Source organism: Hemiscyllium ocellatum, chromosome 26 (assembly GCF_020745735.1).
Source record: "Hemiscyllium ocellatum isolate sHemOce1 chromosome 26, sHemOce1.pat.X.cur, whole genome shotgun sequence".
Taxonomy (NCBI): domain Eukaryota; kingdom Metazoa; phylum Chordata; class Chondrichthyes; order Orectolobiformes; family Hemiscylliidae; genus Hemiscyllium; species Hemiscyllium ocellatum.
In genome coordinates this window covers 34,964,294-35,108,472 of record NC_083426.1, presented here as the reverse complement: position 1 = coordinate 35,108,472, position 144,179 = coordinate 34,964,294, and the positions used below count along the sequence as shown (strand labels likewise).

The 144,179-nt window shown below is 40.9% G+C and overlaps 1 protein-coding gene across 2 annotated transcripts; it reads left to right on the top strand.

Moving 5' to 3' along the window:
* The first annotated feature begins 54,707 nt into the window (after positions 1 to 54,707).
* csrp1a (cysteine and glycine-rich protein 1a) lies at positions 54,708 to 88,093 on the top strand. Of its 2 annotated transcripts, none has more exons than XM_060845492.1 (6): positions 54,708 to 54,812; positions 65,559 to 65,671; positions 74,467 to 74,635; positions 81,054 to 81,183; positions 82,522 to 82,615; positions 85,419 to 88,093. In XM_060845492.1, exons 2-6 carry the CDS (start codon positions 65,560 to 65,562, stop codon positions 85,493 to 85,495), a joined length of 582 nt encoding a protein of 193 aa, XP_060701475.1. In that variant the 5' UTR covers positions 54,708 to 54,812; position 65,559; the 3' UTR covers positions 85,496 to 88,093. The 2 variants fall into 2 exon arrangements, with proteins under 2 accessions (XP_060701475.1, XP_060701476.1); XM_060845493.1 differs by having other exon boundaries at positions 81,054 to 81,196; positions 85,419 to 85,505.
* The last annotated feature ends 56,086 nt before the right edge of the window (positions 88,094 to 144,179 follow it).

Sequence of the window (144,179 nt, the reverse complement as noted above, 5' to 3'; positions counted from 1 at the left end):
TTGAATGCTTCAACTGAACCTGCCTTCCCCATACCTCTACACAGTGAATTCCATTTCTGACAATTCACTGACTGATAAAGGTTTTTTCTCAATTTCCCCTTGCTTCTTTTGCTAATCACTTTAAATCTATGCCCTCACATTCTTGTTCTTTTTGAATGCGGTGTGGTTTCTCCATCTAACCTGCTCATGATTTCAAAAGCCTCTGTCAGGTCTACTGCTTCATTCCAAGGAGAACAGTCCAAATTCTTGAATCTATTCTCATAACTGAGGTGAAAATACATGTAAGAGGTTGCAGAGGTAACAACACAATGCACAGTTTCTCTGGTCAAAATACTTATGGTTGCTTGGCTTGTAACTTAAATAATTTTGAAGTTGTTAAACTATATAGTCATGTATCTCAATAGTACAATGTTGTTCCAAACTATAGGATTACAAGTTTTTTAGGGGGTTTTGCTTTTCTTATTAAATTCATTTGATCATTTATTGTTCCTTCATCTCCCAATGTCAAATACACTTACTTAACTAACTGGAAAACCAAATTGCTTCCTGATTCTCTTCCTGTATGAATTCAAGTAAATGAGAAGTAATCACCATTCTTTGTGGAAAAATAACCAACTTTTAATCTATCAACATGTATGCAACAAAACTTGGACAAAAGGTCAGGCTGGGCTATGGGTGGTAAGATTCATAACATACAAGTACAAGGCAATGACCATCACCAAGAGAGAATCTAATCTTCTATTCTTGATGTTCAATGGCATTGCCATTATTGAATCCTCACCTAATGATCTGGGCATTGTGATGGATAACAAACTTAACAGGGCACAAATTAATCTTAGTCTGATCAGCAGAACATGACAAGGGGAGTCCCACAAAGGTCGATGCCAGGAGCTCAACTTGTTACTATTTACATCAACGATGTAGATGAGGAATGAAAAGGCATGGCAGTCAGATGATAGAAAGATAGGTAGGGGAAAAAAAGTCACTCTGTTTCTCTGTTTGCAAACATAAACATGGGTTGATTAACTAAGCGAAAATCTGATATATGAAGTATAATGTAGGAAAAAAATGTAAAGTTGTTCAGTTTCACAGGGAGAATGAAAAGCAGAGTATTACTTAAATGGAGAACAACTGCTGTTTTCCATGGTGCAGAGGGATTCAGGTGTTCCAGTGCATGAGTCACAAAAAGTTAGAATGCAGGCACGGCATATCATCAAAAAAGCCAGTGGGATGTTACATTCTATTATGAGAAAAATTCAGCATGTTATTCTTCAGTTATGCAGAGCATTGGTGAGGTTAATTTGTGCTTTGGTTTCCTTATCTAAAGAAGGAGGTAAATGCATTGGAGATGGTTCAGAAAAGATTTAATAGAGTGACATTAGAATATGCAGGTTGTCCCAGGAGGTTAGGTTGGATAGGCTGGGTTTGTTTACATTGAAGGTTTGAAGAATGTGGGTGACTTGATTCATGTTTGTAAGAACCTGAATGGATTTAAAAGCTGAATGTGGAAAGAATGTTTTCCCCTTGTGTGTGAATTCAGAAATAAGGGACTCTGTGTCAAAATTAAGGGTCACCCGTTGGACAAGACAGAGATAAATTTGATCTTTTTTCTTTCAGAGGGTTATTCGACTTCTAAACTCTCTGCCTCAAAATCAGTGGAAGTGGGGCCATTAACTAATTTGAAGGTGGAAGTAGATAGATTCTTGTTAGGCAAAAGGAACAAGCTGTTATTAGGGGGCAGATGAAAATGTGGAATCCAAAACACAAACAGATCAGCCATGATCTTATTGATTGCTCTTATTTTGTATATTCACATGTCTAGAAGAGAATCATATAAATAGTGTGAATATAAAAAAAAGGACAGAGGCTATGAACTTGGTGGCAAGAAACTCACTTTCTGACTCCTCAAAGTCTATCCAACAAAAGGATAGAAGGCACAAGACAGTAGTGTGGTCTAATCTCCATTTGCCTCAATGAGTGCAGCCCCAACACTCAAGAAGCTGAAAACTATCCAGCACAAGGCAACCCCTTTAATTGGCAGGCCATTCACCATTGGCACATTGTAACAGCAGAGTACACCATCTACAAGATATACTGTAGTACTAGCCTTCTTTAACAGCACCTTTCAAAACCATGATCTCGATCACGTAGAAAACAAGGGCAGCAGGAAAGGGAATACAATCACTAGCCAACTCCTGCAAACATAGAACACCCTGACCTGGAATGATGTCACTTTTCCTTCAATGTCAACATTCTGTAACTCCCTTTCAGTGCTGCAGTGGACAGACACCATTTGGACTGCAACTGTTCAAGAAGGCAGCTCAGCTTCACCTTCATAAACATAGTAAGATTTGGGCAACAAACGCTCATTTCCAAGAATGAATAAACAAAAACAGTAGTCATAGTCATAAAGATGTACAGCTTGGAAACAGACCCTTCGGTCCAACCCGTCCATGCCAACCAGATATCCCAACCCAATCTAGTCCCAACTGCCAGAACCCAGCCCATATCCCTCCAAACCCTTCCTATTCATATACTTGTCCAAATGCCTCTTAAATGTTGCAATTGTACCAGCCTCCACCACTTCCTCTGGCAGCTCTATAAGGTCACCCCCTCAGCCTCCAACGCTCCAGAGAAAACAGCCTGTTCAGCCTCTCCCAACAGCTCAAATCCTCCAACCCTGGCAACATCCTTGTAAATCTTTTCTGAACCCTTTCAAGTTTCACAACATCTTTCCGATAGGAAGGAGACCAGAATTGCATGCAATATTCCAACAGTGGCCTAACCAATGTCCTGTACAGCCGCAATGTGACTTCCCAACTCCTGTACTCAATACTCTGGCCAATAAAGGAAAGCATACAAATGTCTTTTTGACTATCCTATCTACCTGCGACTCCACTTTCAAGGAGCTATGAACCTGCACTCCAAGGTCTCCTTGTTCAGCAGGATAAAGCTAAAATGTAAGCAAAAGACAGATAAAAAGCTTGCACCTTCTGCACTCACTATCTTTGGACTGGAATATAAATAAAACTGAAAAATCATACTTTGTCAGAAAAATAAGTTTTCACAGTTGAAAGCATTTAATATACAGTATTGCATAGTTAGTTTGAGTAATATTTAAAATGGTAGTTATCCATATCTGCTTTCATATCCATTACATTTAAGGAAGGATAGGAGACCAATGTGTTGAAAAATAACTTAAGCTTTAATGTATGATCTATTCACTCTATTAAAACCATTTACCTCCAAAGTGTCTGACATTATCACCATATCAATCACTTGATCTGGCTCAACGCGATAGTCCAAATTACGAACACAAGTACACAAAATACCACAATGTACAGGAGCACTAATATGCTGCATAGCCTTTCCTTGCCTCCCCACATCCAAAAGATAGGAATTGATAACAACCAGTCCTAGTGATTTGGAAACAAACACGAACCTTCTTGAAACTTGGACAAGTATATTTAAGACAGAGATAGATAGGTTCTTGATTGTAAAGGGGATCAAGGGCAAATGGGAGAAAGCGGGAGAATGGGGTTGAGAAACTTATCAGCCATGATTGAATGGCAGAGCAAACTCGATGGGCTGAATGGACTAATTTCTGCTCCCATGTCTCATGGTCTTAAGTCATTGATGTCAGTATGAGAGTCACACAATGAACTACTGAACGGTGGGAGTCAATGAAATTAAATCAAACCATGCCCCCTCCACCTCCAGTAAATGTACAAGAACACAGCTAACAGGGATTCTGCAGCCAGTGACATTCCTAATTGCACCATCGCTGAATGCAGCTAATCAGTGCAATCCAGGCTTTGAACCTGCAACCTTCTCTGTTTGTTTAATTTAATCCTCACCAAAACCATACAATGTGCTGTTTCTGATGCTCAGTTCAGAGAACAGGAAGCATTTCCACCCACTTTAGCTATTGTTCTACTGCATACTGACATCATTCACTCAGAATGTAGCATTCTTCATGGTACAAATCTTGCTTAGTAATTAGATTCTATCTCATGCCTCTTAATGCAATGAAACAATCTTTAAAAGATTAGCAATTACAACCACAGCCCACTAAAGACAATTTTTTAAAGTTATTTTTCTTGGTTCCTGTGAAAGCAGTTCCAACCTTGGGTTTCTTCAGTTTCAGTTGGTATTTCAATCCCAAGGTAATCAAAGATAAAGCTTTACTATCTTGTGCTTTTGTCCTTAGTCATAAAACCTGACAAGTTATTGGTTATTACACAAACAGAAATAAATAAACCTTCTCAATCCAAGTGTGAGAATTTCAGAATGCTGTCAAAATGCACAAATTTCAGAATAATAGTTGCAAATATCCATCACCGAAGGGCAAAGTTAAAATCACATAACACCAGTTTATAGTCCAACAGGTTTATTTGGAATCACTAGCTTTTGAAGCACTGCTTTTTCCTCAGGTGGTTGTGGAGTAGAATTTTATGATTCTCTTCCACAACCACCTGATGAAGGAGCAGTGCTCCAAAAGCTGGTGCTTCCAAATAAACCTGTTGGACTATGAACTGGTGTGTGATTTTAAACTTTGTCCATCCCAGTCCAACACCGGCACCTCCAAATCATCACTGAAGGGAGCACTTGGCAGAACGCATACCTCTGCCACACTTAACTCAATATTATCATCCAGGTTTTCTTCGAGACCTTTCCCTGCCTGATTGATGCTCTCCAATTACAGTGGTGAAAACAATCTTTCAATTAAGAGCAGCCATCTCACTGATGAGGGTTCAGGCCAATTGAGAGCCAACAACCTGTTCTGAAAACTCTACTCAGATTTGAAAAGCGATGACAAATTACACCACAGCAGATGAAACAATAAAAAATCCTAAAAGTCAATTCACCCTCTCTTCCAAATTTAGCAGTTGTTTATTTTTAAGAGATCAAAGACCTTTGGGCTGTTTCCCTCTGTGTACAAAGTTCTGTTGAAACCTGCGTTAGTTTGGAGATACAAATGAACAGACAAACAAGGCCAAAATCATCACTCTGCCCACCTCACTACAGGAGATATCAACAACATAACTCAGAGAGGATTCAGTGCCTACAGTGCAAAGGAAAACAGCCCACAACATATGACCGAGCAGACTCTTTTGGTTTTAAAAGTTGGTATCTACAAATATATATTGCTTTCTTGATAACTGGAATCCCAGTTTATAAACTGGCGCTTCATCAGAAATTAGATATAAAATTGTTTTTGTGGAAACATTTTTAATATATTTCAGAAGAGCACTGAAGAGCAGATATGCCCTGCTGTAAATGTTAACATCCCAATGTTGTCCAAAGATCATCTACTAAACCTGGCAATTAATGCAATTTTAAAATAAAAACCTATATTAGAGAATATGGAAACCTGGTCACTGCTGGAGTTGCTATACAGTATTTCATTATTTCCTTTACTGGTGATACAGTTTATTAGGGAAAGCAGCCTGAAAGTTTCCCATGGAGACACGCCACATCTGCGGCTAGATCAATCGACAGTGGAAATTGAATCTCCGTCTCTGCTGTTATGAGGGCGCTGTTTACACTAGCCCCTCGGCTACAAGCTCCTATTGTGTGACTGCAAACAAATACGCACTGATTTTAAAGCGCGGCACATTTCCTTTCTTTTCGCTCCCAAGTATTTACCTTTTTCTCTCTCTCCCTCCCTCAAAATATCGTCGCCAGGAATTTCCTGATTCGGGCCGTAGAACGGAACGAGGCACACTTCACTGCAACACAGCGACAATTGCAACACGGCTCTGTCTGTCTCTCCCTCCCTCCCTCTTGAATTAAACTCTCCCCTCCCACACATACACACGTTTCTTCAACAAGACGAACAGCAGTCGGGGACTACGCGCTGTAAAGCGTTTACCTTCCCGTAGCGGATTGGTGCTACCTCCTCACTCAGAACTCGCACCGCCTCCGCTATCTCCCTCACCCAGAGCCAGCTCCTTTTTTTGTTGTCAAAGCAGTGGCCCCAACCTGTGAGAAAGCACAACCTGCAATCTCTCAGACAGAGCATGAGGGGAAACTCCAAAGGGTGACATCCCCCGCCCCATTTGCTCTCAACACGCAGTTTAAATGTTTTGGACAATAGAGTATTGACTTATTTCAAAAACTGTTCTCTTATTGCACGACTCATCTGTGAAAGGTCAGCTGGAAATTATGTTGTGAGTTCCCTCAGTAGAAAGATCTGTGGATGCTGGAAATCTGGAACAAAAACAGTAAGCACTGGAGCAACTCAGCAGGTCTGTGAGTTCTCCGGTTGCAGCTCTGCATGCTTACATTTTTTATGATGTGAGTTTAGGCAGGAGAGTTAGCTTTTGTCAGAAACTTAAATAGACAGTAAAAGTATAAAATTTCAGGAGCTCCTAAGTGATGTGTGAATCCAGTCAGACTTTCACCCTGCACACAGAAGTTAAACATGTGAACACTAGCATGCCACATCATGACGCCCTTATAGAGAGGTTTTTTTTAACACAATTTGGCTTAATTAATATTCTAGTGTCAATGCAGAAGCTAATTAACTCTCTGCTGATGTTTAGCCAAAGCCAACCCACTCTGCTATTGAAGTAAACAGTGAATCTGTACTCTTAACCGCAATAAGAGTGTGGCGCATCTGCATGTCACAGACCTGCCAATTGTTGCTCACTTGAGATGAAATTTATCTTGCTTGCTTTAAAAGTTTTGATGGCTGTTGCTCTTAAAAATAAATGCAGCTCCAATAACTTAACTATCCATTCCACTCTTAACAATCTCCAACGTTTCTTGAGCCTCAATGTTTATCAGCCCTTGTCATGTTTGGCAGGATATTTGGAAACAATGTAAAACTTGAAGGATTACATGGAGTGCCCTTGTGCATTTCAGAGATTCTCAAAGTACCAATGCACATTCTAACCACTCTGATCCAACCACTGACATCCAACTTTCACAGGTACTGCTGTAATCTATCACCTGTAGTGAGGAGCTGAGAGGAAATGCACTGAAGAAATTCAGAAAGTGGCCTGTCACTTTTCACAGTTTCATTGCATTTTGAGGATCCGATGCAGTGATTCGGTCCCTGGCTGCTGTTCAAGCAAAGACAGCTGTGGTCAGAAAATGGAGCAGCATAAATTTAAATTTTCATTTATATATTTTCACTTGGGGATGTGGGTATTGCTTTCAAGGCCAGCATTGATTTTCCATTCTCACTGCACTAGAGAAGATAATGATGAGTAACCTTCGTGAGGAGGTTCCCTCCAGGATGTGGAGGACAGAGGATTAGCACTGGCAATACGATTGAATGTTAAGGAGAGCTGGTTAGATTTTTTTCTTGTTGAAGATAGTCATTGCCTTGCACTTGTGTGGCACAGATGCAACTTCGGTGGTAGACTGAGTGCTGGCCAGGCCTTGCTGGTTGCAGGCATGGCTTGCTTCTTTATTTGAGGAGGTTATGAATGGCTTTGAATACTGTGCAATTATTATGGAACATCTGAATTAATGATAAAACAAATCTCATTATTGACAGCTGGTTGTGGTTTGTCCTCCTCAATGACAGCTCAGACTAAAGTGGATGGGCATCAACAATAATCACCATTTTCCTGGGCGCGAGATAAAGCTTCAACAACTAGGGACGTTTCCCCATTATTTCCATTGATTTGAAATGTAGCCTGGATAATTAACTAATAGAATTTATGGAATGTTTGGCACCGCCAATGACTACTGCCCGGTGATTCTAACATCATCATTATGAAAAGATTTGATAGTTGTTCATGGCTCACATCAACTCCAACCTCCCATATTGTCTTGATCCTTTGCAATTTGCCTAATGCTCAACAGGTCCATGGCAGATGCCATCTCCCTGGCCCTACATTCATCCTGGAACATCTGAACAACAAGGATACCCATATCAGGCTCCTACTTATGGACTACAGCTCCTCCTTCAACACCATAATTTCAAACAAACTCAACTCCAAACTCCAGGACCAAGGTCTCTGTTACTCCCACCACCACCCCCCCCCCAACACTATGTAACTAGATTCTCGACTTCCTGACCAACAGACCACAGTCAGTAAGGATAGGTGACAACACATCCTCAACATTGGTGTCTTGCAAGGCTGTGTATTCAGCCCCAACTGTACTCCTTATACACTCAACTGTGTGGCCAAATTCCACACCAACTCCATTTAAAAATTTAATGACAACACCACCATTGTAGGTCAGATCCCAAACAATGATGAAACAGAGTACAGGAAAGAGATTGAATGGTTACTGGAATGGTGTAAAGACACCAATCTCTCCATCAATGTCAGCCAAACAAAGGAGCTGGTAATTGACTTCAGGAAGCGGAGTGGAGGGCACACTCCTGACTGCATCATTGGTACAGAGTTGAAAGTGTCAATTTCCTGGGAATGATGATCACCCACAATTTGTCCTGTACTACCCACATTGACACTACAAGCAAAGCACAACAACGCCTCTACTTCCTCAGGAGGCTAAGGAAATTTGGTATGTCTGTAAAGACTCGTACAAATTTTTATAGATGCACCATAGAAAGCATTCTACCTGGATGCATCGCAATGAGGTATGCCAACTGCTTTTCCCAAGACAAAAAAAATACAGAGTTGTGAACACAGTCCTGTCCATAAAACAAACCAGCCCTCCATCCATTAACTCCATCTATATTTTATATTGCATGGGGAAGGCAACAAACATAATCAAAGACTACCTCCCACCCATTTATATTCTCTTCCAACCTCTTCCATCAGGCAGAAGATATAAAAGTTTGTATATACATGCGAACAGATTCAAGAACACCTTCTTCCCTGCTGTTGTCAGACTTTTGAATGGATCTCTTTAGTGTTAATGTTGATCTTCTCTGCAGCTGTAACACAATATCCTGCACTCTGTTTTTTTCCCCTGATCCAATTGTATGGTATGACACGCCTGTAAAGCATAAAGACAAAATCTCCCCACGCCTAACCACATCACATGTCCAGTCCTCCCTCTCCTCCTCCCTGACCTGACCTGACCTGACCTGACCTGTCCACTTTCCTACTCACCTATCCGTGTCATTCCTCCCACTGACCAATCACCATTACCCCCCAACCTGCATCCAACCATCGCCACCTCACCTACCATTCCCCCAGCCCCAGCTCCCTCCCTCTGTTTATTTCTGGGCTCCCTTTACCCTTCCCCAGTCCTGATGAAGGGTCCCGGCCCAAAATGTTGACTTTCCTGCTCCTCTGATGATGTCTGACCTGCTGTGTTGCTCCAGCTCCACATCTACTGACCTTTCATTGTACTTTGGAATACATGACAATAATAAATCAAATCAAACCACAGGAAATCCTGAAGCATTTTACAATGAGATACTTTTGAAGTGTAATAATCATTATAAAATGAGGATCGTGTCAGCCAATTTGCACACTGTAAACTCTTCCAAACAGCAATATAATAACGATAAAGACCTTCTGTTTTTGTGCCATTGTTCAAAGATAGATAACTCCCATTTTCTTGAAAATAGGTCATGAGACCTTGTGTCCATCTTAGAGGACAAATAGACTTGCTGTTCAAAGTCTTATCTGAAATGTTCCCTCAGCATTTGGTATGAGCCTTGATTTATGTGCACAGACTTTAGTAAGAGTTGAATGTCTACCTTCTGACTCAGGGGCATGAATGCTACCTGGTCTGGTATGGTTACGGTGAGGCCACATTTGGTTAAATGTTCCTTTGACATCAAGTGCAGTCACTTTGCCCTCATGTTTGATAATCGGCCTTTTTTGTCAACATTTGGACAAATGCTGTAATGAGACTTGAAGCAGAATGGTCTCAAAGGAATGCATCTGAGCATCAGAGAACAGCCTCATGCTAATGGCTACTTTATAGCACTTCCAGTGATGCCTTCTGTCGCATTATTTTTGGTAATTGGGAATAGACTGATGGATCAACAACTAGTGGAATTGGATTTGTGTTCTTTGTGGACAGGACAGTTTGGCAATTTTCTACTTTATTGAATAGATACCAGTATTGTGGCTGCACTACTTGAGTTAAGGTAGAAGCATGGCCAATTCTGGAGCACGTGGCTGTAGTGTTATTGCAAATCTCAAGGTTTTGTTGTATCCAGTGTGGTCAGCCATTTCTTGTCACCGTGTGGAGTGAATCAAATTTACTGAAGACTGGTTTGTGTGATCTGGGGAATTTCAGGAGGATATCTCAATGGATCATCTGTTTGACATTTCTGGCTGAAGATGGTTGCACGTGCTTCAGCCTTGGTGCACTGGTGGCTGTCACAGCATCGTCATTGCGATTGCAGAAGTTTCTGGAGTCTCCTTTTTCCATTGTTGTTTAATTACCCACTATCTTTTGTGACTGGTTGTAACAAGACTGAAGAACTATGCAGATCTGCTTATTGTGGGATTGCTTAGCTCTGTCCTTTGCATATTGGTATGCATGCATGGCTGTGTGTCTAGCTACAGACAGTTGGTATCTCATCCTTGGATGTGCATGGTGCTATTGCTTGCATGCTCTCTTACGAACTTCATTGAACCAAGATTGATCCTTTGGCTTCTATTCCCAAGAAGAACAAACAGATGCAACTCAAAACATCAACTCTATCTCTCACTCCATAGATGCTGCCTAACCTGGGTGGCACGGTGGCTCAGTGGTTAGCACTGCTGCCTCACAGTGCCAGGGACCCGGGTTCACTTCCCGCCTTGGACAACTGTCTGTGTGGAGTTTGCTCATTCTCCCTGTGTCTGCGTGGGTTTCCTCCAGGTGCTCCGGTTTCCTCCCACAGTCCAAAGATGTGCAGGTTGGGTGAATTGACCATGCTAAATTGCCCATAGTGTAAGGTAAATGTAGGGGAATATGTTTGGGTGGCTCATCGGAGGGTCAGTGTGCACTTGTTGGGCCGAAGGGCCTGTTTCCACACTGTAGGGAATCCATTCAAAAAAACCTATTGGAGCAGTCTCCATTTCTACACTAGATCCCTTGGTTCAGTAATGATTGAGTGAGGGATGTGCCAAATCAGGAAATTACAGATTATGGTTCAACAAAACTTACCTGGTGATAGTGCACAACACTCATGAATCCCCAGTGTTGAGCTCTGAGGACTGCTCTGAATCATTAGTCACTCCCTATAATGTAGGTGTCCTGAGTGAAAAGGGAACTTAGTGTCCTTATGACTCTTACCAATATTGCCATGGATAGATCCATCCGGACTGGGGAATTGGTGAGGATGACGTCAAATATTTTAACTTTTTTTCCCACCTGTTGTTGCTCTCAGTGCCTCAGTACGTCATGTTGCTGCCAAACCAATCTCCAGTAATGTACTTTGAAATTGCCCACTTGGCATCCATTCTGTGCCCTTGATATTCTCAGTACTTCTTCTGTGTGGAGATCTATATCAGCTGAGGAAGGGCAATGGGTGATTATTAATGCTTGCTTACCCATGTTTGGATGGATCTCATGAAATGCCATTGGGTCCAGTGTCAATTTTGAGGACTTCCGGGACTACTCGCTCTCAAGGTGTACCACTACACCACCCCTTTGATGAATCTGTCCTGCTAGTGGGAGCAGGCAGGAAAATGGAGTTGAAGATCAGAGTGGTGCTGGAAAAGCACAGCAGGTCAGACAGCATCCAAGGAGCAGGAAAATCGACGTTTTGGGCAAAAGCCCTTCATCAGGATTAGAGGCAGGAAGCCTCCAGGGTGGAAGCTCATCTTCCTCCTCAGAACACTTTAACCCCAGGGCATCATTGTGGACTTCACAAGTTTCCTCATTTCCCCTCCCCCCACCTTACCCCAGTTCCAACCTTCCAGCTCAGCACCGCCCTCATGACCTGTCCTATCTGCCAATCTTCCTTCCCACCTATCCACTTCACCTTCCCCTCTGACCTATTACCTTCATCCCCACCCCCATTCACCCATTGTACTCTTTGCTACCTTCCCCCGCCCTCCTCTCTGACCTATCACCTCCATCCCTACCCCCATTCAGCCATTGTACTCTTTGCTACCTTCCCCCACCCTCCTCTCCGACCTATCACCTCCATCCGCACCCCCATTCACCTACTGTACTCTTTGCTACCTTCTCCCCAGCCCCACCCCCTCTCCATTTATCTGTCCACTCTTCAGGCTTCCTGCTTGTATTCCTGATGAAGGGCTTTTGCCCGAAACATCGATGTTCCTGCTGTTCGGATGCTGCCTGACCTCCTGTGCTTTTCCAGCACCACGCTGATCTAAACTCTGGTTTCCAGCATCTGCTGTCCTCACTTTTGCCTAAATGGAGTTGAAGTCATGTTCAAATCAGTCATGATCCAATTGAATTGATAGAGCAGGCCCAAAGGCCTGATGTTTTACTGATGTTCCTATACCTAAGTGTTTATATTAATGTTCTTTTGGAACTAGCTAGAATGTTGGCAGGAGGGTGTTGTTTGACTAGTCTGCAGGATAACGCTCCCAGTTTTGGTGTAAGCCCCCAAATGTGGGTGAAGAGACATTTGTAGGGTTGATGGCTGGGTTGCCTTTGCAATGTGTGCTGCCTAGGTCTATGCTTGGTAGTACACCTGATTTTATTCTGACTGACCATTTGGGCCATTCCAGAGAATAGAAGAGTCAACCATAACACAGGGAGACTGAAATCAGATAGGTCAGACTGGGAAACATCACAATATCGTTCCCTAAAACGGTACTAGTGAGCCAGGTTGGATTTTATAATAATCCAGTAAGTATATGACTATCTTTATCTATATGTATTAGCTTTCATTATTCCAGATTTATCAACTAACTTATTTTCCCAGTTGACATTTTGGGATTTGAACCTCTTAAACATTCCCAGTATTCATGCCAAATGTCTCATCAGGCCAGGATTCTCTTGTGTTCCCAACAGCACACTTTCACCAAGGTCAGCGTTTGCAGTACTGTTGGCTATCCCTCTGGAGACTGCTATAATCCAATGAAGAAAGATAATTAGATATTTCTGCCCCATTCCAATTTTCTAGGGCATGACTGGGAATGTATCGTTCAAAGAATCACAGGGGCAAGTGTACAGCGGAGTTATCCATTGGCTCCAACTTTACATGAGCTTAGCCAATAATCAGAAGACAACAGGAAGCACTGTTTCAAAGCTAAATGGAGTCTTGTGTCATTCGGAGGCAACTGCCATTGAGAGCTCTGGGGATTAAGAAAATCATTGTAGTTCTTTCCTCTTCATCTCTTATAATGTTGTGCAGCTGTAAAATTACATTTTGTGCGTAGTGTCATAGGGACCCACTTTCGCAGATGGAGCAAAAGAAAAAAACCAGGGGAAATTACTGAGTAATTGTTCAATAAAGGATCCATTTTACTTTCTTGCAAACTTCTAATTCTAACTCTTGTAGCTATTTGAAAGTCCCATGAAAACCAAGGGCTTCACACCTTCTTCTGTAACAACACTTCCATTGCAATTACACAGAATGTTACTGGCTGTTCCAAACTCCAGCTCCTGACTGACACTTCTGTTTCCATAGCCCAGCTGATGTCCTTAATCCGATATGATTATGGACTTTTTACCATCCCCCTTAAAGTTAAGCCAACACTGACTGTAGAAACATGCAGGGTCAAGGCCTAGAAATTATCTTGACATCAGGTTCCAAATATCTACAGCAAGACCTAACCCAATGTCTCTGGACTAATAGTCCAGCCTTTGGATTACCATCCAGCAACATAACCACCCTGTTATTGTACCCTTATCTTACAGATTAATGGGGACAGGTAAAAAGTAGAAAAGACTTCTATAGAGTTATTGTGATATGTCAAATAATTACACACAAAACAATATTCTAAAAAAAAACCATTGTGTATGTTGTTAAAGCTCAGCAGACTGTATAATACAAGTCTGCCTTCTAAATGGATAAGGAAACTACATGTTATAGCAATGCTATGAACTTTGAAGCATGATAGGTAAATTTAAGGGTTGCACCGAAATGTCGATTTCTCTGCCTCCTCGTGTTGGCTGGCTTGCTGTGTTCTTCCAACCTCTTGCCTGTCTATGATGGATTCCAGTTTTTTTTTGTCTCAGACCAAGTAAATTTCTGCCAGGCATAGCAAGAATTGCTCAATTCTGGACAAATTATTAAATAATCACATTGCATTGCAACTCTCCTTCTGGAAATAGATCCATTGTGAAGAACAATCACCAGACCTTAAATATTAATGCTGCTTTCTCTCCACATACGCGGCCATATGCTGAGTTTTTCAGAAACACCTGTTTTCATTTTTGTAACTTTCTATGTTTTACACATTCAATGGAAAATCCTACCATAGTCACTGGAACAATATATCAGGGATATTGCCAAAATTTAGCATGAGGTCCTTTTTGATCTTGTATGTATCAGGACTGAAACATAAGAAAATGAACTTCAGAGAGGAACCAACAATTTATGAGAAGAGGTGTTGTGTGCTTAGCCATAGCTGGCAAGGAGATACAACAAGAACAGCTCTCAATCATTCGTAGTCTACTGAATCAAACCATGCAACCTGCTCCTAATCAATCGGGCATTATAGGAGCACATTCATCAAAAGCACTGCAGCAGTACAAAATGGCTGCCCACCCCCTACCTATTCAAATATAACTAATGAATTTGAGTTGAATTTATTGTCACATGTACTGAGGCACAGTGAAAAACTTTGTCTGGCATGCAATACAGGCAGATCACAGAGTTAAATAGCATAGATAAGTAAATAATAGGTAAACAGCGGCAAAAACCAAAACACAGGTACGGGCGAATGTTAAGAGTTTGTGAGTCCATTCAGTAGTCCAACAACAGTCGGGTAGAAACTGTTTTGAAACTGGCTAGTGCATGTGTTCAGGCTTCTGTATCTTCTCCCTGATGGTAAAGTTTGTGGAAAAGCATTGCTAGGGTGGAATGGATCTTTGACAATGCTGACGGCCTTGACTGTGGGCCTGTTGGATGGATTCTGTAGATGGGAGGTTGGCCTTCATGATTGTTCAGGCCGAGTTCACCACTCTCTGTAACCGTCTCTGACCTTGAATGGTACAGTTGCCATACCAAGTAGTGATACATCCAGACAGAATGTTCTCGATGGCGCACCTATAAAAGTTGGCAAGAGAATTCACCGTCATGCCAAATTTTCTCAGCTGAGGAAGAAGAGAAGTAAAAGCATCCAGCCTCTGTCTCAGAGTACATCAAGCTTTTCATAACCTTGGCAACCTATTTGAGCTAGTGTGAACTTCAAACTCTATGTCTTTTTGTCTCCCCTATCACCTGTTTATCTGGCAATGAAACCTTCAATTCTACATTTGCCATCTCTAAAGTTGACTATGCTAAGTCCATGTCCCTCCTTATTTAGTAAAATTCAGCTCACTAAGAATTCCACTGTCTACCTCTAAATCCACACCAAGTCTCACTTGCCTTTCACCTTTCTCTTCACTAACAGCTCAGTCAGTGAGTGCTTCACATGTAAAATGTTCACCCTGATCTGAAATTCAACCTGATCAATTTTGTATTTATTTATGTCGGTTCTTACTGCATCTCAACACCTCCCCAAAATTCCATTTTCTGATTCCAGCTCCTTACGAATCTTTGCTCTTGACCTTCTCTTGGCAATTGTATCAGTAGCTGCTTATATCCAAAATATTAAAATTGCCTAAAATCGACTTCCTTCCAATCCTCCAATTTGCTCTATTTTTACCATCTTCCTGTCTTTCTCAAAACACATTTCTTTGAGCAAAATTTAAGTTATCTATTCTTATAACTCTCTCTTTATAATTGCATCCTTTCTATTGCTTACAGTACTTCGAAGAACCTTTGAAGAACAGTGTTTTCCGACATTACAGACAAGTTGTTGATGTTGTATCAATAGGAAAATCAATCTTCAACATATTGTTTACCTGTAGTGCATTATAATACCTGTAGCTGAGATGATATTGGCCTTTTACAGTGTTAATACAACAAATACAACAAAATCAGTTGATGTTCTTAGCCACTCATTATGCATACTTACGCAGTTCCAAATGTTTACCACTGGGTGACGCTGAAACTGTGTCCTGTACTCAGTGCAACTAAAACAGATGGGTTCTGAGGAAGGGTCACTAGATTCAAAACATTAACTCTGCGGTCTCTCCACAGATGCTGCCAAGAGCAGGGTTTCTCCAGTAATTTTTATTTTTGTTTTGGATTTTCAGCATCTGCAGTTTTTTAAAAAAAACTCTTTGTAACTGGATATTTTCAGATTCGATTACATTCCCTACAGTGTGGAAACAGGCCCTTTGGCCCAACCAGTCCACACTGACCCTCCGAAGAGTAACCCATCCAGACCCATTTCCCTCTGACTAATGCACCTAGCACTATGGGCAATTTAGCATGGCCAATTCACCTAACCATCTTTGGACTGTGGGAGGAAACCAGAGCACCTGGAGGAAACGCACACAGACACAGGGAGAACGTCCAAACTCCACACAGACAGTCATACGAGGTTGGAATCGAACCTGGGACCCTGGTGCCTGTGAGGCAGCAGTGCTACCACAAGCCACCATGTCTGACATTCATGAGTTAAGCTATAAAATCATAGAATCATTAGGACACCGCAGGAGGTCATTACAGACTATTGAATCCATTCTAGTTCTCTGTAGAGCTATTTGGTTTGTCCTAGTCCCCCACCTGATGAAGGAGCAGCACTCCAAAAGCTAGTGTGCTTCCAATTAAACCTTTTGGACTATAACCTGGTGTTGTGCGATTTTTAATTTTATTCCTCCATAGTCCTCCAAATTAATTTCTAATCATTGATGATCTCCACTTCCATCAGCCTCATTGACAGTGATTTCCAGATTATTATCAGTCAGTATCAGAAGGTACTTCTTTACATAATTAATAAATATTTTAAATTAATCTTTTTTGCAGATCAGTCTACCCTTTAGCTCCCGAGGTCAATGTCCAACATATTTTTATGAAGATATCAATAATTTCACAGAAGTACAGTGTTGCCCCTATCCAATCCCTTCATGTGAAACAGGCGTTTCTTCCCATTTACAATGCTGTTATTTTTTTCACCCCTCCACCACCCCCAATTGCTCCTCTTTCACCGGTGGTACCATTGCTTCCATTCTACCTATTATTTTCCAGTGCTTTTGGCACAAACTGTTCACAGGTTATCTACAACATCATATACACAACATTAAAGGAGCTAAAGAAACCTTCCTGCTCAGCTGCCACGATTGCGCTCCCCATAATCCCCCCCCCCCCACCACCACACACACACACACACACGCACACGCACACACACACACACACACACACACACACATTTTCCCAACTCCAATATATTTGCCATTTCCAGTGCCCAGGCTGCATTTGAGGTCTGGCCACTCCAGTGCTGAGGAAATGCTATGTTGCCAAAGCTGGAGTCTTTTGGTTAATACATTGAACCAGGCCCCTATCTGCCCTCTCAGCTTTTATTCAACTGACTTATACTACAACTTATTCATTTATGGGATGTGGCTAGTCCTGACTGGGCCCATACTTATTGTCCATGCCTAATTGCCTCTGAGAAGGTAATGTTCAGTTGCCTTTTGAACCACTAAAGTCCATTTGTTGGAGGTAGACCCACAATGCTGTGAGGGAGGGAATTCCAGAATTCTGACCTCATGACAATGAAGGAACGGTCATATATTACCAAGTCAAGATGGTGAGTGGCTTGGAGGGGAACTTGCAGATGATGGTGTTCCATGTATCTGATGCTCTTGTCCTTCCAGGTGGTAATGGCTATGGGTTTGGGAGGTGCTGTCTACGGAGCCTTAGGAAATTTCTGTCATATGTCTTGTAGGTAGGACACACTGCTGCTCCTGATCATCGTTGGTGGAGGAAGTGGATGATCTGGATATGGTGCCAATCAAGCAGGCTACTTTGTCCTGTATTGTGTCAAGCTTCTTGAGTGTTGTTAGAGCTGCACTCACTTAGACAAGTTTACTCTTGTATCACTGATCTGGGCAAATGGGAATGGTCATAAGTCGCTCTGGAATTCCACATCGCTTCATGACTGCACTTCACTTGAGTCATCACACACTGACACTACAGGTTCTGCAACACTGCTAAGTGATGTGCTAAAGCTGCTGTGGGACCTTGCTCTTGAAGTTACCCCTCATCAATGTGATTCCAACATTAGATGTCAACACAGACAAACCAATCACGTGTTAGCATTTTGGTTGTACTTGAGGCCTTGAGATCACTTGAACCTGTGATAGCACAGTTCGTAGGCCAAGAAAACGGAGGTCAGTTCCCAGTATCATCGGGAGTTGGAAATCTGGACAGTCAAGGAGAGGTGATGAGACTTGAGGGTTCAAAAGGCATCTTCACATGTTGGAGTTCAATTGCCTGGAATGCTTTATGAAGTACGATGCTTTGTACATCCTTTCCGACACAGTCCTTTGGCATTCTGCAATTTTCTTAGCAGATTATGACATGGGGTAATCAACTGTGCATTGTCTTGCACAAATTTCCTAAGGTAACCAGCTAAAACAACAAGAAACCCACAGAGTTTCTCCCTATTAGACTGATCCAGTTGGATTTTCTCCTGATCAGGAATAATGCCTTTCTTGGCATCAAAGTGCTTAAGGTCCTGTACCTTTGGTGTAGATATGTTGGCACTTTTAAACTGTGACAAACTAAACTAGTGCCTAGTGTTACAAGGGTCTCCTCAAATGTTGAGCCAAGATGGCAGTGTTGTCCAAATAACCAGAAGGGGGTGAAAATTAAGGCCATCAAAAGCTTTGTCCATTACATGCATGAGGTGGCAGTGGCATTACAGAGACCAAACAGCATTAAAGTCCCCCAGTGCCAATTTAGAATGCTATACTTTCAATGTTTTGTTCAGCAGGGGGTGGCTGGTTATAATCATGAGATAAATCGAGCCCAGTAATTGACACAGATCTTCATTTTGCTGTCTTTTTTCCTCAGAAGTACGATGGGGAGGCATACACATAAACCCTCTGCTGAATGCGTCAGGTTATTGTTTTCCACAAAAGCCCTTGTCAATGCCTTGAAGATTTATGCAGACTTCTTTGAATATCTGCATCTCTTTCCAGTATTTTCCAATCACTTTCCCATACAGACATTCACTCATACGTGTCATTTGCGTTGAGGGACCTGGACACTAAGAACAGCTGTGTGTCTGCATTCCAGTCCTCAACCACCAGATCGTCAGGTTTTTTTCGTCTATTCCCGAATCTGTCCAACTTTCCACTCATCAGCATGTAGAATATCCAACTTGGAACACTGTTTCCTTCCTCCATAGCGTCATGGGACGACACAGCCTCTGTCCAGGTTTGGCCGCAAGGTTGAACTCCTTCTTCAGATCCTCCCCCACCAATAACACTCTTCATTCCCAGGAAAGTTCTATTTCGTCAAGCTGCATTACCTCACTATTGCCACCTGCTGGTGGAGACAGAACTGCTCAGCTCCTTTGCACAATGCCTTCCATTAATATCACTGCATGCTTTTGGAGGGCCTGTTACAACAACATTTTTTTAGATTAGATTACTTGCTGTGGAAACAGGCCCTTCAGCCCAACAAGTCCACACCGACCCGCTGAAACTCAACCCACCCATACCCATTCCCTTACACCTGACACTACAGGCAATTTAGCATGGCCAATTCACCTAACCTGCACATTTTTTTGGAGTGTGGGAGGAAATCCACAGAGACGGGGGAGAATCCACACAGAGAATCACCTGAGGCAGGAATTGAACCCAGGTCTCTGGTGCTGTGAGGCAGCAGTGCTAACCACTGTGCCACCATGCCGTTATGAAGTAACTTGCAACATTTCATTCAGTGAAGGTGACGTATAATCGTAAGTCGTTGTTTCTGTTAGTGGGAACCAGCATGCAGAAATTGGATGCCACATTTTACAAAATATTACTGCACTTCCAAACTACTTTGTATTATGATCACCAGACTATATGCTTATGTTCAACTCTTTTTTTGTGTGTTTGCTCTTGAAAGTAAAAACAGGATGCCCCGGAATTAATGGCAGAGGTGTGGGGATTAGTGAGGGCTGGGGAATGGTGTGAAGTTACGCTAAACTCAGCATGGCAATAAACCTATGTGACCTGGTTGGTATGTAAACAAGTGATCAGGTTAAAGCTTATATAAAGTCAGGTGCAACCGAACAAAAGGAAATGCAACTGACCTGCTGCAAGCTCAGAATTCTATCTGCAATATCCGGCTGGTGGTTATGGAAGCAGGATGTGTGGGTGGCTCTAACAGTGGGATTGAACATTTGATAAGGATAACGCAATTTCCAGAATAAAACCCTTGAATCAAATGTTTCATTTCTCTGAGTTTGAATTTAACTGCAGTGAATCAATTACTGCACTTCAACCCACAGGTTGATTATGTTTCAAGTGAGTTTCAGTAAATAGACCCTCACCAACAGTGTTAATGTACTTCTGTTGTTGATAATGAGTTTCTTATTATTAAGATCTCATGCACCACTTTACAAGAGACTATTGCATCTGCTACACTGGGGCTAAGATTTAAGAGGTTTACAGAGTCTTAATATGATTATGGCACTTTGTCCTTCACAGCTCCCTGATCATCCACAGGGTACAGCCAGAAACTAAGGAATTACAAAAATATAGGAATTTTCAAATAATTTATGATTTCTTGAATCAACTGCACTCCAAGCTGATTAATTTAGTGAAGTGAAGAGAGTGTAAGTGACATATGGAAGCATCTGACTTGACAGAGCATCAGATTATCAATTCAGAAGCATTGGATAATGAATGAACGTTGATCAGGACATGGTGAAAGCCCCATTGCTCCTCTGTCCTGGTTTACTACATTGTCCTGTGGAAGGTGTTGAATCTCAGCACCTTGACTCTGACTCCTCTACTCCTGCATTAGGAGGTCACTGAAGGAGGAAATAGATTCCCAGTCAATGCCTTCCAATGTACTTCATAAAGTATTTGCAGAAGGCCATAAGAAGAGATTCTGGATCAGTCACATTTGATGCTGAGTGGTGGCCCTCAAGCTATATCCCAAGGAAAAACAAACATAGATAAATCAAAAGGTAGTACATGGAAATGAACATCTCGGTGGTTTACTGATCATCTATTTTGAAGTGTACAAGACCAGTCAGACCAGTATGAACCAGTCACAAGTTTTATTGGTTTTTCCTTCTGAGTAACCACTTGTCTCCCTCCAGACTGGATCACCATTTGTTAAAAGGGGAACTCGAAAATACGGTTAAAGATCCAGAAGAAGCAGAAATATTAGCACCACAAGTCCTGCTGGTGAGGGCTATTCTTCAGAAAATCATCCCAAACCTACTTTCTCTGGATTTCCTCAAGAATTTGTATCCGGTTTTGATGTCTCAGACAATTTTTGCCATTTCCTATATATTAATCACAAGCCCTAACCATTGTAAACTCCTCCAGCTTCAGTGAAATCATCCCTCTCCGTAACAAACATTGACTGCTCCTGCTTCAGAAATAGAACATAGGCCAAATCTGCTGAATCAAAACCATTTACTCAACACAATGTGTAAGAATGCCATGCCCTTTCTCACATTCCTGAACCTCCATGTTACTGAGCTTATATTGTCTTTGATTAACCTACCCGGTGTTTCATCTCAACACAGTGGGATTACTTTTAGCTGTGTTTTGAGGGGGTCTGCAATCAAAATGGTTCTCAGACCCCAAAAGCATGGACAGCAGATCAACCTGGGAGTCTAATTCCACTGGGGTAGGGGTAGTTAAGGCCTCTCTATTTACTAATTTTTAAAAACAGTTCAAAGATATAATTTACCCATAAAAAATCTTTTATATTTGTATGTAAATAGTCACTAAAGCAGTTCAGTTCTGTACAGCAGCATATGAAGAAACAAACATCAGAATTTGACTCTATCCAGCAAACAAACCCAAGGCATTTCTCCCTTGTATAAGATTATATTTACACATATTTGAGGAGTCGGGAGGATCCTGTTTGCTTTCTGATACTATGGATTCACAGGGCCAGTTGGGTGCGGACTAGATGCATAGCCATTGGAATAAACACCAAAGTATTCATCATTAACACTGTGCTCATTGATTTGTGGGTGACTTGATCTTATTGCAGAAGTCTTAACTGATCTCTTCTGAAAATATGTTGCTGGAAAAGCGCAGCAGGTCAGGCAGCATCCAAGGAGCAGGAGAGTCGACGTTTCGGGCATGAGCCCTTCTTCAGGAATCCTGGTCAGATTTTGTCCACTCCTCCTCAATTATCTGTTCATCATGTTGGCACATCACCTGCCCTCAAGTCAAATACTTCAACCTTCCTTTGAATGTCTCTCAGTATCAATTGGATTGATGGTATATTGCTTGAAGTGTCAGTTGATTCCAGTTATGAAGGTCCTGAGCTAATTTATCTCCTGAAGCATAATGAGGAAGATTGTAAGGAGCTCACCCTCAGATCAATTTATTAGACAGAAGTCTTTTGCTAAATGACTGGTGAAAAGCGACTGATTTATTCCAACTTGACTGTGGTACTTAGTGAGTAAACAGAATTTAGCTCAGAGAAAGGACCATGCAGTACCGGCTATGACCTCGGGTCATTCCTCCAAGAAGCATCACTGAAATGAGAGAATCTGATGTTTCCCTTTATGTAGCTCAAGGAAAATATATCACAAAGTCTGAATTCTTGTTGAGACAGTTATCTTGTTAAGGTTTATTTATAGAACTAGTTACTTACACTGTTACAAAATCTCAGACTTACACATTATCTGGGTTCTGTATGTACTGACTATTATTGTTAAATTAATATATATGACTGACTGAACACACCACACTGACTTAATTGCATGTAGCCAGGAGTGACTGAAAGTGAGGACTGATGTACCAGAGAGTCACACATTATGCGGTTAGGTAACTATCTTATGTCATTGCTTGTTGGTTAGCTCAGTTGGCTGGTTTGTGATACAGGGTGACACTAACAGTATGGGTTCAGTTCCTGCACCAACTGAGATTACTATGAAGGACTCTCCTTCTCAACGTCTTCCCTCATCTGAGGTGCGGTTTAACGTCACCTTTGGGTAAACCACCACCTATCGTCTCTCTCCAATGGGACAGCAGCCCTATGATTTGGTAAGACCATGGTTGTTTTACACTGCTTGCCTGGTGTAGACTGCTACTACAACACCCATTCCTTGAATGGAGATAGATCATGAAACAGTGCAGTATTTTTTGCATCATCATCATCACCATCACCAGTTTTCCCTGTCCATATCAGCTGCCCTCCATTTGTAGACATCTGCCTCCTGTGACATGCTGCTTCCTCCTGTAAGAAAGGATGTTTTCAGCCACCAATAATGTTTATGCTGGATATGTCCATATCTGTAGGCATAAACGCAGGTATTGTGGCAATAACAATGGAAGTAGTGTTTCGGTGTTGGCAATGGATGGAGTTGTCAGAGTTTTCTTCTGAGATTTCTTATGTTGAAGCGTATGTCTCTGGGCAAGTGAACTGATGGAAACTTCACGGGTAACATTATGTATTCACATGCAGAGGCAGGGAAAAGAAAAACTCAAGAAATAGAGAGGATCTAAAAAGTGCAAGCCATGGATAAGCAATAACACTGTTACAACACCTGGATAATTCAAAGACAGAAGTAAAGTCATCATAATCCTACTAGACTACTCTCTCATTAGAGAAAGGTGATTTTACCTGAGGGTTACCATGCTTTAGACAAAGGGAAGGATAGAGAAGGAGAGTCCTTCATGGTGATTTCAGCCTGTGCAGGAATTGAACCCAGACAGTTAGCATCACCATACATTGCAAACCAATCATCCAGCCGACTGAGCTAACTAACTACCCTTGGCTTCGTAGAAATCAAAAGTCATAAATGGTCTTTATCCATATGACAAAATTAGCTTTGTTATTATTATTTTTGATTGGTAGTTCTTAAATGATGTGGAGATTAAGGGAGGAACCTGATGAGGGTCTGAATGATGTGGGATATGCTGGGAAGTGTGGCAGAATCACACAAAGTGAGGCTTGAGTCCAGTCAGAAAATCTTGCTGCCTCTTTGTACTAAGTTTTTGGCATTGAAGCAAGTTCTTACTAGACAGCAGTGAGCTTTCTCCAAATGAATCATTGCTAGTAAACAACCGTCATAGCGGCATATCTCATCTCATTAATATGCAGCTTCCTATTCTATCACCTACTGCTACCAAACTAGATGCCAGGAAATCTTGCTATGGACTTCTACCTTCTGAACCTGGTGGCTGCTAACCGCTGACTGTGAAGAGCTTCTATATTGGTCCCTACACCACAGCATCTTAGGGCATGATCCATTGATATCAGCGGCATGAACCCATCATCCATGGACATTGACATCTGTTATTTGCTTACCCCTCAGGATCTGCATGGCATCTCTCTAATCCATGTGTAGAACACGAACGAAGCACAGATCTGCATTGCAGGGTGCAGCTGGAATTACTGTTGAACAGGCTGCTGCAAGGGCACTTTGCACAGAGCCAGCTTACAGACTGGACCAGACTGCATCTTGGAGCTGCGCATTTGCTTTCTTCACACTCGGTCACTTTGCGTCTACCTCCATGTTTGCCTTGCCATGCTGTGCCGTAGCTGTTACTGTGTTGGCACTTCAGCCAAAGCTTAAAGGATCTCAGTGTGGCTGCATCAGAAACATAGACAGGGGCATCTTACTGTGCAACACACCAAGACGCCAATTTAATGCCAGCAGTATGTACTGGCTGCTAATGTGGCAAACACAGCATATGTTGATTCAACTAAGTGGCTTTATCAGGTAGTGCATGGGGACTAGTTCTCAGTTTAGTTAAGAGGGGAACCACTGGTCAGGGGTCCTGGTGCTGTTAATCATTGGCACAGAGCACACACAATTCAGGAGCGTGGCCACGTTCAGTCATTGACTTGGGCTGATCACAGTCATGGGATATGTCTGACAACAGAATGGGTCATGATCCATCTGATAGGGCCATCACAATCAGTCAGGGGAATTGTTCATCATTAGTCAAGGAGTTGCAAAGACAGTGGTCATGGGTCTGATCATTCATGTCAAATGGTTTGGTCATTGATACCAGTCAGAGGCATACAGCAAATACAATCCTGGGGGTTCATACATCAATCAGTTGGGATGGGTGCAGGGGCAGGTGCTGTAGGGGCAAAGGAAGGGGTCTCATTGCCAAAAAGGAGTGGAATAGTCAAGCCTAAGGAGGGAGAATAGTGACATGTATTGAGGTGGAATAGGATGATGATTGGGCTGGGGTGCGTGATGTCAAGATGAAAGGTAAGTGTGGAACAGCATGGTAGGCAGTAAGAGGAAATTATTGGCATTTATCACCATTGTGGCCTCTACAAGGAGAATGGAAAGCACCACAGTGGGCATTAGCAAGATGGAATGCCAGGGTACAAGGAGCAAAGTTGGAGGCAAAGTTCAATGTGATGCTTCTCTACATGAGGGGCAGTGGGTGGGAATGGGCAGCCAGGGTATTACAAGATAAAGCAGGATATGGGGGCTTACCTGATGACCAGGCAGACCCCAGTGCCATTGGGGAACACTGTGGTCTCTGCCATCACTTGGTGCTCATTAGATGCCAACTGTAGCTAGAAAGTGACTGAGACAATGCTCAGAATGGATGGAGCTGGTGTCAAGTTTTGATGGATGTAGACATGGGATCCACATTTGTTGGATGCTAGGGAAATAGACTTCTAAGCTGAAGTTACATGTAACTTGCAATCATATTTGCAATACACACAGAGTGAACTTGCTTTGGGTTTAAATGCTGATCAAAGGTGATTTGCACCATTGGTCCTTGGAAATTGAATGCTGGAACTCAATGATGTAAATATATTTTGTGGGGTGAATTTGTACTTGCAGGGTTACATTGTACTTTGCTCAAAAACTGCATGCATTCATGTAGAACTCTGAGCTCAAAACCTGCATGAATTTATGTAAAACTCCATTATCTCACTTTTTAGATTAGAATCAATCTAAGCATCACGGCATAGAGAGGGGGCCAACACCTTCAACATATTGTCTAGCTATCACCATTGTTAACAGCTAACCCGAGAATGCAACTTTTTAAAAAAAAGGTTTTGTGATTTACACATGAAAGAAGTGAAACTATCACTGTATTCTAACAGATGAAAGGCTTAACAGACAATCAGTTTTTCAATGTATAATTTCAGTTACATCACACTGTAAATTTTTGCTATAAATTCTGTGTTACGATTGAGCCCTCCACTATCACCTGATGAAGGAGCGTCGCTCCGAAAGCTAGTGTGCTTCCAATTAAACCTGTTTGACTATAACCTGGTGTTGTGTGATTTTTAAATTAATCTGAAGTCATCCATTTTAGTTGGAGTAACAGTAAAAAAGATTATTACTTGAATGGTAAAAAGTTGCAGCATGCTGCTATGCAGAGGGACCTGAGTATCCTTGTGCATGAATCACTGAGGGTTGGTCTGCAGGTACAGCAGGTAATTAGGAAGGCAAAGGGAATATTGTCTATCATTGCTAAAGGGATTGAGTTTAACAGCAGAGAGGTTATGTTACAGATGTATAGGGTGCTGGTGAGGCCATACCTGGAGTACTGTGTGCAGTTTTGGTTTCCTTACTTGAGAAAGGGTGTACTGGCACGAGAAGGAATGCAGAGGAGGTTCACTAGGTTGATTCCAGAGTTGAGAGGATTGGCTTATGAGGAGAGACTGAGTAGATTGGGATTATGTTCATGGAAACTTAGAAGAATGAGGGGGGATCTTACAGAAACATATAAAATTATGAAGGGAATAGATAAGATAAATGTAGAGAGGATGCTTCCATTTGCAGGTGAAACTAAGTCAAGAGGGCATAGCCTCAAGATTAGAGGGAGCTGATTTAGGACTGAATTGAGAAGGAGAGAGAGAGTTATGAATCTATTGATTTCCTTGCCCAGTGAAGTCATTGACACTACTTCAGTAAACGTTTTTAAAGCTAGGATAGTTTTTTTTGAACAATAAAGGAATTAGGGGATACAGTGAGAGCACGAGCAAGAAGATCTGAGTCCACAAAAAGATCAGTCAAGATCTTACTGAATGGCTGATCAGGCTCGAAGGGCCAGATGGCCTACTCTTGCTCCTAGTTCCTATGTTCTGTTTAGCTTCTTCCGTTCCTAACAGAGGCCATTGCCTGCCAGACGAGTCAGATGTGGGAGGGCCAATCTTGACAGCCAGCCAGGCGCAGTGGCACAGGATGCTGAGCACTCAGCTCAGTCATTTGACCCTTCATGGGGTCCTCAGAGAACCAGCGTTTTTCACTCTCGACTTCATTTCCTGAAGATGAGTGAGGTTCAGTGTCAATGTGATCTCCATGTGGCCTGGGACTGTGCGACAGAACTATACCAGAGGCTGGAGCAGGTACTGGGGGCTGAAGAATGTCTTCTCCCCATGTCCAGCACCCATTACCCTGGCAGGTACCATGTCTCCTACATCCTGGAGCCCTCCTTGTACCTGGTGACTTGCGAGAGCCTTACAAGGCTGGCGGATAAGGAGTACCCATTATGAAAATGGTTTATGACACCACTTCACGGAGTCCTGACTAATGAGGCATGCAGACACAACGCTGTTCAAACTTGGACCTGTGTCATTGTGGAGCAGATGATCAAGCTGCTGAAGATGCAGTTCCATTGCTTGACTTGTCAGTTGGGGATATGGTCTGGACAAAATGTGCCACATTAACCTGCCATTCTGTGCACTGCACACTTGGAGCAGGTAGCAAGGCAATGTCCTGGACGTGGGCGATCTAGGGTCACGGGAGCTGTTTTCCATGTGAGGCCAAAGAGAAGAACAAAACTTGACAGAGGGACTACAGGCCAAGCAGGGTGTGACTGACTAAAAGCAAAAATACTGTGAATGCTGGAAATTTGAAATAAAGAACAGAAAGTGCTGGGAAAAAATCAGCAGGTTGGCAGCATCCATGGAGAGTGTGTGTGTGTGTGAGAGAGAGAGAGACATTTTGAGTCCAGTAGCCTCTTCCGCGCGATCTAAAGTAGATGAGGGCTGGGTGCAGCTGACAATCACAGATTGCAAAAGAGTCACTGGCCATCATACCTGCATTTGGTTAGCATTCAGGGACTGAACTGTAGTCTCTGTATTCTGTTTCTTTTGTTTGTTTTCAGTTTTGGCGTCTGTAAATAAAAGTTCATCGAATCCTGTTCACTTTCTGTTTCATAGATCATATTTTTTATTTCCTTCGAAGAATTAGCTGCAACCCTGAACATACATCAGGTGATAAGGTATTACACATCTTTTCAATGGTATTCTGCAACATGTATTTTCAGTTTAACAGGCAACAATCTATTGGACAGTTGACAGGAGGAACTGAACAGCTGTTGTTCAGCATTCCACCTGGTGGCAGTGTTGCAATAAGATTTTACTCATCTCAGTAAGAGAGACATTTATCAGGGCCTGAGTGACGTGAGTTCGGGTGAGATTTGTAGCAAACTCAGGCGAGAATTTCACCATAAGTAGCTCTCACTCCATTATTTATGTTTTTGACAAATTTCTCATTAGAGTGCAAGGAGGTGCCAATTAAGTGAATTAACGCTTGCTAATGACTTGCATTGCCTCATTAATATTCAGCTTCTCACTCCCAAACGTATTAACCAGGCTAGATGGAGAAATTGGACACCTAGCTGGTGAATTCAGCTCACTGCTCACTCCAAACAACTTCCATGTTGGATATCAGGCTGCAACATCTCAGGGCATCCTCTACGGGCATCCTCCACTGACACTGGACACACAGAATATAGAACAGTACAACACAAGAATAATCCCTTCAGCCCACTATGTCTTCACCAACTATGATGCCATTCTCTTCTGCATATGGTCCTTTTCCCTCAATTCCCTGCCTGTTCATGTGTCTGCCTAAATGCCTATTAAATGTTGCTATCACATCTGCTTCTACCACCTTACCTCGCAGTGCATTCCAAGCATCTACCACCCTCTGTGTAAATCAACTTTCCTTGTACATCTCCCTTAAACTTTCCCCCTCTCACCTTAAACCTGTGGCCCTAATAGGTCATGTTTTCACCCTGGGAAAGAAACTCCATTTATGCCTCTCATAATTTAATAAACATGCCTCAGCCTTCAACGTTCTCAGAAAAACAATCCAAGTTTGACCAATCTCTCCTGATAGCTAATGCACTCCAATTCAGGTCACATCCTGGTAAACCTCATTTGCATCCTCTCCAAAGCCTCTCCATCCTTCCTCTAGTATGGCAACCAGAACTGTGCAAATGTGGCCTAATTAAAGTTTTATGCAGCTGCAACTGCTAACTTTTATGCCCCATTAAATGGCCCAACTGATGAAGGCAAGCACGCCTTGTGCCTTCATTACAAACTTATGAACTTGTGTTTCGATTTTCAGTAGCTATGGACTCATACCCTTTTATGTCAATCCTCCTAAGGGTCCTGCCATTTACTGTACACCTTCCTCTTACATCTGACCTCCCAAAATGCATCACCACATACTTGTCCACAGACATTGGCGTTCAACATGTGCTACCCTTGGGCTCCCTTGGCACATCTCTGATCCACTTTGGATACTACTTTTGCATTCAGGGTCATGTCAGTTCATAGACTGGACCAGGCAGCATCTCTGAGCCCTTTGCCTGCTGTAACAGCACTCCTTCATTCTGACCCTACCTGGATGCTCGCAGCATCCCTGCCTTGCATTGTCTTGCCTTGACTTTTCGTGCTTTGCTTCCTCAACCAGAGATACAAGGCTCATACTGAGGAGGCAATGGCCCAGTGATGTTATTGCTGGGCTATTAATCTAGAGAACCAGGTAATGGTGTGGGGAACTGGGTTCAAATCCTGCCATGGCAGATGATGGAATTAAGAGTCTAATGATGACCATGAATCAATTGTCAGGAAAAAGCCCATCTGGTTCACTACTGTCCTTTCGGAAAGGAAACTGCTATCCTTACATGGTCTGGCCCATGTGTGATTCCAGACCAACAGAAATGTTGTTGACTCTTAACAAGTAGGAATGGGCAATAAATGGTGGCCTGGCCCTCATCCCATGAATGAATTCAAAACGATATATTATTTTTGTCATTTGACACCGACATAAGGGCAGGAAGCTACTTATGGTTGTCACCAGGTCTTGGTCAGGTCAAGAGGGACAGCCTTTGGTTAGGGGGTCCTGGCAGAGTAAGTCAAAGTCAGCCTCTGATATTAATGTAGGGGCTTGAAAACAGTCAGTCAGCTGCTTAGGATAGTCAGATTTATATTGTTCCCTACACAAGGGGTGAGGAGCCCAATGTCGGGCATTCCACTGCTCGCCTTCAGCGGTTCTGCCATATTATGGTCTGTTTTCCTCTTGAAGTTTGAGACAAGCAAGGATTAAGGGATTTGTAAATAGGTGGCACAGCTGTTACTTTTGGTGTAGGTGAGGAGGTGTCCCGAGCAAGTGAGTAGGCAGCACAGAGGTCATTCAGGGCTTATGGGATCAGGACTGAGTGAAAGCTAGTGAGGAAATATAATGAGGCTGGTAGAGCTTGAGTCTTGGTGCAAGGTGGGTACAATAGCAGAGAGTGAGTGTGACATACTTGAGAGAATATGGTGACACTTACCCAGGCAAGTGGAGAGGATATTGACCTTCTTCCTATAGCTCTGGGTATTCCCCCAGATGTCTGAGGCCATTTTAACCTGGGTGGCAAACTCAAAATAGGCTGGTTTCATTGTCCACACTGCTGATCCTGAGGGAAGAGAAAGTCCTGACTTGGTACAAACACCAACATGACCTCCAGGCTCCTGCCCACAAATCGGAACCCAATTTTACCCTGTTGTCTATGTCCATGATGAAGTCAGGAACTATGCAGAGCAGCTCTGGACTGAGAGTAAATTGTTTGAGTGCACAGATGTGAGCACAAGGGATGACCATGAATTCCGAGATATCTTCTGAGTGTTAAGTTGTTCTGAGAACCATTATAAGATGAGACCAGAGTTGGACATAAGGGACAGCGGGGGGGAGGTAGGCAGTTAATAAGACACGTTTAGTAAGATATGGTTAGAAAACCCATTCTGACTCATGGTAGGAAACCTCAAAAAAAAGCTCAACACAACTCAAATTTGTCATAAAAAGTCTATACTTTCACCATCCTCACCCTCTGGCTCTGCGCAATAGCCTAGATTTTGTGATCAAAGGCAAAGCACCAGGTCTTACCTTGAATCTTGAAGAAAACTGCCCAGAAAGATCGAGCAATCTTGATAGCCTGGGTTCCCCTGCCGTGACATCAGCTTGTTTTCAGTTCCAAATCAAGGGGATGTCCAGGTATCCAGCAGCAGTTATGTCAGCATCAGCCAATCACATTGAAGCATGCTTACCTGCAGAAACTCAGGAAGTTCAAGCCATTCAATTGCTTCACTTTTCATGTTTAAACAGTACAAATAGAAACTAAGTGATTGAGATATAAATGTGTGATTAAGGTAGAAGTTAAATTTTTTTGGAAACCTATTACCTGAAAGAATATGTAGTAAAAAATCTTTGTATTCATCAAAGGCAAAATAAGTTTGTTTCAGGGTTAGGGTGATGGTAGAGTTATGAACATGAGAAGTGCTGAGAAAACACATTTTCTTGAAGTCTTTTGTTCAAATAAAATCAACATGAAAAGCTTTAACATAATGTCTTTTTTCAAGAAATATTCAAATTATGAACACCCAAGTGATTAATTATGAATTAAAAATTTCATTTAAATCTCAGTAACACCCTGTAATAATATGCAGCTCATTGAAGTGATTACAGTTATGAGACAGTAGCAATGAAATGGAATTTTCACCAATCAATGCTTCCTACTGATTTTAGGATGAGATGGTACTCCCACAGCACATCCTTTGTAGAAATGTAAAACCAGCAACTTCAGAATTTCTGCATTTCAATTCAAATCTACAGACTCCAAAGGGAGTAGTGTCAGGAAATAATGACATTTCTTTGCCTTTATTCACACAGAATTTTGATCAATTGTCTGGTCTAACCGTTAGCACAGAGTGTGGTGCAGAATAAGCACAGCAGGTCAGGCAGCATCCAAGGAGCAAGAGAACCGATGTTTCAGGCAGAAGCCTTTCATCAGAATGTGGCAGAAACGTCGATTCTCCTGCTCCTCGGATGCTGCCTGTCCTGTTGTGCTTTTTCAGCACCACACTCTCAACTCCAATCTCCAGCATCTGCAGTCCTCACTTTTGCCTAACCCTTAGCACAGAGTGTTTCCCATTTAAGGGACAGTTTGTTCCTAGATTCTTGTAAATGATGTGTATATATTCAGCACAGAGAGTGCACAGTGCAAGTTTATCCTTTAAACATTTTCGTCCATCCTTCTTGTCTTTTTATTTTTCTTCCTTCTTTAAACATGTGAATTGAAATAAGAATGAGCTGCTTTAATGCCAGTGACTTAAAGGATTGCAGCATGTTTTGCAAAACAAGAAACACTCATCAGTAGTTACATAGTCATTCTTAGACTTTTAATTCCAGACTTTTATTGACTTGAAATTGCACCTTTTGCTACAGCAGGACTTGAACATAAGTCCCCAGAACATTACCTGAGTCTCTACATTACTAGCCTAGCAATAATACCACCTAGGCCATCACCTCCTCTAATCAAGCAGCTTCCTGCTGGAACCAGAGAGTGGGTTTTTTTTGAGTTCCACAAGTACAGGGGACATTTCTCTGTTCTCTGCAGTCAAAACCCACTTTTAAACTTGAAGTAAACAAGCTCATCTTCCGCAGGTATTGTAAGCTGTGACTTTTTGCTGACAAATCATTGACCTTTTTAAAGCAAACCAGCCACACACTGAACCTTGCAAACCAGGAGAAACATTTCCAGAAAAATGACTGAAAACCAACATCTTGACCAGCATAAGAATCATAAGGATCATCCCATGAATAGAAGCGATTTAAGTGCCTTCCATCTTTTCTCCACACTTCACCTATTTTTAACTGTCTTTTTTTTTGTCAGTTTTGTCCAGAGGAAGGAAGACTCACTCTTCATCAATTTAGACAGCCCAGGCACATCAGGTCTCTGTTGCATGCTTCTTCTGAGTCTGTTGGCTTTCATTCCAGGATGTAAGCAGCCTGCACTCACCCCTCTATAAAATTGTGCCCTTAGTGTCTCACAGCCAATGTCTCAGCTTTCATTTCAATGAAACTCAACGTCTGAGTGAAAACATAGACTCAGAGCAGGTTATATCACTGTTGCATGCTGACTGGTCTGCATAGGCTGCATATGTACAACTAACACCTGTGCAAACATCCTCAACAAGATACAAGCTGCATTGGATTGTGCACAGAAGGCTCAGCCATCATTTTATTATAAAAACAGCACTGATTGTGCTAATATTATGGGTGCTCTGGATCTCAGTCTTGCTTTCTGCAATTATTAAAATGCATGTGAACTGCTTGTTAAAAAAAAAGATGTAAATCAAAGATCATTAATTGGCGATCTGGCATTTCCATTCAGTTGTGCAGGCTGGAATAGGAAACTAGTGAAGATTTAAGTAAGGGAATTGTCACAGTTTCATGTCTTATTGCTTAAAACCAAAGAATAAGTTAAATATTTCAATTCTACTTTAATGGCATGGTAATACATTGATATTATTTTGGTAGTTCTTATTCTGAAGAAATGCAAATTTGGTCCAATATTAAATTAACACCTTTTGTTTGAAATTATTAAAATTTCCTTTTCAAAATTTACTTGCAATGGGTAAAACCCAAATAGGGTACAGAACCAGTCTTTGCTGCAACTGAATTTATATTTGCTAAGTTGCCTTGAGTCATGATTCAGTTTTAAATAAAAGTTATTGTGAATTTTCATAATGGTCTCTCAAAATTTTCTTTCCAACCATGGACACCGAAACCAAAAGCAATGTGAATGCAAATGATCCTTGGGGTATTTATCGGTATTGTATGAGGATATGTAAAAGATTTAGCATGTTGGAGTTGTGTGCTTTTTGTACCTTTAATGATGTCTGTCCTGTCTAGGATACTGTTTTGATCAACTAATTAACTTGTTTTTCCCCATAGATGCTGTAATATTTATATAACTTGCATAGTTGACAACTGCCAGACCCTTTAAGACTGGCAAATACAATAGCCATAAAACATCTGTATAAATAACCTTTACTAAACATTTGCTATAGCTAGTCACATGAAAAGTTTCAGGTCAACAAATAAATATATTTAACTTGATTCGGAATCTTAATCCCAAAGTTGATGTCTGTTTTGTTTCTATACCACTGTGATTTAATAACATTGAAAAATAGTTTCAAAACTTGCCAAATTTTATGATAATAAGTAACAAAACCAGTTGAAAGAAGTAATAAACTTTGTCAGTTATTACTGCTGTACTGATTCCAGAAACAAGCTTTCATATAAAAGAAATTCTTGTTCGGCCTGTTTAAGAATTATTAAGATCAAACATGAAGAACTGGAGCTGAATTACATGAGGAGGCTGAATTGGAGTTATTTGGCATAACTTTCTGATTTTATATAACGATGATTCGTAAGAATATTGAGATACTTATTCTGCCAAGAAAGCACCCGACAAATCCTTAACCCTTCACCTTAACTCTTCATCAAATAACCATCTGATTTATTACCCGATTTATGCATAAGAATGAAAAATACCCAAATAAGGCAAACTGAATGATATTAAATCAACCAATTTGGATTGTGCTAGCATTTACTGTGCCAATCACCCATTAGAGACACACAATTAAAAATAATAATTCCTTCTCACCAATTATTAAAGAAAATGTCTGACATCGCCAAATGTCAAAGGCAATTATGTCACAGAAATTCAGCCTTAGCTACTTTCTAATTATTAATTTACAGGTAAAGTTAATGCTTCAACTTGCCTTGAATTGGATAGATGTAATATAGGATTGGATTCTTTTTATAGTTAGCAGCGTTGGACAGCTAGTCAATTGAATGGATTAAAGCTCTCAGGCACAAAATCCAGCTCTGTATTAATCTCATCTTTGGTGCTATAGCTGCCAATTTGTTACCAATATGGCACTGACACGGTTATTCTCTTTTCTAGCAGCACTCACACAAATCGATGGTGGTCACAATATAAACATAGAAGTTTGTGCTGTAAGGACAGAGTAGGAAGATTGTGACCTCAGGCAGTATGCAGCACTGAATTTACACGTGTGCTACCATTTGGAATCTTCCTGCTTCAGTTAACATTTACTCTTCAACACCTGAGTTGGTAGAGTAGTGAGAAAGATGATGAGGAACAATTAATCTTTGCGTCTATCTCTTCCCTCACTATCCAAATTGCACCAATACAACCACCACTGCTCCAGTACTTCATCAGGAGTGACCGTGAAAGTGCAAGGGTTTGGATCATAGTGGATATTTCTGCCATCCATCTATATTGCCGCCACTTACAGGAGGTTCGTAGTAGTCCACATGAAGATGTGGTAATGGTTTACTTAGGAAAATAAGGAACTTGTAGTAATTTCCTCTCATTATTTTCTGCTGTCACTACCTATTGAAGGCTATAGTCTCAGAGGAGCCTTCTGGTGGTAAAAATCTTCTGACATTTTCTATCAGTACGTCCACTGCATCAATAACATAATTTCCTTCTCAATGCCAACTTTCCCCCTCCTTTCAGTCCTATAACTGCAGGTCAATGCTTGAGCAACCTCATTCTGCCAAATGAGATCATGGAAGCAGGCCATTCAGCTCATCGAGTCCACATCAACCCTCCAGAGAACATCCCATTTAGACTTATTGCCCTACCCTTTTCCTGTGACCCCCACATTTCTCATGGCTAACGCACCTAGCATGGACATCCCTAGACATTTTGGGCAGTGGCCAAGCCACGTAACCTGCAACCTTTGGACTGTGGGAGGAAACCAGAGCGCCCAATGGAAGCCCAAGCAGATAGAGAGAGAATGTGCAAATTCCACACGGAATGTCACCCGAGGTGGAATCAAAACCAGGTTCCTGGCATCGTGATGCAGCAGTACTGACTACTGAGCCACTGTGCCACCCCCATTAGTGAACCCAATCATGGAAGCTGGGAGACGAGACATCACAACACTGTCAGACTCAGCATAAAACTGCCATGAGCATGAAAATCCCCAGGTTCTATGTGTGAATGAGTCTCTGGCAGAAACAATTCCCTGTCATTTTAAAGCAATGACTTTTGAAGTATTAAAGTCTAATTTTAACTGGAGGAGGGCAATAGTTGAGGGTTCGGCACTTAGGTGATGGCAAACCACATAGACTTATGCATTATGAGACACCACTGATGTTATTTTTGGACCTCATCTGCATTGACTGTCCATTAGTCTCAAACCTGAACCTTGTTGGAAGCAACAATTGTCTGGTAGCTCTAAGAGAAAGATGGATTACTGGGTTGCTGCTGACAGGTAACTATGGACATCCAAGAAAGAGTTAGAATATGAACAAATAGCATCTTACTGTTGGGGTGAGGATATGGTGGAAAACACAGGAGACTTGAGCCACAAACATTTAAGGGAACATTCCTCAGGTTGCAGCAAAGGTGCTCAAAGTGTGTATCTGGGAGACAAAAGGATCAATTCATAATGAAGCAAGGAAACAAATGTCTTGACCTGTATTCCTGAATTCACATCAGAACTGGATCATCTAACCATAGAAATATTTTCCTACAGATGAGAACATGCTTTATATGTGCCAACCTGTGTTCTAGCATCAGCACCAAGACACCTACTGCAATATGTGTATTAAAGGTTAAAGGTTCTGGTATTAAGTATTAAATTGGAAGCATTCCAATCTTATCATTGATGGTTCAAATTGCCTTAAGTGCTTTTGATCTTGAAAATAAGCAATTTTATTAGATTCAAAGCAACAACAATAAAAGATATTCAACCTGAGAGAGAATATAAACAGAAACATCTATTTAGAGACAATCAGCAGAACTCAATTCAGTTTTGCATTTTAATCACCAACTGCAAGACTTTCAATTTATATCGGGTCTTTAGTATAGACATGCCATTCGGTATAAATATTGTCAAAGCAAATATGCTGTAAAAATGAATCACTGAAGAAGTGGCTAAAAACATAGACTATAAAGAAAATTTAATAATGAAGTAGAGAGGTGGAAGAATTCACAGGGAGTGACATAACAAGGGACTGAGATGATTGAAGCTGTGGTCCCAGTGGTCGAATGAAGGAGGGGTAAATCAGCACAATGGAGAATTGGACATACAGTGCTGGAGAAGGATACAGAGGAAGAACTAACTGAGTCCAATGAGAGAATTAAACACAATACTTTTGTGATGAAGAAAATTTAAGAATTCACCATTGGGCTAGTTAAGATATGACAACGTCTAACAAGTATAAGGAGAATCTGAGCTTGCGATTAAGTTTAATAACAATCTGGTTCAGTTTGACACAATAATGGAGATAGAGTGGAATCATTGATGCATTTACAAACATAAAATACAAAAAAATCAATGGCTTTTGGCAATCCAGAGCAAGTTGTTGCTTATCCAAGACTTAATTTTGCAAAAAACCAGCATAATGGCAGTGGAAGGGAGAACAGAAGTGATGGAGACAGGGAGCTGGTACTGTCATCATGCAAATGCAAGGTTACATGAGGTAAAAAAGGAAACCAATGATGACTGTTTTTGGAGATCTCAACAGGTAGTACAGGGATAGGAAGAGAAACCACCACCAATGATACTCTAGCTGAAATGGAATAGCTCAAAATGGAACTAACTGATTGTGGTCTCAGTGGAGGAAATGTTTGCAGGAGGGTAGTAAAGAGCAATACTTTGAAGATTATAGATAACTCAGAATTGATAAGAAGGGATAATTCACCATGATCATGCTCACAGGTAAAATGGGTTATATCCTTCAAAATGACCCCACATAGCTCCGCAAGTATCTTTCTGAGCATTGCTGATTGTTTCTGTGCAGCATACTTCACCCTCCCAATGTTCCATTTGTGTAACTTGTACACCAAGTCTGCTCTAACTCTTGGATTCCCAGAAAAAAAAGACTTGCAGGCAATTTCATACTTTTAATGTTTGCATATGGGTCTGAAAGGGTTCATATTTAATTAAGACGATAAGCATCAGCTACTGTGATGATGTCATGAGGAGTTGGTGAGTGAGTGAATTAGGACGTCATAAAAGACAGGCCAAAGACTAGGATCCCCCCCACTAATTTTTATATGAATGTAGGGTCTATTCTTGTACCTGTAAATAGTTGCAGAGGTACGATATATTCCTGTTGTTAACCTCACGAGAGTATTCTCATTAGACAAGAAGTTATCCATATCAAACGCATTAGTCGACGCAAACTTCAAATGAATGCATAAACATAGAAGAAATGGATGGAAGTGCACACGACATGGTGATCAGTGGGGAAGTTTGAGGATTTAATTAGTAGCATAAGTTCCAATGAGAAAAACATGCTGATAGCACATAATATTTCAAGAAAATATAAACTTGCTGATGGATGAAGACAGCAAACACCAAAATTCTTCATCAAAGCACTTCACAATGAAGAATGTTCAAGAACAAAAATCCAGAAAACATTTCAGACTTAGTAAGAGATACATTGGGGGCAGAACAATTCTGTAGCTCTATGGCTTGGTACAGGCTACAGATTGAGGTGGAGGTCTACAGTAGTGGTTCCAGGTTCAGATTCAGCTGATAAATGAATAAATATCAGGGGTTGCATGTCTAAAATAAAAATCCCTGGTAAAAAAGGGCAAACTTTAAATGCTGCAGTAATTAAGGGTGAGAGTTCAAGAAAAGTAGCTTATACCTCAGAATGGTGTCACTACATTGGCATGAGGTGTGGCTAGGAGAAATGGAACTAACAGGATTAGCACAGAATATTAAGTAATCCAGGTGAGAGAGTCAGTGATATTACAAACACCATCATTGAAAGCAGATTAAGTGTTGGACAATTTATAAGAAAGTAATTCTGGTCTAATACAAAAATATTTTCAGTGGATACTATTACATTGTGAGAGACAATGATGCTGCAGTATATCTGTAAAATTATGGCAATTCTCCACTAAAGCTGCTGAAAGTGGGCAAATTCCTCAGAACAGCAGCAAAGCACAGATGTCTCAAGATTACCGCAAAATATCTTCAAATGGAGAACTAATAAAATTCTTGAAAAGGGAAAACATTAACAAAGGACTACAGCATCCAAGGAACTCCAGGGAAATCCAGGGATTACTTCATTATTGATTTCTACAGATGAATGGAAGCATGTGACTATACTGATATAAAGCCAGAATTCTTAAAAGTCTGGATTATTGCGGACTTCACTGCTGAGTATTCGTCAGAATATTACAGTCAAAATAGAGTAATTCAGATGGTGAATGGAACAAAGCATCTAGAAGCATATACTCCAAACTTCACTGATATTCATCGCACCCTCACCATCAATGTGTTGTGCACCTTTACAATCACTGTCAGTCTGGAGATGCCTTAGACAGTTCTTAACATTTTCTCATGCATAGCAGACAAGGGGAAAGTCGATGCTCGACTTTGTGAGGGGGACCTGGCAAGACAATTCAAAGTAGGATGATGTAAACATTTAGGTAGGCTCGGAATGAGTGAGCACAATGCGAGCAAGTGGACAGTGCAGGATGTAACCTGGTGCAGTCCATGAGCTGGGCATTTGTACCTCAGTACCTAGAGTCTTTGCTGCAGAATCACAGTGATAGTTGCAGGTGCAGCCTGCAGTACAATACAGAAGTTCAGAAGCATTGTGTAAGGGGATCTGAGATGTGCAGTAAGGGTTCATAGAGGATACCATACGTTGTTTGCCTAAGTGTGTGGATGTCGGGTGTATGTGGTCACTGCCTATGGAGTGAGATGTTGGTGTCCAGTTTACAACATAAACGTAATTTGGAGCAAGTTGCGAGCTGAGTCCATAACTGTTCACTCTGAAATCCTTGTTGAGTTTTCCCAATGCCAAGCTCATTTGGTGAGTTTGCTAAGATTGGAGACAGAATGATTATGTGGAAAATAGTGTGTAAACAAGATGTTTAACAAACATTGATCCCTCTCAATTGGTATCTCACTGTTGCCTGGCAAGAATCTCATTGCAATGCTTGTGAAAAGCATAAAAGATGGCATGAGTTGATTGCGACATCGAAATAAGCCTCAATTGAACTTGTGCTCAATTCTGCTACATGCATCACCATAGACCATGTAACTTAGAACCTTATAAGATTCCACCCATACTGGAGAAGTTGTTATAAATATTTACAATATGCTAGGGCTTTTCTGTGGAAAATGAAGGTTGAGGGATAAGCTGAAGGTGCCTTTTATGTTCATAGAAGAATTTGAAAGATTGATGTGGAAAAGATGTTTTGGGAGGAAACTGAAAATTTGGTGTGATAAATTTAAAACAGTAACTAATAAATCAGGTAGGAATCTTGCAGAGTTCTTTACACAAACAGTGATAAGAATGTGAAACAAGCTGCCACAAGGAAACCAATGAGGTAACTAGCATCGAAATATTTAAAAGAAAAATACATAAACAAGCTGCCACAAGGAAACCAATGAGGTAACTAGCATCGAAATATTTAAAAGAAAATACATAAACACAGGGGGGAAGTGAATAGAATATTATGCTGATTGGGTTAGATAAAGAAAAGGGAGAAGAGGGTTGTCCACAACATAAACACTAGTGAAGACATGTTAGGCTGAGTAAATTGAGTCCTTGCTGTAGGTTATGTGTAATTCTAGGAGAAAGTGAGGACTGCAGATGCTGGAGATCAGAGCTGAAAATGTGTTGCTGGAAAAGCACAGCAGGTCAGGCAGCATCCAAGGAGCAGGAGAATCGACGTTTCGGGCATGAGCCCGTATGTGTAATTCTAGCAGACCTGAAAGCATTTTTAAAGAGGGAATGATGATTGTGCATTTGAAAAAGAAAGACATTGTTTTTTTGAAGAATGAGAGACATTCACCACCACATTTAGCATGGGAGTCAGATAATGGCTACTCTTTAAAGTACAAGTCTGAAACCCGATTTTCCACTTGTATGATACGTTAAGCAGTATTGGTCACATATATAGGTGTACACTTGATGCAACATAGACAGCTGCTCTGGCTAGAACTTTGAAAAGACTGTGGGCATAGTAAAAACGTGGTCAAAGAATGTGGCATACAATATTATGTTATTGCACAGATCATAGGAAGGCAAAATGTTGATATTATATTAATCTAAGTACTAAATGTATAACCCAGACTGTATATGTAAATCTGAAATGTCATATTAGTGCACATAGCTAAGTTATTAATAAGTTTCTGGATACCTGTCTCAAAAAGAATCTGAGTCTCTTTGCTATATAAAAAAGCAGGCCAACATATAGAAACAAACCATCTCTGTTTATATGACACACCTATTTGGGGATTAGGGGACATCCACTGAAACAGCGGCAAAACATTAAAAAGGAAGTTGTGGTTGGACCTGAAATTGATCATTGTTGCATAATGGAAATGTTGGTACAATTAAGACTGAATTATGGCACAAACATAACCTTAAAGTCATACATTCTCTTGGAAAGACCGTTTCAAGTTTTGTGCAAAAACCATTGTCACTTTTGCACATTCCTCCGTGGTATTCTGTCTGGCTATTATGATTTTCTTACAAATGCTTAACTATTTCCCCATTTGGATTAGAGCCCTAAACAACATTTTTGATGCTTTAGGTAATGATTTCATACTTTTCATAGCATTTTTTCATGGAATGTAAATGCTCAGGCTTCGTGCCCCTGTCATCTTCTGCTGTTGGGAGGTTTCTCATTTGGGTCAACAGATTAGAGCTGTGGAGGTTAGCTTAGATATGAGGTCCATTCTCTCTCTGCATTTTCCTTTTCCCAGAAGCATGACCTGATTTGATTTGATTTGATTTATTGTTGTCATTTCTACTGAGATACAGTGCAAAGCGTTGTTTTGTCTGCTCTACAGGCAGATTATACCAATCAGATAGCAGAAAAAGTGCAGAATACAGTGTTCCAACCACAGAGAAGGTGCAAAGAGAGAGAGAGATCAACATTAACATTTGAGAGATCTGTTCAAACGTCTGATAACAACAGGAAGAAGTAGTTCTTGAATCTGTTCATGTATGCATTCAAGTTTTTTTTATCTTCTGCCTAATGGAAGAGGTTGGAAGAGAGTAAAACCAGGGTGGGAGGGGTCTTTGATTATGTTGGTTGCTTTCCTGAGGCAGTAGGAAGTTTAGATTAAGTCAATGAATGAAAGGTTTGTTTACATAATGGACTGGGTTGTGTTCACAACTCTCTGTAGTTTCTTACGAAAGTTGGGAAGAGCAGTTACTATACCACACTGTGTGGATCCAGGTAGGATGCTTTCTATGGTACATCTACAAAAATTGGTAAGTCTTTGTGGACATGCTGAATTTCCTTAGCTTACTGAGGAAGTTGAGATGTTGTGCTTTCTTGAATATTATGTCAACATGGGTGGACCAGGACAGATGGTTGGTGATCATCCCTCCCAGGAGCTTGACACTCTCGATCATCTCCACCTCAGCACTACTGGTGCAGACTGGGGCGTTTCCTCCACTCTGCTTCCTGAAGTTAACCACCAGCTCCTTTGTTTTGCTGTTATTGATGGAGAGACCATTGTCTTTACACCATCCTGCTCGGCACTCAATCTTTTTCCTATATACTCTGTCTCATTGTTTATTGAAATCCAATCCACAATGGTGGTGTTGTCAGCAAACTTGTAAATGGAGTTGGTGTTGAATGTGGCCATACAGTTGTGAGTGTATAAGGAGGACAGGAGGAGGCTGAGTACGCAGCCCTGTGGGACACCAATGTTGAGGATTACCGTAGAGGAGGTGTTGTTGCCTTTCCTTACTGATTGCAGTCTATGGGTCAGGAAGTCAAAGATCCAGCTACTGAGAGGGGAGCCAAAACCTCGGGCCCCGAGTTTAGAGATGTATTTGTTCAGAATGATGGTGATGAATGTGGATTTATAGTCAATAAATAGGAGCCAGATATAAGCATGTTTGTTATTCAGATGCTCTAGGGATGACTGTAGGCCAGGGAGTTGGCGTCTGTTGTGGACTTGTTGTGCCAGTAGGTGAATTGCAAAGGGTCAAGGCAATTTAGTAGGTTGGAGTTGATGTCAGCCATGACTAACTTCTTGAAGCACTTCATAATGATTTTTCTTTGGCACAGGATAATGATGGCCTTTTTGAAGCAGGTGGGGACTTCAGGTCAAAATAAAGAGAGGTTAAAGATGTCAGCAAAGACTCTGCCAGCTTGTTCCCACATGATCCATGTGCGCCTGGAGACTCCTTCTGGGCCAGTTACTTTCCATGGGCTCACTATCAAGAAGGCCGATCTGACAATCCGGATGGTGACCATGGCTAAAGTGCATCTGAGGTTGTTGGAACAGGTGACATATTTCACTGACCTTCTGATCAAAGTGAGTGTAGAATGCATTGAGCTCATCGGGTCGGGATGTACTGTTGCCTGCAACTCTGTTCGACTTCGCTTTGTAGCCTGTTATGTCATATATGTCTTGGCACAAACAACGTGTGTCTATGTGGTTAGTCTGGATCTCATGCTTAGTTTGGTATGGCCTTTTAGCCCTGATGGCCTTGCAAAGGTCGTACCTAGATTTCCTGTACAGGTCATAGTCACCCGACGTGAACATCTCAGACATGCACTTCAGTAGTGAGCATGTCTCCTGGTTCATCCATTTCCAGTGGGGAACATTCAGATTAACATCTTTGGCATGCAGTTTTCTGCACACTTACTAATGAATTCTGTAACACTTCTGTGATAAGTGGCCAACCCATACGCATTTAGGTTGGCCACTAAATTCTTGAATTTCAACCAGTCCAAAGACTCTAAGAAATGCCACAGCCCTTCCTTTGCCTCAGACAAAACGGCACTACTTTCTATACTGGGTCCACACACTTCAACTTCTGCTTGAAAGCCAGGAGGAGGAGTACAGCATTGCAATCTGTTTTCCAAACTGTGAACAGGGGATAGAGCTGTGGGCATCTTTGATGCTTGTATAGTCAAGAGCGTTCAGACCTTTGGTGGAACAGGAAGTGTGTTGACAGTATTTTGGCAGCACGTCCTGAGATTGGCCTGGTTGAATAAGGGCAATTAATGGAATAATGATATTTCTATGGCCAAATAGCAACTTAATATTAATTAAGTACAAATCATTTCATTTCATATAGGCTCATACAATACCTTCTGCAACAGTTTCAACATAAAATAAACATACCAGCCAGTAAAAGTTCTATGAATCATTCATGCACCTTATGCTCATGGTTCATTTTTCTTTTCAACTGTGGAGAGCTTTAGTCTCTGTGTTGCAGACTACTGCTGTACATAAATTGTGCCTCAACATGTTTGCTATTCCTTAGATCACTTTGAGGTAACAACCAGAGAAAACTTCTCCAAGTATTGCAGCTGTTGGCTTTATGTTATGTCTTCAAAGGATCATCTGTGTATTTGAAAAGCAAAATAATAGCACTATGCCAGAAGCAAGCAAATGCAAAGCAAGCTTATTAAACATTTGCAAAATGAACAAATATGGCACTGAGACAATATTTTATTATTATAGTTCAACTTTTGCTGATTTTCTACTGAAATAGAAAATAATAAATACTTCCCAGCTGGTATGTTAACTGTAACTAATTTTCATACAACGAATCTGTTTTATTTCCTTGGCCACTTTAATTCTTTAAGCATCTCAACAGACTCAGACAAGCTCACTAACATGAAAAGGACAAACCCAGAATTACCCTCAAACAAGTCACCAGGACCCAGTGAATTTAGAAAAGCCCGTTTCATGATCAGTGTTGGGCTGGGGTCCAGGGTCTGGAGTCTGAGGTCACTGGTGGAAATGTTTCACTTGTTGCTGACCATGGAGGAAGCAGTCCAAGAAGACCTAATGAGATTTGTGGACTGAATTTCCCTTTCCTGACACCAGTTTGACTCTGGGGCTGAGTCAAGGACATTCCCTGGTGGGGTACATTAATAGTGTTGCAATCAAGCAGAATAAGCAATCATTCACTTTGAAGAATTGTCACAGACAAAAATCAAAAGTAAAAATGCAAAGATTATCTTCCATGTTAAATACTGTGACATGCTTGGTAATTGGCAGACAGTTTGTTCTGATGAATGAATGGTGAAAAATTGCAGCATGCTGTTGTGCAGAGAGTCCTTGGTGTCTTTGTGCATGAATCACAAAAAGTTGCTTTGCATGTACAGCAGGTAATTAAGAAGACTAATTGAATACTGTCCTTCCTTGCGAGAGGAATGGGGTTTAAAAATAGAGAAGTTATGCTGTATAGGGTGCTGGTGAGGCCACACCTGGAGTACTGTGTACAGTTTTGTTTCCATTAATTAAGAAAGGATGGCACTGGAGGGGGTGCAGAGGAGATTCACTATGATTCTGGAGTTGAGAGAGTTGGCTTGAGAGGAGAGATTGAAGAGACTTGGACTATATTCATTGGAATTTAGAAGAATGATGGGGATCTTCTCAAAACATAAAATTATGAAGGGAATAGATAAGATCAAAGTAGGGAGATTGTTTCCATTGGTGGATAGAAGTGGAACTGGGGGACATAGCCTCAAAATAAGGGGGAGCAGATGTAGGAATCTGTTGAGGAGGAACTTCTTTACCAAAAGGTTGTGAATCTGTGAAATTCCCTGCCCAGTTAAGTAGTTGAGGCTGCCTTGTTGATTGCTTTTAAGGCAAAGATAGATTTTGAACAGTAAGAGAATTAAGGATTATGGTGATCAGGTGGGTGAGGCGTGCTGTGTGCACAAAAAGATCAGCCATGAGCTTATTGAATGGCGGAGCAGTTTCGACAGGCCTGATGGCAGACTCTTGCTCCTATTCCTTATGTTCTTATGTTCTTTCAAGAGGACCCTTCCAACCCAATGTATTCTGGCATTTGAAGACAAATGCAATTCTGGATTTGACGCAATTTTATTTAAAAGAAATGAATCTCTGATTGAAGTTGCAAGGGGGATCCAAGTTGAATACAACAAATAAAATGTAATACTGGAAGGATATTGAGGGAGAATGCATTATGAAAAAAGGAGTTACAATCCAGGCATGTTAAGAGTACAGCTCACAGTAATGGTAATGTAATAGCAGCTCAGCTGTGGATATTGGATTTGGTTGCCGGAAAATGGCATGTTTGATTTCACACAATGTAGGGTCATTGCGCTCACTGGCCAGGGCCAGGATCCTGTCCGCATAAGGGGTGAGGAGCCAAAGCTCAGGCACCCCAGCACATACCTTACCTCTCTCCACTCTAATGTGTACTTCATTCTCCTGGAATTGGAGAAAGGGGGAAACTGAGTAAAATGAAATGGACTGACACAATTGTTCATGCTGGTGTAAGTGGGTGCAAGTTGGTTTAGGTGTCCCACATGATTGAGTAGGCACCAGAGAGACCATGCTGGGTTGGTAGCCTTTGGGGTTGTTTGGGTGGAAGTGAGTGAACAAAAATGTTTATTATGCAGTATGGAAAGCAGTAGAGATTGAGCCTTGGTGGTAGGTGAGTACAGCAGAAGAAATAGAACAAGTAGCAGGAAGATGATAGTGGCAATTACCTTCGCAGAATGAGGGTAATTGAGAGGAGACATCAGGGAGCCTGTATGTGGTTCCTCCTCCAGATGGGGGTACTGACTGGCACTGCCCTATCGCCTTGGGAGAATGGGATAACTAGAGTGAGGTCACAGTATACTTGAGCATTTCTGGGCACTGTGGAAACTGTGCCCAGTTTCAACTGTGGAAACAGTGCTTGACCCTATTAATGACCTTGGACCAGGTTGGCATTATCTGCTGTTGTGGTGTCTTCTGCCAGTCATGAGGTAATAGGATGGCCCTCCTCTTCACCACCCCATCAACCAGGATCACCAAGTCCTTGTTGGCATTGCAGGGAGTCAACTTTCCTCTGCACACCACCACAGGAACAATTCACACAAACTTGCAGGGGAGCTTTGAACCGGCAGCTGATGTACAACTGGGTTTTAATATGGTGCTGGTGCTGGGAACCCAGCAATTCCTGGCAGTGGTGATTCCTTTTGCTTGTGGCTCAAGGGAAGATACAAAGAGGGGGCCACTGTCAGGGTATTGTAGAATAGGAGATGAGGCAAAGTTTCAGAAAACAACAAATGGAATCCCGTGAGGCCTCCTGGAGAAAAACTCTTCATGAAACTCAACAAAATTGTCACTTAGCAATTCCTGGTAAAATTCAGCCAGCAGGTTTTTATGGAATACCATTTTTCTGTTAATATTTTATGTCAAATTTTGGTTTGATTATGACAGAATAAGTTTAAAAAAGTGAACTCTTGTCCACCAGGTCCTTTACATTAGTGGTATTTGTAGATTCTGTTCATTCACGTGATTGGTCTCCATGGGGATTGTAATAATATCATTATCCAGGAAGCAAAATAATTAGGACATGAAAATAAATACTTAAATATCAAAAACAAACTTAAAAGAAAATCACTTTAGAAGTATGTTGGATTATTTTTATGTCGTAATGGAGACATTTGCAATTCCACAAATGTATGACTCGTTTTTTCCGGTACAAAAGGTAAAAGGTTGTGTTTTGGAAGAGGAAAATACTTTGAATATTGTGAAATAAATCATAGATTACACAGAGATGCTATTGAAGAGTAAAATCTTTGAAGCAATCTTCATGCAATATATCCTGTTTGATAGTATAAATGCATCTTTATGTCTTGTTTGACCAAATACAAAGGTCAAACCTACCAACCCATTACATTGATTGAAGACTCAAGATCTGAAGTATGTAACATTGACCTTTATAATATGTACTTGTAAAGCTTCACATTCAAAATTGCGTAGGCAACCCATAGATTGAAAGTAATTGGTTTAAATCCATGCAAGTCCACTACTAATGATATATTTTTCTGGCTTTTCATACTTCAAATTCTTCTCCTGAAGTTCGGGTATTCTGGTATCATTAAACTACTAACTGAATAATAGTCATAGTGTTGATGATCCCAGTGGATGAACAAATGAATAATTTGTATTTAAAATCATAGAATCCCTACAGTGTGGAAACAGGCCGTTCAGCACGACAAGTCCACACTGACCCTCCGAAGAGTAACCCACCCAGACCCATTCCCCAACCCTATTATCTTATATTTACCCCTCACTAATGAGCCTAATCTACACATCCCTGAGCAGGATGGATAATTTAGCACGGCCAATTCACCTAACCTGCACATCTTTGATAGTGGGAGGAAATCGGAGCACCTGAAGGAGTCACACGCAGGCATGTGGAGAACATACTAACTCCACACAGACAGTCGCCCAAGTGTTAACCTCTCAGGGTTTTATTTTGAATGCAGTCTCACTTCCTCAAAACATATTGTGTATATATAATATACATATGTATTCTGTCTTTCCTTGAATAGTTTTACAAAGTAAGGTTAAATTACATCTGCTTACTCCATGTAAGTATGGAATACTGAGAGTGCACAGCCAACAGAAATGCCCAGTACACAGTGTTATTTAACAATCAGAAGTTCTCATTTCAACTGCCAAATATGCATGTGGCAATGGTAAACATATTAGACAATACTGCATTATACATAGCATTATGATTTTATGTTACCCCAAGTAAATTAATGGACTATATTAATGGTGAGCAAAATGTTATGTTTAAGTATTTCTTTAATCAACCTTTTCGCAGGCACCATTAGAAGAACATGGAGACAAATAAAAGTAACTGTTTCAGGTATAAATCAGAGTATTCAGTTCTTGATGAGAATACTAGAATGTTGTAAATTGTTTTTCTTTCTCTTTGTAGGAACTGCATTGCTGAATGCAAAATTTCAAATGATAACCATACAATACAGATACACAACCCTTTATCTGAAATCCTTGGGGCCAGTTGTTTTTCAGAATTTGGAATTTTTTTGGATTTCAGAATAAATAACATTTTCACAGTGAAATGAAAAAAACTTACCTGACAGCAGACGCACTTGTGAATAGTACGAGCGCTGAGACACAATTGACGCCTGTCAGTGCTGGGCCATGCCGCTATGTCACATCTGAGTGACGTGGTTTGAGTGGGTGCGGAGTTGGATCACCTGTTCATATGCCAAAATGACGCTCCATACGCCACAAGAAAAATTTTGGATTTCAGAATTTCGGATAAAGGATTGTTTACATGTAACTGTCACTTGCCTGGTCCATGGCTGAATTTCACGGATTAAAATTAGATATTCGAACTTTCACTTTGGTAAGTATTAGAAGTCCAGTAATACAAACATTGACAGCTTTGAGTAGATGTTAAGGAGATTGTCCTTAAATGAAGGGGGTTGGGTTTAGGATTTCTAAAGTCAGAGCAGGTACCTAACAGATCCAACTCATTCCAGCTCCTCCGACTCTCTGTTGATCACCAACATCTCAGGAATATTCCATGGACAGCGAATGCATGCAAATCCAAGGACCTCCAGCTCTCTATTGGCAAGGCAGTGTGTCTATTTCCCTTTGTCTGATATTCCTTGAAAATAGACACTGCGGACTGCTCAGATGTACAGTCTGGAAGGACGGCACCCCCAACACCAGGAATCCTAGCCATGGCCAGTACATTGCCTGTGCCAAATGGGAGTATATGACCAACAGGGGCGCAAGAGGGGCAGGGTGCAGAAGACTAGTTTTGGAAGACAGCATGCAAAATCTTACTAACCCTCAGAGAAAGAAAGTCTGCATGAAACTCACCAAAACTGACCTTTATCTGATTTCTGCCAGCATTCAGCCTGGAGATACCATATGGGTAAGGATTTAGAAGCAAATATGCTGAAGCAGGAATGGAGGCAAGAGGTGGTAAGGAAATGAAGGAAGGTATTTTTGTGTGGTTGGTGATAGAGAGTCAGAAACTCAGTTTAGGAGCAATGTTCAAATAGCCTGCTTTGTTCACAAATATTGACTGGAAAAATAGATAAAAGCAGTGACAAAGGTACTGGGTTTGTAGTCATGGAAAAAGATGGAGGTCAGAATCTTATGGGCCCGCCGGGAGTGTTTAGAAAACTTTTGATTGTGAGGATAAAATTAAGGTGCCTAGCATTGGATTACAACCTTTACACTAAGTTCTCAGAACACTTTAGGTGGCTCAGCTTTCCTGATTGTCAAGGTTGGGAACTTCCTCTGCATTCATTAGCATCCCATGGAGAGTTATTAATAACCCAGCCTCCTGAAATTACATTTACAGTCATAATCTTGTTAGACAAAAGAGAGAAACAAAATGAGTGATGACAAATCTGACTGTGTGTAAGTATTTAAACATGCATCAGGTGGGATAGGGTCCTTCCTGGAATCCTCCCACTATCCAAAGATGTGCAGGTGAGGGTGAATTGACTAAGCTAAATTGTCCATAGTGTTCAGGGATGTGTCGATTAGGTCATGAGTCAGGGATAAATATGGGATATTAGGGTAGGGGAATGGATCTGGGTGGGTTATTCTTCAGAGAACCAGTGTGTACTTGCTGTGCTGAAGGGCCTGTTTCCACACTGTAGGGATTCTATGCATTTCTATATATGTAGCCTGGGCACTTCATAAGCAAGGCATATTCTTAGATCACTGAAGTGTAAGGAATGTATGCTGCCCAATGGTGTCTCTGAAATTGTGATTCTTTGTTGTGCCCTGCATAGTCTAGTTCTCCAACAGCATGACAGCATACTGGGGGGGTGGGAAGAGGGGGGGTTCGGGGAGTGATAAAGCAGCCTCCTAGCTCCTAAGATGAAGAAGAAGGGAAATCTGACAGAGATGCTGAGGGAGATGAAGCTGATGATATTGGTGCTGAAGAAACTAAGGCAACAGTGAGGCATTGCAAACTGGCCTAGCAAAAGCTAGATTTGATTTTAGAACAACATTTATAGACATTCAGAGCAAGGAGCCAACTATGATGTTTTCTACCCTGAAGGGAACATTTGACATCCAACATGTCGACTTTATGCTTTTTTTTTTGTCTGGCATGTTATTAAAGCTATTTGGTAGCTTTGCAACAATGATTTTCTATTCAGTTTGCAAACCAAATCATCAGGATGGAGTTATCCTGGAATACAAGGGCAACATTCATACATTCTTAAGTGAACAAGGAGAACAAATCTATTGCAGAGATGTAGTGAGCCTACATGTCTGGACTAACTCTCCAAATTCACACATCTAGCTGAAGGTTGTGCTTCCCTGAAGTCATGTTCCTCCCAACAGGCAGGAGAGACAGACACCCTCAATTCTCCAGGTACATTTCCATGTGATATACATGTAAGCAGGAAGCGGGAAGAACACAGCAAGCCAGGCAGCATCACGAAGTGGAGAAGTCAACATTTCGGGTGTAACCTTTTTTCAGGACTGGCGGTGGATGTAAGTGGAGCTGCAGATAATGACCTAACCTCCCGGTCACCGCCCATTTTAATTCCCCTTCCCACTCCCTTTCCAAATTGACCATCCTCAGTCTCCTCCATTGCCACAGTGAATCAGACCGCAAATTGGAGGAACAACAGCTCATCTTCACCTTGGCAGCCTACAGCCCAGAGGACCCAACACTGAGTTCTCCAATTTCAAATAACCTCCCTTCCTACCCCCCAAAATGTTGACTTTTCCACCTCCAGGTGCTGCCTGCTTTGCTGTGCTCTTCCAGCCTCCTGCTTGTCTACCTTGGATTCCAGCATCTGCAGTTTTTTGTCTCTAAATATACATGTAAGAACCTACAAAAAATAGCATCCTTTAGGTTTGGCTATAAGAGAAACAGAACCAATCAGAAGCTTCACATCAGCTCTGATGAAGACTCATCTTGACTCGAAATGTTAGCTTGCTCTGCCTCCATGGATGCTGCTTGATCTAATGTGATTTCCAGCATTTTTTTTATTTTCAATCAGAGGCTTTAACAGGTAGAAAGAGATGACACTAATGTAATATGAAGAGGTATTATATATTATTACTATGTGTGCATGTGTGAGCTTGTGTATTTAGAGGGGTAACGTGTATTTTAATGTTATCAACTAAGTATATTAATCAATTTTATATCTGTGTATTGACTTCCACATTCCTATCTCCCTACTAATCCTGATTCCCCTACCTAATATGAACCTATCCATTTCAGTTTCAAAAATTGTCTTTGTTTTATAACAAATCAATAGTTTTGTGATTTAAAGAAACTTAGTTGATGCAGTTTTTAAAGTTAATTCTGATATAGAGAAAACAGCTGATTGGCCATAATACAAACTGGCCAAAACAATTACCATTATGTAGTGAGCCAATGGCAGTGGACTGAAAGAAAGACAGTGCACTTGATCAAAACACTACCCATGTGTGTTGGTCTGTGTACCCACCTTGGTCCAAGCTGCCTATACTATATCACTTCTCTCCTGGACAGCTTGCATGAGAAGGTTTAGGGGCATAGTATGTAAGTGTGGAGCCACTTTCTGTCTGGTTTCAGACATCTCTGGAGTGTCTGGGAGTGAGTACCTGAGGCTGAGTGATGCTTCTGGCTTGAGGATGCGAGGTGCTGTCCCTTTAAACATGGCACCCAGAATTTGGAGCCTGGGATGTCCTTATGGTTTTTGGAATTCCCTCTCGATATGATTTGTCATTCTACCTATGAAGGCATATGCAATGAGCTGAGAAAAATAGAACGACCATGTGAAATAACTCTCCAATGAGCAATGGTGCTTTTACACACAAAAACAACACAGTCCCAAAAAAAATTTTGCCTCTGGATTTGGTATTTCCAATGCTTTAATGGTGGAAATTACAGCTCATCCAAGACTGGATCTCAGAGAAGTAGTTTGACAACACAAGCAACAAGGAGGTCATGAGAGATAGTGGGAAAAAAAGCTGTATTCCATTAACATGCATGTAGAAACTAACCAACTGCCCATAGATAATATCACCTAGACACAACATATAGATAACCAGAAGATGTAGGAGCAGAGGCACCCCATTTAAACCCATCATCCTTTGTTCTGTCAGGAGATTCTCTTTTATCATTATAAGGAATGGGCACATTTGAATACATGAAATCTGGGCAGAAGTAGACCATTTGGCCCCTTGACCCTGCTCCTCCAATCAACAGTATCATGACTGATTTACTTGTGTATTGACTTCCACGTTCCGACCTCCCTTCTAATCCTTGATTCCCCACCTAATAAGAATCTATCCATTTCTGTTTCAGGAATATTCAATGAGCCAGCCTTCATCACTTTCTTAGGCCCACAGTTCCAAAGCTATGTATGATGCTCTGAGGAAAAAAAACTAATTATCAAAAACAACTCATTACTTTAAATATTGCCCTCTACTTCTGGACTGAACCACAAAATAGAAACATCCTTTCCACGTCCATCTTGAAAGTTATATTTAGGATCTCAAAAACTTCAATTAAATCACCTTCACTTGTTCAGAAATTCCATGAGAAACTAGCCCAGCCTGTCCAGTCTTTCCTTATAAAACAACTGCTCATTCCAGATACCAACCTAATAAACATTCTCTGAACCACTTCCATGACAAACTTTCTTAACAAGGACACCAACATCACAAACAGTATTTAAGATGTGGTCTCACTAATGCCCTGTACAGTTAAAGCATAATATCCTTACTTCATGTTTAATTTCTCTTGTGAGACAGGATAGCATCCCATTAGCATTCTTGACTATTTACTATATCGATGTAGGATTCTTTTGTGACTCATGGTTCAGAATACCTACATCTCTCCACATCTTAGAGTTCTGCCATTTTTAAAAATAATGTAAGTGGTACTCTATCTTTTTATTATTCCTGTCAAAGTGAACAACTTCACATTTTCCATCTACTAGATTTTTGTTGATTCATTCAACTGATCTATATCCATCTACAACTTCCTGGCATTTTCTTCACCACTACTTTCCTTACTATTTCCATGTCATCTGTAAATGTAGCTCATTCATTCCCCTCATCTAAGTCATTGATGTAAATTGTATGAGGACTGTGGCCCCAGCACAGGCCACCATGGGACTCCACTTTTACCTCTCCTCTGGTGGTTTTTGGAGGTGACAGAGGGGGACCAGGAGAGAGGAGATAGAGAATCCAGAGCAGTTTGGTGTGATTAGGATTAATGTAATAGAGGACAAGGCATTACCTGGGTAATGTGATCAGTTGAATCTTAATTGCCATTTAAGGTAGGAAACGCACAGAGTACATTCCAATCAGTTCCATGACCAGTTGGGGGAAACAATGCCCTCAAAAGGCATCATTTAAATTATTTTTCCTCATTCATATAGAGAAAATAGGCCCAGCGTGTGACAATGGGGAGAGGGGGCATAAAGGGGTAGTGGGCTGGTGGTACTCAGGAGGAGAAAGTGTTGGGGAAGTGAGGCATATCCATGGAGTTTTCAACAAGCTCGATTTGGGACGAACTGTAAACGTACAAAGAGCAAACTGAAATAGTTTGCTGTGTGTGGAAAAGATCTCACTTGATCAGGAGCCGATCAAAACAAACAACAATAGCTTGACAAGTATTTGCTCACAGAGGTGACACTCTGGATAAATAAGCAGAAACAGAATCCCAGCAATGTTTAAAATTAGGGCTTTTAAAGAAAAACTTGAAAAAGAAATGTTTTGGCATGACAACTTCAGATAGTGATAACGTCATCTTTAGTGCTGTGTGCAAAGGCGACGAGGCGTTGTCTTTGGCCACAGTTCCGCCTTAAATTGAGTGTTAAAGGCACGGCCAGACTGTAACGGGGTGAGCAGGATTCAGAGCGCTGCGAGATACAGCTATTACGAGCAGGTAAACTTGGGAAGGGGCAAGCGAGAGCTGTTTGCGGTTAAATGTATTGGTGCAGCTCTGTCCGTTTCAGGTGGAGACTGCAGGTGTTTGCATGAATGAGTTGTAGCATAGGCTACTGAGTTTGTTCTGAGCGCTCCCAGCACAAGTTTCTGTGGTAGTCCGGTTCTCCCATAGCTGAAGGATGCTCCTCGCTGAAATTGAGGGGTTTTTCTTTGTTTCCCCAGTGCTGGGTAGTTGGATTGTTGCGTGCAGCACTGTCTGTTTTTAGTCCAGTTTCCATATAAGGTAAAACTCCAGATCCGGAGGTCGAGATGACTCTTATGCAAACCTGTTTCCCCAGAAAGGGAGCAGCCGGAAACTTGGCGGTATGATTATAGTTGGCAGTCCGTAATGAAGTAATCTCATTAAAAGCATGAGTCGAAGTTAATGAGTTTTTAGAATTACAGTCGTAATAAACAAACTGAATAGCTTTTGAGTACTAGCTTTTTAATTTTATTACACACCTAGGATTTAGACGCACTACTTATTTACAAAGTTATTATATTAACAACAGGGTTTTAAAAAGAGCAAAAGCATTAATTGGCGTGTTCATTCGTCTCTTTAAATTGCACTCTGCCCGTTGGAAAGTATTAGAACTCTCCGTGAGATTAAATGGCGGTTTGGAAACTGAAAAAGAGAAGGCTTCTATCAGATCTTGTGCTAGCGTAAATAGATTGGTGAGGGGAGAGAAAAGCTTACTAAGCAGTACGTGTTTTACAAACCTGCGCAAACAAAACAAAAAGCTACTTAAAAAGAATGGGTGGGGCTACTGATGGCTCTAAAAGGAAATCTTATGGAGACAGAGGGCATGGCTAAATGGATCCCCCGCATCTGTCTGCCTGTCTTTATTGTTTCCAGTGTCACAGTGAAAAGGAATGGAATTGTGAACTCTTGTCAGGATAAAAGGATGTATTTGAGTAGCTGGCAGCACTTAAAAGTTACCCAATGCAGATGGAATGCATCCTAGGTGGCTGAAGGAAGTGAGGATGGAGTCTTCAGACAGTCTTTCAGTCCTGCTTGGCACGCGCCTGTATCGAGAGAACCGGGAGTCAAACACTTCAACTCTGCCCCAAATAGAAAAGGGAGTGAAGGGAATAAACTAGTGGTCAGTCAGTCTAACATCAGGAATGAAAAGTCTTGAAATTATTTTCTCTAACATGTTTGTCTTTTCACTTGAAGAATTGCAAGTTAATACAACTGTCCTTTGTTAGTTTGAAGGGAAATTTATCTGGTGAAATGGAGAGGATTAATGAAGGTATGATGCAAGCATAGTTGAGGAATGTGTTTATGCCTTCAGGAGGTATTTAGTAAAGTGTGCAATTCAGGCATGGATTTGGTTAAGAGACTGAATAGTAAGCAACTGTTTCAAACTAGAGGGAAGTATACAGTGATGTGCCGAAAGCTCAGCTTTAAACCTTGGCTTTTTTTTGTATTACCAGGACTGGCATTTAATTTCCAAGTGTGCAAATAAGATAAAACTTAAAGGTTGGCAGTAGATTCTTAGTGAAGTGGACATTTGCCAAGTCAAGTAACTTCAGAAATATGAAGGGAGATGAATGAAGCATAGATTCTTAGGTTGTGAAGACAATTTTTAAATATTGTATTAAATCTATCCTTTGATAAGGAGTGCCTGAGATTAGTGTCCTCAAAATGGATCAGCAGCCTTGCCCCTCTTGGGGTGCAGTCCATTCAGCTTGTGTTTTAAAACAAAAGGACCTGAAAGGCATTAAAGTTGTTCTGCTTCAGACAGTGGTCCATGTTGAGGTGAAACATGGAAACTAAGGTCCTATGTGATAAATTCAACTTTAATTGCCATTTAAGGTAGGAAATGCAGAGTGTACATTCCAATCAGTTCGATGACCAATTGGGGAAACAATACCTTCAAAAGGCATCATTTTTAAAGCTTTTTTTCTCGTTCGTCATATAGCACAGAAACAGTCCTTCGGTCCAACTGATCCATATTAAACATAATCCCAAATGCAATTGCAGAGGCAGCTGCAAAAGTATTGTAGTCCAGTGTTTCCTCTGGAAAAATCATGTCTGGGCACATTTTGTAAGGCAACTTTCTTTCCTGTCAGCCGCTCAGTCTTGGGCTTGGGGATTGAGAACTGGCTTTTTGTATCTACTAAACATGTATGATCATAAGCTTATTTTTACAAATCGTATGCAAAAAAGCATCTTCAGTGACTTGAGTTTTCCTAGCCCTTTTTTAATTGAATATTTCCTTGACCAGCTGCTTGCTCTTCTCTCTTTATTACTGCCTCTCCACCCCCTCACCCCAAAAAGCAAAAACTCCTCCACTGGAAATTTGCTCACTTACACTTCTTTCATAGCCTGCTGGCTGCTCTTCTGATCACAGGGAGGTTCCTTGTTCCTTCCTGCATTTTTTTTGCTGGAAAAGACAGCCTTCCAGTAGTGGGGGGGGGAGAAACTTTGATATTTGCCTATGGTAGGACACTTTACCTAATGCTGCATTGTGTATGCTATCTTCAATAACACAAACTGGCTATTGTGGTCATGAAGAATCCGATGAATGTCTATCTGTTATCGTGAAGTATTGTATGCACACATAATTTGAACCACGTGTTTCCAGTAGAAAGTTACGCTTCAAATGATCCTGGGGTAAGGTGGAGAATGAGAACGGTGTACTCTGGTCAAATCCTACATTGCAGCAATGAAGTAATGAGCATGTCTCAGATATGTGAACCAAGGCATCACCCAACAAAGGTGATATTTCTTTGATTTGTTTACTTTTTTTAAAAAAAAACTCTCAAACATCTTGGACTTAGGATGAATTCATCTAGCTTTTTGGGCTCAGCTTACACATTAGACTCTGCTTTTACAAAGAAAAACAGTGCAAGTTCATTTATAACTTCTCATTTTCCCCGTCCACTCTTAGAATGAATAAGCAGAGAATTTTGGAACAATGGGACTTTCCACTTCTGTACACAATTAGCATGTGTTAGACAGTGACTTGGACAGCAAGTAGCAAATATGTTTGAATACTTCTGTTAGTTTTCAATGTTTTTTTTTAATAAAAATCTATTATAGCCATATGGTAAAGAGTCTTCAGCTCCTAAATTTCAAGAGGATGTTGAACAGAATGTCCATAATGGTTTCTTTCTCTCTTTTTAAGAGGGAGATTGCTGTGTCACTTTTATGCAGAGGAGCACACAGTGACAGATTTGATGAATATTGTCTTTTTTTTCAGTTAGTGCCTCTCAGGAATTGTGCACAAAGACCGTTGGGCTATTGTTCTATCTGCTGTGATCACATTTGCTATCCTTTGAGTTTGGTCACTTTGACTCAACATTTTTGAAAAAGGCTTTAGAAAGTCAAATATAATGGCCATTGCAGTAATTAAATTAATCTTCTCATGGGGCTAGGGAGAAAAACAACTGCTGTCCATTGTAGGTATGGTTCGTGTCTCTCTAGCAATATAAAGACATCTCTCTAAAATGGCAATCTTGAAGCCAAATATACTGTCATGCAGTCTAATTGAACAAAGTTAGTTGTACCCATTCCACCTCAGCTCAGGTGATTGGCATGGGTTTGATGCTTTAAGAACATAATAAAGCAGATATTGACTGCCTGCTAAACCTTCCTGTTATCTCACTTATTTAACGTTTGATAGCAGCAGTGTATACCTTGAATGTTCACTTTTTTTTCCAGGCTGAACTGTCTTATTTATCAACTGATATACAATTCTGCATTTGGGATCTGAATTGCAAGAGATTCTGTCGTTCATAGTTGAAAATCACAAGGTCAAACTTAATTTTTAATTAGGGCCACAATTAGTGTTCTTTATGTGGAATTGTTTTGTCCCGAACATAATGAAATAAATGTTGATTGACTAGAATAACTGCCTTTCTTTCCCCGGTCTATTTGCACCCAACTGGTCATTCTACATCCATGTGTTGTCAGGCTTGACTGATATTATAGTAGAATGCACCCCTGTCCTTTACATGCCTCATAACTTGCATTCAACAAGGTTAGGAACTAGTCATATTACTGTTTCAGGTTAATTTTTTCCTCCAGGGCAGTAGGGTGTAAACCCCTGATTAGGGCTTTTGGCTAACTGTATTGATGTGGAATAGAGTTAAATTCTCAGATTTAAAATAACTCCATAATAAAATTGAGTCAGAACAAAGATAACACTTGTGTATTTTAATGCCCTTCAGTCAGATGTGTATACCCCACAATGTAATGAAGGAGTAGTCAGAAGATATCCCTTACTCAAATCCAGTAAAGAATAACATAGCTGGAACTTGCCTCTAAATTCTTGTAGTAAATTTAAAAGGCATCTCTTGAAAATCACATTGCAGGAATACTGGGCTTGACTGGATTGCACATTTGAGCAATTGAAAGAATACTGGTCTTTTTTCACTTTAAAAATCTGCTTCCTGTATATTCAAAATCTTATATTCAAGTAAAGGCCACTTGCTGCCTCTTCTTGCAGATGGATATATCTTTCCTACAGTGGAAGTTCCAACTTGTGGTGTGAGCAGACAGTGGATTGAATATAGGTGGAGCTGCTTGAAAAATTCTACAGTCTGTAGTATTCCAAGCAGCATGCACATCATTCTAATTTGTCTCGCCCGACTGACTCTGACTCTATTTGCATCTAAATTATAGTGAATTGCTATTCCTTCCATTGTGCAGTTTGAGAGAAACACCACTTGCTGCTGTACAGTTTTAGGCCTGTCCTATTCCTTTTCCTGGAATGAAAAATGTACCCAATAAAGTCAAGCTGCTTGTTTTGTATAACTGATCTTTCATCATGCTGTTTCAAATGGCTGCGTAGATTTGCAGTTTGTTGTAAAATTTGAATGTTGAGCCTGCTTTGCTGGTATATTTTTGATAGCTAACTTTGGTAAAACAAGGAAGTATAACTGCAATAAAACAATCTAAAAATGTTGTAAATTCTGAGGGTGTTACTTGCATGTAGACTTTCCATTTGGTGAAAAATAAATGCTGTTGCCATAATTTTTTGGCTAATTACCTGGCCTATTGATTCCTTACTTGATGTTTTTAAACTACAGCAATATCATAGGTGTAAGCTATGTATCATTGTAACTCTCCTTTCATATGACAGATAAAGGACAAGTTATAGCATAACTGTTATGACTTGGTTCTGTTATACCTCACTAGGGTAGTGCACTGGAATAAAGTCTTAGTATTCCTAGACTATTCATGCAATAAAGATTATATCACAGTACACAGCATCCCCATTTTATTGACACTCCCCTTCACAGAAACCAAGGACTTTTTTTTTATATACAGACAAATATTATTATTCTTTTATTACAAATTAACCACTGGGTCAACTATGAACTGTTGACACTTAACTCCGTTCTAACCTCTCCTCCCAAAACAAAACTCCATAGCATCACTTCCTTTTTGTCTATGTATGGAGGGAGGAGTAAACCAGGAAATTAGTTCAGTGATGTCAGTCTATGCACTTTTGTTTCTATTTCCTTCTGTTCTTTCCCAACTTGATGGGAGATACTGAACAACATTTCATAAATTGTAAATGGGGAATGGCTTATTGCAACTGGAGGGAGCAGATACCTGAGCTCTTAACAGGCATGAAGTGTTATTTTACACCCATCTGCCTTTTTCAGCTGTCCAAAAGCTTCTGCTTGTATCATTCACAACCACAAGCTGTTCAATCCTACAGGAACCAATCAGTGTCAGGCTGATAGCCATTGGCATCCATAACTAGTCAACTTCACAAATCAGTCAGGTAAATTTCACTTCACTTCTGTACATATGCTGATACTAACCCATCTACAAACCGTTTCCTTTTTGATGTGACATCTTCCACCATGTCCCTCCCACACACCAAAAAAAACTTGGTAAGAAATGTAAATTTTACATGCAATGGGTCTTGGTCAATACTTTAACAAGAAATTTAAAGAACAGCAGGTCTTACTTTTTGTAAGTCTTTCTTTCTTTTTTTTTCCCTCTGTTTGTTTGAGCACACCATTTAAATGAAGTGAAATAAAATGGTATGGTCTCTACCACCGTTTTAAGACCTTGGGTGACTTCGGCTAGACAGTTTCAGGAGTAGGTCTTCAAGTGCGAAGACCTTGCATTTTCCTTTGCTTAATAACTTAAGCCCTTTTTTGGTTAACTTCCAGATTTACAGTCAGGCAGGAACACAGGAGACAACTCACTTTAATTTACATTAACAGTCCAGAAATATTATCTAGTGATTTCACTTGAAAATTAAATGAATTCAGCTTATTCAAGCAGTTTTTTTTTTCAACTAAACCTCCACTGACAATGCTGTTGTGCTCCCTGCGCTGTACCTAATACATTAATGATTTTGGTCAGTTTACTAATTGATCAGTGTAGGGATGAAAGGCCAACACATGCATAACATCAAAGACATTGGATTAAAATCAATCTGGCTGGCAAGAACAAGACCTGTTTGGGTCACAGCTCTCCTTTTTCACTTCACCTGAATGTACCTGTCATTGAATCAGCAACACAAAGTCAACCAAAGTATGAGCCAATATCTGATAAATCTATTCCACTTTGATTTTGCCTTAAAAATTTAATATTAAGGGTCTATTGCTCTCTCTCTCTCACTCACTATCTCCCGCCCCTTAGTCAAAGTTGCAAATCACAAAAAAATTCCATCAACTGTCTCTCCCTTCACAAATTTTATCAAATGTTGTGAATCACATACTTTTGTTCACTTCCTCCTTTTGCATGGATCAAAGCATTTGTCATAGAACTATAAAAAATGCTTGCCTGAAGCAAGTTCTGCACAAACTTGATTGCGAGGCTGACTGCATGTTAACTAACCATTGTTTGTTTAATTACTTTACTTTAAATGGATTCTTCCAGCACTTTGAGTAGAAGGGACTTTTAAACATCTTGTTTATTGTCTGTACTTCATAAAAGTTTGGTTTTTGCAGCAAAAACCACTTAATTTATCTTTTACACCACCTTTCTAAACCCTCATCACTAAACTTTCCAGTTACCTATGCTATTGTGAACTGTACTTTTATGTAACTCTTGATCCTAACAGATGACGTAGTGTCTTTGAGTTTGACTGCACTCCAGAAAACCACCACCTTTTTTGCTGATCAGTTTTGCAAATACTTGGAAGAAAGGTGTTGGCTTAGCCACTTTCAGGCTTCTTGCCAAGGATATCTGAATGTCAGCGCAAACTACTGCAGATCCTGGAATCTGTATTGAAAGCAAAAAGAGATGACAGCAGGTCAGGTAGCATCCTTGGGGGTGGGGTGGGGGTGTGGTTTGAGGGAGAGAGCATGCAAGCTAAAGTTTTTAAAACTAATGACTTTTCATCTGAGCCGAAGTGTGGTTAGGGCAGCATTTGTGCGTTAGTTTGGGATGGGGGTAGTGGTTTAGTGTGCTGGTGAAGAAATGGTGTTGGTTCCGATTTTAGTGATCAGAATGGCAGAACAGTAGTGTATCCTGCCAGACTTAAAAGGATGAACAGTCCCACTAGGTGGAGGGAGGGGACTGTGGACGTGATGATCTAACAAGCTGAAAGAAAAGGAAGAATTGGTTCTTCCAGTTGAACTCTATACTAAATCCTTGAACTGGCCATGGACACTTGTTTTGCAGGGGTGACCTACTTCATTCACTTATGAAGTGGTCTTTATTTTGATCTTTTGAATCTTCCACTAGTTCTGTTTTTATTGTGCTGCCTGGAAATGTTGGCAGTTGTTTGGTGCCTTGCACACAAGCTTGCAGGATGAGCAGGCATTTGTCTTTATTGCTAGAAAATAATCTTGCAAATTGTGAGAATTGAAACGATCAGTTTATGCATATTAATGTTAGCAATTTTTGAGCATCAATTAGTAACTCTTTAAGGTTTCAGCTTATCCGTATAAGGAATATACCAATCGTGACTTTCAAGCCCATAAAGTATAGATGAAACAGTGGATTCTCCTTTTTTCCCCATGTGATTAAACTTTTTTTTTAAAAAACTCTTTCCCCACTCTTCCTCTTCTCCCTTCTCCTTTCCCCCGCCCTGTGTCTCTGTGTGACTTGATACTAATTCACTTTCCTCCTTCCTCTGTTTCATTCTCCATCCTCCAATCTCCATAACAGAAAATATCCTGTCTCTTGTTGAATCATTCAGTTCCTGTTTGTTCAGGGTGATTTGGAACACAGATTGAAGTCAAGAAGCTCTATAACAAATTGTATTATACAATATGGTGTATTTGGTAATTTTGGATTGGTTTGTCTGTTTCCATACATTAAATGATAATGTAAAATGTGGCACCTGCAGAGGAAACCACAATTGCACATGTGAGCAGGAACTTGGCAGGTCAAGTACAATGTGGAGTTCTGTTTTATTTGGAATAAAAGCTTTTTGTTTTTGATTCTTTGTACATGAAGTATTGGAATATGCAGGGTCGCTGATCAATTTTTTTTTTTTAAAGTTGTTTTTTTTTAGTTGTTACAAAGCGGTTTGAGATCCAAGTGAGCAAGGTTTATGATGTATTGATTCCTTCCCTGAAAGACTATGGACAGTGATGTCTTTGGGTGTTGAAACTCCACCTCTCTCTGTTTTATAGTGCAGAAGACCACTGTCTATTAGTTATCTGGACTTGAAGATAGTGAATACTCTTGCACACACTCCTTAAATATTTGAACAAAAATCACTTAATGAGAGATATTTGGATGGGTATATGAGTAGGAAGGGGTTGGAGGAATATGGGCCAGGTGCTGGCAGGTGGGACTAGATTGGGTTGGGATACCTGGTCGACGTGGACAGGTTGGACCAAAGGGTCTGTTTCTATGCTGTATATCTCTGACCACTTTTTTTTTAATGCCTCAATTGAACCTGCCTTCATTAAATGTCCAGGTAGTGTACATCAAACCACAGTATGCTGGCAGTTGGGGGTGGGGTTGTTTTGCAGAATGCTTTAATCATTGCCCTCTGATTATTTCAGTTTGGGTCTGAACAAAATCTGTTCCTCCAAACATTATTTTAAAAGTTATCCAATTTTCTCACCAAGGAAAACATTTCTAACTTTTCAGTCCTCCACTAAAATATTTCATCTCCTAGAAGCTTTCTCTCAAACCTCTTATTTTCGTGCCAACATATTCATGTTTTTTTCATAGTGTGCTGCCCAGAACTGTAACTCCAGATGAGGTATAACCAGTGCCCTAATCATTCCTGATGAAGGGCTTGTGCCCGAAACGTCAAACCTCCTGTTCCTTGGATGCTGCCTGACCTGCTGCGCTTTTCCAGCAACACACTTTCAGCCCTATATCAGTTCATCCTATCTCCTATTTTTTGCACTGTAATCTCCTTGCACAGTTTTTTTTTAAACTGCTCTCCACCTATCCTGAACATTTTAATGACTTGTGTACACATAAATAAAGGGCTTACCCTCCAGAACAGTGTTTTTATTGTGTACTGTCTGTGTTCTTTGAAGTCGGTCTGCCTACTCCGAGTTGGCAATGACATGAGAAGGCATATACTTCAGTACAATGTCCCCTCCAGTTCTATACTGCTCCTTCAAAACAAGTCTCCTAAATTTTGTGACTCTAGATTTGAATTTTATTCCCTGCATGCTATGATCTAGGGACTCCATATCAACCCTGGGGAACTCCAGAAACCTTCCACCCGGAGAACTATTAACCATTACTATAACTAACTATAGTTTTCTATCACTTTTAATTTTATACCCATATTGCTACTGTTCTTATTTCATGACCTATTTGTTTCCTCAAGTCTCTATAGACTAATTTAAATTATAAAATTGGGTAAGTTGGGCTGACGGGCCTGTTCCTGCTGTAAGTGACTGCATACCTCATCAGTCTCGTCCTCCTTTTCTCCTCAACCCTTTTTCCCAAAAAAGTACTTCAAAGTTGTCTAACCAACTTTCTGTAAGCATAGTTGTTAAGACACTCATGAATCTGTCTTTTTCCAGGTGACTATTATTTTCACCTCCAAATAATTTTGTTACTAGAAGGTGCTACACCACTTTCTAAAAAGAACATAATGAAAGTTTTTTTTGATTTAAAACATTGCTGCTTATAAGTTTATATGCTTTGCACTTTGTAGTGAGATTTGAATAGATTGGTCCAAAAGGATAAAATGTGATCTAATTGAAATATATCTAAGACTTTTTTTAAAGCTGTGGTAAGTACTGAAAATGTTTCTCCCAAACTGGGGAGTCTAGAGATAAGTTACAACCTCCAGCCAAGAAGTTACCTATCTAGGGACTGAAATGGAAAATATTTTCTGCTCTCAAAAGATGGTAAATCTCTGGTATTCTGTATTCCCATTATCCTACAATATCAAACATACTACTTTTGTTTCTGTTTTTGTTTGAGACAATAATGCTCCATCAAACTTGGTGTTGATAACTCTCGACTGAGAAGCATTGTATCCAGATTCACTAATTATTCCCACTATGTGGCTTTGGCTTAGATCAGCTAACTCTAACCAGGGTTGCCCAGAACCTTATTTTTTTCTCTCTGATCTTTTAAAAGATACATTGAGGTGCATGAGAATTTTGCTCTTCTATTATTTGCAGAAGCAATAAACAAATCATTTAATCTCTTGACAGATTAAAAAGGACAGACAGTAATTCAATAAATGGTCATGTTTTTTTCCTTGTTTGCCACTTAAGCTTCAAACATTTACATCTTGATTATCCAATTAAGACATCAGACTCTTTAAAAATTGCTTGTTCTTTCTTGTAGAATGCCAAACTTGGGTGGTGGAAATAAATGTGGCGTCTGCCAGAAGACTGTGTACTTTGCTGAGGAGGTGCAGTGTGATGGGAGGTACTTTCACAAGTCCTGTTTCCGGTGCAGTAAGTATCTGATAGAATTTAAATTCTTTTATCTGGATACCCGCTCTTTTCAAATGTTAGATTCTTGCAAGATTGACAATTCAAGAAGAATTCCCACTTGAGTTAAGAGCAGGAATAGGCCACTTGACCCCTTAAGCCTGCACTGCCATTTAATAAGACCATGGTTGATTGGACCAGGGAGTTGAAGTTATAGCCGCCTCCTATAAGGTTTTGAGCAGTTATAATCAAGGCCACAAACAGTTGTTTTACTGTCTCCTAATGAAATTTTGCAACAAATCCCAGTGAGGTTTTGAGGATGTGTGGAGTTTGCACAGACAATCACCCGAGGCTAGAATCAAACCTGGGACCCTGGTGCTGTGAGGCAGCAGTGCTAACCACTGAGCCACCATAGATGCTTGATTCCCAGCCCTGATTCATACTGGGATTCACTTTTTTTTTGGGCTTCTGGCTCCTGTCCCAATAATACTTTTCCAATCACTGTTTAGATTATTAACATATCTCTGGAACAGGAGTGACTTGGGCCAGGACCTTCTGTCCCTAAGATGGGAACACAACCATCAACATCAATGTCCTTGTCTCCACTTGCATGCCTGCCAATCATGAGTTGCAGATATTGTAACAGTATTTTAAAACAAAAATACTATAAGAATGGGTCTTCTGCTTCTACCTTTTCAATGTATACCTCAACAAAATCAAACTGTTTCAACTCCAGCATTTCCATGAAAATGCTGATGTGCAGTTTGTATTCCTGCTTCTAACTATTTTAAGTTGCTGAGCAGGGCTGATGTAACAAAGGAAAAGCACACACTGATCAAAAAATTTACCCAGTTCTGTTCTTAGAACGTATCTACTGAGCCTCTCCCACCCTTACCCCTACCCACTATTTGTTTGTACTGCTTGCTATTTAATTAGCTGGAGACAAAAAAAACTGCAGATACTGAAATCCAAGTTAGATAACACAGTAGTTAGACAGCACCAGGAGGTGGAGAAGTCGATGTTTTGAGTAAACCCTTTCTTGGGGTGAGGGGAGTTACAGATAAGATGGTCACCCAAAACCCACCATACATTGAGTATGGCCTGGTTGGCCAATGGGAGGAATGAATCCAGTTGGTGGCTGGAAGGGAGGGGAAGAGGAGCTGGAATAGGAGTTTGGGTGGGGGCGGAAGGTGATTTGAAATTTACAGAACTCTATAGGCTGGTCTGGCAGATGAGGTAGTGTTTCTTCAATTTGCAGTCTGATACACTGTGGGAATGGTGAAGGCAGAGGATGGTCATGTCAGGAAATGGGAAGGGGAACTAAAATAGGCAGTGACTGGGAGGTCAAGTTGGGCCTAGCTGAGATGTTCAGAGAAATGTGCTCTTAGTTTAAGTTCAGTCTTTGTGATAGAGTAGACCCCATTTGGACACTGGATACAATAAACTAGGTTGGAGGAGTGGCAGGCGAACCTCCTTCTTAGCTGGGAGGACTGTTCGAGCCCAGGATAGAAGTGAGAGGAGTCTTGTGCTAGCATGTTTTGCATCTTTTTATGGTTGCCGGGGAAGGTACTAGGCAGTTGGTGGGGAGTATGGCATGGAGCCAGGAGGACAAAAGGAGCAGTCCTTGCAGAAGAGGGTTGGGGAGAGGAAGATGTGCTTGGTGGTGGGGTCTAGTTAGAGTTTGTGCAAGTGTTTCAGGTTGATATGTTGGCTGTGGAGACTGGTGGGTTGGAAGGTGAGGACAAGGGAAGGTGGATCCTGTCTGTTTTAAATTCCCCACCCTAACAGTGATGGTGTTTTTATTTTCCCCCAGCACCCATGATGTGTGGGGGCAGGCTGTCTTTATTACATTTGGAGGTAGGGGTTTATTTTGAAACGCAGTTTAAATCAGTTTAACAATGATCATCCTCTGCCTCCACCACTGCCACAATGAATCAGACCACATATTGGAGGGACACCACCTTATCTGCCTGGGCAGCCTGTAGGCCTCCGCATAAAGTTTGCCAAATTTTTAACTAAAGAATCTATACTTGCTGCCTGTTGGAATGGTTCAGGTGCTGACTTGTTTTTACTATGCTCAATATGTGCATACCATGTTAATTTATCACACCCAAGTGTAGTTCTGGCTGACCGAAATGGTAGATACTACTTAGAATCTGAAGACTATGATAAACTTGTGGGATCCCAAGAGTGTTCAACAACTAAGTTTCAGTCTCTCCATATAGAGACTCCTGCCTATAAACATTGAGCTGGATGAGAAATAATTTGTCCATACTGACGCACAAATCACTTAAACCCATTATTTTTGCTTGGTTAGATGTGAATATGACTCTCTTGACCCAAACTTAAAAAACTGTCCTGATAGTAAAGTCCTTTAGTAAAAACATCTAATGCAGATTAAATATTGAGACAAGAGGACTAGGTTTACTAACAATGCAAAATACTTTCTCCCTTGGATGCCTAACCATAGGTTCTGATAAGTGCCTTCAATTTTGAAGCCTTCATATAGGTTTTGCCAATTTTGTGTCCCAGACTAACAATTGGCATTTAAAAAAAAAACACAAATGCACCCTCTGTAAATGCCATGCATGCTTGAAAAGTAAGCCAAAATATTGGAATGTTTCAATGAGCATAAGCTGGCTGATTTGAATTCCCTTTGTCAACTAGCTTCTTGAAAAGGCTGAGTTATTTGAAAGATGTGCTAATTAAATTAATATAGGCATAAACTCTATTCATCCTATCCTTCAGTAATTTCCTCACTTTAGTAATATTGGGAGCATTGTATGGAATTTTGAGAGCATTGGCTGAATGTAAAATTTTAGTCTTTGCATAGCAGATCAGAATAACCTTGCTGATGCAGTGAGCTTTTTAATCTCCATTAAAACTGCCCTGTTTATCACTGAGTGGGTGGGGAATACACTAACCAACCAGCACACTAGAAAATGGAATTTCAGAAACAGTTTAGCTATTGTGCCAACTTTGACATTTAAACTCTACATGAAGCAAATGAAATGAGACTCTGTATAATCTTTGATTTTTGGAAAAGTAACAACTTGTTTATGCGATTGATCCATGCTTGAAACTCCATTTTAGAGTTTAAATATAAGGGTGCCAATTTAGTTTTCTTATCTTATTTACCACTTCCTCCATATTCTCACTTATAGAGGCTGTATAGACTAAGATATTGGGGCAGAAATTAGGCTGTTCAGCCCATCGCATGTTCTCCACCATTCAATGGCTGAGAAGTTTCTCAACCTCATTCTCCTGCTTTCAAGAACCTATTTGTCTTTAAATGTGCTCTTAAAGATCTGGCCTCCCCAGACTTCTGTGGCAAAGAATTCCATAGATTCATTACTCTCGGCTGAAGTATTTTCTCATTTCCGTTCTTAAATCTTGCTTTTACTCTAAAGCAATGTCCTCAGGTTCTAGTCTCTCCTACCAATGAAAACTCCTTCTCAACATCCACTTTGTCCAGGCCATTTCAGCATTCTGTTCAAGACTTCTTCCCCTCCCCACCCCCCACCTCACCCTTGTACCACTTTGAGTACAGACCCAGAGTAGTCAAACTTTCATGTGTTAAGCTTTTTATTCCTGGAACCATTCTTACGAACCTCCTCTGAACATGCTGTAGGACCAGTATGAACATCCTGAGATATGGGTCCCAAAGCTGCTGATCATGTGATCAATTAGAGGTGGTGGGGGGGGGGGGGGTCCTAATTTACTGCTTTGCTCACTTTGTGAAATGCCTGCAGTTTTATTCTGGTGCTTAAACAAAAATGCATACCTTGCAATTTATATGTAAGAGGGAAGATTTTTGGAGTCTCAAAATTGCACTTTCAATGGTGCATCTGGCTTTGGTCATGTAAATGTTTTTTAAAACAGCTTTCCAAACTTCTACTGCCTTGGCAGAGACTTGTGGTTTATAGCCAAAACAAATTTGCACTTCAAGCTCTGAACCATAACATTTTTTTCAATGAATTGCTAACTATCTTTTTTAATCATGAAGGTTCCTTTTTTTAGGTTTGCCTGAAAATAAATCTGAACTTTTTTTAGTGTCTGGTTTCAAAGTGTCAGTCACAGGAGCCAGGAAATGTGATAGTTAATTCTAATAGATTAGAATTTGTGCTAATTTGCATTTCTCAATTTAGGGGATTAAGCTGCATGCCCATGATAAATGGGTTTTAACTTCTACTGTTATAAAGGTGTAAGACCATAAGACATAGGGGTGGAAGTAAGGCCATTCAACCCATCGAGTCTACTCCACTGTTCAATCATGGCCAATGGGCATTTCAACTCCACTTACCTGCATTCTCCCCGTAGCCCTTAATTCCTCGAGACATCAAGAATCTATCAATCTTTGCCTTGAAGACATTTAGCGTCCCAGCCTCCACTACACTCTGCGGCAATGAATTCCACAGGCCCACCACTCTCTGCCTGAAGAAATGTCTCCGCATTTCTGTTCTGAATTTATCCCCTCTAATTCTCAAGCTGTGTGCATGGGTCCTAGCCTCCTCACCTAACGGAAACAATTTCCTAGCGTCCACCCTTTCCAAGACATGTATTATCTTGTATATTTCTATTAAATCTCCGCTTAATCTTCTAAACTCCAATGAATACAATCCCAGGATCCTCAGCTGTTCCTCGTATGTTAGACCAACCATTCCAGGGATTATCCATGAGAATCTCGGCTGGACACGCTCCAGTGCCTGTATGTCCTTCCTGAGGTGTAGGGACCAAAACTGGACACAGTACTCCAAATGGGGCCTAACCGGAGCTTTATAAAGTCTCAGCACAACGGTGCTTTTATATTCCAACCCTCTTGATATAAGTGACAACATTGCATTCACTTTCTTCATCACGAACTCAACCTGCATGTTTACCTTTAGAGAATCCTCGACTAGCACTCCCAGATCCCTTTGTATTTTGGCTTTTCGAATTTTCTCACTGTTAGAAAGTAGTCTATGCTGTTATTCTTTTTTTCCAAAGTGCAAGACTCCTTACGTTGAATTCCATCAGCCATTTCCTGGACCACTCTTTCAAACTGTCCAGATCATTCTGCAGCCTCCCCACTTCCTCAGTACTACCTGCCTGTCCACCTAACTTCGTATCATCGGCAAACTTCGCTGGAATGCCCCCAGTCCCTTCATCCAGATCACTAATATATAACGTGAACAGCTGCGGCCCCAATACTGAACCCTGCGGGACACCGCTTGTCACCGGCTGCCATTCTGAAAAAGAACCTATTATCCCAACTCTCTGCCTTCTATCAGACAGGCAATTCTCAATCCATACCAGTAGCTCACCTCGAACACCATGGGCCCTCACCTTGCTCAGCAGCCTCCCGTGTGGCACCTTATCAAAGGCCTTTTGGAAGTCTAGATAGACCGCATCCACTGGGTTTCCCTGGTCTAACCTACTTGTCACCTCTTCAAAGAATTCCAACAGGTTTGTCAGACACGACCTCCCTTTACTAAATCCATGTTGATTTGTTCTAATCAGACTCTGCTCTTCCTAGAAATTAGAAATCTCATCCTTAATGATGGATTCTAGAATTTTACCAACAACTGAGGTTAGGCTAATTGGCCTATAATTTTCCATCTTTTGTCTTGATCCTTTCTTGAACAAGAGGGTTACAACAGCAATCTTCCAATCATCCGGGACCTTCCCTGACTCCAGTGACTTTTGAAAGATCTCAACCAATGCCTCCGCTATTTCCTCCGCCACCTCTCTCAGAACTCTAGGATGTATCCCATCAGGACTAGGAGATTTATCAATTTTAAGACCTTTTAGCTTTTCTAGCACTTTCTCTTTTGTAATGGCAACCATACTCAACTCAGCCCCCGACTCCCTTTAATTGTTGGGATATTACTCATGTCTTCCACTGTGAAAACTGATGCAAAGTACTTGTTAAGTTCTCCTGCAATTTCCTTATCTCCATCACTAGGCTTCCAGCATCAGTTTGAAGTGGCCCAATGTCTACTTTTGCCTGTTGTTTGTTTCTTATGCATTGAAAGAATCATTTGTAATATTACTGGCTAGCCTACCTTCGTATTTGATCCTCTCCTTACTTATTTCTCTTTTGTTATCCTCTGTTTGTTTTTGTAGCCTTCCCAATCTTCTAATTTCCAAGTGCTCTTGGCCACTTTATAGGATCTCTCTCCTTTTTTTTCTTTAATACATTTCCTGACTTCCTTTGTCAGCTATGGCTGTCTAATCCCTCCCCGGATAACCTTTCTTTTCTTTGGGGATGATCCTCTGTATGATGTCCTCAATTATATCCACAAACTCCTGCCAATTTTGCTCTGCTTCCAGTCTATTTTTCAGTTCCTCTCTCATGCCCTCATAATTACCTTTATTTAACTGTAACACCATTACATCCAATTTTGCCTTCTCTCTTTCAAACTGCAGACTGAACTCTACCATATTATAATCGATGCTTCCTAAGGGTTTCCGTACTTGAAGATCTTTTATAAAGTCTGGTTCATTACAAAGCACTAGGTCCAGAATAGCCTGCTCCCTTGTGGGCTCCATGACCAGCTGTTCCAAAAAGCCATCCTGTAAGCACTCCATGAATTCCCTTTCTTTGGATCCACAGGCAACATTATTTACCCAGTCCACCTGCATGTTGAAGTCTCCCATGATCACCGTGACCATGCCTTCTCTATTTCCCAGTACACGTTGCATCCCTGGTCCTGACCACTTTTAGGAGGTCTGTACACCACTCCAATTATGTGTTTTTTTTTTTTGCCTTTGTGGTTCCTCAATTCCACTCGCACAGACTCCACATCATCCGACACTGTCACTCAGTGCCATAGATTTAATATTGTTCTTAACTAACAAAGCAACCCCACCCCCTCTGCCTACCTCGCTGTCATTTTGATAAGTTGAAAATCCTTAGAGGTTTAACTGCCAGTCCTGACCCTCCCTGTAACCATGCCTGTGATGCCAACCATCATAATCATTCACTATGATTTGTGCCATCAGTTCTTCTGCTTTGTTACGAATGCTACGAGCATTCAGGTAAAATGCCTTAATGTTAACTTTATCATTAGAGATATTGGAAGTCATAAGATGTCCTAAGTTTTCCTTTTTTTTCCTTTCCCTTGAGTTTAGGTCCACCTGCACATATGCTATCCTGTTGCTTATCTTTCCATTCAACTCCATACTCCGTCCCTTTCACTTTCCCTCCCTTCTCTTCTCTTACCTGTGCCCCCCAACCCAGAAGTTTAAAGTCCTCCTGACCACCCTAGAGGTCTAGTAGAGGTGGACTGTACCTATTTGAGAGGAAGCTAGCAAGGACTGACTGAAAGCAGTGTGTCTTGAACGAGATAAAAATGTAATGCTTGGTCGAAACAAATTGTGTTGCATTTGGGGGAGGGGGGAAAAGCTTAAAATCAGTTTAAATTATGCCCTCAATACCACTTGAATATTATGTTTGGGATGATATAAACTAATGAAATGATGTGGTTTTTGGGGGTGGGGAGGGGGGTATAAATCCAGACATTTTGAAGTTGGGGGAGAATTAAGAGCAGCAAGCAACCGATCGCTAACAGTGACTCTCACTCTGAAAGATACAAGTCTACAGGAAACTTCTGCAGCAGAACACTAAAGTCTACCTAGAGGAATGTACAGAGCAAGTTCAACATCTGAATACTATACTGGGGTTTGGATTTTTTGTTTTTTGCTATAAACTAAGGGGGAATTTCAGACCAGTATTGTAGAGTGGGAGGTAACAGGTGGGTTTAAGGGAAAGGAGTTGTCATTAGTAGTTTGCATGGTCTCTGGTTAACTTAATCAAAATTTAACAATTTTATTCTTTAAACAGTGAATTCTGGGATATTGTTTGCCTCTGTGTGACAGAATACAATGTGAGGTGAGCTACTGTGTTGGCTTTAAATTGGCAGAGGGGTGTACCTACTTGTAACAGTATAACTATATAGACAAAACATTTGCTGATTAATGCAATGTCACTGGCATGAATGCAGAACTTTCTGGTGTGTTGGGGTTGGGAAGGAAAATTGGTGCCAAAATTTAAAGTATTCAAGTCCCAAAATTTGGCATTTGTTGCTGTTAGTTGGGGGATGGAGGATTCTGAGAAAGGGAAAGCCTTGATTCTCAAACCATGAGCTTGTTTTGGCTTCAACAGAAATGGGGAGTAAACTCACTCTTTAAAAAGAGGTTGGCACTTCATTAATTGTAAAAACAAAACTGTGCCCTGTTTTGTGTTCATTGTGTGACCTATAACTTGGGTATGTCCATGTGTCCAAAAATGTACCATTTCTTTGGAGCAGTTCTTGGTGCTCTGTATAGGCTGAAATTCACAATGACTTGTGTTCTTTGCTCATTCGAGTAGCTGGTGCTAGTAGGATAAGATGGTTTCAAAGATCCTCCTCTGGGAAATCTTGTGTTCTATAAGCTTAATGACTTTTTTAAATTTTAGGCTTCAGTGGTGAATACTACATAAAAATAAAACCTAAAGAGTCTACTTAGCCTGGAAATCTAACTTTGTACTTCACTTGTTTCAGGTTTTTATTGTATGAAGTCTGTTTTGAGGTGGGAACATGTATTATGATAACAGTTTATTTCACTGATTTGTAAACTGCTGCTCCTGGAGAAAATGGTGGATTATGTAAGTCTGGAACTCTGCCATTCAGAAATATTAGTGGCATACCATACTCTAATGCCATGTGCACAAACTTGATTTTGGATTTTTTGTGGTTAGGCATTTTGACTTCTCCCTAGTTGTCAGCTATGTTCCATGTACCAAGTGCTGAAAGACTCCATCTGTTCATAGTTCTTTTTGGTTGGTTTGTTTGCAGTGGCATGTAAGAAGAATCTCGACAGCACTACATTAACTGTGCATGCAGAAGAAATCTATTGTAAAAGCTGCTATGGAAAAAAGTATGGACCCAAAGGCTATGGTTACGGCCAGGGTGCCGGTACTCTGAGCATGGATACTGGAGCAAGTGTGGGATTAAAACCTGTGCAGTAAGTGAAATCTCGTTTCCATAAATTATCAGCTGATGCAGTCCATGTTTGTCATTCTTTGTTACCTTGCTATAGGCAAGGTATAGTCAAACCCCTGAACATATGATTCAGACAATACTGTGATTTCTTTATTTTTCTCTTGCCCCTGCCATCCCATCACTGTTGCCAACTTGTGACTACAAGTGTGTTACCATATGGTGTATCACTTATTTTCTCCCTGGCGGTGGTCCCATCTAGCCTGTGGCAAATTTTTAGTTTTGGCTATTAATTAATATATCAAACTGAAGTGAGCATGTTCATGTCGTCTTGTTAATTTTTTGAATTGTTTATAACCTCAATAGTCTTTTATTTTTTTTTTATTTTATAATTCCTTCCTCCTTTTTTGCCAAGCAAAAAGACATGTAGCTCAGTGGTTAACACAGCTGCCTCAGTGCCAGGGTGCTGGTTCGATTCCAGTATCTGGACTTCACACAGACACCAGAAGGATGTGTAGATTTCCTCTGGGTGCAAAGATGTATAGGTTAGGTGGATTAGCCATGGGGAGTGCAGGGTTACAAGGGTGGGGTGGCTCAAATGGCCTGCTCCTACACTGTAGGAATTCCGATTCTAATCCTGAACAGGGTCAGAAACCAGGTTGGGATTACTTCCTGCTCTTCAAACTCTACTGGAGAAAATAATTTGGGCTTTAATCCCAAAAGGAAGGTGACTGAAAATGGGAGTAGTGTCCTTGCAGATGCCAATTTTATGAAGTGCTTGGAGGGGCAGGCTGCACTAACATTAGGCTTGGTGCTCTGATACTTATTATCATTCTGTGTAAAAACCAATAATGGCCCTTTCCACCCCAGCATGTTTTTTCTCTCTATGCCACACAATTTCCCTCTTGCCAGTATTAAGTATGAGTGAGTAGACTCCAGACCAATGCTGAGATTAGTTAGTGAATTCCTCATTCTACCTTTGTTTTTATTTCCAGAAAACCTCTCCTTATTTTTCTCACCACCTTCAAAGCATTTGTATGCATTTTGAAGCTACTAAACAATGAACTGACTAGTACCTGGCTTTGATAATGTAGGCTGTGAAATCTGGAATGCAGCATTAATCCTTTGAAGATAAAACTCTGGCTGACTGCCGATGAACAAGATTTAAAGGGTAGTAGATTTAATTAGACACTTCTGATGCATTTGTCTGCTTTTTATGCATGTTTGTTCCAAATCTTTAACAAGCCCAAGGGGTAACTAGTGTTTAAGTGTTATCCCAGGACCAAATCCAAAATAGTGTACTACTGTCCCAAAAAAGTAGGCGGAGACCCATGTCTGTGTTTTGGATGCTCCTTCACTATCCCATTTTTTGGGTTTTGGGGGTGGCTAAACTCCAATATTTGCAATTATTTCCATGTATCATAACTATACAAAATAGTATCTATCCCATTTTTCCCCTACCCTAAGCTCTTGTGCTTTGCTTCCAATTTGAAGTAAAATGTTTAATATTTGAGTTGCAGATATTAATGGTATTCACTTTTTTAAAAAATTCTGATTCCATTCAGAGGGTAAATAAAGAAGTACATGCACTGTTTAATTAAAAAATAAAATCTCCAGCAGTTCTACTTTGTGTAGACTCTAGCCAATGAGTGCAGTACTGTACTTGTGAACTGACTAAAGTACAGGCCATTTGGCTCCTTGAATATATCCTGACCTTCAATAACAACATGGCTGATCTAATTATGACCAACTCCATAATCCTTTTTTTTTTACTCCTAATGGCCTCTGATTCCCTTACTATCCAGAATCTATTAAATGCTACCTTTAAATGGGACCTAGTTAGTTCCACTCTCTGGTGACTCTCTGTGTGGAGTTTGCATGTTCTCATCATGTTTGCATAGGTTTCCACTGGGTGCTCAAGTTTCCTTCCTCAGTCTGAGGATATGCAGGTTAGGTGGATTGGGCAATTCAGCATGCCCAGTTTCCAGGAATGTGTGGTTAGTTGTTAGCCATGGGTCATGCAGGGTTAAGGGATAAGGAAGAGAGTTGGGTCTCAGTGGGATGATATTCATAGGGGTGGTGCAGACCTGTTGCCAAATGGCCCTTTTCCACACTGGGGATTCCATGGAATCCTACTCTGTCCAAAGTCAAAACAGTCAAATCACCTATAAACACAAGCTGGTACCAATGCAAAGCAGTCCCAACCTTTATAAGGATACCAGTTTCAATAGCCTTTACTACAGAACAGTACAATCTCTAATCGTATTTGCTGTCTCACGTTGCCATACTTTCACTTGTAGTGACAGATTCTCATTTACGACTTGCTGAAGTCTTGTCTCTTTTTTTTCTATTTAATGACACTTTTTTTAATAATCCTATGAATTTGAGATTCAGAGTACTTGGATTCCCTCTCTGTTCTACACTGTTTCTCCATTAAACATTGCTTTTCTGTTCTTTCTGCCAAGTAGCACAGTTTCCATTCTCCTACAGTTTATACTTTATCTGCCAAACTTCTGCCCACTTGCTTGATCCATCTATAATCCCACTGCAGGCTCTGTCATCTTCAACTTGCTTTCTTATTTATCTTTCGTCACAGCAAATCCAGCATCCATGTAAATGACTGGAAGCCAGTACCATCAAGTTTGGCTCACTTGCCTCTGGGCTTATTGAATGCTGGCAATAAACAGCACACCCTGATTGGCTACTGTGTGACTTTGCTAGAAAGAAGTTGGCATGCTCGGATGCTGTGCTGATTTTTTTTAAGCGGGCCCAACACTGCATATCCAGAGTATGGATTGGCAACAGCCTGAGGTATCCTTTTTTTTAAAAAGATGGTTCCTTGTCTCTTTTCCTGTTTCTCTTTATCCCCCCCCCCCCCAACCCCCGAATGCCGTCAAATGACACCCCTCCACATCTCCATTTGAAAATCAAACTTTTGAATGCAGGATTGTGCATGTGATGTAGGATTCCTATTTGCATAGTGAATAGCCCTGAGATGGGTAGGTAAGCTGCTGTCTTCACTTGAAGAACCAGCTGAGCAATACATCTGGTCGGCTGTAAGTCTTGAGTATTGGAGGATGTGGGATATGCCCTTTACTCCACCTGCCCCAAACAGTATACCCTGCGCAAATTAGGAACTGCTAGTTGCTCATTTGTTCAAGTGATAAACAAGTGGCAGTTGAATACTGTCCCCTCCATTGAGCCCCCTACTTAAAAACTCAGAGGTTGAGCTCTCTAGTCATCTAACTGCTAGTGATTTTGATGCTAGCCTTGCAGCTAACTTATCTCCCCTCTTTATTTCTGGGAGAAATCTAGCAGTCTTCAAACTTTTTTTTTCAATTGCCAGCCATGACAATTGCTTAGTGTTAGCATTTGTGGAAAGTGAAATTTTCACATATTCAGTACGGCCTCTGTTTAAATATTAACCTCCTGCATGAAATGGAGTTATGATTTTGAAATTGAAAATATTCAAATGATACAAACTTTAGGTGGACAGGCAGGTAGTACTGAGGAAGTGGGGAGGCTGCAGAAGGATCTAGACAGTTTGGGAGAGTAGTCCAGGGAATGGCTGATGGAATTCCATGTGAACAAATGAGGTCTTGCACTCTGGAGGGAAAAAAAGAATGCAAGCATAGACTACTTTCTAAACAGTGAGAAAATTCATAAAGCCAAAGTACAAAGGGATCCGGGAGTGCTAGTTGAGGATTCTCTAAAGGTAAACGTGCAGATTGAGTCCGTGATTGATTAAGAAAGCAAATGCAATGTTGTCACTTATCTCAAGATGGTTGAAATATATGGTTGGCGCAGTGGTTAGCACTGCTGCCTCACAGCGCCTGAGACCTGGGTTCAATTCCCAACTTAGGCGACTGACTGACTGTGTGTGGAGTTTGCACATTCTCCCCATGTCAGCGTGGGTTTCCTCACACAGTCCAAAGATGTGCAGGTTAGGTGAATTGGCCATGCTAAATTGCCCGTAGTGTTAGGTAAAGGGGTAAATGTAGGAGGATGGGTTGCGCTTCGGTGGGTTGGTGTGGACTTGTTGGGCCGAAGGGCCTGTTTCCACACTACGTAATCTAATAAAAGCACCATTGTGCTACTGAGACTTTATAAAGCTCTGGTTCGGCCCCATTTGGAGTACTGTGTCCAGTTTTGGCCCCCGTACCTCAGGAAGGACATACTGGCACTGGAGCGTGTCCAGCGGAGATTCACATGATGATCCCTGGAATGACAGGTCTAACATACAAGGGAGGGCTGAGGATCCTGGGATTGTATTCATTGGAGTTTCTATTAAATCTCCCCTTAATCTTATAAACTTACAAGATAATACATGGCTTGGAAAGGGTGGACGCTAGGAAATTGTTTCCGTTAGGTGAGGAGACTAGGACCCGTGGACACAGCCTGAGAATTAGAGGGGGTAAACTCCAGAAGAGAAATGCGGAGCCATTTCCTCAGCCAGAGTGGTGGGCCTGTGGAATTCATTGCTGCAGAATGCAGTGGAGACCGGGACACTAAATGTCTTCAAGGCAGAGATTGGTAAATTCTTGATGTCACAAGGAATTAAGGGCTACGGGGAGAATGCTGGTAAGTGGAGTTGAAATGCCCATCAACCATGATTGAACGACGGAGTGGATTCTGGGCTAAATGGCCTTACTTCCACTCCTATGTCTTATGGTCTCCATTTGGGGGAGAAGATTATAGCAGGTTAAAAAGGCTACTTTGACATGACATTTCCTCAAGGGCAACTAGAGGTGGGCAGTAAATGCTTCCTTTGCAAGAGAAAAAATGTTACTTTTTTCTGTTTTGTAAAAATAAACCCTGCTAACTTGTGATTCAGTACCTTGGACCCCTCTTTCTTAGTACAGCCTATGATTCCTTTGTCCCACGATTGATTTTAAAAGCTGCACCAGTTCCCTACAAACTAAATTGTACTCCATATGGTCACTTCTGAGCTTTGTAATGCTGCTGTTTTACCTAATTAGTCTATTCAAAGCTTGATTTGGAGATGCTGGTGTTGTACACCCCAGTCCAAAGTTTAAAAATCACAACACCGCCAGGTTATAGTCCAACAGGTTTAATTGGAAGCACACTAGCTTTTGGAGCGCCGCTCCTTCATCAGATGGTTGACTGATGAAGGAGCGTCGCTCCGAAAGCTAGTGTGCTTCCAATTAAACCTGTTATGATTTCTAAATTTTTATTCAAAGCTTGGTGTGCTATAGGCACATTGTATAGTACTCCTGCATATTTCTTTTTAATTGGAATAAATCAGGATCATCATTTTTTCCTATTAGAACAATTCAGCCTTTAACAGGGATTAGGGCCATCTTGGCTCTCCTGTGTTGAGTCTGCTGTTGACATGATCAACACCAGATAGCTGAGTGGAGGATGGTATTGATATTTTAGTCGAGCAAGCAGAATAGTGGCAACATGATTTCAGTATTGAGTAGATTAAGTTTGAGATTTAAAAACCAAGCAAGAGAATGCAAAATAAAATGGGAGGGTACGGCGAGACCTTGGCATGCATGTCCATAGGTGCCTGAAGTTGTCAGGAGAAGAGGGTAAAGTGGTAAACAAAACAAATGGGATGTAAAATTTTTAAATCAAATGAGGTATTCACTGCAAATGTAAGGATCAATTTCCTGGAACAATATAAATACTGCTTAGGCCACAGCCTAGTCGTCATATAACCAAAAGGATATTGTCCTGACATTGCCAGGACAATACAAGAAAGTTTGGATGAGCAAGGGTTCTTAAGGTTGACGTGTGATTTAAGCAAGGTGGACAGAATGAATGATTCCTTTTGGATTATGTGGTAGGGAAGACCTTTTTTTTTTGCATGAGCAGGGAGGTCTCACTAGGGGGTCACTGATGGGATTGGAAGGACCATGAGAGAGTTTCTCACACAGTAGGTGATAGGTTTCTGGAATTAGCTGCCCAGCTTAGTGATTTGAAAGATGAAACCCTTGATTCCTTCAAAAAAAAGGCACTTGAACCTATAAATAAAGGATTATATGCTGTGAATTGGGATTAGATGTGATCAGCTGGCTCACTCAGACAAGATTGTTTGTTGTCTAACAGTTTTTTTTTCTATGGCTCAAAACAAAATCCAAATGGGGAAGTGAAAGAGTTTTCCATGTCTCCGTTTGGGTTTCATGATGGTTGACACAGTAACTTTTATAACAATATTCCTTGGCTTATTTTGAAGCTTTTTTTTAAAGCGGTTGAGTCTGAAAGCTGAACATGGGACCGCTTACAACTTTTACTGTGTGCTCAAGCTCTAATGCATCAGTTGAAATAAGTACAACAAATCAGAAGTAGCCAGGCAATTCTTGGTGTAGCCTGTTGACCCTCTTCATAAATCCAATGGGTCAATGAATGTTTACCCTGCTTTAGCTGTTAAAGTATGACCTACTCTCTAACTTGTCAATTTCATTTGGCCTTTACAGAGCTGCGACTCACTGCCCCACAACTAATGTCAATGAATCCAAATTTGCTCAGAAGTTTGGTGGTTCAGATAAGTGCCCTAGATGTGGACAGTCAGTTTATGCTGCTGAGAAAGTTATTGGAGCTGGCAAGGTAATGTTTTCTGGTAAATAACATTTTATTTTTACACCATACTAGCTTTGTAGTTGTGAATACAAGACCAAGATCTTTTTCTCTCTATTAATATCCAATACCATCCTTTGTGGCTTAAACAAGATAACATGGATGGGTATTTTTAGTCAATTTCTAAAAATTTCACCCTTTAATTGAGGCTGAAGGATGTTAATTGATGGAAAGCAGGTAATTGACAATGCGTCCTTATGCCACAAGACACCACCCTTACCACATCAAGATAATGTGCCCTTGCTATGGGCAGCACTTACATGCTGCTATTTAATTTGTTCTATCTTTTATTTTCCAGATAATTAAGTATCCAATGAAATTTCACTGTTAGGCTAAAACTACAACGTGAGGAAATCCTCAATCAGTGTAGGGACCTAATTAGCATTACTCTAAGGCTTAACATTAAAATGTGAATGTTTGTTTCCTCAGCACTGAAGGGCTGTTCTCAATTTTATCTTTGGATGAAATCTAGCAGAAACCACTTCATTGATTTTTGACTATTAGAATTCTTCAGTTAGGATTCCATGCACTAAAGTTTATTTCTAAGTGTCCAAGATCCAACACCTACAATAATATTAACTCTTAGTATTCTAAGAAACCCTCCTGGACTACATTTTATAGTATTGGTAACAAACTTTAATTTTTCTTTAGAGGCATTAGGACCAGCTTGAATAAATCCAAACAGCTAAGATAATTGAACCTATTTTGTCTATGACAACAGATTCACTTAGATTCAAACTCCTATTTTACTAGCGCTTGCATATTGGATCACACTTTCTTTTCTTGGTTTTTGTCTTAGCTTTTTTTTAAGAGGTTCTTTGCCCTTGAATCTTGATTCAATTTATCAAAGCTGGTCAATCTATTGATTTGAATAAAATGTATGCATGCAATACAGCTCTAAAGTTATAACAAGTTAACAGCAGTATGGAAATGCCCATAACACAAGCACATTGTGGCTGTATCTCTTAGCAGAACAAATTTCCACTGTTTGTAGACATTTATCTTTCTCAATTTGAAAACAAATGTCTTGCTTTAATTAACTTTATCACTTTTTAACATCCTGGCATTTGAGGCTGTTTTTTTTTGTCTGGCGTCTCTAGATGTTTGACTAGATGCCCATAGCTTCAAGGCTTCCTAAGTGTTCCTATACCTCTTTTGGCAAACACTTCACACCTGTTTAGAGTATTTAAATGATTAACTGTCAGTAAAACAGCAATAGTGCTAATACAACTTTTGTAGTCAAATGTTATTTTAAATTTATTTAATTGTTCTTTGCTTTTTTTTCTCACTGACTTTGTCTGTTTGTAGGCTTGGCACAAAAAGTGCTTCCGCTGTGCAAAATGTGGGAAGAGCCTGGAGTCTACAACACTGGCTGACAAAGATGGCGAGATTTATTGCAGAAGTTTGTTTTAATTTAATTGCTATCCACAAATATAAAACTGCATTTCTTGACTTTGTGGAATTAAATTTGATTTATTCTGGACATCAGTCCACTTCAGAGTTGGGTATTAATTAAAAGCTATAATTCCCACAATTGAAATTTCCAATTTCGCTAAGATGTTTTTACTACCCAAAAATATAAAGATTCTGACATTCCTGCCTGACCAATTTTAACATCTGTGTTGTGGAGTAACATGCTCAAATTGGACTTTATGTTCTTGTCCTGTTAAGTCCAAGTCAAGATCTTCAAAGTAAGGATCTCCATTTGATAATGCAAAAAGTACACGCAGTACTTAACCTGCAGTCTTAGGTTAGATTAGATTACTTAGTGTGGAAATAGGCCCTTCGGCCCAACAAGTCCACACCGACCCGCAACCCACCCGTACCTCTACATTTACCCCTTACCTAACACTACGGGCAATTTAGCACATCTTTGTGACTGGGAGGAAACCGGAGGAAACCCATGCAGTCACGGGGAGAACATGCAAACTCCACAGTCAGTCGCCCGAGGTGGGAATTGAACCCAGGTCTCTGGCGGTGTGAGGCAGCAGTGCTAACCACTGTGCCACCCACGAAGTAAGCCACAGTTACTTTGCTTAATATGCAGTTCATGTTCACTGGAACATTCTGATAGTGTTTTTTTTAAATGATTTTGTCAAGTTTGCTCAAGCAGTTTCTCCAACTAAAAACTAAAGATGTTTTGCTTTATTTTATTCACACTTTTTTTAAATCTGGATTACACAATATAAAATTAGATATTTAGTTCAGCATAAGGCTAGACGTAATTCAATCCATCTAATGCAGATGAGCATTTACTAGTTTTTTTTTTATTGGAGTCTTGGAATTTCTAAGCAGAATGCAAATCTACAAGTTTAAGTCTAAGTTGCTATGTAAGTGTACAGGGATGGCAAACAATCGAGGCAAATGGAATGTTGGCCTTCAAAATGAAGTGATTTGAGCACAAGAGCAATGATGTTTTGCTGAATTTAGAGCCTTGGTAAGACCACACCTGGAGTATAGTGTGCAATTTTTGGTGTTTTTATTTTTGGTCTTAAGATCTCTGGCTATGAAGAGTGCAACAAAAGTTTACCCACTTGATATCTGAGATGGTAGGACTGAGCTAAAAGAGACTGGATAAGTTAGAATTTATATTCCCTTTAGAAGGATAAAGGGGAAATCTCAAACCTATAAAACTCTTAACAGGACTAGACCAGGAAAATGCAGGAAGGATGCTGTAACTGACCAACTCACCCACTTTCTTGCATGCATCAGTCAGAATGGGAGTAAGCCATTTGGGATGGAGATGTGGAGGAACTACTTCTCAACAGAGTGGTGAGGCTGTAAAAATTGTCACAAAGCAAACGTGACTAAAGCACTAATCTTTTTAAGGATAAGATGGATATAGTTGTTTGGGGCAAAAGTGGGAACTGGGCACAGTTGAAAGATTGCCCATGAACTTGAAAAGCCTGCCCTACTGTTCAACATGCTAAATGGCCTACTCCTTCACCTATCTTCTGTTTTGTGTTCAAGTACCACTGAAAAATGATAGTAATTTTTTTAGTTTCTTAAATTTTTTTTTAATCCCACCACCATCCAATTTCAAAAGAATGACTTTAATCTATCAAGGTTCCACAGATGAATCAAGTGACCATTCCTCATGAATGAAGTTGGACAAAAATCTGGTGGTTGGTGGGGCTGGGCATACACTAGTCATACAACAAGGAAATCGACCCTTTGGTTCAAAGTAGTCCCACTTGCCTGTGTTTTAGCCCATATCCCTGAAAACCTTTCCTGTACCAGTCTAAATGTTGTAACCTACCTGCATCCACCATTTCCTCTGACAGTACATTCCACATGAACTATTTAAAATAAAAACTTGCCCCTTCATCCTTTTTTTTTTAAAAAAAAGTCTTTTCCCCCTTTTCCTTTTTTCAAATGTGACCTGGTCTTGAAGTTTCCCCCGCCTTTTTTAGGAAAAGAGACCTGCCATTCATCTTACCAATGCCCCTCATGATTTTGTTAACCTCTAAGGTCATCCCTCCCCCTTCTACACTTCAGTTGGGGGAGTCCAGGCCTCTCCTTAACTCAAACCCTCATTCCCAGTAAAATCCTAGTAAATCTTCCCTGAGCCCAGTCTGGGAGACAGTGAGGACTGGAGATCAGAAGAGTGTTATGCTGGAAAAGCACCGCAGGTCAGGCAGCATCTGAGGAACAGGAGAGTCAGCATTTCCTGCTCCTTGGATGCTGCCTGATGTATTGTGCTTTGAGTACTACACTCTGAATCCAGTCTAGCTCTATATCCTTTCAATAACTGGGTGACCAGAACTCTGCACAGTACTCCAAAAGGAACTTCACCAACGTTTTGTACAACATCAACATAATGCCCCAACTCCTATACTGAGCATTTAGCAGACTTGCCTTCACTGCTGCCTTAACCAGTGTCTACATGCAACACAAATTTTAAAGAATAATGTACCCAAAACCCTAGGTGTCTGTTCAATTTATGCTACCCAGGGCGTACTATTAACCATGTAAATCCTTAATGTCTTAACCGCTTTTATTTGCTTCACTGGCCTCCTTTATTGGGCAGATTTTCAACCATTTATGAAAAGTATGCCACTTCCCAACCCCCAAAATTTGACTGCAGTCTTTGTTACTTCACCACTGAGTATTTTATTTTCTTAGTTTTTGCATGTTCTACTTCATTTTAAATGATGATTTGACAACTTTTATGGAGTTCTTAATTTGTATATTTTTTTTCATAGGTTGTTATGGCAAACACTTTGGACCCAAAGGATGTGGCTATGGCCAAGGAGCTGGAGCACTTGCCAACACCCAGTGAAGTATGGTGAAAAGTCTGATCCAGAAGCAAGCAGCACTTAATATCTGTGTAAACCATAGCTACAATATATGTGCTGAATTTTGATGTTTCCTTTACAGTAGATCATGTAAACCACTATTATAAACTGCACATTTTTCTAGAATTTCTATATTGCTTGCCACAAACTGTTTAATGTCTGTATTAACATCACAATGATTACCCTAAATCCAATGACTAGCATTTTTAAGAACAAAGTGGAAATAAAGGCTAATCTAATGTTAATCCAGAAACTTTAGTGCATTGAATTCAAGAGTGAACATTAGATACATGGGCATTGGATTTAGATTTTGACTATTAACTTTTGCCTTCTAAGTTTTTTTTTGCTGAGCACCATTTCACAATCAAAATATAGACAAAACCTTTCAAATTGTCTTTTTACTTCATGTTTTGACTTGTCACTGTCACTTTATTGTTATAGTAGTGTAGGTAAATCTTCTAGAAAACTTGTAATTCTCCCTTTTTATTTTGAGGCTAGCTCGGATCAACTCCAGGTTAATCTGATTTTTTTTAATATAACTGGTAGTTTGTACAAGTGAAGAAGGTTCCTCACCAAATGGAGGGGGGTTTTCATGGCTGTGGGAAGTTAAAATAACTGAAATTGGCATTAGGGCCCTCTTCTGGTTTGCTGAGAAGAGGGATTGAAGATTTGAGTGAAGAACCCATCTAATTTGACTGGTGGGTTGTGAACTATAAAAATTTTTTAAAAACTTCTGTAATTTTGAGCTAGCAGACCTGTTTTTTTCCAACCAGTCATGAATTTGTGAGCATCTTTGTTCTCCTGCTTTCCCCCCACCCCTGTCCCCATCCCTGTGGTCACCCTTGGGCACAATGGGAAGAGCATCTTGATTTGAAACTGGAAAGGTTTCCATTTTTGAAGTTGCAATGAGTGACTAGTTTGATCTGGGCAATAGGCATGAATAAATATTGACTACTGGAATGAGGGGAGTTGTGAAGAGTTGGCCTGAAATATACTATGCAGGAAAATGTGGACATTTTCTATATGGGATTAGCTCCTAAACACTACATGACTTTTTACCAACCTTCAATCTACTTATCAGTATTAGTCTTTTTTTCCCCAAATAGTGACAATGCATAAAATAAGTAACTGAGTGCTGAGTTTACTTGAAACTTCCACAAAATCCACTTGCTTAGTATTGTGCATAACTAGTGACTATTGTACAATTTGCCCCACTGCTCTTAGCTGGTAGTTTAATGATATTTTTTTAAAAACACTGATACTATCACTAATGAGTGAACCAGTGCATAGCTGCAAGTGTTTTCCAAAGAATCTTTTTAAAATCTAAGATACATTTGGTTAAATTCCTTTTATTTCCCCTTCAAGGAAACAGGTTATAAATCTAGTTCCACACAAATAGAATCATAGTATTCTTATTCATGCAAACTTTTAGCTGTATTGTAAATTAAACCTCAATTGTATCTTATTTCCTGCAGCAATAATAGAAAAATGGGTGGACAGTATATTTTTTTAATCCCTGGAAGAAACTAATTTTGATCAGTAATTTGGTATACTTCCGTTGCTTGGTTGTTTAATTTGTTTTTTTCACATGCATAAAAGCAGTGGGTTTTCAAGTCTCTTGAGGCTTGAGCCAACTGGATCCCTCCCATAGCAAAGAAAATCTTTGGTTTATTTATGTCATGGTATTTTCAGTATATGTAACTAAAACTCAAAGGACCAACATTTTCAAAGCTTTTAGTGTCAAGTTAAATTCACAGGATGAGAAAGACTTTGTGCAGTATTGTGCTTTCATCCAGAAAGGAGTTGACTAAAACTTGGCAAATGAGAGCATGTTAGTTAAAAGTAATACATGGTGAACTGGGTAAAGGTGTTTTAAACACCTGATTCTAGTATTAAGAATTACTACCTATGAATTAAATTATTTGTCCATTGCTGTACCATGTTGGGTTATATTCTAAACTATTGAAGGAGCTCAGCAGTAAGTTTTTATGTAAATATCATCATCTCCCAATTCAATCCCTAGCATCCCAATTTTTATTTTCAAAGTTTGATGTTTAGGATTTGCTGTGCATCTGAATATGCATACATTCATGAAGAGCACTTGACTGCTGCTGAGCCACTTCAATGTGGGATCATGTCCTTGTCATGAACTCTAACATTCATGAATGACATTACCTACACTTTGTACTCTAATCAATTTTTTAGTGGTTCATCCTGGGTGGTAATCTGGCAATCTTGCACAATTTCGATTGCATTAACAATATAAATGGATGGGGGCCATCCTGTCAGTTTTCTGATCTACCCCAGTTGAGCTTCTGCCCAATTATTTAATACATTATTTTCACCAGTGCCAAGGGTTTTAGTAATCTAATTCCAATGTCAATTAACCATATTAAAGATGTTGCCTTTAAACAGGAATTGTTCTTTAAAGTATTGGTGTCCTGTATTTACTATTATGTGCTTATGTAACCAATTGTAAGTGACTTGCAGTCTGTTAACTAACAAACTGTTAACTAACCTTCACTGACTTTTTACGATCTTCCAAATTAAGTATTAAATAAATGCTACTTTTTGCCTGGTGATTTGGTAATTCAAAGCAAAGTTGTATGTCTCAATTCTTTTCCATGACCTCAAAAGAAAGGATGGGCAACCAGATCCATCTTCCTTTGAAGTACCACCACTTTGCTACATTCAACAGCGAGAGCATTGGTGTACTCTGGGTACTGATTTAGCAATAGTGGTCTGATGCAGACCATCCCCATGAGCAGGCTAATCAGCTTGTGGTTGCTGCTGTTCTGAACATATCATCATTTTTTTTTCTGGATGTCCTAATAGGCCAATGATTTTTTTTTTCTTTTGCCTGCTATATATTTTGGACTATTCTCTCAATTAGAGCTTGCTTGACCTGTGGGCCTCCCCTGCACCCTAGCTCTGTCTGATGCACATTAGTTGTAAATTTTTTTTTCCCTCTGTTTAGTAAGTATATGAGTATTTTCTTACTGAATATTATTTGATACCAAAAACTGTACACTCAAACTGTACTCTCTCTCTCCCAAATCAATTGAAAGATATGGATCCTGACAAATTTCTCTCCTTTAAGTTATGGAGAGAGGGTAAAAGACTTTAGAAAGCAATGAGCTAGAGGATTTTTAAAATTGTGCAGTCCTGCATCCGCCAAGTTCTCTTCTACCCAGCAATCTGCAAGCTCCATGTGGGTGGTACAATTATAATGGCTACTGTTTTATAGGAAAGTTTGATTCTTGAAGTAGAAAACTAATGCTGGTGCAAATCTGGGGAGAAATAATTAATTGTCATGTACAAAGTGCTGAGATTCCATCGGTTAAAAGGCATCTAACTAATGGGTGAATTGTTCAGCAGGCAGCTGATCTAATTATTGCCAGTTGTTACCATTTTGAAGATTATTTTCCAGCCTCTAGTTTTAAACCCTTTTTGTACTGATTTTAGCTTTAACTATTTTAAATACAACTGCAGCATCATTAAATAGAACTGTTTCTCTCTGCATAAAACAGAAAATTAAGTGAATATAAACTTTTTTTTGCATCACTATTGACATCCTTTCAGGTAATTGCTGCATAAAAGGAATCCCCAAGTTGTTGTCTGTTAGGTATAAGGATACTGTCATTTATCCTATTTTGCCTGTTTTCTGCCTGCTATCACTTGATTTTTATAGCTAATTTGGACTGTGCTACCTTTAGTAAAGGCAAACTATTGAAATGTTTGCAGTTCAAACTTTCACCACTTTTTTTTTTAGTCAACATTTACAGAACTAAGATGATCTCCAAACAGATCCAGTCTGAATTCTAAAGTTAGATCCACTCTCTTCTTGTGTATTAAAAAGCTTAACTACATAAGATGTTAATAATCATGTGCTTTGGCCACTTAGTTAAAAGAAATAAGTTTCCCAAAATGACTTCCTGTTCAGCTCAGTTAAGTTTCATAACAGGAAATTAGTAACCAAGAGACTTCTGTTAAGGTCATTATCATCAGGAATTCTTGTAATGAAACATCATTCAAATATGACAGTCACGATGATCATGTGTAAATTCAATGTCTCCAAGAGTGTTTGCAATATCTTTTTTTTTTAAACTGTTAATGAGAATGGGTAGAAACCGACTTGTTCAAAAAAAATTGTCATAGTGCTAACAATGAAATAGCTGCATTAGTTACTGAACTGGTGACAAATGTAATTTATAATACAATGAAATTTGGAAATACTTTTTGTAGCAGCTGTTCCTTGTGTTTTAATATGCACTGGAGTGGATTTTGCATTTTACTTGCCAATTTGGGCAAACAAAAGTGATCTTTCTGTGAAGAAATAGAAAACTTTTTTCCAAATGCACAGTATTAAATAATTTAAACAAGCAGCAGCCGTGGATTAAATGCAGCAGAAACCCTTTTTTTTATATTTTCCTGTAAAATGTAAAGCATATTGATGTCCCAGCTTTAAATTCATTAGTCTGCTAAATATTTCAATTTGAGTGGTCTTCCTTTTTAGGTGATTCACACTGCTAACTTATCCCAAGGATCAAGGAGGTTTGATAGGAGTATTGTCCAAAGATAAGAGGCTGAATCAAACTTAATTTGAAGGATGATCTAATAAGATGGTGAAGGGGCTTGACAGGATGGCTATGGTGATGTAATTTCTCTTAAGGGGGATTTTATACCAAAACTGCACTCTTAAATTAATCATTTTGTACTGAAAGGGAGATACTTATTTTCTAAAGAGTTGTGAATTTTTGGAAATCACCTCCAGAATTTTGAAGATTACAGTAATTTGAATATTTTAAGTTTTTTTTATCTCATAGGGAACAGGTGGGAGAATTAATCTGGAGTCCCAGATTAGCCATGATTGCATGGAATGGTGGAGTAGGCTTGTAGAGCTGTATGGTCTTTTCCTGCTCCATTTTTTTATTCTGATTATAAATGTCTCCCTGTCTCGATGCACCTGTGCGCATGCGCGCGCGCGCACACAACTTCCTCCTGAGCCGATCAGTTCTGAATGTTTGACTGACTTCAGAATAGCGGTGAAGGTCATGGAGATGTTTAGCATGGAACAGCTCCTTCAGTCCTACTTGTCCATGCTGACCAGATATACTAAATTAATCTAATCTAGTTCTGTGTACCAACATTTGGCCCATATTCCCCCTCAACCCTTTCTATTCATGTACCTGTCCCGATGCCTTTTAAATGTTGCAATTGTACCAGTCTCCACTACTTTCTCGGGCAGCTCATACCATACATGTTACATCTTATAGCAGAAAGTGAGGATTACAGATCAGAGTCCAAGTGTGGAGCTGGAAAGGTACAGCAGGTCAGGCAGCATCAGAGGAACAAGAGAATCACCTAAAACATCAATTCTCCCACTTGAATACATTCTGACCTGCTGTGCCTTTCCAGTGCCACACTCTTTGACTCACTACCCTCTGTGTGGAAAAAGGTGTCCCTTGGGTCCCTTTTGAATCTTTCCCCTTAAACATATATCATCTAGTTTTCTCAAGGGCAAGAAAAAATCTTGGTTATTCACTCTATCTGTGCCCCTTATGATTTCATAAACTTCTATAAAGTCACCCCTCCGCCTCTGATGCTTCAGGGAAACCAGCCCCAACCTATTCCGCCTCACCCTGTAGCTCCAAATCTCCAAACCTGGCAACATCTTTGTAAATCTTTTCTGAACCCTTTCAAGTTGCACAACATTCTTCTGATAGGAGGGAGATCAGAATTGCATACAGTATGCTAAAAGTGGCCTAACCAAAGTCCTATATAGCTCCACTATGAGCTCCCAGTTCTTACACTTAATGCACTGACTAAATAAAAGCAAGTGTACCAAACACCACCACCATTACCGTATCTACTTGTGACTCCGTTTTCAAGGACTCGTGCATCTGCACTTGAAAGTCTCTCTATTTGGCAAATGTGTGCAAACACATGCTTTCTCTGCTGTTGTTTAACCTTCAAGCTGCTGGGGCATGGATATGTGTGTTGTTACTGCTGCTGCTGTTAACTGTGGTGTCCCAGACCTCCAATCACTGCCATGCTACAGGGGCCATGACTGTGTGGATGACTGGGAGACAGTGGCAAGAGAATGGAACTTGTGGACACCAAAGAGCTGGATTTCTTCACAATCCTGCTGCTCTTCCAGTCACTTTGCATTCAAGTGACAAAATAAAGGCTTCTCCTTTCCACCACTGGCATTAAATCAGCAGTGGGCCAATAATCAGTGGTGCTCCAGAACATAATTACTAGAAAGCCAAGGAGGTGGAGGAAGAACCGATGGAATAGGGAGGAAGGCTGCAACCTGGATAGCCCCTTTCTGTTCCCGTATGCTTCCCCCACCATTGTGGGCTCCGTGACCTTCCCCCATGGAGTGGCACACTTCCCAACCTGGCAGCAGTGGCCATAAGTTCATAAGTTATAGGAACAGAATTAGGCCATTAAGCCCATTGAGTCTGCTCTGCCATTCAATCATCTCTTTAGCCTTGTGATCCTCATGCTTTAGAATCTTATTTTTCATGCAATTGAACTAATTTTTGCATTCTCAGTAAACAATACCAATTACAGCTAGTTGCTTTCTTGCACAAGATGGGGAGCTTAGATTTATTCATGTCCAAAACTTGTGTCTCTGTCTACTCTGGCAGGTTGCTAGGAACTGGTGGTGGTGGATGATAATTGGGTGTAGTTAAGCTGGCTGATGATGGTGACTGGGTGACTTTTAGAAACTAGCAGTTAATATTAACATTCTAGTAACTGAATTCAGGTGGCTGCTTGGAGGAAGGATGGAGAACTTACAGCAAACTGAGGGAAGTGGAATGTAATTGTATGATCCTTAAGACATTGAATAATTATTACAACTGACTAAAACACTTTGAATATCTTTTAGTGAATGTAACTAATTCTATTACGTGTGATGGATCATAATGAAAAACAGTGTTTCACGTGACCAAACTGGCAACTTGTTTTCTGGCAGGCTGATATTTGGTGGTTAATGGTGGTTTGCTGCCAATAATAACTAGATTGCTCTGGCAAGTAGATTTATAGGTTGGCTAAATTTATGGACATGTGTAGCTTAGGTTATAGACTGAATTAACAAGGGAATATGCTTTCCTCATAACTGAAACACACTGGGTGGAGAATGAAGTACAGTTCCCACCACTTCTGGAACTTTCCGCTGCAAGTGGTAGGGATTTGTAGTACATCCATCCATACATGGGCAGACACATTGCAATACTATGCAAATAATAGGAATATTTTCCATGATTCACGTCATTGCAATGCTGGTGCCAGTAATTCCTATTTGTCCCTGAGCTCTGGTAATGTGGGAGTGGAATAGGTGTAAGATATTTAGATTTGTTCTAAGGGCATACCCAATCAATTGTGGGACAAATTCATTGTCAATGCTTAAGGCAAACTTTTAAACAAAAAGAAAGATCGTACTCAGTCCAAAGTGTAACAGGTAAGGGTGCAGTCAACTTCTGTTAGAATCCAGCTAGGATTGTAGTAAAGGCTGACAGCCAACTAAAACATGCAAGAACTCTAATCCTGGAAAGCTGACTGGGATCATGTGTGCATCATCAGGAAAATGAAATACTCAGTATGATTAAGATGTTTTACATGTTACAGGCCTTAAAAAGAAACCTACTTCCTGTAAATTCTGTAAATTAAATCTTTCTGTTTCTGATTTCATTTTCTTCAAAACATCATCTATAGAGGATCTGAGGCAACCAGCAAAAACAGTCTGAGCAACCAATCAGTCCAAAGATAGTAAACCACAAAGTTATGAGTATAATCATTTTAGGGAGAGTGAAATAAAAATGGGAACATATGCTTGGGATTAATGTATAAGATGAAATATTTAAACAAACTTTAAAACAAAAATAAAATTTTATTTTTTTTAAATCATGTGCAATTTTTGTCCAGGAGTGAAGGAAATTATACTCCACAATTAATATTATTTTTCAAGACCAGAGAAGTTGTTCAGAAAATAATTATAACTTATTGCACAGCTAAAAACTCAACAACACCACATTAAACAAAATTTTGTTTTAATGATTATTACTATGTGAGTCATGCATTTAATGTCAAATGACTAATCTGCATTGATTGAATCTGTGCAGACTGAAATATTGCAACATCTGGAGGAAAAGATGTTACTGACAGCAGCATCCAGATTTCCATGTTTAATTGTGCATGTTCCAACAATGCTGGAAATTACTGTTATTTTGTAGTTATGGGAGTAAACCCTAGTATTTTTGCCATCATTACAACTGCAAATTCTTGGCCATTATTTCTGAAGTTCAAACTTCACTCCAGAGAACTGAACACATAATCTGAGCTGACTTTTCAGGAGTACTGCACTGTCAGAGGTGCTCCATCTCAATAAGTTGTTAAATAGAGATTCCACCTTTTCTGTGAGGTTGACCTAAAAGATTCTGTGGCAATTATCAAATGGTAACAGTGAGGTTCTTATGCATATACACAAGATTCATTATAATTTCAAAATTTATTCAAATAAAAATTGAAAAACTCCAATATGCCAATAGTCCAGTATGACTACTTTTCAAAATAACCTTTCTCAGTAAAAACTGAAGCAGAATCTATATTGGAATAATCTATTTAATGGTAGTTTATTCCACTTCTCAAAACATTTCCAATATCCAGTGTTCATGATCTGCATTTCAACTTCATTTAGATTCAGCCGAAATCCACCCTAATGGACTTGTTGTCATTTTTAAAATATGCTAAATGTTTATACAATCTGTCCTCAACTGAACACAGATGCTGGTAACATTCTGCTGAACTTGCACTGCACGCCAAACAAGTCCATTATTTTCTTCCTGAGGTAGGGTGTCAAAAATCTGAACACAATATTTCAGACAGAGTCTGACTAATGCTCTGTGCAACTGTCCTGCCTTTTGCATTACAGCCATCTTGAAATGAAGATAAATATTCCATTAGGCTTTCAGATGAACTAGTTTCCAGAAATTTGTTTGCCTGGACACCCCAAATCCCTTTGCTGCCAAGTACATGATTTTCTGCTTTTACCAAAATATTAGAACCTGGTGCTCTTGAATCTAAAGTGGCTCATTCAGCAAAGGAAAATGAGTACCACACACGAGATGTCTTCAAAATTTCACAGTATGTGCACGCATGTGCATACCAGTGGTTATGACATGCCTCATACATTAGCAGTCTGACAACTGCATGCAAGGAAGAGAGAGACTGTACTGTTTAATGTGGCTCACTCATACCAGAATTCTTCATGCATCAAAGGTGTAGATAAGTATTATGTGACATCATTCACTCAAAGGTCACAGATGAACTAAAGATGTTGGTAACTTAAATCTTATAAATAAATTACTTACTGGATGAATTTGCAAATGCTGAAGGGCATTAACAGCAGATTGAGGAACATAACTCAAATCGTGAAATGAGTGAATGAAGTCATTAAAATTTGCTGCTTCTTTCAAACTGATGAGGACAAAGACAAATTAAGACTGAATTCAAATCTGTACATCACCAGAAATAAGAAGCAACAGAGGAGTACTTCCCAGAAGTATTGGCACAAGGAGTACTTAAATTGGCACAAGGCCTTCATCAGAAATGAGGCCTTATTCCTGAGAAGGGCTTTTGCCCGAAACATTGATTTTCCTGCTCCTCGGATGCTGCCTGTTGTACTGTACTTTTCCAGCACCACTCTAATCTTGACTCTGATCTCTAATATCTGCAGTCCTCACTTTTGCTTTAGAATGGCAAAAGTGAATCTGCTTGATGTTCACACTTTGTAAACAAGTACTTATGATCAGTTCAGTGAATAAATTTGACTCGACGACACTAAAGCATTCTGTCCTGTAATTATATGCCTATCTTATTTGTAACTACCAGACATTTTGCCAACTAAGATGTCAAATTCTGCAGTTTTGAATAGCAAAATAAAACTCACTGACATTACTAGTAAATCTGGCATTACTTCAGAGACTGGGGTCATGCCACATATCCAGTATTTCCAGATTTTGTGTCCAGAGGATTGGGCTAAGGGCAGTTTGGTTGGATTCAAAGATCATTTGGAGCACACAATGAAGCAATGCATAAAATGTGACAAAGCCAACAACTACTCTGGAATGATAATGCATAAATGCAGTGCCTAAGTGACCACTGAACCCATCCAGTAAATTATATTTTTAAAATTGATATCTGGAGGATTACAAGAATGTGCAATTTTCAGGTGTTTGTGCAGCTAGATTGGAGGAACTCTGCCTGTACATAGCTCAGCACATATTCTCACTAAATGTCTAAAGCCTGCATTAGTTAAGAAGAGCTGGAAATCCACCTTATAGAAAGAATCAAGGTACAATGAATATTTGTGAAAATTTCAGACGGACTGACAATTTAATTTAAAAATTGGGAATTAGTGAGTTAGCTTCACTTAACACTTAAACAGAATTTACTGGTAGTGGACCAAGAATCAAACTAGAAATATTACTACCTTCCTATAAACAGTGAAACATTTCATTTCAGAAATGTAATAGTATTTTAATGCAGGCATGGGAGGGTGTACCATTGGGTGGCATGACAGGGTTATGTAAGTACATCCTCTCACCACTGCTGGCATTTTCCCAATGAATTCTCACCAACCACGTGGCAAATAGCTTGAGAAAGTCAACCACTTTATCAACTATGAGCCCAACTGAGGTTTTCAGGTCATGTGGAGACTGATTGAATTCTAAATTTTAAGATAGGACATTACAATCTCACATGAAGTTATGAATAAAGGGCATGGAGTTTATAGTGACATTGAGGGTCTGAGTCATTCAGATGTTTAACTGGAGAAAATTAAAGTTCATTCAAGTCTAAATGTTAGTGGTCCAAGAGCACAGAAATGTAGAGAGTGAAGGAATCAAAAATAATGAAAACCTAAAAGTGATTGTCTTCAGCAATGTATACGGCAATTGTTTCCTACTGCCATGAAAGATATCTTCAAAAGGCAGAATGTAGATATAAAGAAGAAGAAATAGGAAGGAACAGACTTCAAAAATATTTCGGATCAATACAGCAACATTGAGTAATAGTTTAAGGAAAATGTATTTGAACAGAGGACTTCTTTGTAAGGACAAAATGGTGAACTCCCTTCAAAACAATGTGAAGTTGCTGATAAGAAACACACAACATTAATATTCTGTTGTTCTTACTATCACATGAGCATGTAAACATGCAACAATATCTCTTATAAGTAATACCACAATCAGACAAAGGCATACTAAACCTCAAGTCTTATTGTCTTGCCAATGTTGTAATTTATTAAGGAAAATTGACAAACATGACTGCTACCTAACTCTAGTTTTCATTAGCAAATTTGAAGTAACATTTAGAAATTGAATGGACACATTATTATAATAGACGGTCATTTCACAAACTTGAAATAATAATTAAAATGGCCTGACGGTGATTAACATGACATATTTTACACAACCATTTATTATACTCTCCAAAACGTAATTATACATATCTCAGCATAATTTGAATAACAATGAATTTGTTAGAATTGCTTAAATTCACAACAGATTCGTCCCTTGGAGAATCAGGATGTCCTTATATTAATATTGCATGGATATTCTTATCTTCCTTTAAAAATCTTATTTTTTGTAATAAATAAAATTTGAACTTTGGATTCCCTTTGGATTTCATTTGGATAACAGCTATCTTTTCTTTTGGTGATGTAGCTTATTAGTGATTTATTTCTTTCATATGTCCAATAGGTTGTATGCATCTTCATTGCAATAAATTGAATCATTTCATTTGGTATTTTTAGTATCAGAAAGCTCAGTGTATCAAGCTCTTAATTCCTTTCTTGGGGAGTTATTTACTGAAGAGATTAACCAACCTTATAACATTGGGTTGGTTAGCTCAGTTGGCAAAAAGCTGGTTTGCAGTGTAGAATAATACCAACAGAATGGATTCTGATGATGCTGTCCTTTTTGACTTATTCCCCATACCTGTGGTGCAGTGACCCTCAGGTTAAACTACTACCAATTGTCTCTCTCTCTCTTTCATGGTAGAGTAGTCCTATTGCTATGGACCCGGCCAGACCCCCTCAAAACATTTCAAGAAAGTAGCCTCAACCCTAGCTGTGCTAGTTGTTTTAAGCAGGTGTACAGTGGATATTTCAGGAGTGATGCAGCTGCCCCAATCATTTAATTTTAAACAAAACAGAATTTATTTGCAAGATTACTGAATGAAACACAAACAAAAGAGAACAGAATATAGAATAACTTAACCTATCCGAAAACCCAACATACTATCCCAACTTAATGATGCTTTTTTCAAATACTTGCAACAATCCCCATAAACACCTCTTGACAAAAAAAGGTAAAATCGAACTCTGGCTTTTACAGGAGAGATGTCAGAGTAAGGGAACATTAGCATGGACCTGCTTTTTTTGGGTCCAGCAGCTTCACAACTGACATGCTAAAACCCAAACCAAACCAGAGAACAGCTGAGCTGGTTGAACTGGCCACTTCCTTTTCATTGTTGAAGTATTTTTTTTAAAAAAACTTGAAAGCCTTTTGTCTGAGGCAGTATCTGTTAGATATAATCAAATTGGGCCTAAACTCTGCAAACCTAGACATTCCGGGAGTGTCTGGGTTTACGACTGCTCTGAAAAAAAAAGCAAGGACAACATAACCTGTAAAGGAGCAGCTTCATCACACATCCCCCCTTAACAAAAAATGAACCATCAATATTCAAAGATAGCTGCAATTTGAAACCCTTTAATCTTAAATTGTTAGTACACTACAACACCCATATACATTACGCTGATAATGATCATGCAAATTACTACATTTTGTTTCAGCCCATTTACTCCTGCCACTGAACACTTCCATTTTTTCATTCAAGTCTCAAAGATGCTTTGGCAATCACATTTTCTCATTCTGCCACATGCACAATTTTCAAATTGAGTGACGGTAACAACAATTTCCATCTAAACAGTCTGGCATTTTTGTCCTTAACTTTATCCACAGACTTTAAAGGGTTATGATCAGTGTTTATGATTGCCTCAGATACATTACTGGTAGCATAAATATTGAAATGTTGTAACGCCAATATCAAGCTCAAAGTCTCCTTCTCAACTATTAAATACTTCTGCTGATGAATGTTCAGTTTCCTGGAGGAATACTCAATAGGTCCTTTTATCTTCTTATCGCCTTCCTGCAAGAGCATAGCACCAACACCACATCACTTGCATCGATAGCCACCTTGAATTGCTTTGTGTACTTAGGTGTGGCTAATACTGTGATAATGGTTAACACATCTTTCAGGCTGTCAAATGCCTTCTGACTGTCCGCTGTACACAAAAACTTCTTGCCTTTCTTTAGTGAGTGAAAGAGCTGCAGTGCTAAAATTTGGTCTGAATTTTTGATAAAATCCATTCAATCCCATCAATCGTAGAATTCCTCTTTTCGTTGAGGCTATGAGAAACTCCCCAATTACCTTTGTTTTTACATTCCATGGGGCCATTTGTCCATGTCCAATAACATGGCCCATGAAGGTGACTTGGGCTTTGGCAAATTCACTTTTAGCCAGCTTTATCAACAAGCTGGCCTCCTGAAGTTGATCGAACATTTCCGATAAATGATGCAAATGTTCTTTTCATATGTGACTAAACATCACCAGGACATCTATCCCCATGACAAATTGGGTTATCCAGTAATGACCTTATTGGTTAGTCACTGGCATGTGACTGGCCTATTTTTCATATCAAACGACATGACTTGAAACTGATACAGAGCTGAAAAATGTGTTGCTGGAAAAGTGCAGCAGGTCAGGCAGCATCCAAGGAGCAGGAGAATCAACGTTTCGGGCATAAGCCCTTCTTCAGGAATGAGGAGGTTGTGCCAAGCAGGCTAAGATAAAAGTAGGGACGAGGGACTTGGGGGAGGGGCGTTGGGAATGCGATAGGTGGAAGGAAGTTCAGGTGAGGGTGATAGGCCGGAGAGGGGGTGGAGTGGAGAGGTCGGGATGAAGATTGCAGGTCAAGATAGCGGTGCTGAGTCTGAGGGTTGGGACTGAGATAAGGTGGGGGGAGGGGAAATGAGGAAGCTGGAGAAATCTGCATTCATCTCTTGTGGTTGGAGGGTTCCTAGGTGGAAGATGAGGCGCTCTTCCACCAGGCGTCATGTTGCCATGGTCTGGCAATGGAGGAGTCCAAGGACCTGCATGCCCTTGGCGGAATGTGAGGGGAAGTTAAAGTGTTCAGCCACAGGGCAGTTGGGTTGGTTGGTGTGGGTGTCCCAGAGGTGTTCTCTAGAAACGTTCCACCAGTAGGCGGCCTGTCTCCCCAATATACAGGAAGCCACATCGGGTGCAGCGGATACAGTAAATGATGTGCGTGGAGGTGCAGGTGAAGGATCCCTTGGGACCTTGGAGGGAAGTGAGGGGGGAGGTGTGGACGCAAGTTTTGCATTTCTTGCGGCTGCAGGGGAAGTTGTCGGGAGTGGAGGTTGGGTTGGTAAGGGGTGTGGACCTGATGAGGGAATCATGGAGGGAGTGGTCTTTCCAGAACAGTGATAGAGGAGGGAAGGGAAATATATCCTTGGTGGGGTCTGTTTGGAGGTGGTGGAAATGATGAAGGATGATACGATGTATCTGGAGGTTGGTGAGCTGGTAGGTGAGGACCAGTGGGGTTCTGTCCTAGTGGCGATTGGAGGGGCGGGGTTCAAGGGCGGAGGAGCGGGAAGTGGAAGAGTTGCGGTGGAGAGCATCGTCAACCATGTCTGAGGGGAAGTTGCAGTCTTTGAAGAAGGAGGCTATCTGGGTTGTTCGGTATTGGAATTGGTCCTCCTGGAAGCAGATGCGGTGGAGGCGTAGGAGTTGGGAATATGGATGGCATTTTACAGGGGGCATGTTGGGAGGAGGTGTAATCTAGGTAGCTGTAAGAGTCGGTCGGTTTATAGTAAATGTCCGTGTTGAATCGGTCGCCCAAGATAGAAATGGAGTGGTCTAGGAAGGGGAGGGAGGAGTCTGAGATGGTCCAGATAAATTTGAGGCCGGGGTGGAAGTTGTTAGTAAAGTGGATGAACTGTTCAACCTCCTCATGGGAGCATGAGGTAGCGCTGATACAGTCATCAATGTAGCGGAGGAAAAGGTGGGGGGTTGTGCCTGTGTAGCTGCAGAAGATGGACTGTTCCACATATCCGACGAAGAGGCAGGCATAGCTGGGGCCCATGCGTGTGCCCATGGCTACTCCTTTGGTTTGGAGGAAGTGGAAGGATTGGAAAGAGAAGTTGTTCAGAGTGAGGACCAGTTCAGTCAGTCGGAGGAGGGTGTCAGTGGAAGGGTACTGGTTGGGTTGGCGGGAAAGGAAGAAGCGGAGGGCTTTGAGGTCTTTGTGATGGGGGATGGAGGTGTACAGGGACTGGATGTCCATGGTGAAGATAGGGCATTGGGAGCCGGTGAAACGAAAATCATGGAGGAGGTGGAGGGCGTGGGTGGTGTCCCGAATTTGGGTGGGGAGTTCTTGGACTAAGGGGGACAGGACTGTGTCAAGGTATGCAGAGATGAGTTCGGTGGGGCAGGAGCAGGCTGAGACAATGGGTTGGCTGGGGCAGTCAGGTTTGTGGATTTTGGGCAGGAGGTAGAAACGGGTGGTGCAGGGTTGTGGGACTATGAGGTTGGAGGCAGTGGATGGGAGATCCCCTCCCCCCACCTTATCTCAGTCCCAACCCTCGGACTCAGCACCACCTTCTTGACCTGCAATCTTCTTCCTGACCTCTCTGCCCCCACCCCTTCTCTGGCCTATCACCCTCACCTTAACCTCCTTCCACCTATCGCATATCCAAAGCCCCTCCCTCAAGTCTCTCCTCCCAACCTTTTATCTTAGCCTGCTTAGCACACCTTCCTCATTCCTGAAGAAGGGCTTATGCCCGAAACATCGATTCTCCTGCTCTTTGGATGCTGCCTGACCTGCTGTGCTTTTCCAGCAACACATTTTTCAGCTCTGATCTCCAGCATCTGCAGTCCTCACTTTCTCCTAGTTGAAACTGATACAGTTCATTCGGTGTTATGAAAGCCGAAATTGTCTTTGCTGTTCGGACAAAGTTACCTGCCAGTATCTTCTGAGCAAGTCCAATTTAGAAATATAAATTGCTTGTCCCACCTGTTCAGCACAGACTTCCAAATGTAGAATTAGAATTGTAATGGCATTGACTTTGCAATAGTCACACATAACCATTTAGTATCACCTGGTTTTGGCACCATTACTATAGGCAAGCTCCAGACACTGTAACTCACGTCATCTTGGAGCATGTGTTCAGTCTCCTTTTGAACCTGTGCCAACCTTAGTGTGTTATGCCTATAAGGATGTTACTTAATCAAAACAACATCTCCTACATCATCCATAATTAGTTTACTACTTCCCAGCTTATTTCCACATATCTCCCCATGTGATAGTATTAACTCTTTCAGGTCATTTTGTATTTCCTCTAGATTTTCGCTTCCCCGGCCCCCACTGGAAGATAACCCAATAATTTATTCCAATTTTTGACAACTTCTTCGTTGTTCAATTTTATTTGAGCAATATCCAATTCAAAATCCTCCAAACTTGGTTCTTCGTTCTGTGATGTAACCAATAACACAGTCTCCTTTGGCTTTCCTGCCCTGTCAAAATACCTTTTGAGCATATTCACATGACACATTCTGTAAAATTTATTTTTGTCTGGAGGCCTTATCAAATAGTTCATGTCACTCAATCTTTTTTTGACTTGATAAGGTCCACTAAACCTTGCTTTCAAAGGTTCGCCTATCACTGTTAGTAACACTAACACCTTAACTCCAAAGCAAAACTGCAAGTTTTTGATTTCTTGTCTGATTCCTGTTTCATTGTGAGCTGTGATACTTCTCAATGCTGTCTAGCCAACTTCCCCACTTTATTTGATCATTCCTGAAAATTTGACACATTGTCCTAATATGTGGTCTCTAAATCATGACTTACCAATTTCTCCTTAATTAGTTTTAGCAACCTCTCACTTCATGCCCAAAAACAATGCAAATTGATTGAATTCGAACAATTGATTTGGTGATCTTTGATTGCAAAATGGACAAATGGAATCCCCTCATTTATTTCATCTGGACATCTTGACTATAAGCCCTCAACATGGTCTTTAATATCTGATGCCACTTTTCTAGCTCTGAATGGTACGCAGTAGGTTTGAATTGTTTTATTCCTAATCTGTCCTTAATTTCCTTGAATAATCTTGCCGTGAAATTCAACCCTTAATTTGATTGCATCTCTGTGGGTAGTTCATATCTAATGAAAAATGTGACTCCTCTACAATACTTTTAGCTATGATATTGCACAATGGAATGACCCCTGGAAATCTAGTGGGCACATCCATTATTGTTAACGAATACAGATTCCCATTTTTTGTTTTAGGTGGGGTCCTCCTCAACTAATTAAGACTCGTGTGAAAGGTTCCTCAAATGCAGGAATAGGTATTAAAGGTTCGGGTTTTATTACTGCCTGTGGTTTTCCAATTACCTGACATGTATGACAAATCTGGAAAAATTCAACTACATCCTTGTGTAGTCCAGGGCAATAAAAAAAATGCTTTTGTACTTTAGATTGAGATTTTCTCACCCCTAAATGATCCCATACTGTGTCCTGCAATAGTTCAGTTGCCTGAGTTTCCCCTGGCTTTTCAACCACAGTAGGCAGCACTACCTGTGAACCAGCTATGTTGTTAGCAATGACAAACTATTCCTGGAGCTAAGAGTTTGTCCAGTACTCCTACTGTGACTTTTTCACTCTTCAGCGAGCACTCTAATTGAGTGCTTTTTGTCTCACCGTGAATTCCTGTTACTAGCATCTTTTCTGGCAATTGTCCTTCAGAGGTACATATCTCCTCATCTATCAACATCAAAGATTGAGAGGATCCTGTATCTCTTAATATTGTAGCCTCCATATCTGCTGCTTCTAGCCTACATGAGTAAACTTTACTTTTGCAGGTATATGGTTTAAGAAGATCTGGCACTTCCTCCTTAACCACCCTCTGATCAGCTTGTACAGTCTGGTGCAGCTTTCTGGCCTCCACTGCGCTTTACGTTACCACTCTAACAAAATGCAATAGCATAATCTGTTTTCCAACATCTGACTTCCCAGCGCTGTTCCTAACCTACCAACATTATGATTTCACATGGCCTACTTTATTACAGTGAAAACACCAGAGCTTTTTAACTCCTCATTCCCCTTCAAGGGTTTCCTTTTTACCCTGTGGTAAGTTATCTTTATGATCTTCACTGAGATCTACCTGTCCCTTTCCATGCAAGGATTTCTCTTTTCCCCAGTTTCCATCCTTCACCAATTGAAACTGATTTTGGAAGTTTAACTTTGATTTGTGGACTGACACACAATCATCAGCCATTTTAGTTGCTAATCTTCCTATTTTAATTCTGTGCTCTTTCACATGAGTTCTCATTACTTCAGGAAGTGAACTCCTCCAAAATAATTGTCTCTCTAAGAGTGTCTTAGGTTTGCTCTGTTTTTAATGCCCTTATCCACTTATCAAAATTATGTTGCTTGATCATTTCAAACTCAGTGTAGATTTGACCAGGGTTCCTCCTTAGATTCCTGAAACATTAGCTGTAGGCTTCTGGCACAAGTTCATATGCACTTTAGATAGCTTTCTTCACCTCCTTATCTTCCCCAGATATGTCCTCTGATAGTGATGCGAATACCTCACTCGCTCTAGTTTTGTTTAGATCAACAAAACCCACATGTTCACTGGGCATTGCATTTGTCTGGCCACCTTTTCAAATGAGTTGAAAAAGGCTTCCACATCCTTCTCATCAAATTTCGGCACTGCTTGGATATATTTAAATAGTTTCTCACCAGGCATTTGGTTGTCATGGGTTTCTCACCCTCACTCCCTCCCTCACTTAGGTCACCTTCAGCCTAAAGCTGACCTTCCTGTCCAAGTGGGAGAAAGCGAGGACTGCAGAGGCTGGAGATGCTGATGAAAGACTTATACCTGAAACATCGATTCTCCTGCTCCTTGGATGCTGCCTGACTTGCTGTGCTTTCCAGCAACACAGATTCCTGATGAAGGGCTTTTGCCCGAAACGTCGATTGTGCTGCAGTTTGGATGCTGCCTGAACTGCTGTGCTCTTCCAGCACCACTAATCCAGAATCTGGTTTCCAGCATCTGCAGTCACTCTTTTTATCCTGTCTATGTGCCAATTTCTGAAGTTCAGACTCCCTCTCTTTCTTCCTTTCCTCTGTCTCCTTTTCTCTTTCTTTCTCTCCCTCTTTTTCTTTTTGTTCTGTTAAAGCGATTCTGCCCTTTTTGTTCTGGCAGGGCCTTTTGTTCTTCTTCTCTTTCCTCTGCCTTTAATCATAATTCAAACCATTTCATTTCTGTTGCCCTTTCCTTACCTTTGCTTCTAACTCAAGGCTGTTTCATTTTCAATTGAATTTTAACCATCTTCCAAGATTCTGATGGTGTTTCCAGCAATTTAAATGCTAAGCTATTGCAGTAATTATCTTTCCTTTCCTCATGGAAGAAGGCAGCTCCAACTCCAGCTCCAGCTTGTCTGCTAATTCTAGCAGCTTGGCCTTAATCACCTTTTCCAAAACTCCCAAAGTCACTTCTTCCACCCCCAGAAAACTCTTAGTGACTTGCTTTCCCAAGCATTGTTTCAACCAACTGAATGGAACACCCAAACAAAAGACACTGACACCTACCACTCACTGCCTTCGAGTCCAATAATCCTAATCCCAAGAGGAACTATAGAACAAATCTCAGTCAAGGGCCCAATCTGTTATGGACTAGGGAAGATACCCTCAAAACATTTCAGAATGTAGCCTGGACCCTAACTGTGCTAGTTTCTTGTAAGCAGGTGTTAAGCAGATATTCCAGGAGAGATGCAGCTGGCCCAACCACTTAGTTTTAAACTAAACAGAATTTATTTGCAAGATTACCGAATGAAACATTATATAGAATAACTTAACCTATCCAAAAACCCAGCAGACTACCCTAACTTAATGATGCTGTTCCAAATACTTATAACAATTTGCAAACACCCGTTGGCAAAAGAGGTGAAATCAAACGCAGGTTCTTACAGGAGAGATGTCAGACAGAGGGAGGATCAGCATGGACCTGCTTCTTTGGGTGCAGCAGCTTCACAATGGATGGCCTGTTAAAACCCAAACCAAATCAAAGAATAGCTGAGCTGAGGAATGAGGCCACTTCCCGTTCATTGTAGAAGCGTCCTTTTTTAAAAAACTTGAAAACCTTTTGTCTGAGGTAGTATCTGTTAGCTATAAACAGATTTGTCCTAAACCCCTGCAAACCTCGACCTCTGGGAGTGTCTGGGTTTATGACTGCTCTTAAAAAAACAAGGACAACATAACCTGTAAAGGAGCAGCATCATCACACCTACGGTCTTTACTGTATTTTATCCGAGAAATTGACAATTTAGCTAAAAACTAAAATTTGAAACTAAGGTTATCAGGAAAGAGGGTAAAATTCTTAGATTACCTCTTTCAGCTGGCAGAAGCATGGATCCAATGAAGCCAATTATGTACTTTTGGCCTGGATCCCTCTGGCTGATGTTGAGAGGAGTCCATTAATAGGTACATCTGAAATTGATAGGTCAGCACACTGCCCAAATTTTAGACCTTAAGAAGCAACATCTTCATGATTTTCCAATTGAAAAAGTTATCAGAAGGGCAGAGAACAGAACTTTCATTGGATTGCATGGTTCCTCCACTATAATTAGATTAGATTACTTACAGTGTGGAAACAGGCCCTTCAGCCCAACAAGTCCACACCGACCCGCTGAAGCGCAACCCACCCATACCCCTACATTTACCCCTTACCTAACACTACGGGCAATTTAGCATGGCCAATTCACCTGACCCGCACATCTTTGGACTGTGGGAGGAAACTGGAGCACCCGGAGGAAACCCACGCAGACACGGGGAGAACGTGCAAACTCCACACAGTCAGTCGCCTGAGTCGGGAATTGAACCCAGGTCTCAGGCGCTGTGAGGCAGCAGTGCTGACCACTGTGCCACCGTGCCGCCCACAAAGCAATTTCTATTGGAGCTGCCATATATTCCACTAACTCCATTACTCTCCCATTTTTTTTTTCTAATCAACCTGTTCAGAGGTGTTATTACACATCTCTGGAGCAGGTGGGACTTGAACCTAGCCCTCTCGCTCTAGGAACAGGGACACCACCATTACACCACAAGAGGGCTCTAAATATGGCAGAAATATCCAATGGGTGATGATCTTAAATGTAGTTTCAGTTGTGATTTCTATTGTGGGTAGCTTTCAACCAGATCAATGCCTAATTCCCTGCAACAGGATCACAAAATCTTTGAATGTAACAAGGAATAATTTTGGCCAGAAAACTAAAAGGTGCTGGAGATCACAACAAGTCAGACAACATCTTCACTACTCTGAAGAAGTGTCATCTCAACTGTTAGCTTGCTTTCTCTCTATAGATGTTGCCTGACCCGTTGTGATCTCCAGCTGTTTTAGTTTTCAGTACTGATTCCAGCATCAGCAGTAATTTGCTCTGATATTGGGAATAATTTTGGCCACATGTCTTTGCTGTACCAATGCAAAACCACCTTCTATTTCCCTGCCCCACTACAATTGTCTTTCTTTGGTAACTTGTAGACTCTCAGCAGTCACTATCTTTTGCTGAAGCTATGCTTGATAGCCAAGTGTATTATGGATCAAACTATATAGAAACACTTGCAAGTGTTGCTTATTTTGTTTCTTTATCTATACTTAGTGTCCATGAGGCAGACAGAGTATGTAAATATGTTTGTTCTCATAGCCACAATTTCCTGGATCAGGAAATCAGAGGCTATCAGAGGCTGCAGTTTGAAGGCTGCCACTCTGCATTAAGCTTAGCTGACAAAGAGACGCTCCCATTCTTATCACCTGTCATAGCCTTATTGGAAGGATTTGACTGGTTGTAAACCACCATGTTATGAATGTCCATAATTAACTTCTGGACTTGGATTCGAACCGAAAATTTCTGATTTATAGGCAACAGCCCACAGCGCCACAAGACCTCCCCCGTGTGACACACTAATTAGGGGAAGCAATCTTGGGGGATTTAATATAATTTGCTCTGTCACCTGGCATGGTAAATGGCTAGTTTATTCCTCTTCAACTATTTTCAGACAAACAACAAAAACCAATAACTTTAGGATTGAGCAAAGGGTTTTATAATACTTTAATAAAAATAACATTTCAAAGCACACAGCACATGAAATATAGGTGAAAGGAAAATTAATTTATGAAGAAATCATTCTGCCAACTACATTAGTCATTTTATTCCCTCTCTTTAAATAGTGAGAGTATTTGAAATTCCTGTGGTTAAGGCATAGGTCAAAGATCCAAATGGCTGACACCCAATCTCTCTCTCTCTCTCTCTCCCTCTCTCCCTCCCTCTCTCCCTCTCTCCCTCCCTCTCTCCCTCCCTCCAGCTGTATCTAGCTCTGACCAGAATGGTAAGAAACTACTGATGAATAGAATGTGCAAATAAACTTAGTCATCAAATTGGTTAAGCTCCCATCAGGTCTGATTTATTTTTTTTAAATGTTGCAGCTTTTCCAATAGAATGATTACAGCTATTTTCAAAGATCTGTGTGGTATGTGTTTCTGGTAGTATTTCCTGAATATTGACTGTTTTTTTTATTTCAGAGCAAATGATTGTGCAGATTAAGCTTGAAAGCCTGTTTGAAATGGATCCTTGCCCAAGGACTTATAAACAGACATAACACAATAGAGGAGACAAATTACAGAATAAATCACAATGACAGTAGCAGATGCCATTTGAGTTATAGCTGTACTAATGCAACCAATAGTTTAGAAAAAATGCAATAATAATTGCACTCACAATTACTACAAGATGGTGCTGGGAAAGAAAATGAAACAGTACAAGATAATTACCTAAAACCAACTGCAAGCATTTTGACGAGCTTCCTCTCACTGCTAACTATGAAGTAATTAAAATTCAAAATTATAGCACACACAAATCATGGGGTTTGATTAAATATATTTGTGTGTGACCTTTATGCTTCAGATACTCAACTTGACGAAAGTAATATCAGAAAAGAAGTGAAGACAAGCCTTTCAACTCACAAACTTTTCGAATCGTTATTTATATTGTTTGATCAAATGTTCCAAATACAACCAAAAAAGATATCTGTTCCTCTGGAAAGATGTTCTGAGGTGGCTCACTGTGAAAAGCAGTGTGGTTTTGTTGCTATGGTGCTTTTCACGGTTTAGCGTTGCTATGCAGCTCATAATAGGAGATGGACTTATATAAAAGATCATGGCTGCAATTTACACCAAACCTCTAAAGGGTGGCAATGGAAGAAAAGGATGTGATAATCTGACAGGCCTGAAGATCATTATAAGCATGAGATGGAAATGCTGAATTAGCTAGTCCCTGAAAACAGTGGGCATACATTGCATGAGTAACATAGAACATAGAACATAGAAGGATACAGCGCAGTACAGGCCCTTCGGCCCTCGATGTTGCGCCGACCGAATCCTACCTAACCTATACTAGCCCAATAACTTCCAAATGCCTATCCAATGCCCGCTTAAATGACCATAAAGAAGGAGAGTTCACCACTGATACGGGCAGGGCATTCCATGAACTCACAACCCGCTGTGTGAAGAATCTACCCCTAACATCTGTCCTATACCTACCACCCCTTAATTTAAAGCTATGTCCCCTAGTAACACCTGACTCCATTAGCGGTAAAAGGTTCTTAGTGTCTACCCTATCTAAACCCCTAATCATCTTATACACTTCTATCAGATCTCCCCTAAACCTTCTCTTCTCCAATGAGAACAGCCCCAAGTGCCTCAGCCTTTCCTCATAAGATTTTCCTACCATTCCAGGCAACATCCTGGTAAACCTCCTCTGCACTCGTTCTAAAGGTTCCACATCCTTCCTATAGTATGGCGACCAAAACTGCACACAATACTCCAGATCAAAATTTTTTCCTTTCGTCTACCACATACAGCCAAAAGCAGACGAGAGGGCATTAAACACGGTCCTAATCTTTTCTTGGTGAGAAAAAATGCTTAGATAATTTAAAGAGAAAAAACAAACAAACATCGAAATACGTGTCTAGTCCCAGGGTGCACCCCACCCCCTCATCACAACACCACGCACATACCCCTCCCTTCCCCTAACCTGTGTCCATTAGTTGTAATGCAGGCAACAAGCCAACTTAATGTTATCTGACAATTCAAATCTTCTCTGCATCCAGCCACCACTAGCTATGCAGTTGATCAGCAGAAGTGAGCACCAGTTAAATTGGAATAGGAAAGGAAACTAGCAAAACATACACAAACAAACAAAAACTCTGACAAATACATAAGAAAGAAAATGGCACAGCGACAGTGAGTTCTGACCTCTTTGGATGTGAGATTAGATTAGATTCCCTACAGCATGGAAACAGGCCCTTTGGCCCAAAATGTCCACACCAACCCTCCGAAGAGTACCCCACCCAGACCCCTTCCCTTACATTTACCCTTGATTAATGTACCGAACACTATGGGCAATTTAGCATGGCCAATTCACTTAACCTGCACATCTTTGGACTGTGGGAGGAAACCAGAGCACCCAGAGGAAACCCACACAGACACAGGAAGAATATGAAAACTCCACCCAGAGAATCACCCGAGACAGGAATCAAACCTGGGTCTCTGGTGGTGTGAGATAGCAGTGCTAACCACTGAGCCACTGTGCCATCCTATGAAGGACTTAATAATACCATAAGACCATAAGACATAGGAGTGGAAGTAAGGCCATTCAGCCCATCTAGTCCACTCCGCCATTCAATCATGGCTGATGTGCATTTCAACTCCACTTACCAGCATTCTCCCCGTAGGCCTTAATTCCTTGTGACATCAAGAATTTATCAATCCCTGCCTGGAGGACATTTAGCGTCCCGGCCTCCACTGCACTCTGCGGCAATGAATTCCACAGGCCCACCACTCTCTGGCTGAAGAAATGTCTCCGCATTTCTGTTCTGAATTGACCCCCTCTAATTCTAAGGCTGTGTCCACGGGTCCTAGTCTCCTCGCCTAACGGAAACAATTTCCTAGCGTCCACCCTTTCCAAGCCACGTATTATCTTGTAAGTTTCTATTAAATCTCCCCTTAATCTTTTAAACTCCAATGAATACAATCCCAGGATCCTCAGCCCTCCCTCGTATGTTAGACCTACTATTCCAGGGATCATCCATGTGAATCTCATCTGGACACACTCCAGTGCCAGTATGTCCTTCCTGAGGTGTGGGGACCAAAACTGGACACAGTACTCCAAATGGGGCCTAACCGGAGCTTTATGAAGTCTCAGTAGCACAACGGTGCTTTTATATTCCAACCCTCTTGAGATAAATGACAACATTGCATTCGCTTTCTTCATCACGAACTCAACCTGCATGTTTACCTTCAGAGAATCCTCGACTAGCACTCCCAGATCCCTTTGTACTTTGGCTTTACGAATTTTCTCACCGTTTAGAAAGTAGTCTATGCTTTTATTCTTTTTTCCAAAGTGCAAGACCTTGCATTTGCTCACGTTGAATTCCATCAGCCATTTCCTGGACCACTCTCCCAAACTGTCTAGATCCTTCTGCAGCCTCCCCACTTCCTCAGCACTACCTGCCTGTACACCTAACTTCATATCATTGGAAACTTCGCTAGAATGCCCCCAGTCCCTTCATCCAGATCATTAATATATAATGTGAACAGCTGCGGCCCAAAACACTGAACCCTGTGGGACATTGCTCGTCATCGGCTGCCATTCAGAAAAAGAACCTTTTATCCCAACTCTCTGCCTTCTGTCAGACAACCAATCCTCAATCCATACCAGTAGCTCACCTCGAACACCATGGGCCCTCACCTTGCTCAGCAGCCTCCCGTGTAGCACCTTATCAAAGGCCTTTTGGAAGTCTAGATAGACCACATCCACTGAGTTTCCCTGGTCTAACCTACTTGTCACCTCTTCAAAGAATTCCAACAGCTTTGTCTGACACGGCCTCCCCTTACTAAATCCATGTTGACTTGTTCTATTCAGACTCTGCTCTTCCAAGAATTTAGAAACCTCACCCTTAATGATGGATTCTAGAATTTTACCAACAACCGAGGTTAGGCTAATTGGCCTATAATTTTCCATCTTTTGTCTTGATCCTTTCTTGAACAAGAGGGTTACAACAGCGATCTTCCAATCATCCGGGACCTTCCCTGACTCCAGTGACTTTTGAAAGATCGCAACCAATACCTCCACTATTTCCTCAGCCATCTCTCTCAGAACTCTAGGATGTATCCCATTGGGGCCAGGAGATTTATCAATTTTAAGACCTTTTAGCTTTTCTAGCACTTTCTCTTTTGTAATGGCAACCATACTCAACTCAGCCCCCTGACTCCCTTTAATTGTTGGGATATTACTCATATCTTCCACTTTGAAGACTGACGCAAAGTACTTGTTAAGTTCTCCTGCTATTTCCTTATGTCCCATCACTAGGCTTCCAGCATCAGTTTGAAGTGGCCCAATGTCTACTTTTGCCTGTCGTTTGTTTCTTATGTATTGAAAGATGTATTGAAAAATCCTCCAGAGCTGATGAGTTATATTCTAGGATTTAAAGTAAGCAACAGAAATAATGCATTGATAGAAAACTTCTAAGGAACCTTACATTCTGGAAAATTCTAAGAGGATTGGAAAACTGTTCATATATTTTGGGTAAATATAGGTCTTTTAACTGACCACCTGCCTTTCGGAAAATGTTAATATCTATTCTAAAGGATGTAATAGCTGAACATTTAGATAATCAAGCAGACACAATGTGACATCATGAAAGGAAAATGTTTTTTACCAAATTTGTTGGAATTATTTGAAGAGGTGATAAGCAGAATAAATAACGGGGAATCAGTAGATTCACTACATTTGGATTTTGAAAAAGTGTGCAATTAGGTACCACATTAAGGCTACATTATAAGCTCAGAGCCCATGCTTTTGGAAAACTTCCAATGTTAACAACGGATGCATACTGTGTAGAAATTTGGGGAAAACAAAAGAAGACTGAAAATTGGGATAAAAGGGATACTTTCAGGGTGGCAACCTATAACCAGGGAAATGCCACATAACTAGTGGGACCATGGTAATTTGACATCTCTATGAATAACATGGATATGGGTAATGAATGTACTATCGCCAAGTTTGCAGGTGACAAAAAGAGGTTGTTGTTATGAACCAGGTCAGACCCCCTCAAAACCTTTCAAGAAAGTAGCCCTGACCCTAACTTTGTTCCTTGTTTTAAGGAGGTGAAAAGTGCATATTCCAGGAGGGATGCAACAGGTCAAACCACTTAATTTCAAAACAAAACAGAATCTATTTAAAGATTACTGAATGAAATGCAAACCATAGAGAACAGAATATAGAATAACTTAACCTATCCGAAAACTCAACAGATTGTCCCAATGATGTTGTTCGAAAGTCCTGAAACAATCCCCATAAACACCCTGTGGCAAAAAAAAAGTAAAATTACCAGGTCTTACAGGAGAGAGAGAGATGGTAGAGAGATTCCACAGGAACACCCTCTTCCATGTACCTGCTTGTTGGACCATCAGCCTCAAAACTGACTGAAGGATTTGAGGGCCTTGTGCACAAATCACAAAGAGGAAGCATATAAGTTCAGCACGTCACATGGAAGGCCAATGAATTGTTGGGCTTTAATTCAAAGGGAATTGCATTTAAAAATAGGGTGATCTTGCTAAAACCAACCCAGGCACTAGTCAGACCAGAGCTGAAATACTGTGAAGTTTTTGGTCTCCTATCTAAGGAAAGATGTCTGGCATTAGAGGCACTTCAGAGAACTAATTAGGCAACACCTTCATAAAGTTGGCATTGTCACCAGCAAATGGCCAGCTTGTAAGCAGCAGAATTTTATGAAATAGTTTGTGGAATCTAATTTTTGGATGTCTAATGTTAAAAAAATAGTTTATGACTTACAAAGGTCAATGAGTTCTGAAGCACTTGTTCAGACTTGCAATATTGCAACCTTTTTCTTTTGCTATGTCAGAGAGATTCACACAAGAGGTGTAAAGTTGTGCTTTTACCAATTAACCTGTATGGCAGGACAACAGTCTTCTATGAAATCAATAAATTTCAATGCAAATATTTTGATGACAAAGGGAGATTCAGACCACCTTCCAACAGCAAGGCTGGACAGGAAGTGACTTCTTGTGGCCAGCATTATGGACCAGGCCAGACCCCCTCAAAACATTTCAATAAGGTAGACCAGACCTTAACTTTCCTTGTTGTTTTAGGCAGATTGAAGGTGGATATCCCAGGAGTTAGGCAGTTGGTCAAACCACTTGGCTTCAAGTAAAACAGAATGTATTTATACACCACCAAATTAAACACAAACAAAAGAAAATAGAATTTAGACTAACAATGATTTGCAAACCCGACTGACATGATATCCCCCACTTCTTAATAAAGAGCTGTTCCAATTTCCTGCAACATCCCCATAAACACATCCCCTGGCAAAATGATAAATTCAAACACAGGCTGTTACAGGAGAGAGAAATGGCAGTGAGAATCAGCTCAGGATCATTTGCTGAAGCATAGAATCTCTTCACTCCACCAGATCTAGCACCATCTACAGGGCTTTATCTATATAGAGGGCAATAATATTTTACTTCTCTGTTGCCATTGATGCAGGGCCTCTCCCAGCATGAAAATCTAATGTTAGTAGGACAATTAAAATGTGCTGAGCCTCCTACATGCTGTCTACAGCCTATATAAAAAAGAACTTTTTTGGTATGACTGGTTTCCCCAGACCTGTTCTCCGTCTGGTTACTGGGCTTCCTTGCTCCTCTTTTTCTTTTTGCTGCTTTTCCTCTTCAGTCTCCTGGGGAATGTTGACTTCACCATTGAGAGTCTCCTGCATAGTGACAGTGGGACTGGCTAACATAACTTCTCCTCAACCTTCAGTTACTGCCTCCTGCTCACCCTCCAGAGATTGGATGTATAAGTAAAGGAGAGTGAGAATGGCAAGGAGGAAACCTGTGATGGGAGGTGATAGACTTGTGAGTCGGAGTCTATGATTTGAGGAAAAATGCTTCTCAGATTGGCTCATTTGCACAATTAGGGGTGAATTTTCTCAACTTCCCTCGAGTATCTTTGACTCCTTGTGGGCTGCTTTGGAGTCTTTGAAGCCAGATTCACCCAGTGCTGCTTTGTCCTTTGAACCCTGACCTTAACTATAAAGTCCCTAAGAACCTGCACAGTTTCAGCATTGTAGAAGGAAAGAGTAAGTGCATATTTGATGTTGAGGAAGGACATGGAGGTTGAACGTACTGAACACAGTTAATCATAATGAGACTATAGTCTTGAACTTTGGACTGGAAAAGCATACACAGTGATAATGTTTAACTTCATCGAGTGTGGTGTAGCCAGTAGATCCCTTGCAGATTAGTATAACAGAATTTCAGAAAAGAAAACAACTTGATTGATGTAAGTATAAAATAAACAAGTGTTTCACTGTAATGAGTCCATGTAAATAATAAATAAATATCAATAATACTCATTCTTAAATGATAACTGAAATTTTGGTAATGCTTTACATTTTTCCATAATAAATTGTTTAATTTACAGAACTTAACACATTGTGTGTTCTTGTTTCTGGGTAATTAAAGAGGCAAAGTGAACAGAAACCTTGTTCCAAAGAGTCTGTCACCCCTTTTAGCAGCACCCGCAAGCAGACACCCATCGGATTCAGAAATGTGTTATCATTCCTTCAACACGCTTGGTCAATATCATGGAACTCTTGACCAGACAGCACAATGCATAGCTCTTCATCATTCTGACTACAGCAGTTCAGCTGAATGCGATTCACCACCACACTGAAGGTTAATAAATCCCAGTCTCACCAATGCTATCTACGTTCTATGAATGAATAAAAATATATGCATTTCACGGTGTGTCTCCAGTTTCATATTGAAGAGTTTGTAAAAAGCAGCCTGCAGCCTTGTGACAAACAAAAAGACTGTCCTTCCACTGCAATGTTCCTTTGTTGTGGTGATGATGATGAGAAGGGATGAGTGCTACAATGAAAAATCAGCACTAAAATGTAAAATGGAAATTTGCATTTACATCTTGCTTTTGAACAGGGGAGATAATCCTTTGCAGAGCTTCATCAAATATCTAAACTACATTCACACAAAACAAGCTATGGTCAGCTGAAGTGATTCTGCTAACTACACTATCTGATAAAGAGGTGAGTCAGTATGAGCATGCCTGCTCAATGTCAGAAGGCTGATGCTATAACTCCTATTTCATAGATGTGAGTTTGTAATTATTATCAGCGACCCCCCCAGATATCTCAAATATATGTAAACATAATCTTTTAAAAGTAAGAAATACCATTTTTTTCACCAAATAGAGTCAAGCTCCAATGTTTGTTTGTTCCTTCATTTGCTACTGTACAGAACCAAACTACTTGAGTGACTATGTACATATATAAACTTTTTTATCAATAAAGTATAATTTTGAAATTTAAAAAAAATCAGTGCATTATTGGGAACACCATCTTTCAAATAAGACATTAAAGTAAGGCTCTTTCTGTCATGTCCTGTGTCTGTAATATACCCCTTTTCACCTCTAAGGGGTTTGTCTGGTGTCCTGAACATTACTTATGCCACAACCCACGTCATATTTGAAACAATTGTGTTATATTGTTTTTATACCTTTAAGACTATTTTTTAGTTACACAATGAAAGCTTTTTTCATTTCAAATCAATAATTTTGATGAACTCTTTTCCTTGATATTTTAACACTAATTAGTCGAATTATATCATAGATTTGACAATTTTCAGCAAGCCTCTTTTTTAAAAAAGATTTTTGCAACTTTTTAACACATAAATGGTGTTTATTTATTTGGGAAAAATCAACCACAAACAGCTTGACTTGATAAATGACTGCATGTTGCACAATCTGCAGCATATAGGAAGTATGAGAAACTCTTCGCTGTCTGGCTGACCATATTTGCAGGAGACTCCACCAGTTTGACCAACTTGAGCACTGGGTTATGTGTTTAAGCATCAGCCGAGGCACTGCAGTGCATCCACAAGGCTGAGAGTTACACAGAAGCAGCTTTAGATTGTATAACTATATACCGGGGAAGAGAATAACCAGGGACCAAAGTGGCAAACTGTGGGCTGAGATGGAAGACATCGGTGAGATTTTAAATGAGTCCTTTGCATCTGTATGCATAATAGAGAAGAGCAATGTAAATATAAAAAAAAGGAAAGACAACTGTAATGTACTCGAATAAATTGTAAATGAGTGGGAAGAGATATTAGCAGTCTTAGCTGACTTAAAATCAGACAAGTCTCCAGGTTCTAATGAGATGTATTTCGGTCTACCATGGGAGGCAAAAGATGACATTGAAAGGATCCTGACAATAATTTTCAAATCCTCTCCAGCCACAGGAGAGGTGCCAAGGACCTGGGAACAAAAAACTAATGTAACCTTATACAAGTGGGTTCTGCGATAAACCAGGGAACTTTAAGCAATTGAGCCTAACATCAGTGGTAGAAAAATAATCTGAGTGACAGAATGAATGTCCACTTGGAAAGGCAAGGATTAATCAATGATTGTTAGCTTGGCTTTGTCAGGTGGAGATCATGTGAGGTTTGATTGAATTTTCTGAGGCTGTGACTAGTTGTGTGAATGAGAATAGTGCATTTGGTGTAGTTTACACAGATGTTAAAAAAGCTTTTGACAAAGCATTGCACAAGACACTGGTCAAGAATTAAGAGCTGATGGTATATAGGGGAACTTGCTGTTTTAGTGTATAATAGAGATTAGATTACTTACAGTATGGAAACAGGCCCTTCAGCCCAACAAGTCCACACCAACCCTCCGAAGAGCAACCCACTCACACCCATTCCCCTACATTTACCCTTTCACCGAACACTACGGACAGTTTAGCACGGGCAATTCACCTAACCGGCACATTTGTGGAAGGAAACTGGAGGAAACTAACACAGACACGGGGAGAATGTGCAAACTCCACACAGACAGTTGCCTGAGGTGGGAATTGAACCTGGGTCTCTGGTGTTGGAAGGCAGCAGTGCTAACCACTGTGCCACCATATTTGATCATTAAGTTTGGGTATGACACAGGCATGGTTCTAAGGTAAATAGGAGGAAAGCCTTAGACAACAAGGCAATACAGATGGGCTGGTCAAATGGGCAGAACAATAGTAAAGGGAATTTAATCCTGAAAAAGGGTGAAGTGATGCAGTTTTGGAGGGCTAACAATGCAAGGAACTACATGATAAATGATAGGACCCTAGAAAGGACACAGGATCAGAATGACTTTGCTCATCGATCCTTGAAGGCAACAGGAGAGGTGGAAAAGATGGTTTAGAAGACATATTGGATACTTGCCTTTATTAGTTGAGGTATTGAATATAAGAGCAGGGAGATTATGGTGGCACTGTATAAGACAGCAGCTGGAATACTGTGTGCAGTTCTGGTTGTCATCCCATGTGATTGTGAGGAGGAAACTTTTCATCCAGAAGGTGGTAGATATCTGGAACTCTCTGCCTGAGAAGGTAGTAGAGGTGAGAACCATCATCACATTTAAAGTATTAAAAATACTTAGGTGAATACTTAAAGTGCCATAGCATAAAAGACTAGAGACAAAGTGCTGGAAAATTGAACTTGAGTAGATAGGTGCTTGGTGAACCATGTGGTTATGATGGACTGAAGGACCTCTTTCTGTGCTCTAAAATTATATGACTCAAATGATTACTGCATTGCAAAAACTTGCAAAAGACACCTCTTTGGTGTGGTGAGGCTGCTGCCATTGTCCTCAGCATCCTATGCTTAGAGAAGGGCTCCTATTTCCAATTGCTATACGGTGGTCCCAATGAAAAGTGTAAGTTGTAAGAGTCCATTTTACAAATGGCTTTAATATTCCTACTAGAATCCCTGTTGAACATCCAACTAATATTCATTGTCCAAAGATCAAAAATGACGATCTCAGTGAGCTACTGATGAGGTCCCAGCTATCTCCATCACACACTTCACCACATTCTCTTCCACCCCACATGACCCCCTTATTTCTCTTATTTATTCAATGCTTCCACAAACTTCACTGACCCCTAATGTAGGGGCTCCTGATCTCATCCTCAATTGCCTTTAGAAAAAGAAGAAAATAACAGGAAGACAATTGAAATGAAACATTATGTTTCTCTGTCCCTGAGGATGATCTGACCTGTGGTACCCTGCAGCCTGAGTGTGTTATTGTATTGCACCAATAAGGTCCTGTAAATTACTAAGCTAACTATTAATTTATCTTTGTGTTAATGCAGAATGTTAAGAATTCACTTTTTATTTATCATGTGAGGTGTTGATGATTACATTCAGAAATATTGATAAAATTGTCAACAGCTTAGTACCTTATACGTCCTATCTACATATTTTCCCAAGTATCAATGCGTAAACTTCTTTCAGTTGCTCCGTTTTACTTTGTGTCATTTCAATTTTGATTGATCCACTTTGCATCTCCTCCTGTCAGTCTTTCATTCATTTTCTAACCCCAATTAATGTAAGCCTCTTACCGATACAATTTTCCATTTGGTATTAGGACTCCTTCCTGTCATTCTTCCTGGTAGTGCTAACTCCATCACACACTTCACCACATTCTTTTCCACCCCACATGACCCTCTCATTTCTCTTCTTTATTCAATGCTTCCAGAATCTTCACTGATCCCTCATGTAGGGGCTCCTGATCTCATCCTCTCTGGTATTTCACATATTTCATCACTTGCAAATAATTGGCATTACAGAGGAACCTCGATTATCCGGCATTCGATGATCCAAATTTCGGATTATCCAAACAAGATGGCAAGGTCCCATTGCTTGGCGAACAACGCTATCCAGCATTCAATTATCCAGCATTCGATTAACTGAATAAAATATTCCTCACCCATGTCCTTTGGATAATTGATGTTCCTCTTTATCATTATTCCCCTTTACTTGGGTTCCCAAGTGTTTTCACATCTTGAGCTAAAAAAACTAGACTCACAAATGTCATTAGATTCTTCCTTTGGGTTTTATTGTTAACTTTTCTCTCCCAAAACATATCACTGCACTCCTAATTATGCCGACCAGAGCTAATCCTTTGCTCAATCTCAAACTCCATACTCAAACATCAGTGAGGTGAGGTTCTTGAAGCTACTGAATTCAGGTTTTCATCAATAATATTGGAACCTTAATTCTTGTCTTGTTCTCTTAGCTCAAATTGACAGCACACCTATTGGATCTTTTGTTATTAGTCTTCATCCCCAAACTTTTACTGTTCTCTCCAGTTGCTCAGAGTAACAGTCATGTTCTCGTATCCCCATCATATATCTCAATGTCTTGCTCAGTTAGAACTCACAGGACAATCATGAAGGGGAAAAGACTCAGTGCCCACCTTTGCAGTAATCTCACATTGGCTTTAAAGCTCTTGGTCTCCCCACATTCTCTCTTCTATTTGTGACCTTTTCATGTCCTGTAATACATGTCCTGAGACATTTGCTCAGGAACTCAATGAATCCTACTTCATTCCGGTCCAAGATGGCGGCAGAGTAGGGCTCCAATGTTGGAGTTGTCTGCTCTGACTGCTTTTCCTTTTCTTTCTTTTCTTTAGTCCTCTCTTGTCTTTTCTTTCCTTACTTACCTTGTCCTGAACTTGGATGGCATTGGCAGAAGTGAGAGTCCAACATGCAGACCACGCGCAGGCTCGCACTGGGACAAGTTGCAGACCCTGAGCAGTCTCGCGCTGGGACAAGACGCGGACCATGAGCAGTCTCGTGCTGGGACAAGACGCGGACCATGAGCAGTCTCGCGCTGGGACAAGATGCGGACCATGAGCAGTCTCGTGCTGGGACAAGACGCGGACCATGAGCAGTTTCGCGCTGGGACAAGACGCGGACCATGAGCAGTCTCGCGCTGGGACAAGACGCGGACCATGAGCAGTCTCGTGCTGGGACAAGACGCGGACCATGAGCAGTTTCGCGCTGGGACAAGACGCGGACCATGAGCAGTCTCACAGTGGGACAAAATGCAGACCATGAGCAGTCTCACACTGGGACAAGACGCGGACCATGAGCAGTCTCGCGCTGGGACAAGACGCGGACCATGAGCAGTCTCGTGCTGGGACAAGACGCGGACCATGAGCAGTTTCGCGCTGGGACAAGACGCGGACCATGAGCAGTCTCACAGTGGGACAAAATGCAGACCATGAGCAGTCTCACACTGGGACAAGACGAGACCATGAGCAGTCTCGTGCTGGGAAAAGATACGGACCATGACCAGTCTGGTGCTGAAACAAGACACGGACCATGAGCAACCTCACACTGGGACAAGACACAGACCATGACCAGTCTCGTGCTGGGAAAAGATACGGACCATGAGCAGTCTCGCGCTGGGCCAAGACGCGGACCATGACCAGTCTCGCGCTGAGACAAGACACAGACCATGACCAGTCTGGTGCTGAAACAAGACACGGACCATGAGCAGTCTCACACTGGGACAAGACGCGGACCATGAGCAGTCTCACACTGGGACAAAACGCAGACCATGAGCAGTCTCACACTGGGACATGACGCGGACCATGAGCAGTCTCGTGCTGGGAAAAGATACGGACCATGAGCAGTCTCGCGCTTGTCCAAGATGCGGACCATGACCAGTCTCGCGCTGAGACAAGACACAGACCATGACCAGTCTGGTGCTGAAACAAGACATGGACCATGAGCAGCCTCACACTGGGACAAGACACAGACCATGACCAGTCTCGTGCTGAAACAATAGATAATAGACAATAGGCACAGGAGTAGGCCATTCTGCCCTTCGAGCCTGTACCACCATTCAATATGATCATGGCTGATCATCCTCAATCAGTATCCTGTTCCTGCCTTATCTCCATAACCCTTGATTCCACAATCCATGAGAGCTCTATCCAACTCTTTCTTAAATGAATCCAGAGACTGGACCTCCACTGCCCTCTGGGGCAGAGAATTCCACACAGCCACCACTCTCTGGGTGAAGAAGTTTCTCCTCATCTCTGTCCTAAATGGTCTACCCCATATTTTTAAGCTGTGTCCTCTGGTTCGGGACTCACCCATCAGCGAAAACATGTTTCCTGCCTCCAGAGTGTCCAATCCTTTAATAATCTTATATGTCTCAATCAGATCCCCTCTCAGTCTTCTAAACTCAAGGGTATACAAGCCCAGACACTCCAGTCTTTCAGTGTAAGGTAATCCGCCATTTCTGGAATTGACATCCTGAACCTACGCTGCACTCCCTCAATAGCCAGAATGTCTTTCCTCACATTTGGTGACCAGAACTGCACACAGTACTCCAGGTGTGGTCTCACCAGCTGCAGAAGAACCTCTTTGCTTCTATACTCAATCCCTCTTGTTATGAAGGCCAGCATTCTATTAGCCTTCTTCACTAACTGCTGTACCTGCATGCTTACCTTCATTTAAAAGAACACCCAGATCTCTCTGTACAGCCCCTTTATCTAAATTGATTCCATTTAGGTAGTAATCTGCCTTCCTATTCTTGCCACCAAAGTGGATAACCATACATTTATCCACATTAAACTGCATCTGCCATGCATCTGACCACTCACCTAACTTGTCCAGGTCCTAACATCCTCATCACATTTCACCCTGCCACCCAGCTTAGTATCATCAGCAAATTTGCTAATGGTATTGCTAATACCATCTTCTATATCATTAACATATATTGTAAAAAGCTGCCTTCCCAGCACTGATCCCTGCGGTACCCCACTGGTCACTGCCTGCCATTCTGAAATGGAGCCGTTTATCACTACTCTTTGTTTTCTATCCAGCCAACTAACTTTCAATCCAAGTTAGTACTTTGCCCCCAATACCATGCACCCTAATTTTGCTCACTAACCTCCTATGTGGGACTTTATCAAAAGCTTTCTGAAAGTCCAGGTACACTACATCTACTTTATGTCCCTCGTCCATCTTCAGAGTTACATCCTCAAAAAATTCTACAAGATTAGTCAAGCATGACTTCCCCTTCATAAATCCATGCTGACTCAGACCTATCCTATTACTACTATCCAGATGTGTCATAATTTCATCCTTTTATAATAGACTCCAGCATCTTTCCTACCACTGAGGTCAGACTAACTGATCTATAATTTCCTGTTTTCTCTCTCCCTCCTTTCTTAAAAATTGGGACAACATTAGCCACCTTCCAATCTGCAGGAACTGATCCCGAATCTATCAAACTCTGGAAAATAATCACCAACGCATCCACAATTTCTCGAGCCACCTCCTTCAGTACCCTGGGATGTAGACCATCAGGCCTAAGGGACTTATCAACCTTCAGACCTAACAGTCTCTCCAACACCAATTCCTGGCAAATATAAATTCCCTTAAGATCAGGTCCTTCAGCCACTGTTACTTCAGGGAGATTACTTGTGTCTTCCCCAGTGAACACAGATCTGAAGTACCAATTCAATGCTTCTGCCATTTCTTTGTTCCCCATAATATATTCCCCTGTTTCTGTCTTCAAGGGCCCAATTTTAGTCCTAACCATTTTTTTTGCCTTGCACATACCTATAAAAACTTTTACTATCCTCCTTTATATTATTGGTCAGTTTACCTTCGTACCTCATTTGTTTCTCTGCGTATTTCCTTCTTAGTAATCCTCTGTTGTTCTTTAAAAGCTTCCCAGTTCTCCGTTTTCCCACTCATCTTTGCTATGTTATATTTTTTCTCTTTTAACTTTATATGTTTCTTAACTTCCCATGTCAGCCACGGCCACCCATACTTCCTCCTAGGATCTTTCTTCCTTTTTGGAATGAACTGATCCTGCATCTTCTGCATTATACACAGAAATATCTGCCATTGTTCCTCCACTGTCATCCCTGCTAAGGTATTGCACCATTGAACTTTGGCCAGCTCCTCCCTCATAGCTCCATTGTTCCCTTTATTCAACAGAAATATTGTCATTTCCGATTGTACCCTCTCTCTCTCAAATTGCAGATTGAAGCTTATTGTATTATGGTCATTACATCCCAATGGCTTCTTCACTTTGAGGTCCCTGACCAATTCTGGTTCGTTGCACAATATCAGATCCAGAATTGCTTTCTCCCTGGTTGGCTCCAGCACCAGCTGTTCTCAGAATCCATCTCTGAGGCACTCCACAAAGTCTCTTCCTTGAGGTCCAATACCATCCTGATTGTCCCAGTCTACCTGCATGTTGAAATCCCCCATAACAACTGTAGTAACATCTTTGCGACAGGCCAATTTCAGCTCCTGATTTAACTTACATCCGACATCCAGACTACTGTTTGGGGGCCTGTAGATAACTCTTTTTACCCTTAGAATTCCTCAGCTCTATCCACACTGACTCTACATCCCCTGACTCTAGGTCCCCCCGCGCAAGGGACTGAATATCCTCCCTTACTAACAAGGCCACCCCACCCCCTCTGCCCATCAGTCAGTCCTTACGACAGCACATGTAGCCTTGAATATTCATTTCCCAGGCCCTGTCCACTTGAAGCCATGTCTCCGTTATCCACACAATATCGTATCTGCCAATTTCCAAAAGAGCCTCAAGCTCATCCATCTTATTTCTAATGCTTCGTGCATTCATGTATAGTATTTTTAATTTGTTACTGCCCTCACCCTTCCCATTAACTCCTTTTTCACTCAACCTTACAGCATGATCCCTTTCTGAGTTTTCTGCCTCATTGATACAGTTGTCTTTCTTGACTTCTCTTGTTCTAACTTTCCCTCCAATTTCCTTCTTAAACATCCAGTTTGTCCCCTCCTCCACGCTACTTAGTTTAAACGTAGCAGTGTTGCAGTAGCAAACCTGCCTGCCAGAATGCTGGTCCCTAACCTATTAAGGTGCAGACCGTCTCTCTTGTAGAATTTATGCTTACCACAAAACATACCCCAGTGATCCAAGAATTTAAATCCTTGCTTCCTGCACCAGTTCCCCAGCCACACGTTCAAGTCTATTACCTCACTGTTTCTGGCCTCACCAGCCTGAGGAATTGGAAGCAAACCGGAGTTACCACCCTGGATGTCCTGCTTTTCAGCCTTCTTCCTAGTTCTCCAGAGTCCCGCTGTAGTATGTTCCTCCTTTTCTTCCCGACATCATTTGTGTCGACATGTACCACCACTTCTGGCTCTTCATCTTCGTCCTTGAGGATTTCACTGCACTCTGTCTGTGATGTCTTTAACCCTGACACCAGGAAGGCAACACACCACCCTTAAGTCCCATCTGCTGCCACAAAAACTCCAGTCAGTTCTTCTCACTGTGGAGTTCCCTATTACCACGGCTCTGTGTGATGTCCGACTCTTCCGCTCTGCCTCCACACCAACTTTTGATTGACGGACATGGCCACCTCGCGGACTGGCAGTGTCATCTGTCTCTACTGTTTCCAAAAGATTCAACTTGTTCCTGACAGGTACTTCCCCCGGGGTCTCTTGCACCTGTCTCCTCTCTGCCTTTCTCATTGTCTGCTCTCTTCTGATACGATTGGTGCAGTGACCTCGCTGAAGATCTTGTCCATAAAGATCTTGTTCTCTCGGATGAGTCTAAGGTCCTCGAGTTCTTTCATCAGCGCTGCAATATGCTCCGTCAGTAGCTGAATGTGCACACACTTTCCACACATATACGAGCCATACACACCAGAGTCGTTGACCTCCCTCATCAAGCACGTAGTGCACTGAACCAGCTGGGCAGTCATGTCTTCACCATCTTCAACTGTGGCGTAATCACTTCGCTCAACCTCCTTGTCAAAGACTCCTGAGCTAAAGCCTCACTCTTCAATCCACAGGAACTTCCTTGGACCCTATTTTTGGGGCAAGTCTGTGGACTTTTAATTTAGATTAGAGGAGGAGGGAAGGAGGGAGGCCCTACTTTGTAGGACCTGGGGTCTAGAACAAACCCACTCAAATAACAATCACTTACCTTCCCGACCGTTTTGCGCTCTGCCTTCACTTTCGCCCAGCTCCCGCCGCAATCTGATGCGAAAAGCGAACAAGACACGGACCACGACCAGTCTCACGCTGGGACAAGACAAGGACCAAGATCAATCTCGCACTGGGACAAGACACAGACCATAAGCAGTCTCATGCTGGGACAAAACATGCACTATGATCAATCTCACACTGAGACAAGACGCGAACCATGATCAGTCTCGCGCTGGGACAAGATGCGGACCGTGAGCAGTTTTGCACTGGGACAACTCGCAGATCATGAGTAGTCTCGCGCTGGGACAAGAAGTGGACCATGAGCAGTCTCACACTGGGACAAGACGCAGACCATGAGCAGTCTCGCGCTGGAACAAGGCGCGAACCATGAGCAGTCTCGCGCTGGGACAAGACACGGATCATGAGCAGTCTCACACTGGGACAAGACATGAACCATGACCAGCTTCGTGCTGAAACAAGACACGAACCATGACCAGTCTCGTGCTGGGACAAGACACGGAACATGAGCAATCTCACTGGGACAAGACACAGACCACGACCAGTCTCGTGCTGGGACAAGACACAGACCATGACCAGTCTCGTGCTGGGACAAGACACAGACCATGACCAGTCTCGCGCTGGGACAAGACACAGACCACGACCAGTCTCGTGCTGGGACAAGACACAGACCACGACCAGTCTCGTGCTGGGACAAGACACAGGCAACGACCAGTCTCATGCTGGGACAAGATACAGACCTTGGGCGGGCCTACCGCGGGCTTTGAGTATCAGCTCAGCTGCAAAGGTGGCTCCTGAGGATCATCATTTTCAATATTGGTTGGGTCTGGTGTTTTGGTGGTGGATGTTGGCAAAGACCTGAGAGGAAAGTGGTTGGAGCAGCATCCCAGTGCTCCACAGGATGGAAAGCTAGATTTATATAGTGAGTGTGGAGTGTGAATCTTCTACATCCTGTCCTCGATAAGATCGCTGAGTTTGTCAGAAGCCTGGCTGACAGAAATTAAATGTGGAAATGCTGAAAGAAAACAAAGGCTTGTGGCCTCATTAATGTGTTTAAATTTCTAAGCCACCTCCTTGCTTCAAGTTGATCCGTAAAAGCTAAGGCAGAAAGTCTAAGGTGGGAAATTGATTGCACAGATTTAAACCACCATGAACAAGCTCCACCCCACGATTCCCCACCCCTCCCAGTTACACTACACAACCTCCCTCCCCTCAAACCACCGCTGCCCGACTCAAACCCAATTTCTTTTTTAATTTACAAAGTAATACTGCTGAAACCTTCTGTGGTCTCTGTCAGTTTTCTTACGTGTTTAAATATTATTAAAAATTGTCCACATTTGGTTGTTACCAAAACTTTTTAAAATGCAAATTCATTTTTGTTTATTTCAGCATTAATTCTTCATTGAACGAATAATGAGAAATGAGACATTTTAAAATAAACAATATTGTAATAATTCCTAGCTATTAAAAATAATTCACATATTTCTCCTAAAATGGGAATATGAAGTCTATCATATGATTGGATGAAGTGTACTTAGACAACAGTATGCTTGTACTGTGTCTAACCACAAAAAACCCACAGGTCTGAATCTCCTTAAATGGAAACACTTTAAACAGTAGCGTATTACACAATGACATGTGCTGACTAACAGGGGGGTTCCTGTATTCCAGGAATCACATAGGATATTGTCAGTGGCTAAGAACACTTCCACATAATTTAAACTGATTAAATAAAACTACTTGGTATAGTTTTCACTCTAAATCATACTGACGGCACTGATTTTCAGATCTGCAATTTTGTGGAGCAGTTGCTTTTTGCGTTGGGAAGTGGGATGGGCACAAAATGTCCAGTATTAAAGAGGAAAATGGCCAATTTCTGAATGTTCAGTGAATGTTGGGTGGATGGGTTTTGGAAGGTGGCATATTGGACCTGGGACCATTCCCAAAACTCCTCTGCTAAACTTGCTGAGCTTGCAAAGTCCTACATTCTAGCAGAATACTCAGCTCCCCACTGATCAACATCGTTACTGTACCTGCTCCGAAATTTGTCAGAAACTGGGACATACACACAGCTCTCAGGTCCTTGTTAGGGATGTTGCTGATGGTGGTGAAGGAGATGGGATGGATACATTGGTGGCATCATAATGATAAAGAGCTAAGAGCAGCTGACAATGATTTTGTCCCCTTAGCTTTCCAAATATTCTGTAGACTACAGAAAGCCTGGATTGCAGCTGCAGCCCATTCACACTTCATAACACCAACCCTAATCCGAAAATTAACCCAAAGTCTAACCCTAACCCTAATCCTAAACCTAACCCTAACCCTAATCCTAAACCTATCCCAGAACCTAACCCTAAACCTAGCCCTAACCCTAATCCTAAGCCTAACCCTAAACCTATCCCAAACCCTAACCCTTATCCTAAATCTAACTCTCAATCTATCCCAAACCCTAACCATAACCCTAAACCTAACCCCAACCCTAAACTTAAATTTAACCCAAACCTAGCCCTAACCTTAACTCTATCCCAAACCCTAACCCATTCCCAGAACTACAGGTTGGCTTAATCACTGCTGTCCCGATGGGAAACTGGCATTGAGATGCCTGAAGTGGCAAATGTTTGGTTTGATATAAATGAGGTGTTTGAAGTGAACCTTGAGCTGATGCCTTTGGACATACGTTTCCCAATATTTTAATGCTTTGAATGTACCTTTTTTACTACAACTTCAGCATACTGTCGACGGTGAACCTTCCACTCAACATCCTTTCCATCACACACAAACAAAATTAATTCCACCTCAGCAACACTGCCCATTCCGGCCCCTCTACTCTCACTCTTCACCTTCTATAAACCTCCACTCTGCTGTCCTCATCCACACCAACATCGAACCCTATTTATGAATGCATCCCCAATATGAGGGAGGGATGGGAGGTATAGGACGGATATGGAGCAAGAGCAGGCAGACTTAATTAGTTTAGTTTTACATCATGTTCAGCAAACGTCATGGGTCGGAGACCCCGGTCCTGTGTCGTACAATTCTATGCTCTATAACATGGCTCCCAATTTGCAAATACCTCAGATATAAAACTTGTGCTCATGCTCAGGTTTGTCCATAGGTCAGCCCTCCATATCTCTGTAATCACCTGTAACCCTTCTGGAGGTTTCTTCAACAGTCTCCCACCCAGAAGGACAGGCTGCAAATCCTGAACTCACTCCAGGACAGCCGTGAGAAATTATCTGGGGCCCAGTCAAGCCAGGCCTCACTCCAATTTTCCTGAGCAACTTGAATCCCTGGCCTCAGGATGGGTCTGCTGATCATTCAGGAGGATGCGGTAGGAGCAGAGGGATTTCTCATTGCTTAAACGGGTTGGGGGGAATTGAAAACTGGAGAGGGAGGCAGGGCCAAGTGTTGAGGACGAGATCAAGGACAGTGATGGTGGCGGGTGGGCATGGTATATGGGGGCATGAAGAATAACTTCAGAGGCTATGAGAGGAGGAGTCATTGGTAGTGACCATCAATGATCACCTTACTTAAGAAAGCATATACTGGCACTGCGGGGTGCTGAGGAGATTCACAAGGTTGATTCTGGAGTTGAAAGGGTTGGCTCATGTCAGTTTGAGTAGACTGGGACTATACTCATTGGAAATTAGAAAATTGAGGGAGGATCTTATAGAAACATATAAACTTCTAAATGGAAGAGATAAAATAGAAGCAGGAAAGTTGTTTCCAATGGAAGGTGAAAATAGAACTAGGGGGCATAGCCTGAAAATAAGGGGGAGCAGATTTAGGATTGAGCTGAAGACAAACTTCTTCACCTAAAGAGTTGTGAATCTGTGGAATTCCCTGCCCAGTGAAACAGTTGAGACTGCCTTATTGAATGCTTTTAAGGCAAAGATAGGTTGATTTTTGACATTAACGGAATTAAGGGTCATGGTGAGCAGATGATAAGTGAAGCGGAGTCCATGGAAAGATCAGCCATGATTGTATTGAATGGCAGAGCAGGCTCACTGTGCCAAGTAGCTGCCTCCTGCTCCTATTTATTGTTTTATTAACATGGTCTCCTCAGGTGGAGTGTAGAGGAGCAGAGTAGTAAGGGTTAAGGAGGTTGGGAGGACATTGTTTTGAGTCCATTTTGACTCCATTTCTCTCTGGTGAGCAAAGATCAGTTGCTGTAGGCTCTACATGTCCTGTAGCACCATGATGGAACTTTGTCAGATATTGGAGTTGAGCTTTGTAACAATGGCAGTCCATTCTCTCCCAGTGGCTGTGAAGGTCACTGTGGCTCTGAACTTCTATACAACTGGCTCCTTCCAGATAGTGACAGCTGAACTATGTGGGATCTCTCAGCTGTGCACCCACAAATACCTCAGGATCTGGCTGATGCCACCTGTGCAATGTCACATCAGGTCACTTTGTTCTCCAATGATAAGGTCTATGCTGAAGCCTGGGCAATGGGATTCAGAAACATTGCTGACTTCCCCCCTGTGCTGAGACTGTACACACATGGCACTGAGAGGGCCATATCACAATGCTGTTGAATTCATCTCCGGGAAGGGTTCCATTTGATTAAATGTTCTGTGATCACTGTTCCCACATTGTACCTATTTTTCTGACAGGCACCACAACCCCTACATTCTGGAGCACTTTCATTTACATGTTGTGTTTCAGAGTCCAGGAGCTGTATGAATCTGGTTACTGGAGAGCAAGAACTAGCCACTTCAAGTATGGTCATGACATTATTGTGCAGCCCCCAATTGGTGCAGAGTCCAGATATATTGCTCTCATGCTTCAATCAGGGCTATGGTGGAGCAGACAATGGGGCTGCTGAAGATCCAGTTCCACTGTTCAGGACTGGTCAGTCTGCGTGTCCTCCAGTATAGACCAGATTCTGTACAATCGGATCATGTAGGATGAGTCTTTGATGCTGAGGAGCTATCTTCTGAGGAGGAGGAGGATGCTGAGGACATCGAGGAGGATTGTCCATGTCAGAGGTCAGATGTATTGAGAATCCTGAAGAAGGGCTTATGCCCGAAACGTCAATGCTCCTGCTCCTTTGATGCTGCCTGACCTGCTGCGCTTTTCCAGCAACACATTTTTAAACAATGTATTGAGAATGCATAAGGCAGACAGAACCTGATTGATACCCGATTTCATCTAGATTCAGCATACCATCATGGAGTGCAAAATGGCTGTTTGTATGTTGTCAGCACTTGGTTTGTATTGTGGGCGATAACTGCAACCTCTATTCACTTTCATAAAAGTGCATGTTTGGAACTGTCCAATTGACTACCTTCATGTGATGTATACCTCCCAGACAATGACAAGCTGAGGGTCTCCAGTAGATATTGAAGACAGAGAAGCAGTGACTGACAGACAGTGGTCTGATGGTAGGGATAGCTAAAATGTGTGGCCTGGTGATTAAACAGAGAGTAGGGTGGGAGAACGTGATTGTATTATGGACCCACAAGACTCGCTCAAACATTTCAAGAACATATCCCAGACCCTAACTTTGCTAGTTTGTTGTAAGCAGGTGTAAAGCGGATGTTCCAGGAGAGATACAGCTGGCCCAACCACTTAGTTTTAAACAAAACAGAATTTATTTACAAGATTACTGAACTAAACACAAACAAAAGTGAACACAATACAGGTGCACAGTCCTTTGTCTGAAATGCTGGGGACCAGCAGGTTTTTGGAATTCAGAATTTTTTGTATTTCAGAATAAGTGACAGTTTGATGGTGAAATTTCTTTTTTAAATCTTACCGGAGAGCAGACTGACTGAGTAAAATTGGCCTTGAGACAGGATTGAGGCCTCCCAGTGCTGGGCCACGCCCTCCCCCCACGCCCTCCTCACATCACGCATCGAATGGGTGTTGACTTGGGTTAACTGTTTGCACACCAAACAACCTTGTCAATGAGAAAAGAACTTCCCAAAAAAACCTTCAGACTTTGGAGCTTTTCAGATTTCGGGATTTCGGATAAAGGGTTATTTACTTGTACCGAATAACTTCACCTATCCAAATACCCAACAGATTATCCCAATTTAATGATGCTTTTACAAATATTTGTAACAATCCCCATAAATACCCCTTGGCACAAAATTCAAACACAGGGTCTTGCAGGAGAGAGAGAGAGAGATGGCAGTGAGATTCAGCATGGAACACTTTCTTCCATGGAGCTGTGTCTTGGACCAATAGCCTTAAAACTGACTGCTTGCTAAAACCAAATCAAACCAAACCAAATAAAAGCTGAGCTGGGAGAACTGGCCACTCCCCTTTCATTGTACAACTATTTTATTTTTAAACTTGAAAGCATTCTCAAGTAGTTAAGCCTGAACTTTTCAGAATCGCTGCTTTAACGGTCTCTCTGAATGAAAAACCAAGGACAGCATAACCTTGTTGAAGGAGCAGCATCGTTACAATTACATGCATGACGGGATGTGGCTGCTATTCAATTATACTCCATTGCAAGTGTTTGTGCCTTTAAAAGATGGTACAGGTACAAGAGATATTGGTTTTTTGATAGATAGCCACAAATGACACATGGTAAAACAGGAAGGATGTTAAAGGGATATGGTGAGAAATTAATAAGAAGGATTTATTGAGATATGGTGAGAAATCATGGTAGGACTCATGGTGAAAACCCCTCCACAAAGCTCAATACAGCTGGACTTATTCCAGAAAGGCGTAAAATGCTGACCTCAGTCCTGAAGTTCCACAATGATGTAGGTGCTTGTTGTTACATGGAGGTAGATAACATAACAACTCTAACTGTTTATACTCTCCATGACCTGACTGTTTTCAATCCAGTACAACCCAACTCTGGACATAGAATCCCAGAAAGAGGCCATTGAGCCCATCAAGTTTGCACTAACCCTCTGAAAAGCATCCCATATAAACCCACCTGCCATCCCTGGAACCGTGCTTTTACAGTGGCCAATCCACACAAACCATTGTGAGAGGAAACTGAATCACCTGGAGGAGGCCCACATAGACACAGGGGGAACATGTAAACTCCACACTGACACTCACCTAAGGTGGGATTCAAATCTGGGTCTTTGGTGCTGTGAGGCAGCAGTGCTAACCACTGAGCTACCGTTCCACCCTATTTATTGTGATGTGATTTTGGCAGTTCTTATCCCCAAGGGGGATAATACTGGGTTAGCTGCACCTGGCTGGTGCATGACAAAAGAATTATCTGCAAAGGTGAAAGGATTTGATTGTTAGTCTGTATTAAAATGTAAACCAACAGCTATAGTCATACTGGGCTCCTCAAATGTTTCAAAAAACTCTGATGGAACAGAAATCAATCTTTATAATTTATAGCCTTGGGATCTAAAATGACAGCATTAAAAGGAAGTGTGAAGATAAATGACACACCAAGTGCACAGTCACGAGTAATTAGTCCATTTGTCAGTTGCACTGTTAACTATTGTATAAAATGATCTAAATGCAGGTGCAGCATTGATAAACTGATATTTTTTTTATCGTGAGGCTTGATGTTACAATCTGTGCTCAATGTAGATTGTTGAAAACTGCGACTTAGTTTTTAACAGACAGGTGAAGAGATGATGTTCGAGAAGGAATAAACATTGGTTTTATGTATACTCAGAAAATATTTTGAGATTTTGTGTCAAATGCACAAATCCTGCTGAGACAACTAAAAGAAACCAGAGAACCTCAACTGGTTTGGCAGCATCTGTGCAGAGGAAAACAGAATATTATTGAGAACTCTTTTTTTCCAATTTTGCCTATACTAAAGCTAATGTATATTTTGTTTTGGATTTCGTTTTCAAAAAAATCCAAGGTAGATAATTAGTAACACTGAGTGGACACAGCGAGGGAAATAGTGGGAATGCTGTGTGTGACAGAGGCAGATACAATTCCATCTTCTGTTCATGGAGTTTTATTAATAATTACAGATAAATCCTATTGTGTTGGTTTTACTCTCTAAGACAATTCCTTTTATTTAGGGTCGTAGAGTCATAGGGACTTACAGCATGGAAACAGACACTTTGGTCCAACCCATCCATATCAACCAGATATCCTAAATTAATGAAGTCTCATTTGGCAGCGTTTGGCCCATATCCCTCTAACACTTTCCTCTTCATATGCCCACCCATAGTCTTTTAAATGTTGTAATTATACCAGCTTCCACTACTTCTTCTGGCAGCTTATTTCATATACACACCACACTCTGCATTACAAAGTTGCCCCGTGGACTGCCCTATTGTGGGGAAAATATCTTCACTATTCACCCTATCCATGCCCCTCATGATTTTATAAACTTCTCCAAGGTGACCCCTCAGCCTCTGTCACTTCCAAGAAAATAGCCTCAGACAACTCAGCCTCTCCTTATAGTTCAAACCCTCCAACCCAGGCAACATCCTTGTAAATCTTTTCTGCACCCTTTCAAGTTTCACAACATTTTTCCTATAGCAGGGAAGCAAGAATTGAACACAGTAATCCAAAAATGGCCTAATCTATGTCCTGTACAGCCACAACATGACGTCCCAACTCCGATACTCAATGCACTGACTAAGAGTACCAAATGCCTTCTTCACTACCCTCTATACCTGAGACTCTACTTTCAAGAAATTATGAACCTGTTCCCCAAGGTCTCTTTGTTCAGCAACACTCCCCAGAACCATTAAGTGTAAAAGTCCTGTTGAGGTTGGCATCACCAAAATGGAGTACCTCACATTTATCTAAATTAAGCTCCATCTGCTAATCCTCAGCCCATTTGCCCACCTGATCAATGTCCCGTTGTGTTCTGAAGTAACCTTCTTTGTTGTCCATTCCACTCCAATTTGGTGTCATCTCTAAACTCACTAACTGTACCTCCTATATTTCGAGACAATATTTTATTTCAAGGAAGAAATACCTGTGATTTAATGAGTCAGAAGATGCTGGAAAGCAGCTCTACGGAAAAGTAAGGAGAAAAAGCTGTTTCTTTATATGCTGCAAAAGGCAGTGAGTGAGTGAGACAAGTTGGATTTCTGCATATACAATGTCATCTAACCTGGAATAAGAGTGAACAGATTTGTACACATTGTGAATGGCTCTGGCTCTTTTAGTTCTTGTAATGTACCTTTCCAAATGTAAGGCAAGAATTCAAGATTCACTTCTGGCTTGTTTTAAAATGCTTGTGAAGCCTACGCAAAGGAAAATTGCGAGTAGGTCTCAGGGAAGTTCGCCGGCTGTTTCCTCCACTCAGTTCGTATTTCCTCAGCAATTGTGCTGTGTTGATAAAATGACTAACTGGAACATCATGAGCACAAAGTAGATGACTGTGTTACATACCAGCTTTGTCTTCAATGCACAAGGTGATCTATTTGAACTGATTTTTAAGGTGCAAGATTATGATCTGGCTTCAAATGAGATTTGAATCACAGTTGGTGTGTTTAATGGTTGGGCGGGGAGCGTGCAATTTGTTCTTTCATTTGGAAAGTTTGTGTTGTCAGCACTTCCTCAGCTTTTTTTTGATAAATTCTCCAGGTTTTGGGGAGGCCATGGAAATGTTATCCTCTGTCTTTACAACAAAGTTTTCTATTCAAATTTCTGAAGTGTTATTTCTTTGGACAGTTGGCACTGTCAGTTTGTTGTTCTACTATCTACAGCTCTGCAGTCATTTCCCTTTTGCTCTCTGTAGTGATTGTAATGAGGTCAGCTATGTGGGCCTCACAGAATACAAGTTCCCTAATTGGGGTTGTTAACCTGGTCCAATCAAGGAGCCCTGGTTAACAAATATATACTGGAGTGTCAGAAGTTCTGTTCACTCTGAGAGCTGGTTCTCAGGAAGCTGGACCAGTGTTAAGTACTATTATGCCCGTGTAAATAAAGGGTGACAGGATACTGGTCTCTGTGGAGTTATAGCATTCTCTACAATAGCCAGCTGAGTTAACAGCAGCAAAATGTAACACATTAATTAATTTGTGATTTTATTAATTAATTCCTTTGTCTCATGAAAATTGAAATAAATCAGTATCTACATCCTGTGATAATAATTGACCACGCAATGAACTGGACCAGTTATCTAAATATTGTGGCTACAAGAGCTAAATTTGCTCAGGGGATAAGAATTCTCCAGTGTTACTCATTTCCTGTGTCCCCAAGGCCTGTCCACCATCTACGTGACCTAGAACCAGAGAGTGATGGAAAACTCTCCACTTGCTTGTTGCGGTTCTAATAAAGTTCAAGCAGGTCGATGCCATCCAGTACCAACCTTCCACTTGATGGGACCTCATCAACTACTTTCAACATTTACTCACTTAATCCCTGAAGCAGAGTGAAAGTAGTGTGTACCATCTACAAAATTCACTGTATTAATACACCAAAGCTCTTTTGATTCTGCCTTGCAAACCTGTAACCACTCTAGAATGCCAGGAGCAGCAGATTCATGGCAGCACTATCATCTGCAATATCCCTCAAGTCACAAACCACCCTGATTTGGAAATATAGCTCCATTCCTTCACTGTTCCTGGGTCAGCATCTAGGAAGGTCCTCCCCAACTGCACTGGGGCTGTCCCTATTGCCAAGCACTACATTAGGTCAAGAATACAAGGACTTGTTGGGCCGAAGGGCCTGTTTCCACACTGTAAGTAACTAATCTAATCTAATACAACTCACCAGCACCTTCTCAAGGTCATCTAGGGATAAGCAATTAATGCAGGTTTAGCTACTAATGCTCAAGAATCATTTTTTTAAACAGAGCACACTTATACTGATTTCTAATATTACAAAGTGTTGTGTAGTTGAAAAAATATTTAAAGAAGTCTGTCAATGTGTTTGCCCAGTACTTGATTTGATTTACTACAACACGTGTCTGTGTCACGAAACGATCACTGCTGAAAAACAATTCAAGAATACTCTTCCTTCCCCAATTGTATTGTGTTAAATGAAGGTTTTACTGTGCCCTAAAAAGTGATCTGTTTTGCCATGAGGATGACCTGATTATTCACGCCTTTCTACCAACCATATTAATGGATTGCAGTTGGTCAAGACAATAACAAAGCGACAACACAATCATACTAACGGTCACATTTATTTAAGGATATGCAACACCACCATCTGCTGGGGAAGAACTGTTATCACATCAAGAAATGTTTCAGGCCCCTTGTAAAATTGACCATAGGCTACTGCAAACATTTTGATCCATTTTGAAAATGTGCGTCGGCTCCTCTCCCAATGTTAACCTTTTTAAGGTCAGACATTTTCAGGGAGTTTTAAAAATCTCTGAATGTCTAGTCCAAGGCTGCCTCAAAACTATACGGTATCCAATATACAGCTCAAACACTGCCATCTGCAGTTTCAACATGATCTAACTCCAGTGAGAAAAGAGATTGGGCTAAAAGCAAGATAGCTGTAAACAATATAATCCTGTGAGTAACCTTTTCCCTTTTAAAAATAACACCTACTAATAATGCTGTGATTATTTACAGAATTTTAAAGTTGGCACATCTGTGGATCACTTGTACTCATGTCCATCAACCCTCAATCTGCATCAAAGAAGGTTAGTGGTTCAAACAAAGGGAATAAAGCCATTTCTAAATTAACACAAATAATTTCAGAATGATTAATTTAGACCCTGTCGTCAAAAAGAATATCTGTAGCAAATTCATCTTGGCTAATTAATACATGTCTGGAGACTGGTGAGTTTTTAACTCCCAGTTATATCATTATCCAAGGAGAGCTAAGGTCTTAAGATCATTAGAAGTCACTGCTTACCTGTTATTAGAATCACATTCTGAGGTCTCTCACAGCGGAGGGGAAAGATTGAGTAATCTTTGTGAGGCAGGTATGAGGGATGACCAGCAACTTTTTCTCAAACTCTGAATGGTTTTCTCCAGTACTTCATCAGAGTAGGCCTGAATGAAAGTGCTGGAGGATAGGATTAGACTTCAAATTGGCTTTATTTACTCACCATGAATACAATGAAAAGTTTACAATTTGCCATTTATGGCATGATCTTAGGCATAGAATCTAGGAGAAAAATTGAAAAAAAAATAAAAAGTCCAGCAATAATTTAGAAAAATAGAGAAATGTGATTTCATAATAGCAGGCCTTCCAACCCAGACTCTGCTGGCCTTTGTCTCAAGGCTGGGAGAGCTAAGAGTCGAGTCCATGCTGAGGCTGGGAATTGAGTTCGTGCTGACGCCAGGTGCTCAAGAGCCAATGAGAATGATGTGTTTGGATTTCCAAAAGGTCTTTGGCATGTTGCTGCAGAGGAGGTTGCTTTTGGACTGAACTGTGATATGAAATGTGATGGAAGCAGGATATATATTGTTAAGAGGTAGATCATTTATTGCAAATAAATATATTGATGAATTTAAATCCAATGTGTTGGGGCCAAAGCAACAGTGAATCTAATGGTGCTAGAGTTGCAAATGGATAAGTAAATTCAGGCACGAGGCTGTTGCTTAGATTATAGCCGCTCTACATTGCAAAAGCAAAATCTCACTATCTGCTTCATCTTTGACTTAAAGTGAACAGCGAGTTCTTTGCTGTAATCATGTAGTAACTTCCATCAAAACGTCCACATAAATTTAACTCTTACTTATTCATGATATGGAGGTGCCAGTGTTGGACTGGAGTGGGCAAAGTCAAAAATCACACATCACCAGGTTATCGTCCAATAGATTTACTTGAAACCGCAAGCCTAGCTGCCTGAGGAAGGAGTGGGGCTTCAATTGTCTGAGTTAATAGGGCAAATTATAACTTTATACCCTCGGGTCACCTGCTATGATAGCATGATGATATCATGAACATGTCCCTTAAAATCTTCGAGGAGAAAGTGAGGACTGCAGATGCTGGAGATCAGAGCTGAAAATGTGTTGCTGGAAAAGTGCAGCAGGTCAGGCAGCATCCAAGGAACAGGAAATTCGACGTTTCGGGCATAAGCCCTTCAAGTAAACTAACATAGTGACCATTAAGTATAATACAAGAAAAGATGCAACCATTATTTTAAAAAGAGCAAAATGCTTAGAATGTTCATCATTCATAACAATCCAAGTTCTAAGTAATTGTGATTTAGAGATGCCAGTGTTGGACTGGGATGTACAAAGTTAAAAATCACACAGCAGCAGGTCATTGTCCAACAGGTCAATTTGGAAGCACTGGCTTTCAGAGAGCTGCTCCTTCATCAGGTGGTTATGGGAGGAACAGTGCTCTGAAAGCTAATGCTTCCAAATAAACCTGTTGGACTATAACATGGTGTTGTGTGATTTTTAACTAAGTGATTGTGTAATTTACATGAATTGTGTTGGACCGGCTACAGATCTATTATTGTAACTGATCTAAGGTAGACTTGCACTCAATATGAGCTGCCCATTTGGCACAAATGAGCATGTGGGAAGTTAAATATGGGGCTAATCACTTGCTTCGTTTTTGACTCTATCACCTAACAGATTGTACAGCTCTTTAGATGAAAATTTAAAGTAGGAGAGTTTTGCAAACGGCTTTAGAGTCAGATCTGACTAGGGAATGCTGCAGTGTTGGAAGTGCCTTTTTGTTAGGTGAGACATTAAACCTGCAGGCATTTTTCTCTCACAAAAGGTCAGAAAAAATGCTTTGAGATTGTTCACTATTTCAGTGTTCTCTCCAATGTTTATCTCTCAATTAACTTCATGAAAATAAAATCAGGTTATCTAATCATGATCATGCTGTTGTCAGAGTTCTCTATGTATTGGGTAATAAAAATGGGTGCAACATTTTGACATTCCAATAGTGAGTTACATGCCTGTAGTACTTAACTGGCTGACAAGTTCTTTGGGATGCTCTCAGATCATGAAAGATGAAAAATAAATGATCATCTTTCTATGCTTGTCCGGTCCTAATATGTCAATGGGGCCATAATGGCACTTGAACAGGGGATGAGTAGAAAGATTTCTGGCTAGTTCCAAATGTTTTTACTATAAATTATGTGATTCTAGGCAAGTGATAAAGTGATAACACATCAGAAGATATATATTTACTTCTCTGTTCACATAGCTTAACTGGCATTAGGACAATTAAGGGAAATTTAAAAAAGAAAATAAAAAATTGCACAGATAACAAAAATATTGGTCATTTTCTTATGTATGAAAGGGAAAAAATAAAATCTTTAGATGTTTGTATTGTCTACATTAGGGGGCAGCACTTGCATGTTATACAGCATTTACTGTCAGTGGAGTGGGTCTGTCGGGTTATTTTATGTAACATAAGTATTAAATTGAAATAATTTATTAATGAGATCTAATGAATGTAGCTGGAATCAGTAAAGATCATCTGCTTGATGGAGCTCCCTATACTTAGCACTATTTACTCAGCAGAAAATACTCAATAAAAATCAATCTGGAGCCTTAATGTTAATATATCTTACCTGGAGACCTGATGCCTGAAGACAGAGTGACAATGTTGGTCAGGCAGAACATTGTCTCTAACAGTAGCATTTCTCATGCCTAGTGCAGTTGAATTGCTAGAATTCTGACAGATTAAAGGCTGACTGTCCCGACAAAATGTGAATGCTTCGGCTCCATAACTGTGGACTTTAATTTAATATCAAATCTGTCAGCAAAACCAAACATAAGGCAGCAGAATGTCTGAAGAAAGCCAATCGTTGAAATATTCAGGCAATATGAACATATTCATTTGTTGATCTGTACATTATACTGTATCAAAATATAACTTTAGTCAGAGTGCAACACTGAGCATAGTCATACAGATGTTTTCAGATTTCCTATTATTAATCTGAACACTAAGGTTATGAGGTTCAGTTTCATACTGTACTAGGATTCCTTTATACCTCGAGCTACACATGGGTTAAAACAAACTGAAATAGCATAGTTGTAAAAAAGAAAAAGCTACAACAGCACAATTGTAAACACTTGAAAATCTTTTGCAATTGGTTCTGTACCTTTTGTGGAAATGGTTTTGTTGATGTGCTTTTGTGAGGCTTTAGCATGCACATACAGGGAGGGTCTACTGGAATTCCACAGAGTCCCTCCTTTGGAGTGAGGACATGCAGCTGTTTCTAAGTTTGTATTAACTTCTGCTGTATCCAGTTATGTGCCAACTTCTCCTGCAAGCAAGGGAGAAGTGTGGGCCGTGGTGCAATGTGTTTGGGTGAAATTGTGGTCACGTTTGAATAGCTGACAATGTGTGCAAGCTGTGAGATCTGGGTGTGAGGCTTGCACCAGAGCTCAGTGTGTGAAGCAACAGTACACTCGTGGAGTCAACTTGTCAGGAAGGAGTTTGGAATTATCCTTATCCTCCAGGATGATTCCTCAGCACAAGGCCTCAAACAAACTGAAATAGCTAAGGTCTGAAGATTGCAATGACACAAGTTTAAATACGAGGAAAATCTGTTGTGATTAGTTTCACGCCATTTGTAGATGTTGTTTTACTGTCTCTTTAAAAATATTTATTGCTGAGATACCACAGCTGCAACAAAAACATGGTCATGTTCCAATATTTCTAGTGGAAGGGAAATCAGATTTCACTCAGCATCATAGGAAAAACCGCAGACTCGCGGGCACCAGTGAGAGTGAGCAATACAGAATCAAAATTAGCCAAGAGTGGTTTGGATTCCCCATGTTCGTGGTCAAACATTGTATTTTACACAGGACAGGACTCAACAAATCTACATTCCTATCTATCAACTGGCAGGATTGCAAATCAGTATGCCTCTCGATTCAGTATGGCGGGCTAGCTTAAATGGAAGGGTCACTCAGCCCGAAACATTAACTCTGATTTCTCTCCACAGATGCTGCTAGACCTGCTGAGCTTTTCCAGCAATTTATGTTTTAGTTTAGTGTACATGTAGCAGCTATGCAAACAGCTGGGCTGAAATTCTGACTTTTACTACAGAAGAATAAGTGAAGCAGAATAAGTGAAGGACGGCATAATGGCTCAGTGGTTAGCACTGCTGCTTCACAGCACCAGGGACCTGGGTTCAATTCTTGCCTCGGGCAACTGTCTGTGTGGTGTTTGCACATTCTCCCTGTGTCTGTGTGGGTTTCCTCCCACAGTCACAAAGATGTGTAGGTCAGGTGAATTGGCCTTACTAAATTGCCCATAGTGTGAGGTGCATTAGTCAGGGGTAAACATAGGGGAATGGATCTGTGGTGGGTTGCTCTTTGGCGGGTCAGTGTGGACTTGTTGGGCTGAAGGGCCTGTTTCCACACCGAAGGAAATCTAAAAAAAATCTCTATTATTATTTAAATGAGTCTTCTTGCTGCAGTTTGTGCTCCTTTGAGACAGTCTGACTACCCCTTCTCATCAAACCAGCAATGTACTGCAATTTGTGATTGATTCAGAATTCAGGAATGTCCGATGTAATACTGGCACCCATAACGGGAGCCTAATTTTAAAAAAACACCTCTCCCTGCCCTTGCACAATTTAGCAGAGTCAGCAGCAGGAGTTCCGATCGGTTGCATCCTGCCACTTCACCCACACCGTGACATCTCACAAATGGTTGGCCTTGCACTACAGTGAATAAGATTTATTGTATGGCAGTGGGTTCTATTACTTGCAGTTTCAAAGTAGGAGGCAAAAGTATGGTGGAAGTAAGAAATTATGGTCAAAGGTTTCAAATCAACATGTTTCAAGGATACACGTGAAATCACAAACATTTGGAATCTGTCGGTTCTATCGCCAGATATCAGAATGACATTGGCCAGACCTTCACCTCTTGTGGAATGACTGCACCATATGTGCAGGTGCTACTTTCAGCTACTGTATGTGACTGGATTATGTGAAAATTACAGACACTTGAAAAGAGGGTTGGGTTTCCCCACATTAGTTAAAAATCACACAACACCAGGTTATAGTCCAACAGGTTTATTGGGAAGCATTAGCTTTCGGAGCGTGGCTCCTTCATCAGGTAACCGTGGAGCAGGATCATAAGACACAGAATTTATAGCAAAAGACAATGTCATGCAGCTGATACGATCTATTGAACAAACCTAGATGGCTATTAAGACTTTCATCTTTTAAAATGGGTTGCAGGTTTCGGTTCATTAATATGTAAATCCCAAAACTTCTTTTAAGTCACATTCTTGAGATAACTTAGGGTTTTTTTTAAAAAGAAAGGTGACATCTCAACTCAGACAATGCATTAAAGGTGTGAGGTTAGAGTCAGTCAGCACTCCAATCTTGAGTCAGACTGGTTCTGTTTCTTTGAAGAGATAACAAGTAGGTTAGACTGGGGAAATCCAGGGGAAGTTATCTATCTAGACTTCCAAAAGGCCTTTGCTAAGGTGCCATATGGGAGGCTGCTGAGTAAGGTGCGGGGCCATGTTGTTCAAGGTGAGATACTGGCATGGATTGAGGATTGGATATCTGACAGAAGACAGAGAGTTGGGATAAAAAGTTCTTTTTCAGAATGGCAGCTGGCGACAAGTGGTGTCCTGCAGGGTTCAGTGTTGTGGCCGCAGCTGTTCACTTTATATATTAATGATCAGGATGAAGGGACTGGAGGCATTCTGGTGAAGTTCACCAATAATATGAAGTTAGGCAGTTAGGCAGGCAGTACTGAGGAGGTGGGAAGGCTGCAGAAAGATTTAGACAGTTTAGGAAATTCAACGTGAGCAAATGTGAGGTCTTGCACTTTGGAAAAAGAATGCAGGCATGGACTATTTTCTAAACGGTGATAAAATTCGTAAAGCTGATGTACAAAGAGATCTGGGAGTGCAAGTCCAAAATTCTCTAAAGGTTGACTTGCAGGTTGAGTCTGTGAGTAAGAAAGCAAATATAATTTTGTCATTCATCTCAAGTGGGTTAGAATATAAAAGCAGCGATGTGCTTCTGAGACATTATAAAGCTCAAGTTAGGCCCCATTTAGAATACTGTGTCCAATTTTGGGCCCCACACCTCAGGAAGGATCTACTGACACCGGAGCGTGTCCAACGGAGATTCACTCAGATGATCCCTGGAACGCTAGGCCTAACATATGATGAATGGCTGAGGATACTGGGATTGTATTCATTAGAGTTTAGAAGGTTGAAGGAAGATCTAATAGAAACTTACAAGATAATGCATGGCTTAGAAAGGGTGAACTCTGGGAATTTGTTCCCATTTGGCGGGGAGACTAGGACCCGTGGACACAGCCTTAGAATTAAAGGGGGTCAATTTAAATGGAAATGAGAAGATGTTTCTTCAGTCAGAGAGTGGTGGTCTGTGGAATTCATTGCCACGGAGCACAGTGGAGGCCAAGACATTAAATGTCTTCAAGGAAGAGATTGATTAAATTCTTGATCTTGCAAGGAGTTAAGGACTATGGGGAGCATGTGCATAAGTGGAGTTGAAATGCCCATCAGCCATGATTAAATGGCAGGGCAGACTCGATGGGCCAAATAGCCTTAATTCCACTCCTATGTCTGCATTGACTGCCTTATATGTGTGCATGCGTGCATGTGAGGGAGAATCTATGGGGTGAATTTGCATTGCAGAATTGTAATTACACATACGTACTATTTTGTTCAAAAAGCACACAATCTGCAGGCAGTCAATATGGGCAGTCAATCCACGTAACATTTAATAAACTCCTGCTTAAGAAATAGAATCTGTCTGACTCAAGATTAGG

Coding starts and splice junctions, on each gene's coding strand:
- csrp1a (XM_060845492.1), top strand. CDS start 65,560: ATGCCAAACTTGGGTGGTGGAAATAAATGTGGCGTCTGCCAGAAGACT. Junction 65,672..74,466: donor CAAGTCCTGTTTCCGGTGCA/GTAAGTATCTGA, acceptor GTTTGTTTGCAG/TGGCATGTAAGAAGAATCTC. Junction 82,616..85,418: donor TGGCGAGATTTATTGCAGAA/GTTTGTTTTAAT, acceptor TTTTTTTCATAG/GTTGTTATGGCAAACACTTT.